Below are 112982 nucleotides of genomic sequence, written 5' to 3'. Positions count from 1 at the left end.
TAAGGGAGAATCAAACCGGCTTACAATCCCCTTCCCTTCCCCTCCCCACAACAGACACCCTGTGAGGTAGGTGGGGCTGAGAGAGGTCTAAGAGAGCTGTGACTAGCCCAAGGTCACACAGCAGGCTTCATGTGGAGGCGTGTGGAAACCAATGCGGTTCACTAGATTAGCCTCCGCCGCTCATGTGGAGGAGTGGGGAATCGAACCCGGTTCTCCACATCAGAGTCCTCCAAACCAAACCACTGCTCTTAACCACTACACCATGCTGGCTCGCTGGAAATAATTAGATTTGTGGAGGAGAGGTCCATCTAGGGTTGCCAACCTCCAGGTGGTAGCTTGAAATCTCCTGCTATTCTAACTGATCTCCAGGCGACAGATATCAGTTCACCTGGAGAAGATGGCCACTTTGGAAGGGGGACTCTATGGCATTATACCTAGGGTTGCCAGCTCTGGGTTGGGAAATAAGTGGAGATTTTTGGGAGTGGAGCCTGAGGAGGGTGGGATTGGGTTGGGGAGGAATTTCAGTGATGTTTATTGCCATAGTACCTTCCAAAGCAGCTATTTTCTCCACGTGAACTGATTTCTGTCACTTGGAGATAGGGTTGCCGACCTCCAGGTAGTAATTAGAGGTCTCCTGCTATTACAACTGATCTCCAGCCGATGGAGATCAGTCCACCTGGAGAAAATGGCTGTTTTGGCCATTGGACTCTATGGCATTTAAGTCCCTCCCCTCCCCAAACCCTGCCCTCCTCAGGCTCCACCCCCAAAACTCCCGCTGGTGGGGAAGAGGGACCTGGCAACCCTATCAGATACTAACTGATGAAGCCATTGTGAAACAGGAATATACCGGAAGCCTGTTTCGCCTCGCTTATCGTTTTTGGCGTTACATTCTGTTGCTTTCACACAACCGCGTCGATTTTTGGCCATTCGAGTAATTCCACCTCTTGTCTGAGGCTGCAATCATGCGAGGAGCGAGAAACAGAGTATCTTATTGAACTTTACGCATGACTACTTCGTGCTTTGATATTGGATTTCTCTTTGTACATTTCACATGGTTGTATATTGCAAATGTTTCACGTATTGTTTTGATTTGATACACGTGTACAAATATGAAATTGAAAAATATTGTTTAGTAACTCAGTGAATTGTTTCCTGCATGTAACTAGTTGATGTACATTTCGTGTATACTGTTTAGCCATAGTTGCTGTTTGTTTGTTTTTTGCTCAATACTTTACATTTCCAGCACAAGTTTTGCATTTTTTTACTTGTAGAACCTCCAGGTACTAGCTGGAGATCTCCTGCTATTACAACTGATCTCCAGCCAACAGAGATCAGGTCACCTGGAGAAAATGGCCGCTTTGCCAATTGGACTCTATGGCATTGAAGTCCCTCCCCAAAAACCTCCCACTGGTGGCGAAGAGGGACTTGGCAACTCTATTGCCAGCCTCCAGGTACTAGCTGGAGATCTCCTGCTATTACAACTGATCTCCAGCCAATAGAGATCAGTTCACCTGGAGAAAATGGCACTGAAGTCCCTCCTCAAGCTTCACCCCAAAAACCTCCCGCTGGTGGCGAAGAGGGACCTGGCAACCCTAATGATGGACTACACGGATTACTGGTCTGATCCGCAGGGTGGTTCTTCTATTCTTATGGGATGAACAAATGTTGGTAAACATTTTGTCTTCGCACAGCCCTCAAACACTTCCTCGGCCTCCTGCTGCCTCGCTTCTGCACCCGTTACCTGTGGAGCGAGCCGGAGGAATTCAGACTTTCTAAGTTTTTCCTGGGGGCTGGAATCGGAAGCTTATTTGCTCTGGGTGAGTCGACGTCGTGCTGGAGCGGTGGTCAGCTTCTGGGCGGGGGGGTGGGGAGATTCAGTCATTTCCTACCCTACCACTTTTCCTCTGGAAAAACCCACCCCCAGCTCTTTTACCCCAACTGGGGTAAAATATGAATGCCTGTGTTTTCCTCAGAGGGCTTAAATATAGGGTTGCCACCACCACAGGTGGTGGTTGGAGATCTCCTGCTATTACAACTGATCTCCAGCCGATAGTGATCAATTCCCCTGGAGAAAATGGCCGCTTTGGCCATTGGACTCTATGGCATTGAAGTCCCTCCCCTCCCCAAACCCCGCCGTCCCCAGCCTACTCCCCCAAAATCTCCTGCTGGTGGCGAACAGAGACCTGGCAACCTTATCAATTCAGGTTCCCATAAGGGAGAAAGGCTAGGATAAGCGTAGTAAACTGCACGGTTGTGGGTTCTCAAGCACTAGAACTGGTTGTGACTTGGCAGCACTAAATTATTATTATTTATTTGGGGGAGGGGCCATGGCTCAATGGCAGGGCACCTCTTGCATGAAGACGGTCCCCGGTTCAACCCCCAGTATCTCCAGTTCTTAGGCATCTGGAAAGAAAGACCGTTCTCTGACTGACATCCAATTCCTGTCACAGTACTAGGGAGGGCAGCCTCTGGGTGGGACCTGGGGATCCCCCCGAATTACAGTTCCTCTCCAGACTACAGAGATCAGTTCCCCTGGGGAAAATAGCTACTTTGGGGGGGGGGTAGACTCTATATGCCATTGTACCCTACTGAGGTCCCTGTCCTCCCCAGGCTCCATCCACAAATCTCCTAAAGTTTCCCAACCTGGATCTGGCAGCTCTACATGGTACACAGTGATGAAGAAGATGGACCAGTGGTTTGACTTAGGCAAATCACGAGAGGGAGGCCAGGAAGGGTTGTGTCAGTGCTTGGCTCTTGTGGCCCATTCTTACATGCCCAGGGAAATGCCGATCGCCATTTTGGGGTCAGGAAGTGATTTTCCTCCAGGCCAGATTGGCCAGGGATCCTGGAGTTTTGTTGTTGTTGTTGTTATTTTCTGGGCATGGAGTAGGGGTCCCTGGGGCTATGGGGAAGAGGTAGTTGTGAATTTCCTGCATTGTGCAGGGGGTTGGACTAGATGACCCTGGTGGTCCCTTCCGACTCTATGATTCTATGACTCAGTTTAAGCCACCTTTGTGCATTGCTATGAGTAGTGAGGGATAGATGTGGCAGTCAACCTGCAAAGAGCACCCGCACCCACATGAGCGCTGTTTTTTGGTTTCCAGTCCTCTCCCGCATCCTGATTGTCCCAATGAGCATCACCGAGGACCACAAAATCCAGCTGATGTACGGCATGGCAGGTGAGAACAGGGTCGAGAGGGGAGGGAGGGATGGGAGAGGCCCAAAGGGACGCTGGCGGAGGAAGAGGCAGAGGCCCAGCAACCCATCCTCGGTTCTGACTGCCTCCTCCGTCCTTCTAGGTGTGGGCGCTCTGGGATGGGGCACCTCCCCGCACTTCCGCTGCACCAGCCTCCTGGTGATACCCAAGTTCATGGGCAAAGAAGGACGGCTCTACGTGCTCACCTATGTGCTGGCTAACATCTACGATGGTACGGGAGAACATTCTTTTCTACTGCTATTGACAGTCTAACACTGCTACCCATCGTGATCCATCTCCCTGGAGAAAACTGCTGCTTTGGAGGGCGGGCTCTATGGCATTGTACCCTGCTAAGCTCCTCAGACTCCACCCTCCCTGGACGCCACCCCCTAATCTCCAGGAATTTCCCAACCCAGAGTCAGCAACCCTAGTTTCAGAGGGGTGGGGTGCAGAGGCAGGGGCCGCCGGCTCTCCAACAGAAACACATGGAGCTGCCTTCTACTGAACCAGACCTTTGGTCCATCAAAGTATTGTCTACTCAGACCGGCAGCGGCTCTCCAGGGTCTCAGGCTGAGGTCTTTCACATCACCTGCTTGCCTGGTCCCTTTAACTGGAGGTGCCGGGGACTGAACCTGGGACCTTCTGCATGCCAAGCAGATGCTCTACCATTGAGCCACAGCCCCTCTCCATGGCTCTCCAGGGTCTCAGGTGAAGGTCTTTCACACCACCTACCTGCCTAGTTCCTATAACTGGAGATGTTGGGGACTGAACCTGGGACCTTCTGCATGCCAAGCAGATGCTCTGCCACTGAGCCACGGCCCCTCCCCATGGCTCTCCAGGGTCTCAGGCAGACGTCTTTCCCATCACCTACTAGCCCAGTCCCTTTAACTGGAGATGCTGGGGACTGAACCTGGGACCTTCTGCATGCCAAGCAGATGCTCTGCCACTGAGCCACGGCCCCTTACCTCTCCGCTCCCACCAGGCCCCGTGGCCAACATCCGGCACAACCTGGGCGAGGTGGTGCGCTCCATCAGCTGCACGGTGGAGCTGCAGATTGAAAACGCCAAGCGCGCCTGGAAGGTGTCGATTGCCCCCCTGCGCAAGGTCCTGATGGACATGGTGGTGAGTTGGGAGGAGGCGCCTCATTCCCCTCTCTCCCCTTTATCCTTATAACAACCCTGCAAGGTGGGCGAGGCTGGCAATGTGCGCCTAAGGCCACCTAGCAAGGTTCCATGGCCAAGTGGGGATTTGAACCTGGGTCTCCCAGCTGCTAGTCCGACACTCTAACCATTATACCACACTCTCCCCTTTATCCTCATAACATCCCTGCGAGGTGGGCAAGGCAGGGAATATGCAACTGGCCTAAGACCACCAAGCAAGTTTCCATGGCCTTGTGGGGATTTAAACCTGGGTCTCCTAGCTCCTAGTCCCGACACTCTAACCACTCCACTTCACTGTCCCAGAACTGTCGTGTCCTTTCACGCGCTGCCAGGTACCTGTCACCTCCCCTCATTCCAGCATTTCTTTCCATTGCAGAAGAGCGGGAAGACCCTGAGAAGCGAAACCCGAGAAGTATCTCGCTCCTTCTTGGCCCTGAATGAGCAAGTGGCCAGCGAGTCTGGCTACAACGTGCGCTCAGTGAGGGAGGAGAGCAAGAAGCACCCGCTTTCCACTCAGGAACTCTACGAGGAGAAAACCCGGAGGCGCTGCTCATGTGAGTGGGTGAGGAAGGGGAAGATATCCCTCTAGGGGCAGTGGGGGATGACCGTCAGACATAGGGTTGCCAACCTCCAAGTACTAGATGGAGATTTCCTGCTATTACAACTGATCTCCAGCCGATAGAGATCAGTTCCCGTGGAGAAAATGGCCACTTTGGCAATTGGACTCTATGGCATTGAAGTCCCTCCCCTCCCCAAACCCCGCCCTCCTCAGGCTCCGCCCCCCAAAAATCTCCCATCGGTGGCGAAGAGGGACCTGGCAACCCTAGTCCCAAGGGCTCAGTCTGAAAGAAATGCAGTTATCTTGCCTCTACTTACAAAATCCCACCATGACTTATTTTTATTTGCTTTGTTTATAATCCACCTTTCTCACTGAGACCCGAGGTGGATTGTGTGTGTGTAAAGGGGCCGCAAGTCGCAGCCGACTTATGGCAATTCTGTAGGGTTTTCAAGGCAAGAGACTAACAGAGGTGGTTCCTCTGCATAGCGACCCTGGACTTCCATGGTGGTCTCCCATCCAAGTACTAAACCAGGACTGACCCTGCTTGGCTTCTGAGATCTGACAAGATCAGGCTAGCCTGGGCCATCCAGGTCAGGGCTTAGAAGGATATAGCTCTGCTAAAGATTGTATTGTCAGTTTCCTCTGGGTCGAGAGAGAGAGAAAGAGAGAGATTCTGCATCTTCCCGGGAGCATCACCAAACCACAGCAGTGTTTGTCTGCTTCACTTTCTGGCTCCAGAATCTAAACCATTATTTCTTCTGCTGCTGCTGCTGCTTCTTCTACTTCTTCTGTTTCTCCTCCTCCTCCTCTCTCTTTCTCTCTCTCACACACAAAATTATGCACTCCCCAACTGCTGGGAGAGGGTAACGTCCAAGCCTTGCAGGGTGCTCAGACAGAGGAAGGGCTGTGGCTCAGGTGGTAGAGCCTCTGCTCGGCATGCAGAAGGTCCCAGGTTCAATCCCTGGCATCTCCAGTTAAAGGAACCAGACAAGTAGGTGATGTGAAATACCACCACCTGAGACCCTGGAGAGCCCCTGCCGGTCTGAGTTGACAATACTGACTTTGATGGATCGAGGGTCTGATTCAGTATAAGGCAGCTTCATGTGCTCATGTGTTCAGAGCATTTTCCTGACAGTCAGGGCCTGTTGAAAAAACACTTGCCACAATTATGAAAAATGGGCTCTGGGCTGCCCCCCTTCCCTAGGCAGACCCCTTTAGACCAAGTCTACAGTGTAGGCCCCTTCCTAGGAGCCGGACTCAGACCTCCATTAAAGATGGGGCTTCTCTTTCCTACAGACATCATAGATCAGTCCATCATGCGCTGCAAGGCCTGGTTCGAAACCAAGCACGCCTCCTGCCTGAGGAAGATTGCGGTGCCCGTCATTAACCACCTCCTCTGCATTCCCATGAAGTTCAGCTTCATCTGCCACCTTGCCAAGAGTGAGTAGCTGCCAAGAAGCTGTTGTTCTGCCAGCAGGGACCGGCCACACCGCTGATTTCATGCTACTGGCATCATTGGTTGCTTAGCAAAGGGGGGGGGGAAGTAGCTTTGTAGGTCACAAAGAGAAGGAACGTCTCTGCTCTCTTTCCTAGCTTAATGGCGTGGAGTTCTGGAGTACACGTAGCTCCAAAACGGAGGTAATAACTCCCCCCCCGTGCTGTTTTATCTCAGGAAAACGGCCAGGGGGAGTAGAGTGGCCAACCTCCTGGTGGAAACTCAACCAAACAAGTTAGCCTGCTGTCCAGTAAGTCCAACCAAAAAACAGCAGTACAAAAGTGTGCTTATACCAGGAACTAGAAAATGCCGAACAAGTGTATTTCAGAACCCTCGCGTTCCAATCATGGCAGTCCATGTTGAATCCTGATGAAGACTCTGTCGAAACGGGGTTATGCCTGGATCCCTGTCATGTATATGAAGGATTCACTGTTATCATTAATTACTTCAGCTCTAGAAAGATCCACTGGAACCACGTTTCAACTACATGATCCTTGCCTCTTGTTTAAAGTCCAAATTCTACTTCACTCTGGGGAGATCTATCTACCTACTATGGACTTTGATCTCAAGGAGTAACTTTCTCATGGACTTTCGTTGAACTTTTCCTTTGTATTATAACGTTTGTCTTTTTGAGGAATGTTGTATGTTCTTGTTCTAAAACACGCTTGTTTGGCATTTTCTAATTACTGGTATAAGCACACTTTTGTACTGCTGTAGTGCTGTCTTTTGGTTGAACCTTCAGGTGGGGCCTGGGGATCTCCCAGAATTACAACTGGTCTCCAGACTGGTCTTCACACAACACGTAGTTCAATTGTGAAACTCCCTGCCCCAGGATGTGGTGATGGCTGCCAACTTGGAAGGCTTTAAGAGGGGAGTGGACATTTTCAGGGAGGAGAGGGCTATCCATGGCTACTAGTCAAAATGGATACTAGTCATGATGCATCCCTATTCTTTCTAGTATCAGAGGAGCATGCCTATTATATTAGGTGCTGGGGAACACAGGCAGGAGAATGCTGCTGCAGTTGTCTTGTTTGTGGGCTTCCTAGAGACACCTGGTTGACCACTGTGTGAACAGACTGCTGGACTTGATGGGCCTTGGTCTGATCCAGCAGGGCTTTTCTTACATTCTTTTGAGTGGACATGTTCATGGAGGAGAGGGCTATCCATGACTGCTAGTCAAAATGGATACTAGTCATGATGCATCCCTGTTCTCTCCAGGATCAGAGGAGCATGCCTGTTATATGAGGTACTGTGGAGCACAGGCAGGACACAGGCTGCTGTGGTCGTCTTGCTTGTGGGCTTCCTGGAGGCACCTGGTTGGCCACTGTGTGAACAGACTGCTGGACTTGATCTAATCCAGCATGGCTTTTTATATGTTCTTATGTTCAGAGACCAGTTCCTCTGAAGAAAATGGCTGCTTTGGAGGGTAGACTCTATGGCATTGTACCCAGCTGGGGTCCCCAAATGCCCCTGTCCCCAGGTCCCACCCCTAAATTCCGAGGACTTTCTCAGCCTCAAGTTGACAACCCCAGAGGGGACAAGAACCCTGCCCACACTACACCACGCTACCAAGCCAACTTGGTCTCCCACGCATCTTTAAAATGAAGTTCCCCGCAGGTGATGTGCGGCTGTGGGGAAAATGAATCAGGGCCAGGAAAGCTGGACCTGATTCATTACAAAACATTATCTGTAGTTTGGCTCTAATTATTCTGGAGCTTTGGACAGAGTGATGTCAGGATGGTGCCGAGTTGTTTTCTGTTGCCCCAGAAGGTAGAACCAGAACCAACGAGTTGACATTAAATCAAAAGAGTTTTTGGCTAAATACTAGGAAGAACTTCTTGAAAGGCACCTCCAGTTAAAAAAGAACCAAGCAGTAGGTGATGTGAAAGACCTCCACAAGAATGAGGCCTTCTGACCCCTCCCTCTCCCCCCTCCATCCTCTTCCTCTTTGCCAGTTATGCACACCTGGTGCCGCGACAAGATTCCCGTGGAGGGGAACTTTGGCCAAACCTACGACCGCGTCAATGGCTCCGTCGACAACTTAAACCAAGACTTCACTGCTGACTTAGTGGTCAAGGTGCGTAGGTCCTTTGCCGGCCCAGTGGCTAAACTGTGTGCTGTGGGTACGGCGGTGGAGGAAGATAGCCCCTACTTCTGTCTCTGTCTCCTCCCTTCCCCAGGAAGAACACCAAGCGATGCTCGTAGGTGCCAACATCTCCCACGAACACCTGGTGGAAGAGGTCAATGAACAGGTGGCCCTGCACGGCGGCCGTATCAGCACCTCCATGTCTGTGCTCCGCGTCTTGCTCTCCTGCACCTTCGTTGTCATTTTTGCCTCGTAAGCACAGCGGGGCAGGGAAGGGAAGGTCTCCATGGGGAGGGCCCCGGGCTGAGTGGCACAGCTAAGTGGCAGAACACTGCAGGCCTCTCTAGTTTAAACGATCTCAAGGGCTGAGAGCTGCTGCTGGTCCACTCTAGGGCGGCCAGATCTTCAGAGAGTCAGGGAAGGAACAGCCTGGGAGATAAGGGGCAGGACCAGGAGGACTGAGAGGAGCCCAGCGAATTGGGGTGTAGCCTCATGGTAGGGAATAGTGTTAGGCAAGTCAGGGATGGAGCCTAGTGGAAGGGAATAGCATCAGGCAGGAGTAGAGCTTAGCGGAAAGGAATAGCGTCAGGCAGGTCAGGGGTGGAGCTGAGCAGAAGAGAATAGTGTCAGGCAGGTCAGAGGTAGAGCCTAGCGGAAGGGAATAGCGTCAGGCAGGTCAAAGGTAGAGCCTAGCGGAAGGGAATAGCGTCAGGCAGGTCAAAGGTAGAGCCTAGCGGAAGGGAATAGCGTCAGGCAGGTCAAAGGTAGAGCCTAGCGGAAGGGAATAGCGTCAGGCAGGTCAAAGGTAAAGCCTAGCAGAAGGGAATAGCGTCAGGCAGGTCAAAGGTAGAGCCTAGCGGAAGGGAATAGCGTCAGGCAGGTCAAAGGTAGAGCCTAGCGGAAGGGAATAGCTTCAGGCAGGTCAAAGGTAGAGCCTAGCGGAAGGGAATAGCGTCAGGCAGGTCAAAGGTAGAGCCTAGCGGAAGGGAATAGCGTCAGGCAGGTCAAAGGTAGAGCCTAGCGGAAGGGAATAGCGTCAGGCAGGTCAAAGGTAGAGACTAGCAGAAGGGAATAGCGTCAGGCAGGTCAAAGGTAGAGCCTAGCGGAAGGGAATAGCGTCAGGCAGGTCAAAGGTAGAGCCTAGCGGAAGGGAATAGCGTCAGGCAGGTCAAAGGTAGAGCCTAGCGGAAGGGAATAGCTTCAGGCAGGTCAAAGGTAGAGCCTAGCGGAAGGGAATAGCGTCAGGCAGGTCAAAGGTAGAGTCTAGCAGAAGGGAATAGCGTCAGGCAGGTCAAAGGTAGAGCCTAGCAGAAGGGAATAGCATCAGCCAGGTCGAGTAGAGCCTAGCGGAAGGGAATAGCGTCAGGCAGGTCAAAGGTAGAGCCTAGCGGAAGGGAATAGCGTCAGGCAGGTCAAAGGTAGAGCCTAGCGGAAGGGAATAGCATCAGGCAGGTCAAAGGTAGAGCCTAGCAGAAGGGAATAGCATCAGCCAGGTCGAGTAGAGCCTAGCGGAAGGGAATAGCGTCAGGCAGGTCAAAGGTAGAGCCTAGCGGAAGGGAATAGCGTCAGGCAGGTCAAAGGTAGAGCCGAGCGGAAGGGAATAGCGTCAGGCAGGTCAAAGGTAGAGCCTAGCGGAAGGGAATAGCGTCAGGCAGGTCAAAGGTAGAGCCTAGCGGAAGGGAATAGCGTCAGGCAGGTCAAAGGTAGAGCCTAGCGGAAGGGAATAGCGTCAGGCAGGTCAAAGGTAGAGCCTAGCGGAAGGGAATAGCGTCAGGCAGGTCAAAGGTAAAGCCTAGCAGAAGGGAATAGCGTCAGGCAGGTCAAAGGTAGAGCCTAGCGGAAGGGAATAGCGTCAGGCAGGTCAAAGGTAGAGCCTAGCGGAAGGGAATAGCGTCAGGCAGGTCAAAGGTAGAGCCTAGCGGAAGGGAATAGCTTCAGGCAGGTCAAAGGTAGAGCCTAGCGGAAGGGAATAGCGTCAGGCAGGTCAAAGGTAGAGCCTAGCGGAAGGGAATAGCGTCAGGCAGGTCAAAGGTAGAGCCTAGCGGAAGGGAATAGCGTCAGGCAGGTCAAAGGTAGAGACTAGCAGAAGGGAATAGCGTCAGGCAGGTCAAAGGTAGAGCCTAGCGGAAGGGAATAGCGTCAGGCAGGTCAAAGGTAGAGCCTAGCGGAAGGGAATAGCGTCAGGCAGGTCAAAGGTAGAGCCTAGCGGAAGGGAATAGCTTCAGGCAGGTCAAAGGTAGAGCCTAGCGGAAGGGAATAGCGTCAGGCAGGTCAAAGGTAGAGTCTAGCAGAAGGGAATAGCGTCAGGCAGGTCAAAGGTAGAGCCTAGCAGAAGGGAATAGCATCAGCCAGGTCGAGTAGAGCCTAGCGGAAGGGAATAGCGTCAGGCAGGTCAAAGGTAGAGCCTAGCGGAAGGGAATAGCGTCAGGCAGGTCAAAGGTAGAGCCTAGCGGAAGGGAATAGCATCAGGCAGGTCAAAGGTAGAGCCTAGCAGAAGGGAATAGCATCAGCCAGGTCGAGTAGAGCCTAGCGGAAGGGAATAGCGTCAGGCAGGTCAAAGGTAGAGCCTAGCGGAAGGGAATAGCGTCAGGCAGGTCAAAGGTAGAGCCGAGCGGAAGGGAATAGCGTCAGGCAGGTCAAAGGTAGAGCCTAGCGGAAGGGAATAGCGTCAGGCAGGTCAAAGGTAGAGCCGAGCGGAAGGGAATAGCGTCAGGCAGGTCAAAGGTAGAGCCTAGCGGAAGGGAATAGCGTCAGGCAGGTCAAAGGTAGAGCCTAGCAGAAGGGAATAGCGTCAGGCAGGTCAAAGGTAGAGCCTAGCAGAAGGGAATAGCATCAGCCAGGTCGGGTAGAGCCTAGCGGAAGGGAATAGCGCCAGGCAGGTCAAAGGTAGAGCCTAGCGGAAGGGAATAGCGTCAGGCAGGTCAAAGGTAGAGCCTAGCGGAAGGGAATAGCGTCAGGCAGGTCAAAGGTAGAGCCTAGCGGAAGGGAATAGCGTCAGGCAGGTCAAAGGTAGAGCCTAGCGGAAGGGAATAGCGTCAGGCAGGTCAAAGGTAGAGCCTAGCGGAAGGGAATAGCGTCAGGCAGGTCAAAGGTAGAGCCTAGCGGAAGGGAATAGCGTCAGGCAGGTCAAAGGTAGAGCCTAGCGGAGGGGAATAGGGTCAGGCAGGTCAAAGGTAGAGCCTAGCAGAAGGGAATAGCGTCAGGCAGGTCAAAGGTAGAGCCTAGCGGAAGGGAATAGCATCAGGCAGGTCAAAGGTAGAGCCTAGCGGAAGGGAATAGCGTCAGGCAGGTCAAAGGTAGAGCCTAGCAGAGGGGAATAGGGTCAGGCAGGTCAAAGGTAGAGCCTAGCGGAAGGGAATAGCGTCAGGCAGGTCAAAGGTAGAGCCTAGCGGAAGGGAATATAGCCAGGCAGGTCAAAGGTAGAGCCTAGCGGAAGGGAATAGCGTCAGGCAGGTCAAAGGTAGAGCCTAGCGGAAGGGTATATAGCCAGGCAGGTCAAAGGTAGAGCCTAGCGGAAGGGAATATAGCCAGGCAGGTCAAAGGTAGAGCTTAGCGGAAGGGAATACTCTCAGGCAGGCCAGGGGTGGACCCTGTCAGAAGGGAATATAGCCAGGCAAGTCAGGAGCAGAGTCTAGTGGCTCAGGGGTGGAGCTTAATGGAGAAGGGGTGGAGCTAATAAGAAAAGCCCTCATCACCCCCAGCAGAAAATAGCCATGCTCCACCTTGCTTCTGCTCCCACACCCTGAGATTTTACTCCTTCTCCCGACAGCCAAGTTGAACCCCGTCAGATAGTCCTGGATTGGATCCATCAGTGGTCTGACTTGCTACAAAGTTGTTTCAGGAGGTGGAATTCGTGATTTCCAGCCCCCTGCTGGAGTGACTTCCTGCCCTCTGCACTGCCCAATTCTGACCTGTTCTTGTGTCCCCCCCACCCCCAATTCTTCCCAAGGGCCCACTCCTACACAAATAGTTACAACCAGGACGTCCGCTTCGACAACATTTACATCACCCGCTATTTTCGGCAGATCGATGCCCGGCGTCGGAAGCAGGTAAGAGCAGTCAGTGACGATGGGGCAGGGCACAGACCGGGCAGAGAGGGTCCCAGTCGCAGAAGAACTTGGTCTGCAGATGTTCAGAGAGAGGAAGCAGGAATCCAGGGCTCCTGTTATTGGGGGTGGATCTCCTCCTTTCTGGGGTGTGTGGAGATTGCCTGGGAAAACTGATTCTGAACTGGTGTTTATGATGCTGTGGGAACAGTCCAACCAACCTTCCTTGTTCGCTTGTCTATCTGGAAACTCCTGGGCAGGACTGTGCAAAACAAACGACACAATTTGTGTGTGTGTTAAGTGCTGTCAAGTCGCTTCCGACTCGTGGCGACCCTATGACTCAGAGTCCTCCAAAATGTCCTCTCTTTGACAGCCTTGTTCAGATCTTGTACGTTGAGGATCGTGGCTTCCTTTATTGAGTCAGTCCATCTCTTGTTGGGTCTTCCTCTTTTCCTGCTGCCTTCGGCTTTTCCTAGCATGACTGTCTTTTCCAGTGACTCTTGTCGTCTCATGATGTGACCAAAATACGACAGCCTCAGTTCAGTCATTTTAGCTTCTAGGGTCAGTTCAGGCCTGATTTGATCTATAACCCACTGATTTGTGTTTTTGGCAGTCCACGGTATCCGTAACCCTCTCCTCCAACACCACATTTCAAAGGAATCTACTTTCTTCCTATCAGCTTTCTTCATTGTCCAGCTTTCACACCCATACATAGTAATAGGAAATACGATGGCATGAATTAATCTAGTCTTGGTGGCCAGTGACACATCCTTACACTTCAGAATCTTTTCTAGCTCCTTCATGGCTGCCCTTCCCAGTCTCAATCTCCTTCTGATTTCTTGGCTGCAGTCTCCCTTTTGGTTGATGGTGGAGCCAAGGAATAGAAAGTCTTGAACAATTTCAATTTCCTCATTGTCAACCTTAAAGTTGTGTAATTCTCCTGTAGTCATCACTTTTGTTTTCTTGAGCACAATACTTAAGCTCTTTCCGGCTTGTCCTTTTCAGCTGTAGCTCCTCCAGTGTCCTTTTAGATGAAACGGCAACTGGCTTCTGCTTGAAAAGCAGGGTGCCTCACTGCTGGAAAACTGTTGTAAACCTGCCATAAAACAGGCAGCCGGACAATTCCGTATGAGACAATGGATTTTAAAAAGTATGGATCAGAGGTCATAAAACAGAGCCAAATGGAACTGACTAGCAGGGATTGCTTGATTGCTTAAGGGCCATGGCTCAGTAGCAGAGCATCAGCTAGGCATGCAGAAGGTCCCAAGTTCAATCCCCGGGACTAGGCAGGTAGGATTAAAGGGACTAGGCAGGTAGGTGATGTGAAAGACCTCTTCCTGAGACCCTGGAGAGCCGCTGCCAGTCTGAGTAGACAATACTGACTTTGATGAACCCAGGGTCTGATTCAGTATAAGGCATCTTCATGTGTTCAGTCTAGCAGTGCAATCCCAAGGAGAGTTACTCATTTCATTGAAATGAATGGGCTTAGACTGGAGTAACTCTTCTTGGGATTGGACTGTAGGGGGTAAGAGACCCCTCCCTCCCTCCCATCAATTGCTATCTTCCCTTTCCTGTCTTTTTCCTGGAATGCTGCAGAAGAAACGGACTCTCCTTCCTCTGCGCCGTGCTGAGCTTCCTGGCTATATCGATCCGTACCATCTCATGTTCCAGCCGGCAGAGACCAAGAACCTGGTGAATTGATGGGACATGCGGGCAGAGACCTACGTAGCTGGTGGGGGGGAAGTCAGAGTTTGGGGACCAGGCCTTTCATCAGATTGTCGAAGGGGAGAATTTCAGAAGGGGCCGCTGCTCTTCCCGCTGCATGGCTGGCAGCCCTTACCCAACGCCCACTTTTAGCGTAATTATGGGAGGTGGGGATGCTCTGACCTCCTAGATAGGGATTCCTTCTGTTTAGTTTCAAAGTCCAGTATTCCCTTTACAGCAAAGTCTGGAAGAATTTTCTAACAGTTAGAGCGGTTCCTCAGTGGAACAGGCTTCTTCGGGAGGTGGTGGGCTCTCCTTCCCTGGAGGTTTTTAAGCAGAGGCTGGATGGCCATCTGTCAGCAATGCTGATTCTACGATCTTAGGCAGATCATGAAAAGGAGGGCATCTTGGGCATCTTCTGGGCATGGAGTAGGGGTCACTGGGGGTGTGGGGGGAGAGGTAGTTGTGAATGTCCTGCATTGTGCAAGGGGGTTGAATTAGATGACCCTTGTGGTCCCTTCCAACTCTGTGATTCTATGATTCTAAGTCAGCCAGATTCCTCTGGGGGCTCAGAAGCAAGAAATGAATGCCTAGTACCTTCCATCTGTCCTTTCTGCCCACAACACACACTGCCTCTGGTCATGGAGGTTCTATTTAGCTAGTCCATCTAGCAGCCACTGATTAGTTCTGTCAGTTCTGTCCTCCTTTTCACAAATTAACTAAGCTGACGGATGTCACGGCTAGGGTTGTCAGATCAAGGTTGGGAAATACCTGGAGATTTGGGGTGGGTGAAGCCTGAGGGCAGGGTTTGGAGAGGGGAGGGACTTCAGCAGGGTATAATGCCATGGAGTCCACCTTCCAAAGAGGCCATTTTCTTCAAATTCTGATCTCTGTCACCTGGAGACAGGTGTAATCCCAGGAGATCACCTGGAGGTTGGCAACCATAGTCACAGCACCCCTCCCCAAAGTCCCTCCCCTCCCCAAACCCTGCCCTCCTCAGGTTCCACCCTCCCAAATCTCCAGGTATTTCCCAACCCAGAGTTGACAACCCTACCAGTGAACCCTTTTCTAAATAAACGGAGGGATAAGAACATAAGAAAAGCCATGCTGGATCAGACCGAGGCCCATCAAGTCCAGCAACCTGTTCACACAGTGGCCAACCAGGGACCTCTAGGAATCTCACAATCAAGACAACAGCAGCAGCACCATCCTGCCTGTGTCCCACAGCACCTAAGATAACAGGCCTGCTCCTCTGATCCTGGAGAGAATAGGTATGCATCAGACTAGTATCCCTTTTGACTAGTAGCCATGGATAGCCCTCTCTTCCATGAACATGTCGACTCCCCTCTTAAAGCCTTCCAAGTTGACAGGCAACACCACATCCTGGGGCAGGGAGTTCCACAATTTAACTATGCATTGTGTGAAGAAATACTTCACATCAGGCTCTCCTTAACTCCCAGCTCGGTCCCCTAACCTCTCTGTAATGTCAGCTTTTCAATCATTTTCCAAACAACTGCCCCCAGAGTTGGCCTTTTCCCGATCAGGGCCGCTTTTTTCCCATCCTTCCTCTTTCCAGATGTCGGAGCTGCTGGGCTGCCTGCCGTCCTTGATCTTCCTCCTGCTGGCCTTCTGCCTCGATTACTTGCTCTACAACATATTCAGCGCCATCCGACACCACTCCTTTGTGGAGTACTCTTTCAGCAGTAAGTGTGCGACCCTTGGCACAGCATTTTTCTCCCCCCCCCCAGAAGGGAGGCCTGCTTCCATCCCCCCCCCCATTCCTCACAGCTTCTGTTCCTTGAACGACAGCCAGGTGTCAAGGCGGTGAGCAGGTAAGTCGTTCCATTCATTGTTCAGTCTCTCCAGAACAGCGGAAAACTTCAGCCAGCGTGGTGTAGTAGTTAAGAGCGGTGGTTTGAAGCGGTGGACTCTGATCTGGAGAACCGGGTTTGATTCCCACTCCTCCACATGAGCGGCGGAGGCTAATCTGGTGAACAGGGTTGGTTTCCCCACTCCTACACATGAAGCCAGCTGGGTGACCTTGGGCTAGTCACACTCTCCCAGCCCCACCTACCTCACACAGTGTTTGTTGTGGGGAGGGGAAGGGAAGGTGATTGTAAGCTGGTTTGAATCTGCCTTAAGTGGTAGAGAAAGTCGGCATATAAAAACCAACTCTTCTCTTCTTCTACCGAGGGTTGCCATCCTCCAGGTACGGCCTGGAGATCTCTTGGGATTAGAACTGGCCTCCAGACTACAGAGATCAGTTTCCCTGGAGAAAACGGCAGCTTTGTAGGGTGGACTCTACGCCATCACATCCCTGCTGAGCTCCCTCCCCAAATTCTGCCCTTCTTAGGCTCCACCCCCAAACCTTCAGGAATTTCCCAACCAGGAGTTGGCAACCCTATTTTGATATTCCTGTCCCTCATAAATCACTGTCCCTTTTTTTCCACTTTGGGGAGGTTCGGGGCATCCTTCTGTCAAAACATGTTCCGCGTAATGGGCTGTTTCTCAGTTTCTTCCTCTGGGACTCCAGAAATTATATCCCTTTTGAATGTCCTGGGAGCATCTTTGTCTGCACAGCACAGGCAGAAGAACAGAGGTTGGCAAATTAATAAAGGGCTTTTTCATAGCAGCCCCTGAAGGGCCTCATCATTAGAGCCGAGGGGATCCATTGTTCAACCAATTTGTCCGCCTCGCTTCCGTTGACCTGCTTCCAGTCCCGCAGACAAGACTCCGGCTCTCGCCGGCTGACCCAGTTCCCTTGTCCAGCCAGCTTGGCAGGCTCAGGACAACCCCTAAACTCTCATGAGAACTCCGAAATCTCGCCTCCTCCTTCTCTGCCAATGCTGGCTGTACATCGCCACATTGGTAGGCTTGCCAGGTCCCTCTTCGCCACCGACAGGAGGTTTCTGGGGTGGAGTCGGCGGAGGGTGGGTTTTCAGGAGGGGAGGGACTTCAATGCCATAGAGTCCAATGGCCAAAGTGGCCGTTTTCTCTATCTGCTGGAGATCAGTTGTAATGGCAGGAGGTCTCCAGCTAGGACCTAGAGGTTGGCAACCCTACACATTGGGTGGGGAGACAGGGTGGGGGCCATCAGTTCCCAGATGGAGCCACCTAGCGGGGTGCCAACTCCAGGTCGAAAAATTCCTGGAGATTTGGGGATGGAGGCTGGGGAGGGCGGGGTTTGGGGGAAGAGAGGGACCTCAGCAGGTTATAATGCTGCAGAGTCCACCCTCCAAAACAGTCATTTTCTACAGGGGAACTGATCGCTGTCACCTGGATATCACCTGTAATCCTGGGAGGTCTCAAAGTAGGATTGCCAGCTCTGGGTTGGGAAATACCTGGAGATTTGGGGGTGGAGCCTGGGGAAGGTAGGGTTTGGGGAGGGGGGAGTCCACCCTCCAAAGCAGCCATCTTCTCCAGGGGAACTGATCTCTATTGTGTGGAGATCAGTTGTAATAGTGGGAGATCTCCAGGCCCCACCCGGAGGTTTCTCTTCAGATCGTATAAAGCTCCCACCAGTATTCACATGACACATTAAGTGGTGCAAAAACCACATCATAGGATCCTACTGAGAGCTAGCATGGTGTAGTGGTTAAGACCGGTGGTTTGGAGCGATGGACTCTAATCTGGAGAACCAGGTTTGGTTCCCGTCTCCTCCACATGAGCGGTGGACGCTAATCTGGTGAGCCAAGTTGGTTTCCCCACTCCTCCACATGAAGCCAGCTGCATGACCTTGGGCTAGTCACACTCTCTCAGCCCCACCTACTTCACAGGGTGTCTGCTGTGGGGAGGGGAAGGGGATTGTAAGCCAGTTTGATTCTTCCTTAAGTGGTAGAGAAAGTCGGCATATAAAAACCAACTCTTCTTCTTCTTCTCCTTCTTCTCCTTCTCCTCCTCCTCCTGACTCACAGCAGTCCAGACCACAGTCCCTAATCATTTATTCAAGTAGGTTTGTAAACCATTTTGTACCATGCAACCCTATTCCCTGTGCGGAAAAGCCCCCCTAAATAGTTTGGTTGAGCCACGTGGATGATGTGAGGAGTATTTGGGGGGGGGGTTCTTGCCTGTAACCCAACCCCTCCCCCTTTCTGCAGGCAGCCATCACCTGGAAGTGAAAATCGGCGGGGACACGATGATGGCACGACTCCTCCGCAGCACCATTGGGGCCTTGAATACCTCCTCAGAGATGGCGATGGAGGCCACCAACGTGCGTAAGTCGGGAAGGGTCCTGCAACCGAGGGGAATTGTCTTTCTCCTTAGTGCTCCAGCCTTCCTGGAACCAGTGGGACGAATAGGGGTTGCCAGCTTCGGGCTGGGAAATACCTTGAGATTTCGGGGGCGGAGCTTGAGGGCAGGGTTTGGAGAGGGGAGGGGCTTCAGTGCCGTAGAGTCCAATTGCCAAAGCGGCCATTTTCTCCAGGGGAACGGATCTCTATCGGCTGTAAAAGCAGGAGATCTCCAAATAGTACCTGGAGGTTGGTAACCCTAGGGTCGAAGGGTCTGAGTTAGCGTTGCCGGCTCTGGGTTGGGAAATTTGTAGAGATTTGGGGGGTTGACCCTAGGGTGGAAAGGGTGAGGTTGCCAACCCTACATGTGGAGGGCTTTTGAAGAGCTTATTTTTATGTGTTTATGGTTCATTTTGAATGGGCAGTAAGCAAAACATTTCTTCTACACTCCTCACTTTTCTCTTTTGAAGGAGGGGGAGGTGTAGGGTTGCCACCCTCCAGGTCCTCAGTACAGGGGCGACAAAACTGTACAATAACAATTACTGTTAAGTGCAACCAATGTTTATCCTATGATGTCTAAATACAACTATACATATAAACATACAGTGTTATGTACAAGCATACAAAAATAACAAGCACAACCAAACAAGTCCACATGGATGGTGACACAGACACTAACAAAATTCACAAAAATGTAAGGTCTTTAGCAAGGTGCTGCATTCTTCTATAAGTCCCATGCAGGTAAGTGTGCAATTCTAGCAGAAATACCAATTTTAGAGGAGTAACTTGATGGAGGATACGGCCCTTTCAAATTCTTATGGGTAGAATTCTTCATCAGTCCTTCATATAAATTCCTCTTATATTGCACATCTTAAAGATTAAATTTCAAAATGCTGGATGCATGTTAGTTCCCACGAAGGGTAGTTATCATTAAGGCAGCCATGCATCCAGCATTTTGAAATTTAATCTTTAAGATGTGCAATATAAGAGGAATTTATATGAAGGACTGATGAAGAATTCTACCCATAAGAATTTGAAAGGGCCGTATCCTCCATCAAGTTACTCCTCTAAAATTGGTATTTCTGCTAGAATTGCACACTTACCTGCATGGGACTTATAGAAGAATGCAGCACCTTGCTAAAGACCTTACATTTTTGTGAATTTTGTTAGTGTCTGTGTCACCATCCATGTGGACTTGTTTGGTTGTGCTTGTTATTTTTGTATGCTTGTACATAACAGTGTATGTTTATATGTATAGTTGTATTTAGACATCATAGGATAAACATTGGTTGCACTTAACAGTAATTGTTATTGTACAATTTTGTCGCCCCTGTACTGATTTCCTAATCTCCTGATAGTAGTACAGTAGTGTCTTTTTTCCCCTACCCTCCAGGTCCTAGCTGGAGACCTCCTGCTGTTACAACTGCTCTCCAGCCGATAGAGATCAGTTCCCCTGGAGGAAATGGCCGCTTTTGAAATTGGACTCTATGGCATTGAAGTCCCTCCCCTCCCCAAACCCCACCCTCCTCAGGCTGCGTCCCCAAAACCTCGAGGTATTTCCTAACCCGGAGCTGGCAACCCTAGGGAGGTGCCTATGTCCTAGTCTGCTTACAGTGCCAAAAAACCTTAGGCAGGCCCTGGTTACAGCCTGACTACTTTAATGTCCCCCTGAACGCCGAGACCCCCGGACCCACTGCCCACCTTTCTTCCCACCGGTCTTCCGCAGAGTGTCTGCCCGAACCTCAAGGGATGTCCAGAGCGCAGTACCAGGACTCCTGCATCCCCCTGGGCGCCTTGTTCCTGCTTTGTATTGTCCAGGTGAGAGCCAGCATGGTGTAGTGGTTAACAGCGGTGGTTTGGAGCAGCAGATTCTTATCTGGAGAACTGGGTTCGATTCCACACTTCTCCACATGAGTGGTGGATGCTAATCTGGGGAACTGGGTTGGTTTCCCCACTCTTCCACATGAAGCCAGCTGGGTGACCTTGGGCTAGTCACAGTTTTCTCCGAACTCCCTCCTCCCCACTGCCTCACAAGGTGTCTGTTGTGGGGAGGGGAAGGTGATTTTAAGCCAGTTTGATCCTTCCTTAAGTAGGGTTGCCAGGTCCCTCTTGGCAACCGGCGGGAGGTTTTAGGGCCAGAGCCTGAGGAGGGGAGAGTTTGGGGAGGGGAGGGACTTCAATGCCATAGAGTCCAATTGCCAAAGCGGCCATTTTCTCCAGGGGAACTGATCTCTATTGGCTGGAGATCAGTTGTAATAGCAGGAGATCTCCAGCTAGTACCTGGAGGTTGGCAACCCTATCCTTAAGTGGTTGACAAAGTCGGCATATAAAAACCAACTCCTTCTTCTTCTTCAGGTATACGTCTACCGTATCCGGAGGGTCATCGCTGCCTTCTATTTCCCCAAGGTCAGCGAGTAGGTTTGCCAGCTCTGGGTTGGGAAATAGCTGGAGATTTTGGGGGGTGGAGCCTGAGGAGGGTGAGGTTTGGGGAGGGGAGGGACTTCAGGGGGGCATAATGCCACAGAGTCCACCTTCCAAAGCAGCCATTTTCTCCAGGTGAGTTGATCTCCACCTTCTGGAGGTCAGTTGTCATAGCGGGAGATCTCCAGCCACCACCTGGAGGTTGGCAGCCCTATCAGGGTGCTGGGCTACAACAGACCCCTGACCCCATCAGGGCCTCCGTGATTACTGTGGGGACCCCTGAAGTGGGGCAGCCTCTTCTTCCGGGTCAGGCCTTTTTATTTTCCCTGATGAGGATTTTGGACCTTTCTCAACTGCGTAGCAGGTATATATATATAAAGAATTCATGCTTGGTATGGAGAATATGGACAGAGAGAACTTTCCCCTCCCTTTTCCATAATACTAAAACTCAGGACTGTCTGATGAAATGGATGGGCAATAGATTTCTTTCTTTCTTTTTTTAAAAAATATTTTATTATGTTTCTTTTGGGTGCAGAAGGAAAAAGGGAAAGGAAAAATTTCACTTCCGTCTGCAATAGACAATGTTCTCTTTGGTCAATATTATACATCCATAAAATGAGTTTCTATACTTATTATGATTAGTTTAACAAACTGTTTACTATCTTAGTCTTATTCAGTTAGAAGGTTATGTGTATAATAAGTCAGATATATTTTTAAGCGTATAAAATAAACGCACACATAGAAAGAAATACCGTAACACTATAATGAATTACCATTTCTCTTAAAGTTATTTATTGTTTGAAAAAATCGAATATATTCATAGATGCATATAGAAGAAGAAAAAAAAACGTTTACTCAATTCAAGAAAAATTCAACAATCTAAATATTTAGAGACATATAAGTACCATGGTACCCATTTCTCTTGAAATTGCTCTATAGATTGTGTGTCAGTTGGGTTCATCAAGTGAGTCATTTTAGCCATATTTGCATATTCTAACATCTTTTCTCTCCATTAGTCAACTTCTGGTAATGTTGTTTGTTTCCATCTCCTTGGCAATAGATTTCAATAGGGATACTAGGAGGTATTTCTCTGCACAGCATGCTGTTTAAGTTGCAGGACTTTGAATGACAAGTATTGTTTAAAGGGGGAGGGGGGAGATATTTGGGGTTTGCTGTTTTATTGTTGGTTTTCACTGAAAACATTTTTAATTATTATTGTAAGCCCACTTGAACCATGAGAAAAGGCGGGATAGAAGTTTTTAATAAATAAATAAATAAACGTGTTAACTTGTGTAACTCCCTGACTCATGAGAGAGCCAGCGTGGTATAGTGGTTAAGGTGTGGGACTCAAACCTGGGAAATCCAGGTTGAAATCTCCCCTCGTGCCATGGAAGCTCGCTGGGTGACCTTAGGCCAGTCACGCACTCTCAGCATAACCTACCTCGCAGAGTTGTTGTGAGGGTAAAACCAGGAAGAGAGACTGCTATACTCCCCCCCGCCCCGAGCTCCTAAAAGGACTTCCGAGGTTAGACGAGATCAGGCTAGTTTGGGCAATCCAGGTCATGCTGATATCAGAGATGTGCAAACCTCAGTCCAAGAAAAGGATCCACCCTACTAAGGAAGTTGTATTTCCCTCATCAGCAGTTGGTCGGGGCTAAGAACAACAACCTAATGCTCTCCCAATCGGTCTCCCTTTTGCGCAGCGGGAGAAGAAGCGTATTCTCTTCCTCTATAATGAGATGCTGCGGCAGCGGGCGGCCTTCATCACGGTGCAGCGGAAGCGCATCATCCAGAGATCCCGGCGGCAGAAAAGACTGGTGAGTCGCATTTCATAAGGACATAAGAAAGGCCATGCTGGATCAGACCAAGGCCCATCAAGTCCAGCAGTCTGTTCACACAGTGGCCAACCAGGGGCCTCTAGGAAGCCCACAAGCAAGACGACTGCAGCAGCATTATACAGCTTGTGCTCCACAGCACCTCATAGAATAGGCATGCTCCTCTGATCCTGGAGAGAATAGGTATGCATCATGACTAGCGTCCATAGCATAATACAAACTAAATAGCACTGCTATGTAAAATATAACACAACAAATGAAATCAGCATAGGCGGCCAACCTTGAATTACCAACTCTTATATATTTGCATGCAAGCATCTAATAGCCTGAAATTGACATATATGCAAGATAACCAATACCAGGTAAGTACCCAGGGTAATAACCCACAAGGGGATTATATACAGCATTATATGTCAAGTCCATTAAATTCCAAAGCTACTACAGACTGTCTTCTAGAAAATTAGCTCCGTTTCGTCTGATGACTTCTTCAGTTCCTTTAATCTCTTCTTATATATGTGCCTTCTTGTCTCTAAACAGTACACAATAATGATGCAGCATTCTGTCACAGCTATATATTTTCAAAGTTCCAGTCTGGATACTCCCTTGCTGTGAAGGCGTGAACCCTTACACTTACCTGCTGTATATAATCCCCTTATGGGTTATTACCCTGGGTACTTCCCTGGTATTGGTTGTCTTATTGTATATTTGTCAATTTCAGGCTATTAGATGCTTGCATGTTAATATATAGCAGTTGGTAATTCAAGGTTGGCCATCTATATTGATTTCATTTGTTGTAGTATCCACAGCACACCTATTATATCAGGTGCTGTGGAACACAGGCAGGGTAATGCTGCTGCAGTCGTCTTGTTTGTGGGCTTCCCAGAGGCACCTGGTTGGCCGCTGTGTGAACAGACTGCAGGACTTGATGGGTCTTGGTCTGATCCAGCAGGGCTTTCCCTGTGTTCTTATGTTCTAGTCACCGATCTTAGCCAATAGCAGTGAGTAAACCTGCGGCCTTTTTGCAAGGAGCCTCGCCCTGGTTTCCTGCTCGTTTCTGTTTACTGTGTTCTGGCTCCCCACCCCTGCGGCCGCGCACAGACCCCAGGGCAGGGCTTCCTGTTGGCTCCACAAAGCAGCCTCAGACCCTCCCTTCCCACAGGGACTGTTTGGTCAATCGCCAGCCAAACCCAGCCTTTGAAAGGGGCTCGATTGCTCCCCAAGGGCTGGCTGGTCTTGTTCTTTTCCCTCTCTCAAAGCATCTGCTCTTTTGCTGAGTTAAGCTCTTCTGCCCTGACCTGGATGGCCCGGGCTGGCCTCATCTCATTAGATCCCAGAAGCTTGGATGAGAGACCACCAAGGAAGTCCGGGGTCGCTACACAGAGGCAGGCACTGGCAAACCCCCTCTGTTAGTCTCTTGCCTTGAAAGCCCTACTGGGTCGCCATATGTCGGTTGCTAGTTGATGGCATTTTACACATATGCACACACCTGTCATGTATAGTCCATGTCATTCCCTGAGACTCAAGGCGGATTACACAGGGCGAGACAATCTAAATCAACAAAAACAGGACAGCCAGTAAACAATACAACGGAGGTCCGGATTGCAGAAATCTGAAAAGGAGCAGGAAATCTGTAAACAGAGCTGAAACCCAGAATCAGCATCATCAGAAGAGTTGGTTTTTATATGCTGACTTTCTCTACCACTTAAGGGAGACTCAAACCGGCTTACAATCACCTTCCCTTCCCCTCCCCACAACAGACATCCTGTGGGGTAGGTGGGGCTGAGAGAGCTCTCAGAGAGCTGTGACTGGCCCAAGGTCACCCAGCTGGCTTTCGTGTGTAGGAGTGGGGAAACAAATCCAGCTCACCAGATTAGCCTCCGCCATTCATGCGGAGGAGTGGGGAATCGAACCCGGTTCTCCAGATCAGAGTCCATTGCTCCAAACCCCCGCTCTTAACCACTACACCACGCTGGCCCTTTAAATGGTGTTGAGTGACGCAGAAAGATCATACTTATAGGAACAGACGATACATACTAGACTCTCTAGTACAGACCACGTCCGTGTTCCTTTTACCAAAACATCTATCTGAAAAATTCCAGTTGAGTCCTATTACCCATGTGGAAAAGCTGTTTTGAGAAAGTGAAGCTGGTTCAGCAACCAGTTCTTGTCATATCTGAGTTTGGCTTCTTTCCACCCTCACCCCAACCTTGCTCAGCTTGTATACATGGTTAAACGGTTTTTCGGGCATGGATCCCTTTTTTGAAGTGCTGGAATTTTTTTTTCCACGTCAAGCCTCAAGCCCTGGTGAGGTCTTCAAGGCAAGAGATGTTCGGAGGTGATCTGCCGTTGCCTGCCTCTGCATTGCACCCCTGGTATTCCTCGGAGCTCTCCCCTCCAAATACAGAGAGCTAGCGTGGTGTAGTGGTTACTAGCAGTGGTTTAGAGCAGTGGACTCTGATCTGGAGAACCGGGTTCAATTCCCCACTCCTCCACATGAGTGGCGGACGCGAATCTGGTGAACTGAATTTGTTTCCCCCACTCCTACATCTGAAGCCAGCTGGGTGACCTTGGGCTAGTCACAGTTTTATTAAGAGCTCTCTCAGCCCCACCTACCTCACAGGGTGTCTGTTGTGGGGAGGGGAAGGGAAGGTGATTGTAAGCCTGTTTGATTCTGCCTTAAGTGGTAGAGAAAGTCGGCATATAAAAACCAACTCTTCTTTATCTTCTTCTCCTCCTCTATTGCAAACCAACACGACTACCCTCTGAAACGCCCTTTAAAGGTGCGTCTATAAGAAGACATAAGGGGTTGCTAAGGGGTTTGTTTCCTCCCTTTGCAGGTGAGTATCTGGACTCTATGAGTGCAGGATTAAGACCTCTTTCCTACAATGTCTTGTCAAGAAAATGTTATCAAAGCTGGGAGATACAAAGGACCGAACGGCCTGGCCTGGCATGAGGACTTCTTCGCAAAGACACAGGAAACCCTCTGAGGGCAAACAGCCACCAGAAGATATTGTCGAAGGCTTTCACGCTCAGAGTTCATTGGTTCTTGTAGGTTATCCGGGCTGTGTGACCGTGGTCTTGGTATTTTCTTTCCTGACGTTTCGCCAGCAGCTGTGGCAGGCATCTTCAGAGGAGTAACACTGAAGGACACTGTCCTTCAGTGTTACTCCTCTGAAGATGCCTGCCACAGCTGCTGGTGAAACGTCAGGAAAGAAAATACCACGGTCACACAGCCCGGATAACCTACAAGAGCTACCAGAAGACTTGATGTGCATCGGAAATCACTTATATCTCATTAGGTGTCCAGGCTGGATGGATAGAGGGGTGCCTGGCTGCTTCCTGGCTTCAGCACTGGGAGGTGGAGGGAAAAGGTTATTGGCTGGAGATGTGCGCTGGCACGACAAAGAGACGGCTGCCTGGCAACTTCCTGGCCTCGGCAGTGGGAAGCTGGAGGGAGGAGGCTCTTGGCTGGAGATGTGTCTAGGCATGATGGATAAGGGGGTACCTGGTTGCTTTCTGGCCTCAGCTGTGAAAGCTGGAGGTAGGAGGCTCTTGCTGGAGATGTGTCCAGGCACGATGGACAGGGGTATCTGGCTGCTTCCTGGCCTCAGCTGTGGATGCTGGAGGAAGGAGGCTCTTGGCTGGAGATGTGTCCAGGCATGATGGACAGGGGGTATCTGGCTGCTCCCTGGCCTCAGCAGTGGAAGATGGAGGGAGGAAACTCTTGGCTGGAGCTATGTCTAGCATGATGGATAAGGGGGTACCTGGTTGCTTCCAGGCCTCAGCTGTGAAAGCTGCAGGAAGGAGGCTCTTGGCTGGAGCTGTGTCTAGGCATGATGGATAGGGAGTACCTGGCTGATTCCTGGCCTCCTTTTGCTGGCTTCCATTTACATCTCCTTGCAACATACATATCACACCCATATGAAACAGGTTTCATACCCGACCACCAGATTTCTTATGACACGGTCTTTAAGACAGATTTCAGCATCAGGGAATGGGCACTCTTACTCCTCAGCTGGCCTTCTGTGGCTGGCATTGAGCCCCCCACTCCCTTCCCGTTGCAGGAAAAGCCCCTCCTGGACCGGCTGGGCCGTTGGTTCCCGTTCCTGCAGCGTTTTCTCCGCCGGCGTTGCATTCTCTGCGGCTTGCCCGAAACCTGCAACTCGGTCCTCTGTGCAACCACCAATTGTGGCACGGTCTACTGCCGGCTGTGCTGGAAAGACATGGGCGAAATCTGCTTTGCATGCGGCCAGGATGACGTGGTCTCCGATGACGGCACCAGCGAGGAGGGGATGGGCTACGCCCACTGAGCGGCCGAGGGGCGGAGCTGCTGTGTTTCCCATGATAAAATTGTTGATTTGGTTCCTTCAAATCTTCTAGTCCTCTTGAATTGCATCATGGGGGGAGGGAAATGTGTGTGTGTGTGGGGACCCTATGATGACCCAAAATGTCCTATCTTCGACATCCTTGCTCAGGTCTTGCAAACTGAGGGCTGTGGCTTCCTTTATTGAGTCCATCCATCTCTTGTTGGGTCTTCCTCTTTTCCTGCTGCCTTCTGCTTTTCCTAGCATGGTGGTCTTTTCCAGTGAGTCTTGTCTTCTCATAATGTGACCAAAGTACGACAGCCTCAGTTTAGTCATTTTAGCTTCTAGGGTCAGTTCAGGCTTGATTTGATCTGTAATCCACTGATTTGTTTTTTTGGCAGTCCACGGTATCTGTAACCCTCTCCTCCAACACCACATTTCAAAGGAATCTACTTTCTTCATTGTCCAGCTTTCACACCCTTACATAGTAATAGGGAATACGATGGCATGACTTAACTTGATCTTGGTGGCCAGTGACACATCCTTACACTTCAGAATCCTTTCTAGCTCTTTCATGGCTGCCCTTCCCAGTCTCAATCTCCTTCCGATATCTTGGCTGCCGTCTCCCTTTTGGTTGATGATGGAGCCAAGGAATAGAAAGTCTTCAACAGTTTCAATTTCCCAAATGTTATTTTTTCTTTATTTTATTTACTTCATTTATACCCTGCCCCCTCCCCATTGGGGGCCTAAAGCAGTTTACATTGTTCTCCTCCCCCCCCTCATTGTATCCTTGCAACAACCCTGTGAGGGAGAAAAGGTTGAGTGTGCAACTTCCCCCAAGGTCATCCCACCACAGCAGGAATTAAAACCCGGCTCTTCCAGATTCTAGTGCAATGCTCTGTCGTCCCATGCAGTTTGGCTGTGGACAGGAATTTGAACTTGTGTTTTCCCATCCAAGATTTTAACTAGAACACCACTCTTTAAAACCCTCAATCCCGAGAGCCTTTTATGGCTTGGCACAAGGTGGATCACCAGATCCCATTGGAATCTTATCTTTTTTCAGAGGCCCTTTTCTGCCTTCTGAAGTTAGACAGGCAACAGCCAGGAGCGGGGCCTGTTCTTTGGTGGCCCCTTGCTTGTGGAATATCCCCCCCCCCCGAGACACTTGCAGAACACCAACTTTGCTTTGAGGCACCGAGTCCAAACAGTGTTATTCTTCTGAGCTCTTAATGGGTGAGGGTCTTTTTAAGGGTTTCTGCTGTTTCGATCGCAGCTGCAGTCGGTGTTTTAAATAGTTGGAATTTTATGGTCATCGCTTGGAATTTTATGGTAATAGGGAAGGTGCTCCAACCCCCTAGTCATTTTGGTTGCTCCCTTCTGTGCTTTTTCCAGCTCTGTGACATCCTTTTGACCAGAATTGCACACAGTACTCCAAAAGAGGCAGCGCCATCGATCTGTACGGGGCATCCTAACATTGGCTGTTTTGTTTTCAATCCTTTTCTTAATAATCCCTTTTAAAAATACAATTGTATTCAGAATACAAATTTTAGCTTTGTGGCACACTTACAAAATGGGCTGCAATCCTACGCAGAATGACATCATTCAAAGTCCATTGGTTTCAATGTGTGTAGACTAGTAATGCTCAAATATCTGCTGGTTTGGCTCGCATCCTGCTTGCTGGTCCCAAGAAAGGCGCTGTTTGGATGCCTCTGAATGAATTTAAATGTTTGCACTTTTTACCGCGGTTTCCCCACATAACTGGACATTCACACTGCCAACGCTGCCAGCCACCACCTCTAATTTTAAAAGGGCACATTATAAAATTGCGAGGGGGAAGGGTGAGACTCTTGAGTTGAGACTTTTTATTTGTCTGTTTTTTAATTTCAAAAGTGTGAGCATGTTTTTCGTTTTTCACTCTGCGTTGAACCAAATACACAAAATCAAACTTTAGTTGTAATTTAAGTCACAGATCGCAATAAAAAGAATATATATATATATATAGTTGAGCAAGTAATTTTCCATTAGCAACTATCAAAGAACAAAGAAACACGTCCCTGTTTCCCTAAATGTAAAAACCTATTCCTAATCTTGAAAAATGTGAGCATCGACCCAAAGTTATTAGGACTACCTTTCCTCTTCCGTGTCTAGGAAAACAGCCTCCTTCGGCCATGTTTTCTCCAGCAAGATTTCTTCACTGCTGTTTTCCCAACTAACCCAGAGAAAGAACGACCTTTTCCATTAATGGGATCTTTAGCATACTGTCTACCTGCTAAAAATTCTGGTATTTTCTGGTTCCAGAAACGTCTGGATCCCGTTGCTTCCACTGACTTATTATTTAGATGTCTCAGTGTGCCTTAGGTGTCTGCCCGCGAACCCAGATAGTAATTTCTTGCAATCTGTGCAGGTGCAAAAAGCAGGTAATGCAACCTAGCCATGTTGGTCATTTAAAGCAGGGGTGGGGAACCTTTTTTTCTGCCAAGGGCCATTTAGATATTTATCACATCATTCGCAGGCCATACAAAATTATCAACTTAAAAATTAGTTTGCTATAGTCTTGGGCGGTCCTAGCAGCTCCATAGCTAATGACTCTTCTTCAAGGGGGAAAAAGGTTCCTTTTCAACTCACATTCGCCTTGAATAGAGGCTATTCCTGTCTGTGGGAGGGGGCAGATCACCAGGCTTAGATCCTTCTGAGCTAGAGATCTGCCAGGACCCACGAAGGGCCAAACCAAATGATTTCGTGGGCCTTAAACGGCCCCCGGGCCTGACGTTCCCCACCCCTGATTTAAAGGATGCCTACAGCTGCACAGGTGTAAAGAGGGGTGGAACTACCAGCAATTTTCCATGCCCTGTACAAATTGGTCAATGTAATGGTGATGACTGAATGACCCCCATTTAATTATTTAACAAATGAATGACTTTCACAATCATCACAATTTAAATGACCATGATCCCAGAGAGTACTACTGCTTCTCCAGGAAAAGTATTTTTATTGTATTTCTTTTATGTATGTTATTTATAGTCTGCCTTTCTCACTTGGCGTCAAGGCGGACTGCCGCAGAGCATGAGGATTTAGCTCTCAGACTGGGCAAAAGCAATCGCATCCCATAACCACTGAGGGGTCAGCCTGGTGCTATGTACCAGGCAAACAATACCAGGAAACATCAAGGTGATCCGATCGGGCTCACCTGTCCTGGAGTTCTAAGAAGGTACCTTTCCCTGGTTGATGGTGGGGTTCTCGACACTATTAAGGGCTATGGTGCTAACATATCTTGGGCCTGAAACCCTAAATGTGCTACAGAAAGGTAGCCAGTTTCACATTGGGAAATTCCTGGAGATTTTGGGAGTGGAGTCTGAGGAAGACAGGGTTTGGGGAGGGGAGGAACCTCAGCAGGGTATCACGCAGGGTTTGGGGAGTTATACAGTTATAGAATATATTCCTTGCCGTACCTATGTAATGTAGTACTTTATTCTGTAAGTCTTTACCTGATGAATTAACTACCTGATAATATTTCAACTTGTTTTCTTTAACTGTATGAAATTTCTCTATATTTCATGTTGAATTTATGCGATATTGGACTTTGTAATTTGGAGAAATTAACTGTAATTTGGAGTAATTAACAAAGAAGTTGTATAATTGACTAAGAAATACTATGTATGTACATTTACAAACTATGTTGAACATTGAAAATTGGTCAACTATGACAACACTATTTTTGAACAATGTATACTAGTAAAATTGGATTTATATTAGCAATAATTTTGTACAGTCTATAGGTTTCTATCTATGATTATATACTCCTTTGAAATGTGGTGTTGAAGGAGAGTGTTACGGATATCCTGGACTGCCAAAAAAACAAATTAGTGGGTTCTAGATCAAGCCTGACTAAATTGAAGCTATCATACGTTGGTCACATTATGAGAAGACAAAAGAGTCACTGGAAAAGACAATCATATTAGGAAAAGTTGAAGTCAGCAGGAAAAGAGGAAGGCCCAACAAGAGATGGGTTGACTCTGTAAAGCACTGGTTCCCAACCAGGGGTCCATGGACCCCCAGGGGTCCCCGAGAACTCAATTAAGGTCCGCGAAACAAAGTTATAAACCCATAATAAATTAATATTTTCAATTAAAAGTTCTCTATTATAAAAATATATATTCAAATATTATTCTAAGTTTAATGTTTAACTAACAGTTATGATTAAAGTTTATTTTTAAATTCTCGGAATTTTTATTTTGAACCTTGGGGTCCCTGCACCGAACAAAAAAGTCCTAGTGGTCCCTGGTCAAAAAAAGGCTGGGAACCACTGCTGTAAAGGAAGCCACGGCCCTCAATTTGCAAGGCTGTTAAGGCTAGGGCGTTTTGAAGGACATTGATTTATAGGGTTGCTGTGAGTTGGAAGTGATTTGATGGCACTTAACACACACACATGATTATATACAGATATATTATAGGTACTACTTTCTATTTTTATACCACCTGGAAGTTGGCATCTTGGGCTAAGCGAGATTTCAAAAATTGCAGGTGCAGAAGGAAGAAGAGTTGGTTTTTATATACCGACTTTCTCTACCACTGAAGGAAGAATCAAACCAGCTTACACTCACCTTTCCTTCCCCTCCCCACAACAGACACCCTGTGAGGCAGGCGAGGCTGAGAGACTGTGACTAGCCCAAGGTCACCCAGCTGGCTTCAGGTGGAGGAGCGGGGAAACCAACCCAGTTCACTAGATGAGCCTCCGCCGCTCATGTGGCGGAGAGGGGAATCAAACCTGGTTCTCCAGCGCAGAGTCCACTGCTCCAAACCCCCTGCTCTTAACCACTACCTCACACTGGGGTGGGGCTTAGCAGGCTCATGGGTGGAGCGGGGCCAAATCTCTGGTCTGACCGGTTTACTAAAGGAGCAGGTAAAAGGGCGCCTGACTTCAGACTGGCGCTCCTGAATACTTTTAATTCCCCCCCCCCAAAAAAAAGGTAATTCACAGTGGGTAGACGTTAGTCTGTCTGCAGTAGTAGAAAAGGACAAGAGTCCAGTAGCCCCTTAAAGACTAACAAGAATATTTTCTGGCAGGGTATGAGCTTTCGTGAGCCACAGCTCACTTCTTCAGATCCCCGGTTCAATCCCCGACATCCCCAGTTAAAGGGACTAGGCAAATATTCTTGTTAGTCTTTAAGGTGCTACTGGACTCTTGCCCTTTTCTACTACTGGGAACTGAAGAAGTGAGCTGTGGCTCACGAAAGCTCATACCCTACCAGAAAATATTCAATATAGTAAACTCAACTGTATTTATGAGTATAATTCACAGTGGGTAGCCGTGTTAGGCTGTCTGCAGTAGTAGACAAGAGCAAGAGTCCAGTAGCACCTTAAAGACTCACAAAAATATTTTCTGGCCGGGTATGAGCTTTCGTGAGCCACAGCTCACTTCTTCAGATCTCCGGTTCAATCCCTGACATCCTCAGTTAAAGGGACTAGGCAAGGATCTGAAGAAGTGAGCTGCGGCTCACGAAAGCTCATACCCTACTAGAAAATATTCTTGTGAGTCTTTAAGGTGCTACTGGACTCTCACCCTTTTCTACTACTGGTATCTGAAGAAGTGAGCTGTGGCTCACGAAAGCTCACACCCTGCCAGAAAATATTCTTGTGAGTCTTTAAGGTGCTACTGGACTCTTGCCCTTTTCTACTACTGCAGATCTGAAGAAGTGAGCTGTGGCTCACGAAAGCTCACACCCTGCCAGAAAATATTCTTGTGAGTCTTTCAGGTGCTCCTGGACTCTTGCCCTTTTCTACTACTGGTATCTGAAGAAGTGAGCTGTGGCTCACGAAAGCTCACACCCTGCCAGAAAATATTCTTGTTAATCTTTAAGGTGCTACTGGACTCTTGCCCTTTTCTACTACTGCAGATCTGAAGAGGTGAGCTGCGGCTCACGAAAGCTCACACCCTGCCAGAAAATATTCTTGTGAGTCTTTAAGGTGCTACTGGACTCTTTGCCCTTTTCTACAAAAAAAATGTGGTTTTTTTTGTGTGTGTGTTTTTTTTGCAAGCGGCCGAGCCTCAATTCCAGGCCATCTCTCCCCCCGCCCCGGGAAATCCCGTCTCCCCCCCCCCCCCGCTGACCCGCGCGCTTCGGAAGCGACTCGGGTTGGGTTGCGCTTCTTCGCCGGGTGGGAGCGGAGCGCGGCGGCTCGTGGGGCCGGGACTTGGCCGGGCTCCGGCGGGGGGGAGGCGGCGGCCGGGGCAGGAAGTGCCGGTTCCCGGGCGCGCCCCGGAGGCGGCGGCTGCGCTGCGCTGCGAGGCGGTCCGGAGGGCGGGCGGAGGCGGCGGCTGCTGGGGCCGCCTCCTGGCCGGGGCTCGGGGAGGGACTGAGCCCCAGCCGCCGCCGCTAGTGCTGCTGCTGCTGCTCCTCGGCCGCCAGGCTGCTGCGGCTGCTGCGGCTGCTGCGGCTCGTCGGCCGACTGGGGCGTCCCCGCAGCGGGCGGACGGGGCGGCCAGGCCGGGCGCGGCGCGGCGCGCGAGGGATGCGGCTGCTGTGCTGGCTGGGCGTGCTGCTGGCGTGCTGCGGGGGGCAGGAGGAGGAGGAGGAGCGCGGGAGGGGCCGCGGGGCCCCCGCCGAGGGTGAGTCCCGACGCCGGGCCCGCCTTGGGTTCACGCGTGACGTCGGGGGAGGTGTGCACGGGCGTGTTTGCCCCTGTCCGGACGGAGACGCGGGTCCGGCTTGGGTTCGCACGTGACGTCGGGGAAGGTGTACGCAGACGTGTTTGCCCCTGTTCGGACGGAGACGCGGGTCCGGCTTGGGTTCACACGTGACGTCGGGGGAGGTGTGCACGGGCGTGTTTGCCCCTGTTCGGACGGAGACGCGGGTCCGGCTTGGGTTCGCACGTGACGTCGGGGGAGGTGTACACGGGCGTGTTTGCCCCTGTCCGGACGGAGACGCGGGTCCGGCTTGGGTTCGCACGTGACGTCGGGGGAGGTGTAGGCAGGCGTGTTTTCCCCTGTTCGGACGGAGACCCACGTTACGTCGGGGGAGGTGTACGCAGACGTGTTTTCCCCTGTTTGGGGAGACGCGGGTCCGGCTTGGGTTCGCACGTGACGTCGGGGGAGGTGTGCGCGGGCGTGTTTGCCCCTGTCCGGACGGAGACGCGGGTCCGGCTTGGGTTCGCACGTGACGTCGGGGGAGGTGTAGGCAGGCGTGTTTTCCCCTGTTCGGACGGAGACCCACGTTACGTCGAGGGAGGTGTACGCAGACGTGTTTTCCCCTGTTTGGGGAGACGCGGGTCCGGCTTCGGTTCGCACGTGACGTCGGGGAAGGTGTACGCAGACGTGTTTGCCCCTGTTCGGACGGAGACGCGGGTCCGGCTTGGGTTCACATGTTACGTCGGGGGAGGTGTGCACGGGCGTGTTTTTCCCTGTTCAGACAGAGACGCGGGTCCGGCTTGGGTTCACACGTGACGTCGGGGGAGGTGTAGGCAGGCGTGTTTGCCCCTGTTCGGACAGAGACCCACGTTACGTCGGGGGAGGTGTACGCAGACGTGTTTTCTCCTGTTTGGAGACGCGGGTCCAGCTTGGGTTCACACGTGACGTCCGGGGAGGTGTACACGGGCGTGTTTGCCCCTGTTCAGACAGAGACGCGGGTCCGCCTTGGGTTCACACGTGACGTCGGGGGAGGTGTAGACAGGCGTATTTTTCCCTGTTTGGAGAGACTCAGGTCCGCTTTGGGTTCGCACGTTACGTCGGGGGAGGTGTGCACGGGCGTGTTTGCCCCTGTCAGGAGAGAGACACGGGTCCGCCTTGGGTTCACACGTTACGTCCGGGGAGGTGTACACGGGCGTGTTTGCCCCTGTTCGGACAGAGACGCGGGTCCGGCTTGGGTTCGCACATTACATCGGGGGAGGTGTACTCAGAGGTGTTTTTCCCTATTGGGAGCGAGACGCGAGCCTGCCTTGGGTTCACAGGTTACATGGGAGGTGCACACAGATAAGGCTTGGGAACAGGTGCGTTTGTCTATGGACCCTTTCGACGAGGAGCTCTGCATGGCATACACATCTCCCTCCCCTCCCCTGGCTGCTTTATCCTCACAACAGCCCTGTGAGGTAGGTTAGGTTGGACCAAGGTCACCCAGAGAAGTTCATGACTATGGATTTGAACTCGGATCTCCCAGGGTTTATTGCTGTAACCGCCACACCAGGGTGCCTTACAGAATTGAGTGAAGTGGACGTTCACAAGGCAACGGAAAAGCTGATCGGTGTGATGTCAGAAAAGATGAATGTGCCGCTGAGAAGGTGCAGAGTGCATTTCTTTTGCCCCTGAGTAACTGCAGAGAGTGTCTGCCTAACAATTTTCCGCGTGGTTTCTGGGTGCGGGGTGGGTGGGGGGGATCTTTGCCAGTGGATCCCAGCAGATGTAAACACCTTCTCCCGCCCCCATAGGAAGTCCTGAATTTCCTCCGGCCAATCAGAAGCCCAGAATGTTTCCTGGGCGGTCAGTCCCCTGGAAATCAACAGGCCGGCGAGGGGACGTGCCAGGGATTGCAGCTTTTGGGTGTTCGCCTGATTCATAACGTCATGCATGAATGCTGCAAACCAGGGTTTGAAAAATGCATCCATTCCTCTCGACAGCTGGCCGGAACGGCCTGCCATTCAGGACCGGGGCCAGAATGCCCAGGCCCTTCCGTTTGAGCGGGGCAAGGGTTCACCTTCCCGCATCATAGCCCTGATGCCAACCTCTCCTCCCCGTGCTCTTTGAGATTCAGCTCAGCAAGGGAAGATGTAATCGCAGATCTTTCATTTAGGGTGGGGCCGTGGCTCACTGACAGAGCATCTGCTTGGCATGCAGAAGGCCCCAGGTTCAATCCCCAGCATCTCCAGTTAAAAGGATCGGGTGGTAGGTGATGTCTGTGACCCTGGAGAGTGGCTGCCAGTCAGAGTAGACAATATTGACCATGATGGACCGTCGATCTGATTCAGTATAAGGCAGCTGCCCGGGGCGCGTGAAGCCTGCTGTTATAAATCCAGTTATGCCACTGTATATCTGGAAGAGCCCCGATTCCCTCTCTTGCATGGGGTCAGACGTTTGGGGAGGGCTGTGGCTCAGTGGTAGAGCATCTGCTTGGCATGCAGAAGGTCCCAGGTTCAATTCCCGGCATCTCCAGTTAAAGGGACCAGGCAAGTAGGTGATGTGAAAGACCTGTTCCTGAGACCCTGGAGAGCCATGGGGAGGGGCTGTGGCTCAGTGGTAGAGCATCTGCTTGGCATGCAGAAGGTCCCAGGTTCAATCCCCGACATCCCCAGTTAAAGGGTTAAAGACCTCAGCTTGAGACCCTGGAAAGCCGCTACCGGTCTGAGTAGAAAATACTGACCAAGGGTCTGATTCAGTATAAGGCAGCTTCATGGGTATTATTTTTTGGGGGGTTAATTACCCCAATTTTGGGGGGCGGGGTTGTGGCTCAGTGGTAGAGCCTCTGCTTGGCAGGCAGAAGGTCCCAGGGTTTGATCCCCGCCATCCCCAGTTAAAGGGACCAGGCAGGTAGGTGATGTGAAAGACCTCTGCCTGAGACCCTGGAGAGCCTCTGCCGGTCTGAGTAGACAATACTGGTTTTGATGGACTGAGGGTCTGATTCAGTATAAGGCAGCCTAATGCGTTCAGTGTGTTCAACCCATCCTTACCTAATGCTGCAACCTTAGTGTAAATTGACCTCCCCCAAGTTGCTGTGTTGGACCCAATTCCACCTCGGGAGCTCCAATCTCGATGCCCCAATTCCGTGTATAATTTGGCCCTTGGTGGCGATATATTAGTTCCCACGGAAAACTGTCCGGCGTGGACGTCAAACGTCTTTTGGAGATGGCAGTAAGGTTGCATCCTTGTCTGCAACCCCCGCCTCCCGGTCAAGACTTTCCAAACTTGGATCGCTTCCTCTCTTGGGGCTGCTTCGCAGCGTCTGTGACTCAAGGAGGGCCTTGCATGCTTTACATCGGAAAGGGCTTCGCTGACGCAAGACCCCAAACATGCCTGCCCACCTGTGCCGGCCAGCCATTGTATTCAAAGCCGCCCTGAGTCGTCTGTAAAGCCCCCGCCGTTGAAGCCGGTCAGCCTTTTAAGCATCACTTCAATCACGGCTCTTCGGCGGAAAAAGCAACGTACAATGGAATGTCCTTCCGTCTGGGTGCTAAAACTGTAAAGAAGAGGCCTGCAGGATTGGGCCAGAGAGGAAGTCCACGGCCGGGTCAAGAAGACCACAGGCCTTCTTCCATGGATGGCCTCCCAGAAAGAAGAAGAACTTGTTTTTATATGCTGACTTTCTCTACTGCTTTAGGGAGAATCAAACCGACTTACAATCATCTTCCCTCCCCCTCCCCACAGCAGACACCCTGTGAGGTAGGTGGGGCTGAGAGAGCTCGGAGAGAGCTGTGACTAGCTCAAGGTCACCCAGTTGGCTTCATGTGGAGGAGTGGGGAAACCAACCCAGTTCACCAGATTAAAGTCCACCGCTCCAGCCCACAGCTCTTAACCTCTACACCACGCTGGTGTAGCAGCAGCATCCAGGGGTAGACTGCTTCTGAACATGGAGGTTCCATGTCGTCATGAGATTCACAAATGGTTGCAATTTTGGACTAATTGGCCTAGAATAACTGGGAGACCCCCCACCCACCCGATACCCATTAAAGCCAGAACTCTGCATGTGCCAAAAAAGGCATTTTCTGTCCTTTTGCCTCACCGGAAAAGCCAGAATGGGTGTCGTCGCCCAAGAACATTGCCGAATCAGACCAAAGGCCCTTCTAGTCCAGAATCTTTATCCGACAGCAGCTGGCCAGATGCTTCTGGGAAGCCCACGAGGCAGCAGCCTCCCCCCCCCCATACTATCTTAGCATCTGCTACTTAGAGGTACACTGCCTCTGAACAAGGAGGTTCTGTTCACCTCTGTCAGCCGTTGGGAAGCCCCTCTTCCTCTGCGATCTTGTCTGATTTATTGTTATGATAGCTGCCTAAGCTGAGGGCCAGCTCCGCACCCTTGTGGCAGTGAATTCCGTAGGCTAATTCGGGACCCAAATTCAAAATGCGTAATGAATGAGAAACGTTCGTCTCCTGTGCGCACAGGTGGGGAATTGTCCGTGTGTGCCCTGCGCAGATCCCTGGTAGGGAAACGTTGCAGGAAGCGCGCGGCCCCTTCAGACCAAGACAGCGTTTCTGGATCGCTTTGTCATAGGCCGTCCACATAGGACTCTCCCTCCATAGCGCAGTAGGGTACCGTTATGTCCATTTTGCTCACTGGGGAACTGAGACTCCCATGATGCGCAATTTATGAGAGTCACAATTTATGGAGAAGGCCATCGGCTTCAGCATCTTTAAAAGGAAGCTGAACGAAGTCTCAGTGGCGGAGAGGCCCACAGGCAGAGACGATGCTGGGGGTCTTGAACTCAAGAAGCTGCCTTATATTGAATCTGACCCTCGGTCCATCAAGGTCAGTATGGTCTACTCAGACCGTCAGCGGCTCTCCAGGGTCTCAGCCAGAGGTCTTCCACATCACCTGCTGCCTGGTCCTAAGCCAGCGTGGTGTAGTGGTTAAGAGCGATGGTTTGGAGCGGTGGACTCTGATCCTGAGAACCGGGTTTGATTCCCCCCTCCTCCACATGAGCGGCGGAGGCTAATCTGGTGAACTGGGTTTGTTTCCCCACTCCTCCGCATGAAACCCGTCCTCCACATGACGCCAGCTGGGTGACCTTGGGCTAGTCACAACTCTCTTAGAGCTCTCTCAGCCCCACCAACCTCACAGGGTGTCTGTTGTGGGGAGGGGAAGGAAAGGCGGTGGTAAGCCGGTTTGATTCTTCCTTAAGTGGTAGAGAAAGTCGGCATGTAAAAACCAACTATTCTCCTTCTCCTTCTTTTCCTCCTTCTCCCCAGCTGGAGGTGCCGGGGATTGAACCTGGGACCTTCTGCATGCAAAGAAGATGCTCTACCGCTGTGGGAAGCCACGTGCCTCTGGACCTAGGCAGTCAAAAGACCTCTGCCTGAGATCCTGGAGAGTTGCTTGCCAGTCTTAGACATTACTGACCTTGGTCTGACTCTGCAGGCCTTCTGACATTCTAAAAGAAGGGTTAATTCGCAGCCAGGAAAGGGATTTGCACCTGGGGCGAATACTGGCATTAATATAAGAGGATTAGCAGGGGCTCCTTCTTCACTTCCAGTGGTAACCTGGGTTCCTCCCGGCTTCCCAGTTGAAATGACAGGAAAGAGTGGCTCAGCTCTCCGTTAATCTCCTTCCCCGATTCAGACAGGCTGCCTGGTTTAAATGATTTTTTTTTGCTTCAGAAAGCGCTGTACATCTGTTTGTTTGTTTTTAAAAATACTTAGAAGCTTGCCTTTCTTCCAAATGTCGAAACGCAAAGGGAGATCCTTTTTCCGCACTGTATTTTAAAAGCATTTGAAAGCCGTTGCCGAGCTGCTTTGAAGACGGGAGGCTGTCTGTCTCTGTGGGTTTGTGGTGGCACAGGTGCTAGCCAGTTGGCGCCATGTATTATAGCCTGCTTTGGCTGCAAAGAGGCAGAGTTCTTCTTTTCCATAACTCAGCCCTGCAGAGGAGAGGTATGTTTGGACTGAATGGGGTGGAGGATGCTTGCAAATTCCCCCCCCCCTTTCTCCTTACTATTTCTGTTCTTGAAGCCGTCTTTCTGACCCACATCTCACTCTCTATGGCCTGGTCTGAACTGTTTCTTCCGTCTAGTGTGGTGCTTGTCAGGCTGAGTCCAGGAAACCGAGTTGAATATAAGAACATCAGAAAGGCCCTGCTGGATCAGACCAAGGCCCATCAAGTCCTGCAGTCTGTTCACACAGTGGCCAACCAGGTGCCTCTGGGAAGCCCCCAAGCAAGACGACTGCAGCAGTATTATTCTGCCTGTGCTCCACAGCACCTAATATAACAGGTCTGCTCCTCAAATCCTGGAGAGTATAGGTATGCATCAAGACTAGCATCCATATTGACTAGTATCCATGGATAGCCCTCTCCTCTGTAAGAATATAAGAAAGGCCAGGCTGGATCAGACCCAGGCCCATCGAGTCCAGCAGTCTGTTCACACTGTGGCCAACCAGGGGCCTCTAGGAAGCCCACAAACAAGAAGACTGCAGCAGCATTATCCTGGTTATGTTCCACAGCACCTAATATAATAGGCATGCTCCTCTAACCCTGGAGAGAATAGGGATGCATCATAGAGCATAAGAAAATCCCTGCTGGATCAGACTAAGGCCCATCGAGTCCAGCAGTCTGTTCACACTGTGGCCAACCAGGGGCCTCTAGGAAGCCCACAAACAATTATCCTGCCTGTGTTCCCCAGCACCTAACATAATAGGCCTGCTCCTCTCTGATCCTGGGGAGAATAGGCATGCATCATGACTAGCATCCATTTTAACTAGTAGCCATGGATAGCCCTCTCCTTTATGAACATGTCCACTCCCCTCTTAAAGCCCTTCAAGTTGGCAGCCATCCCCACATCCTGGGGCAGGGAGTTCTGCAATTTAACTCTGCGTTGTGTGAAGAAATGCCTCCTTTCATCTGTTTTGAATCCCTCACCCTCCAGCTTCAGCAGATGACTCCCACGTTCTAGTACAGTGGTTCCCAACCTTTTTTTGGCCAGGGACCACTAGGACCTTTTTGTTCGGTGCAGGGACCCCAAGGTTCAAAATAAAAATTCCGAGCATTTGAAAATAAACTTTAATCATAACGGTTCGTTAAACATTAAACTCAGAATAATATCTGAATATATATTTTTATAGTAGAGAACTTTTAATTGAAAATATTAATTTATTATGGGTTTATAACTCCGTTTCACGGACCTTAATTTAGTTCTCGCGGACCCCTGGGGGTCCGTGGACCCCCGGTTGGGAACCAGTGTTCTAGTATAATGAGAGAGGGAGAAAAGCTTCTCCCTGTCCACTCTCTCCATTCCATGCATAATTTTATAGACCTCTATCATGTCTCCCCTTAACAGCCTTCTTTCCAAGCTAAACAGCCCTAAGCGTTTTAACCGCTCCTCATAGGACAGTTGCTCTAGTCATTTTGGTTGCTCTTTTCTGCACCTTCTCAAGCTCTGCAATATCCATTTTTAGGTGTGGTGCCCAGAACTGTACCCAGTATTCCAAGTGTGGTCTCACCATAGATTTGTGCCAGGGCAGTATGATAGTAGCGGTTTTATTCTCTATTCCTCGTCTAATTATGGCCAGCATGGAATTTGCCTTTTTCACAGCAGCCGTACATTAGGTTGTATGTACTCCAGATAACTCCCAGAATCCTCTGCAACAGGCAAACCAGCCAGCGCAGAACCTTATGCATCAGATAGGGTCTTAGAAATTTTGAATGGGCTCAGGTAGGCGGCTGGGATTCCGGATCATGTCCTGAGGAGGGCGACAAAGATGGGGAGGGGTGCCGAGTTGTTTTCTGTTGCCCCAGAAGGTCGGACCAAACCAACAGGTTGAAATTAAATCAAAAGAGTTTCCACCTAGACATTAGGAAGAATTTTCTAACAGGGGTTCCTCAGTGGAACAGGCTTCCTCGGGAGGTGGTGGGCTCTCCTTCCCTGGAGGTTTTGAAGCAGAGGCTAGATGGCCATCTGTCAGCAATGCTGATTCTGTGACCTTAGGCAGATCATGAGAGGGAGGGCACCTTGGCCATCTTCTGGGCATGGAATAGGGGTCGCTGGGTGTGTGTGTGTGTGAAATTCCTGCGTTTTGCAGGGGGTTGGACTAGATGACCCTGGTGGTCCCTTCCAACTCTATGCTTCTGTGATTCTATTCTATGATTCCTGTTTTAAACTTTGTTAGAGATGTGGCTAATTGGAGTGGGCATGGGGCCAGCAGCAATGTATTTATGGGCCAACTCCCACCCTCCAAAACCTTCCCCAAATCAAGTACTGGGATAATCCTAACTCTGTGCCAGTAAAAGCCAGGCATTGAAATACTGTGTCCCCTTGAAATCCTGTGCTTTTCTTCTCTCTGTGAGATTTCCCCAGGTGTGGCTCATGCGCTTTCGAGTCTATTGCTCGTGGCCCATAATGGCTCGAAACCACTTTTTTTTTAAGCCACAAGATGTCAGTCTGAGTCGTGCCTCAGTGGCAAATTCAACACCGGCAGGGAAATCCAAGGACAGACGAAATACCAAACATTCTAGCCCTTAAGAGGAGTTAGCGAAATCTATTTAGCAGTTAACAGACGCTTGCTTTTTGCCTTACAAAAAAAATGAAACATCTCAGGAATCGGAATGGTGTTCTCAGTGCCAAATTCCACATGTGCAAAAGAAAAGAAAACTCCCCATAGAATCATAGCGTTGGAAGGGACCACCAGGGTCATCTAGTCCAACCCCCTGCACAATGCAGGAAGCACAATGCAGGAAATTCACAACTACCTCCCCCCCCCACCCCCAGTGACCCCTACTCCATGCCCAGAAGATGGCAACGAAAACCCTCCAGGATTCCTGGCCAATCTGGCCTGGAGGGAAATCCTTTCCTGACCCCAAAGTGGCGATTGGAATTACCCTGGGCATGTAAGAAAGGGCCATGATAGCTGAGGCAACCCTTCTTGCCCTCCCTCTCATGATCTGACTTTCACAGAATCAACATTGCTGACAGTTGTCCATCTCTGTGTGTGTGTGTTAAGTGCCGTCAAGTCGCTTCCGATTCATGGCAACCCTATGAATCAAAGTTCTCCAAAATGTCCTATCTTTGACAGCCTTGCTCAAGTCTTGCAAATTGAGGGCCGTGGCTCCCTTTATAGACTCGATCCATCTCTTGTTGTGTCTTCCTCTTTTCCTGCTGCCCTCAACTTTTCCTAGCATGACTGTCTTTTCCAGTGACTCTTGCCTTCTCATAATGCGACCAAAATACGATAGCCTCAGTTTAGTCATTTTAGCTTCTAGGTCAGTCCATCCAGCCTCTGCTTTAAACCCCCCACAGAGGTTTTCACTCCAACATAATAAATCCCCAGACTGCTAGCCTTTCGGGTGGGGAATCCATATGCAAAGATGACGCTTTCTTTTTTTGGCTTGTGTTTGGTTGCAGACGGCCGGGTCTGGCAGCCGTGGGATGAGCTGGCCTGCCACTGGCCCATCGCACTGAAGATCCGGCAGGGCAACCGGACTCTCAGCTTGGAGGAAGCGGCCCTGGTAAGACCCTCTTTCTGCATCTCCATTCGGCACCGTCGTCCGTCTGCCGCTGATTCTGCTGGTTTTTCCTCTGCTGATTCTCGGGTGGCCTTGTGGCTCAGCTGTAGAGCACTCGCTTGGCATGCGGAAGGTCCCTGGTTCGATCCCCGACGCTGCCGGCTAAACGGAAAATTGCCTTCCTTTGCTCCTTTTCTTTGCCGAGGACCCGGGAGAGCCGCTGCCAGTCACAGTACACAGTATAAGTTGGTCTGACCCAGTGTAAGGCAACTTCATACGCGTGTCGGCTAGCAGTGGGTGCAGAGGAGAGTGACGAGGATGATCAGGGGCCTGGAGACCAAGCCCTGCGAGGAAAGGCTGAGGGAGTTGGGAATGTTCAGGCTGGAGAAGAGGAGGTGAGGGGGGACAGGATTGCCCACCAAGGGAGAGTTTAGCATGATTAAGGGTCTATGAAATGGCCTTATACACAGGCAGGGTTGCAAACCTCCAGGTGGTGGCTGGCGATCTCCTGCTATTACAACTGATCTCCAGCCGATAGAGATCAGTTCACCTGGAGACAACGGCCGCTTTGGCAATTTGACTGTATGGCATTGAAGTCCCTCCCCTACCCAAACCCCACCAACCTCAGACTCCACCCCCAAAGTCTCCAGGTGTTTCCCGACCTGGCGCTGGCAACCTTACTTATCCTAACCCTCTCGTGGGAAGGGACAGACCGGAAGAGCTGGCTCAATGAATGTATCTGCCTCACAGACTCATACATGTTGTCGTACCAGGTCTTGATTCTCAAACCCCAGAGTTGAAGGCAACTAGGATGAACAGGGGCCTGGAGACCAAGCCCTACAAGGACAGGTTGAGGGAGTTGGGAATGTTGAGTCTGGAGAAGAGGAGGTTGAGGGGGGACAGGATTGCTCTCTTGAAGTATTTGAAGGGCTGTCACTTAGAGGAGGGCAGGGAGCTGTTTCTGTGGGCAGCAAAAGACAGGACTCGCAATAATGGGTTTAAATTGCGAGCGGAAAGGTACCGGCTGGATATTAGGGGAAATTTTTTTACAGTATGGGTTGAGCAGTGGAATCAGCTTCCTAAGGAGGTGGTGAGCTCCCCCTCGCTGGCAGTCTTTAAGCAGAGGCTGGACAAACACTAGTCAGGGATGCTCGAGGCTGATCCTGCATTGAGCAGGGGGTCTGTGTGGCCCCTTCCAACTTTAGGATTCTATCCACATTGAGTTCCCAACATTTCCAGTTGAAGGAGGCCCCCATAATTACATAAGAACATAAGAAAGGCCCTACTGGATCAGACCCAGGCCCATCAAGTCCAGCCGTCTGTTCACACAGTGGCCAGCCAGGTGCCTCTAGGAAGCCCACAAACAAGACGACTGCAGCAGCAATATCCTGCCTGTGCTCCTCAGCCCCTAATATAATAGGCACACTCCTCTGATCCTGGAAAGAACAAGTATGCATCATGTCTAGCATCCATTTTGACTAGTAGCCATGGATACTCCTCTCCTCCATGAACATGTCCACATCCTGGGTCAGGGAGTTCCACAATTTAACTAAGCGTTGCGTGAAGAAATACTTCCTTTTATCAGATAGCCCCCAGATAGAAAGTGCCAGCAAAGATCGCAGCTTGAAACTTTGGAGAGCTGCCTCCGCACAGAGTAGACGATTCTGACCTTGCTGGGCCAGTGATTTGTCTTGGTATGAAGCAGCTTCCTGTATATGGCAGCTGGTGCATATGTTTGATTTAAGGTGGGGCCGTGGCTCAGCGGCAAGGCCTCTGCTTGGCATACAGAAGGTCTCAGGTTCAGTCCCCCGGCATCTCCAGTTAAAAAGACCAGGCGGTGGGTGATGTGAAAGATCTCTGCCTGAGTGTGGTGGGGCATCTGCTCGGCATGCAGAAGGTCCCCAGTTCAATCCCCGGCATGCCCAGTTAAAAGAATCTGGTACAAAATGATCCAGAAGACCTCTGCCCAAGACCCTCGAGAGCTGCTGCCAATCTGAGTAGTCAATACTGAACAGAGGAACCACTAAGTCAGGAAGTCCTTCCTAATGTTTAGCCGAAAACATTAATGTTTCTGGCTGAACATTAGGAAGGACTTCCTGACAGTTAGAGTGGTTCCTCAGTGGAACAGGCTTCTTCGGGAGGTGGTGAGCTCTCTTTCCCTGGAGGTTTTTAAGAAGAAGCTAGATGGCCATCTGCCAGCAATGCTGATTCTGTGACCTTAGGCAGATGATGAGAGGAAGGGCAGGAAGGGTTGCGTCAGTGTTTGGCTGTCGTGGCCCTTCCTTACATGCCCAGGGAAATGCCGATCACCACTTCGGGGTCAGGAAACAACTTTCCTCCTGGTCAGAATGGCCAGGGATCCTGGAGGATTTTTTTCTGGCCATTTTCTGGGCATGGAGCAGGGGTCACTGGGGGGTGTCGGGGGGAGGTAGTTGTGAATTTCCTGCATTGTGCAGGGGGTTGGACTAGATGACCCTGGTTGTCCCTTCCAACTCTGTGATACTCTGATTCTAGTAGACCAGTGGACTCTTTGTTCTTTTGGTGGTTACGTTTTTCACCGCCCTTCCTCCAACATCTCCTCTCCTCGCTTTGGTTTTTTGGACGACCTAGCAAGGTAGACGTGGCTGAGAGAGAATGAGTGGCCTGAGGTCGCCCAGTAAGTTTCATGGCAGGCAGGGATTTGAACCCCCCCCAAAAGGGGGGGAACTTAACCCTAAAAAAACAGAATTAAGTACCCAAAAGGTCAAGAAAAAAGAAAGAAACATACTAGGCCAAAAGTTGTACAATTAAAAGCTGAGCCGTTAAAAGGCTATGTCAGTGCACAATGTCTATATAAATTTATTACAGCTTAAAATCTAATCACACATATGACACAGCCCTGCAAAATCCTTCCAAATAAATGTGCTCATGTAACACAATTAGACATAGAATCATACAATCCAGATTTTAAGACTACTTTGTGACTGTGAGAGGTTGACGTTTTATTTATTGCTGTATTTTTCATTTGTAATGAAGCCTTTGAAATATGGTGTTGGAGGAGAGGGTTACGGATACCGTGGACTGCCAAAAAAACAAATCAGTGGGTTCTAGATCAAATCTAGCCTGAACTGACCCTTGAAGCTAAAATGACTAAACTGAGGCTGTCGTATTTTGGTCACGTTATGAGAAGGCAAGAGTCACTGGAAAGACAGTCATGCTAGGAAAAGTTGAGGGCAGCAGGAAAAGAGGAAGACCCAACAAGAGATGGACTGACTCAATAAAGGAAGCCACGGTCCTCAATCTGCAAGACCTGAGCAAGGCTGTCAAAGGTAGGACATTTTGGAGGACATTGATTCATAGGGTCCCCATGAGTTGAAGCGACTTGACGGCACTTAACACAACACATACCGTATGTGTTATATGTGTGATTAGATTTTAACCTGTAATAAATTTATATAGACATTGTGCACTGACATAACCTTTTACTCGTTCAACTTTTAATTGTATAACTTCTGACCTTGGTCTGTTGCTTTCTTTTTTCTTGACCTTTTGGGTACTTAAGGCAGGGATTTGAACCTGGGTCTTCTGAGTCCTAGTCCAATACTCTGACCACTATGCCACGCTGGCTGGCTGGTCTAGAGGGGTGTAAGGCAGATTAATCATCCGTTTTCCTAACTAGCATTTGCTGCTTGCAAATTCTTCTCTCGTGGATGGGGACGGGATTTTTGTGGATTAGTAGGGCAAGGGCTGGGGAGGCATTAATATTTTAAAGAAATAGAACCCGCAGGGGAAAAAACTGAGATGCTTGGGAACGGGAGCCACGCAGCTGCTGTGTGTAACCTTGAGATGAGCCGGCTTGAATGAGCTCATCTCCTCCTGCCCCCCCCTTCACCCGCCGTGTGCCCAGCCCACGGATGTAGGGAGTCTCCCAGGCATTTCCTTCTATTACTGTGGGGCAGGAAACGCCGGGTGGGGCGGAGTGAGGAAGGGGAGAGAAGCAGACACCTCTGTGTGGCTGCTTTGCACCCTGCGGGTCGATGAGCTAATCTGGGAGAGGCTTTTCCTGCCGGCCGGGGGGCGAAAAAACCCCTCCCTGCCCTCGAGGCAACCCTGCTGCGTGGCACGCTTTTGGGCGCGGCCTGGACCGAAGTCACAAGTGCATGCTCAGCAGGGAGCGGAGGGGGGACGGGGGTCCCTGCTGGTCTAGGGTGGCCAACCTCCAGGTAATAGCTAGAGATCTCTCGGTGTTACAACGGATCTCCAGCTGATAGAAATCAGTTCACCTGGAGAAAATGGCTGCTTTGGCATTTGGACTCTATGGCATTGAAGTCCCTCCCCTCTCCAAACCCTGCCCTCCTCAGGCGCCACCCAAAATACCTCCCGCTGGTGGCAAAGAGGGACCTGGCAACTCTACTGCTGGTCCCCTCCCAAGCCCGGGTGAGCTTTCTGGAACCACTAGCTCAGTGATTCCCAACGTGGGCAGTACCACCCCCTGGGGTCGGTGGGATTACCTGGGGGGCATTAAGAGGCAAGGGGGCAGGGGGGGACACTAGATGTGGGCCCCTTCAACTGTGTTGTTCACTAATTTGCAATAGATCAAGCTGCGGCACCATGCTGGCAAATTGGGTGGAAACTATCAGAATTTTTTCCCAGACCATGAAGAGCTGGTACCACTGGATCAAGTTCCATCAGTTTTGTTGAATAAATCTCAGCTAAAAAGTTTTAATTGATTTTGAATAGATATGTAATTAATTGTTACTGTTCTGAAATTTTATTGTTATTATCTTCTTTAGTGAGTCATTCAAAACCTTATTTTGAATAATTCTTTTTATAGGATAGGGTAGGGGGCGCTGGGGTTGAGTTTGTGGCCCGAAAAGTTTGGGAACCACTGCTCTAGCTCTGAGACCCTTTTGCAAAAGAGACCCATCCCTAGGAATCCCCGTGATGGTTTTCTCTTCCCAGCTCATTTTCTCATCTCTGGTTGGCAGGGGCAGAACGGATTCCCGGCTCGGCTGCAGGTCACGCTGGAGGTGGAGGGAGATCGCTTTCTGGTGGATTTGGAGCGGAATTGGTGAGTAGTGCCTCTAGAAGTGCTGGCTGGAAGAGTTCTGCTGGATCGAACCGAACAGCTGTCTCTTCCAACATCCTGTTTTGTCTGTGTGCCTCTGGAAAGCCGGAAAGCAGCTGCTCTCCATTTCTTGTTATCTCTCTTCAACTGGTATTTAGGGGTGGACTGCCTATGAACATGGAGGTTCTATGAGGCATCATGGATGGTAGCCGCTCATAGTCGCATGGAAAGAAACATGCTGGTTCTAACGGGAGCCCAGCCACTGGGAAACAGAGAGCTGGGGCAGGCTGCCCTCCCATACCTCTGGTATGCAGAGGTATAGTGGAGCCTCCTTACTAAGAGACAGTCTACCTCTGCACACCAGAGGTGTTGGGGGGGCATCATAGAATCATAGAGTTGGAAGGGACCACCAGGGCCATCAAGTCCAACCTCCTGCACAATGCAGGAAATTCACAACTACCTCCCCCCACAACACCCCTAGTGACCAGAAGGTGGCCAAGGTGCCCTCCCTCTCATCATCTGCCTAAGGTCACAGAATCAGCATTGCTGACAGATGGCCATCTAACCTCTTCTTAAAAACCTCCAGGGAAGGAGAGCCCACCACCTCCCGAGGAAGCCTGTTCCACCGAGGAACCGCTCTAACCATTAGAAAATTCTTCCTAATGTCTAGACAGAAACTCTTTTGATTTAATCCTGCCTCAGCTGACTGTTTCCCAGGGACTGGGCCCCCATTAGAACCAGAACGCTGGGCAAGATGGACCTGTGGTCCAGTCCAGCATGTTTCTTTCTATGCGGCTATGAGCGGCTACCACCCATGGTGCCTTGTAGACCTTCCATGTCCAGAGGCAGTCTACCCCTAAATACCAGTTGAAGAAAGATAACAAGGAAGGGAGAGCAGCTGCTTTCGCGCTTCTCGGGGGCACACGGACAAAACAGGGTGTTAGAAGCGATGGCCGTTTGGTCCGATCCAGCAGAGCTCAAAAAGCTCTCAAAGGCGTTCGATAGGGAATAGTGAGTTCTTCTCCTGGCTTCCATATTTAGCCTGATACATTGGCCAGAGAGCATCTGAATGCTTGCCTGTTATTCCATTCAAATGAGACCGGATTGTGATCAGAAAAAGTTCTTGGTACTATATGTACTTTACGTAGCTGTGTAAAAATTGATTTACTTGCCCAGATCATATCTATTCTGGAGTGAGAGTCATGTCTTGCTGAGTAAAAAGTATATTCTTTAGCTGTTGTATTCATTGTTCTCCAAATGTCTTGCAGTTTGAATTCTTCCATCATTTGAAAAATGGTTTTCGGAAGACATCCTTCCAAAAGGATTGAGTTGAGATTTTTGGGGTGAAGGGTTATGGTTATTTAGGGTGGTGTTGTGGCTGTTGTTTTTTTTAATCATGATCCCTTCGAGGGTCCTGAAAAGCCCAGGTCAAGGTCTGAAGGCACCTATTGCAGCACGCACACACCCCAGTGAAGCTAAGGCGGTCTGGGGTCTACTCAGTGCTTGGGTGGGAGGACCCAAAGTCCTCGACTTAACGGAAGAAAGGCAGGATAGAGATGTCAAGCGGGATACAGAGATTTTTCTGACTTTAGTTATGAGTAAGTGGCTCTTCCTGTTTGGTCTCTGGCAACTGGGCCTTCGAGGCTGGCTGGCTGTAAATGGGGCACCCTGGGAAGATAAGGCCTGCTGGGTTAGACCTCTGAGGGTCCATCTAGTCCAGCATCCTGTCTCACACAGGGGACAACCAGTTCCTCTGGAGCGCCAACAAAAGGGCACAGAGTCCAAGAGGGCACAGAGTCCTAAGAACATAAGAAGTGGCCTGCTGGATCAGATCAGCTGTCCATCTAGTCTAGCATCTGGTCTCACACAGTGACCAGCCACTTTCTCTGGAGGGCCAACAGCAGGACATAGAGTCCGAGGCCTTCATAAGAACATCAGAAGAGCCCTGCTGGATCAGACCAGGGGTCCATCTAGCATCCGGCCTCACAAAGCTGCCAACCAGTTCCTCTGGAGAGCAAACAACTGGGTCTAGAGGCCGAGGTCTTCCCCTGATGTTGCCTCCTGGCACAGGTATTCAGAGGTTGACTGCCTCTGAACATGGAGGTTCCCTATGGCCAGAAGTCGTTGATAGACCTCTCCTCCACAAATCCGTCTAATCGTCTTTTAAAGCTGTGGCCATCGCTGCATCCTCTGGCAGCGAATTCCACATTTTAATCCCTCGCTATATAACAGTGTATCCTCACAACAACAGCCTTGTGAGGTGGGTTAGGTTGAAGAAGAAGAATTGGTTTTTTATATGCTGGTTTTCTCTACCTTTTTAAAGGAATCTCAGATTGGCTTACAATCGCTTTCCCTTCCTCTCCCCACAACAGACGCCTTGTGAGGTAGGGCTGAGAGAGTTCAGAGAGAACTGTGACTAGCCCTAGGTCGCCCAGCAGGCTTCATGTGGAGGAGGGGGGACTCAAACCTGGTTCTCCAGATTAGAGTCCACCACTCTTAACCACCACACTACGCTAGAGTACACAGAGCCAGGCAATGGCAAACCACCTCTGTTCGTGTCTTGCCAGTAAACCCTTATGGAGTCGCCATAAGTTGGCTCTGACTTGACGACATAGTCCACCACGTGCCTCGTAGCAGAACCAAGAACCCCTGCCCGTTTCAGCGATTGGCCCTTCGTCAGGGTAACCTTTTTCCAAGCGGAAACTCCACCCGTGCTGATTGTGTCTTCCTGTGGCAGGGAGCTGCTGGCGGGTGCCAAGGGACTGGCATATTACCTTCCCGATGGAACCAGGGCGATTCATCGGACCAGCCCAGAGGTAGGCATTCGTGTTTCCAGCTGTGTGGCAGCCACCTACAGGCGGTGGTCTTAGGTGGGGGGTTCTGTTCTCCGTCTGTCTGCTTGTGCCAGCTAAGGCCCGGGCGTGCTGCGGTGTTGTGCCCAGATTGCCCCTCCTGGCGGGGCAAAAGCCCCCTTTAACGTTTTCTGCCTGGAGTAACGTTTTCCCCCTCCAGAATTTTATTTACAATCTCTATTAGCCGCCTTGCTTCCAACGGAGCTCAAGGCAGCTTACGATGTTAATAAACTACATGAAACATTTAAATCATAGAACCAAGATTTAAATTTATTTGGAGGCAGTCCTAAATAACATTTGTCTTCTGCTGCCTGCTAAAGATGGAAAGTGAGGGGGCTGGGTGCACTTCCCTGGGAAGGTTCCATAATCATGGGGCTGCCACTGAAAAGGCCCTGTCTCGTGCACCCACCAAGTGAGCATCTTTAATTGATGGGGAAGTAGGAAGGGCATCTCTCTGGCTGTTTATGCTTGGTAATTAGCAGCAGCGTTACAGGCTGAAGTTTTTTTTTTATTTCTTCACGCTGGACCCTCATTCCAGCCCGTGCGTACCTGCTTCGTATGTCTTAAGAGCCCCTTTAACAGGACCTTTTTTCTTTGCTCCGCCCCCGCCCCCAAGCATTCACATGAAGAATCACAGCCCACGCTTAGCTATGCAAACGTTGATTGCTAATGGCCAGGGGTCGGCAAAGTCATTAGTCAAAAGAGCCAAATATCAACAGTACAACGATTGAGATTTCTTTTGAGAGTCAAATTTCTTAAACTATATAGGTAGGTACACTGTTTATTAACTTAATAAACTTTAATTAAAGTTTTAAGTCTTAATTAAACTATAGGTACACTGAATAAAACTTGATATCATACTTAATAGTGATCTTATTTATTGATCAAAATTAAATTGTAAGTCCCTGCCATTTCCCCCTCCCCGTCCAGAGTCCTCGTCTGGAGGCCTGGTCTACCACCATAAAAGCCTATTGGTGGACCTGGCCTCCGGCTGAGTCCCATTGGGAGGCCAGGTCTACCCATTGGCTTTCTTGGCAGTAGACCTGGCCTCCAGAGGCCCATAGAAGCCAATTGGTAGACCTGGCCTCTGAAGGGGGACTTTTTCCCCTCCTCGGAGTCCATGTCTACTGCCCAGAAAGCCAGTGGGTAGACATGGCCTCCCAATGGGACTCAGCCGGAGGCCAGGTCTACCAAAGGAAGCCCGCCCCGCCCAACAGCTGATAGGCGGGCGGGGGGGGCAGGAACCGCCGAGCCGGCCGCCCAGCAATCGCGTGGCTAGAGGGGAGGGGAGGCTTTAGCCTCCCAACCATTGAGGGCAAGGGAAAGGGGGACCCGGCCATTCTCCACGGCGGGGGGGGGGGGAGAGACAGCGCGCCCGCTCTCTCTCTCTCTCTCTCTCAGGCACGCCGGCTCCGCAGCCCGGCTGCCGGCGCGAGCGGGCGCAAGAGCAGGGGCTCCAAACCAAGTTCGGAGAGCCGCACTCAACGGGCCAAAGAGCCGCATACGGCTCTGGAGCCGCAGTTTTGAGACCCCTGCTAATGGCTATGCAAACGAAGGAGCAGGCGAGTGTGGGGTGGTGGAATTTATTTGACTTTCTCCTCTTGCATCGGAACGGTGAACAGTCATTTTAAAGGTCGGATTTAAAAAAGGAGTTTTGAGCGAGCATCAAAATTGACCCTGCGCAAATGGCCTCTGTGATCTTAATTGCCACGTAGGAACATATGGGAGAAGATAGTATGGAATAGTTTGAACTGTTTTGCCTTATTGTGAATATCTGCTAAAAGTATATTAAAAACCCTTTAGGTTCTAGGCCTGGGAATCTGGACAATTTCACTATCTGTTCTATTAGCAGATCCTGCCTGAAGGTGCCATGGATCCAGTGGCTATTATCTTTGACCCTTGGTTTATGGAGGTCAAAGCTAAGCCGTGTCAGCCCTAGTTAGTACTTGGATGGGAGACCGCCGAGGAAGTCCAGGGTGCCTTCACAGAGGCAGGCAATAGCAAACTACCTATGTTCTTCTCTTGCCTTGAAAACCCTATGGGGTCACCATAAGTACTTGGATGGGAGACCCCCAAGGAAGTCCAGGGTCGCTAAGCAGAGGCAGGCAATGACAAACCACCTCTGTTTGTCCGTAGCCTTGAAAACCCTATGGGGTCGCCATAAGTACTTGGATGGGAGACCACCGAGGAAGTCCAGGGTCGCTCCACAGAGGCAGGCAATAGCAAACTACCTCTGTTCGTCTCCTTCCTTGAAAACCCTATGGGGTCCCCATAAGTATTTGGAGACCCCCAAGGAAGTCCAAGGTCGCTCCACAGACGCAGGCAATGACAAACCACCTCAGCTCATCTCTTGCCTTGAAAACCCTATGGGGTCGCCGTTAGTACTTGGATGGGAGACCCCCAAGGAAGGCCAGGGTTTCTAAGCAGAGGCAGGCAATGACAACCACGTCTGTTCCACCTTGAAAACCCTGTGGGGTTGCCATAAGCCAGCTGCTTTCCAGCACCCAGGCGCTTCTGATTTGAGCTATGGGTTGTCTAGAGACTTGCTTCTTCAGTTGGTTGGTTTGATTTCGAGGGGGCGGCTTTTTATGTTTGGCCTCTGTGCGTTGTTCCTCGGTTTGAGAACTGTATTGAAGGGCGATACACTGAGCACTTTGGAAAGCAATTAGGGGAAATGGGCTCTCTAAATATCTGCTATTATCTTCTGTCCTCAACGTTGGCTGTGTTTCCTGGGAATGGAATTCTACTGCTGTCCTTGTTCAAACCCTCGTTTTTTTAAATTGTGAGCCACTTCGAGCCCAGCTCTAAAGAGGCCTGCATAGAACTATCCTAAATCGATAGATCTGAGTCCTTGTGAGGTAGGTGGGGCTGAGAGAGTTCAGAGAGAACTGTGACTGGCCCAAGGCCACCCTGCTGGCTTCATATGGAGCAGTGGGGAATCGAACCCGGTTCTCCAGATTAGAGTCCGCCACTCTTAACCATTACGCCATGCTGGCAGGGTATAAAACCTACTCTTCTTCAGTTGTGAGGGTGTTGCAGTAGCAATGATCTCATCCCCAGTATAAGGAGATACCTGTAGCTATGTCATCCTTTGCTTGCAGTTTTAGGCCTGGAAAGTTTTTAGCTGATGTAATCTGGGAAAGTTTTTCAATGGTTATTTTGATGAGCTAGCTTATGGTCTTTTATCTAGCTATTTCAGAAATGTATTTATCATGTGATAAAACGAACAGATGTGCTTATGCTGACTTGCTTATTACAATAGCCAACCAAGTACTTCGATATAGTCACATGATTGTGATAAGTGACTTCAGAGATTGATCAGATAGATAAGTTTACTCTATAACTATGCATGAGTCTGAGGACCAAATCAGATTTTCCTTGGACTGAACCTCAGCTATCAGAGATTGAAGGACCCTTGCTTGGTAAGATATTAGGATCCTTTTGGCTTATTTGAAATTCCTTAAGAGCAATGACTAAGACTGAATTCTGATTTATTCTAACAGACAACTAGTTTTAATATTCATTAATATAATGTTAGGAGCCCCGTGGTGCAGAGTGGTAAGCCCTTTCCTCCATTAATATGTCCACTCCCCTCTTAAAGCCCTCCAAGTTGGCAGCCATCACCACATCCTGGGGCAGGGAGTTCCACAATTTAACTATGCGTTGTGTGAAGAAATACTTCCTTTTATCTGTTTTGAATCTCTCACCCTCCAGCTTCAACAGATGGCCTCGCGTTCTAGTATTATGGGAGAGGGAGAAAAACCTCTCCCTGTGCACTGTCTCCATTCCATACATAATTTTATAGACCTCTATCATGACTCCCCTCAGCCGCCTTCTTTCCAAGCTAAACAGCCCTAAGCGTCTTAACCGCTCCCCATAGGACAGTTGCTCCAGCCCCCTAATCATTTTGGCTGCTCTTTTCTGCACCTTCTCAAGCTCTGCAATATCCTTTTTTAGGTGTGGTGACCAGAACTGTACCCAGTATTCCAAGTGTGGTCTCACCATAGATTTGTACAAGGGCAGTATGATATCAGCAGTTTTATTCTCTATTCCTCTTCGTTTTGCCTGCCACCCGTCTTCAGCTATATTTATTATTTATTTACCTCATTTATTCCCCACCTTTCGCCACAGTAGGGATCCAGTTCCGCTTACATCATTTCTCCTCTCCATTTTTTTCCCGTACAACGGTGCTGTGAGTTAGGAGGCCGAGCATGTGGAACCGGCACAAGGTCACCCAGTGAGCTCCCACAGCAGAGTAGGGCATTTGAACTTGGGCTTTCCAGATCCTAGTCTGAAATTCTAACCACTACACCCCACTGGCTTTTGTGGGGTGGCTGCTGCTGAACAGTAGCAAGCAGCCAGTCCTAGGGGAGTCATGAGTGTCATATCAGGTTGCTGAGTAGTTGCTGCCAGGCCTGGCCCTGATGAGTCTTTCCTCAAACAGCCCTGAAAAGGGCTCTCCCCCTTGCCTTTGATCGATAGAAACCGAGGCTTGAAAGCTGGCTGTACTGTTGTCATTGCCTAGCAACCCCCACAATAGCCATTGCAGAGGGCCTGATTTGCATAAAGGTACAGGCACTGCTTCTACTGCTAGGGTCTAGGACAGACCCCCAAAGAGCCTCAGGTTTGCAGCAAAAGCTGATATCTGTCTATCTATCTATCTGTCTGTCTGTCTGTCCGTCTAATCTATTTTATCTAATCTATCTATCCAATCTATCTCATTGAGGGGTTAAAATCCCGATAGATAGATAGATAGATAGATAGATAGATAGATAGATAGATAGATAGATAGATAGATAGATAGATAGATATCAGCTTTTGCTGCAAACTTGAGGCTCCTTGGGGGTCTGACCTAGACCCTGGCAAGTATTTGGATGGGAGACCTCCAAGAAATACCAGGGGCGTGATGCAGAGGCAGGCAATGTCAAACCACCTCTGAACATCTCTTGCCTTGAAAGCCCTACAGGGATCCCTAAGTCAGCTGGGACGTGACAGCAACAAAAAAAAATATCTGTCTTGTCTGTTCATGGCTCAAGTATCTGGATTTAAGTATCCACAGATTTGGCCACATTGAGAATTATATTTTTATCTGCTGTGTATCTGATTTCCCCCCTAAGCTAAAGTACTCCAAAATACATTCGCCTTTCCATCCCAGCTAAAACATATCTTTCTTGCCACTTTGGCCTTCTTTAAGAATAATTTCAATGTTGGATGTTTACAGACTTGCCTCAAACTGTGCGTGTCAACGTGGGGTCAGAGGCTGTGGTTTGTACCTTCTACTTCTCTCTGTTGCAGGAGAATTGCTGTTATCGGGGTAGCATCGAGGGATTTCTTGAATCTTGGGCCAATATCTGCATTTGCTCAGGTCTAAGGTAAGAATGAGAGCCAGAACAAAGAGGGAAGGAAGAAAGAACTGTGGGGGCTTCCAGACAATCCAGATCAAAATGTTATAACGGCGCTTTGACACCCGAAGCATCCGTTACTGCATTTTGCAGTTTGCTGCCACAACAAACACCTTGTGAGGTAGGTGGGGCTGAGAGAGTTTGGAGAGAACTGTGACTAGCCCAAGGTCACCCAGCTGGCTTCACGTGGAGGAGAAGGGAAACCAACCCGACTCACCAGATTCGCCTCCGCCGCTCATGTGGAGGAGTGGGGGAATCAAACCTGGTTCTCCAGATCAGAGCCCACCGCTCCAAACCACTGCCCTTAACCATTACACCACGCTGGCTCTCCTTTTGCCTTCTGCTCACCGCTTCTCTCACAGGGATGCCAGCCTCCAGGCCCGGGGATCCCCCCGGAATTACAGCTCATCTCCAAACCACAGAGATCAGTTCCCCAGGAGAAAATGGATGCTTTGGCGGGTGGGCTCTATGGCATTGTACCCCACTGAGGTCCCTGTCCTCCCCGTGCTCCACCCCCAAATCTCTCGGAGTTTCCCAACCTGGATATGGCGACTGTTCCCCCCCCATCCCCCGTGGGTGGCCAGGGGGGACTTGGCAACCCTGTTCTCTAACGTGGCCTCCTTTTCCAGTGGTCTCCTGGCTGTGTCCAGAGAGCGAAGCTACAGCCTCGAGTCCCGTGTCAAGGGGAACGTGACGGATCACAGAGCCTACAGACTTCGTGCAGTCAGACACGGCACAGGAGAATGCAGGCCAGTTTCTCTGTCCCATGGACAGCTTCATTCACAGCCGGAGCAACCTCTGCTACGTAGGGTATGCATTACGGCCTTCTTGCTCCTCACTCTGAACTTCTACTTCATGATTCCTTTTTGTTCTGAATGTGCAATAATAGTGTAGTTTTTTTTACCTACTTACAGAAAGTTCTGACCATAGAGAAAGTTCTGACCATAGGAATTGCCAGGAACTCTATGGTCAGAACTTCCTGTAAGTAGACAAGGTCTTATTTTTCTCATTTTTTTTCTCCCATGGACGATTGTGGACCCTCCCATTGGCCGCAGTTTTTGCCTGCCAATCAGATGAGCATCGGCAGGCAAGGGCTGAAATTACCTGGAGGTCTTGCACTATACGCGGACCAAGGGGAACCCTATAGACTGTACCTCTTATAAAGTGCAGGCTGGGGGAGGGGGAATTGCATGTCTGAATCCTGGATTCTCATAAATCTTAGAAACATAGAGCTGGAAGGGACCTCAATGAATGGTCATTTTGTCCAACCCCTTGCACAACACATCAAATTCACACCTACCCCCCCCCCAACGAAGGGCCTCTAAGGATGACTGAAGCAGATGGGTAATTTTACGTGGGACCAGGCAGTTCTTAAAATATGCTGCCCCCAAGCTGCAGAGGGCTTTAAAAGGTCAATGCCAGCACTGTGAATTGGGCCTGGAAGCCAATTGGGAGCCAGTGTAGAGGAAACAAGGCTGGAACGGCATGATCCCCTACCACCTGTGCCACTCAACATTTTGGACAGTCTTCAAAGGCAGCCCCATGTAGAGCGCAATGCAGTTATCAGGGCATATTAGTGTTTCCACTTGCTCGAGGACTGTGATGGGATCCGCATTTTCTCCTCTCTCCCAGGGTAAGCGGCAGGCGGAACCCGAACATGGATACGTGGAACTGGTGATGGTGGCTGACCATGCCGAGGTGAGATGTCCCCAAATCCTTGCTGTGACCTCCTCCCTGCCTTGGTAGCTTCCAAGGAAGACATCAGAAGGTGAAGATGTACCAGAGAGACCTCAGAACATGTGGCTGTAGCATATCAGTGGATCCGAGGGTATGCTGAGTTGTCCGAGGTCCACCCAGTGAGCTTCGTGGGAGACTGGGGATGCCAGCCCCACATGGAAGTGAAAAAAAAATACTTGTGCTGAAACTTGGAAATAATACACAAACAGCAGCAACTATGACCAAGTTAGAATGAATGAAGATTTACACAAGTGTGTATAATACTCTGTTTACCCAAAACACAATAATTAAATACAAAAGTGTTTATAACTATAATTGTAGATAGTGTACACATAACAATATTCACACAAGATTACACATAACAATATTCACACAAGAAACAATAATCAATAATAATAAAGTCCCATAAAGATTATAAAGCCTATATCATACACATGTAGTGTTTATAACTATAATTGTAGATAGTGTACACATAACAATATTCACACAAGATTACACATAACAATATTCACACAAGAAACAATAATCAATAATAATAAAGTCCCATAAAGATTATAAAGCCTATATCATACACATGTAGTCTTGTAGACACTGTCTCTAAAGCACCAAGGTAAGCCAGATCAACTCCAAGCAACAAGTGAGACAGGAATCTTGTATTTACTATTTCATACTTTTTTCTTCAGTCGCATTTCAACTGGCTGTGAAGTCATTCCAACATTGCACTTCGCAGTGTTCCTGGATCAAAATTGCTTCCGCAATGTGCTTTGCTCCTCAGTCTAACAAATATCAAAGAGGATGCGACTGAAGAAGTATGAAATAGGAAATACCGGATTCCTGTCTCGCTTGTTGCTTGGAGTTGATTTAGCTTACCTTGGTGCTTTAGAGACTGTCTACAAGACTACATGTATATGATATATGGTTTACGAGCTTTATAAGACTTTTTGTGTGATTATTGTTTCTTGTGTAAATATTGTTATGTGTACACTATCTACAATTATAGTTATAAACACTTTTGTATTTAATTATTGTGTTGTGACCCCACATGGAAGGCATCTGATTCAACCCCCTTGCGGAAGCTAAGGGAGCCTGGGTCTTGTCAGTGCTTAGGTAGGAGACCTGGGAATCCTACGACAGTCTTGCTCCAGACACTGGCTGGCTGCTGGCTTGCTGTCCCCACAAAGCTCCCTGGATCAGTTTGCCTGAAACAGGGTGCCGGAGCAAGTGACGTCTAGTGGTTAGAGCAGGGGTCCTCCAATGTAGCATCTGCTGAGTGTTTTTGAGAAAGTGGGTAGGGCCAGGTATCACTTTTGCCCAGCAGGGCTCCTAATCACGCATTAAAGAACTGATTGGCTGTGCAAATTTTTTAAAAAGTTGTTTCCGGCAGTGGCTGCCACCACAGCACGAAGCTCTCTGCTGCATGACTGAAGTTATTCTATGTTCAAGCAAGGAAATATTTTTAAATGATACGTTTCTTACAAAGGCATTCTGCTGCCTGAAATACTGGCAAGCATTTCTGTTAGCGTTCCTGTTTCTATTTGAGTTCTGCAAGACCTCACTCCCTGACGTTTTGTGATTGGCTGCAGCCATTTTTTGGTTGAGCCCACCATCCTGAGTCAGAATTCTAGAGGGGACTGCAGGCTCGAAAATGTCAGGGACCTCCATGCTATAGCATTGGTACAGGTATATCCATGGCTATTATCGTTGATGGTCAACTGGGACCTTCAGGGGCACGAATTCCAGTTGCCGGAGTGTGAGTGTGTGTGTCAAAGAACCAAGGAAGACTCTTAACTTGTGGGTTTCCCAGAAGGTTCTGGTTGGTCTTAGGCCCGATCTTGCGGAGATCTTCTCGAGTAAATTGAAAAGAGAGCCAGAAGCACAAGTGCTGGGCTGGGAAAGTCTTTTCTGATGTCCTGCCATCTCTGCCCGGAATAACCTCAGCCCAATTCTCTTGTTTTAGTTTGAGCTGTATTTCGACCTCAACCAAGTCCAGATGCGGATGCTGGAAATCGCTAGCCATATGGACGGGGTACGTAGCCAACCTTTGCAGATTTGGACAGTGTTGGACAGATGAGTTCATGGATTAGCCTGTTAATTGTATCAGTATTTATTTACAGTCATAGACCATCAAATAAAACAGGATTACAGAATTGCTCGATGACTGGCAAAGCACATAGACGAAATGTGGCTAAAATTACAGTACTTGAAATTACAAGAACATTACAAAAATAATCCAGTCATATATATTCATAAGATTAGTATAAAACCAGTCTAAAAGGTTCCGGACAGTAAAGATTGCATGTTTCCATGGCTATTGCATAGATTTAGTCCAGTTTTGACAATGAGGAAATTGAAATTGCTCAAGACTTTCTATTCCTCGGCTCCATCATCAACCAAAAGGGAGACTGCAGCTGGGAAATCAGAAGGAGATTGAGACTGGGAAGGGCAGCCATGAAGGAGCTAGAAAATATTCTTAAGTGTAAGGATGTGTCACTGGCCACCAAGATAATTCAGGCCATCGTCTTCCCTATTACAATATATGGGTGTTAAAGCTGGACAATAAAGCAAGGTGATAGGAAGAAAGTAGATTCCTTTGAAATGTGGTGTTGGAGGAGAGCGTTACGCATACCCTGCCTAGACCGCCAAAAAAACAAATCAGTGGGTGTTAGATCAAATCAAGCCCGAACTGACCCTAGAAGCTAAAATGACTAAACTGAGGCTGTCATAGTTTGGTCACATTATGAGAAGACAAGAGTCACAGGAAAAGACAATCATGCTAGGAAAAGTTGAGGGCAGCAGGAAAAGAAGAAGACCAACAAGAGGTAGATTGACTCAATAAAGGAATCCGCAGCTCCCAAGTTGCAAGATATGAGCAAGGCTGTCAAAGATAGGACATTTTGGAGGACTTTGATTCATAGAGTCGCCATGAGTCGGAAGCGACTTGACGGCACTTAACACACACAGTTCAGTTCTGCCTTATTTTAATTGCTAGCCAGGCAAATCTGGCAACTCTATTTTTGTTAAATTATCATACCTGGTAATAAAACCTTAAGACGTTGTTTCCTCAAAACTCTAGGACAATCTACAAGTAATGGGATCAGTGATCTCATGTGTATATTATTGTACAGTTTGCATTCGAATAACACATGTTCAGAGGTTTCAAGTGCATCTTGTTTGCAAATACATTTGCATGCTTCCAATGGGAATTTGTTATATTTCCCATCTAAGAACACAGAAGGCAGGGCATTGTATCGCAGAAGCATAAAGGATCTGCGATACTCAGGATTTGTGATGCTGGACAAATATGGCATTATGACATTCCTATTGAGCAGGTCCTTTCCTGTTAATAGAAGTCTGTTGATGCTAAGTACTGAAAATAAAAGAGAGGCAGGTCCCTGGCCCAAGGAGCTTGCCGTCAAAATTTAAATTTAAACCAGGGTTGTGGAGGTGAGAGAGGGGGGAAAACTGAAGCTACCCAGATACAGTCTCACAAACCTGGATTTCTATAGGAGATGAAGACCAAGCTGGAGAGAGCATTTATAGGTTAGGGGATGGAATTGAAGGGAAGGGATTAGGGAACAGAATCCGCAGCCGGAATAAACAGCTGCAAGAGCCTGTGAACCTGCCGTTTTTATTTCAGGGAAGACGATATTCCCGATACGATCTCTCTCTCTCTCTCTCTCTCTCTCTCCCTTACTTTGCACGGGTGAAATGAAGTGATTCTACCTTTTCACCCTTTTCTAAGCCTGACCTTGCTCTCTCTGTCTCCTCCAACTTAAATCCCGCTCAGTTTTACCGTCCGCTGGGCCTGCGGGTGGCGCTCGTGAGCGGCGAAGTCTGGAACAAGCAAGACCAGGTGTCGATGGAGGGGCATCCCCACGTGGTGCTGGAGCGCTTTCTACGCTGGAGGCAGCAGGCACTCCTGCCGAAGGTCCCGCATGACAGTGCCCAGCTTATTACGTAAGGGGGGCGATGGGGTGAACCGACCGATAAGCACCATCTGGGGATGGTGGTGGAGTAGGAGGCGTGAGGGACTTGCAGCCAGCGCCGGCGGCATCCTCAGCGCCCGAGCCTGCCTGCTTCGGCAGGAAGCCCCACGGTGTGCAAAGAGGCGGCCGCTCAGGTGTGCAGGACAGCGGCCGAGAGCCGCTCTGCCCAGCAGCGCCCGCCGGCGCAGCCTCCATTCACAAAGGGGGCCGCCGAGCGGCCGAGGAAGCGCCCAAACTGCCCGCGCCACGCCAGGAGGCGGCCCCAGCAGAGCCACGAAAAGTCCTGCGCGGTGTGGGGGTGCACGGGGAGAGCGGGCGCGTGCGTCGGGGGAAGAGACCTGCCCGCCCGGTTCCCGCCACCCTCGCGCACTCTCCCCCCTTTCCCTGCCTCCCCCGGGTCTAGGAGACGCTCGCTGTCCCCTCAGAAGCCGGTGATGGCCGTGGCGGGAAGCCGCTGTGGCACCAAAGGCAAGCCGTGGGGCGCGCGGGAGGAGGTTGCGGGATTCACCAGGGGGCGTCCGCTGCTGCTGCTGCACAGCCCCAAGCGGCTGAAGCTGAGGGCAGCGACGGCAGAGCCCGAGCTTGCTCCCGCGGCGCAGGTGGGCGGTGGGCGGTGGCGGCGGCAGCCTGGCTCCCTTCTCTGCCAGTCTGCTCTGCTTACCCCCACGTGCCGGCAGAGAGGGCTCAGCATGCCAAGTCGGGCACACGTGCCGTAGGTTCACCAACATGGCTTTATAATCTGACCGGGGGGTGTGGGCATTAGAGGCACAGGGTGGGGATCTTATGGGTGATGCCATCGTAGGGATGCCAGCCTCCAGGTGGGACCTGGGGATCCCCCGGAATGACAGCTTATCTCCAGACAACAGAGATCAGTTCCCCTGGAGAAAATGGATGCTTTGGAGGGTGGACTTTATGGCATTGTGCCCCACTGAGACCCCTGTCCTCCCCAGGCTCCATCCCCAAATCTTCAGGAGTTTCTTGACCTGGGTCTGGCAACCCTACAACCCGCCTACCTCACAGGGTGTCTGTTGTGGGGAGGGGAAAGGAAGGTGATTGTAAGCCGGTTTGATTCTCCCTTAAGTGGTAGAAAAAGTCGGCATATCAAATCCAACTCTTCCTCTTCTTCCTCCCCCGCCCCCCACCAGTGGACAGACAAGACCTGGCAACCCTAGTTCCCCTGGAGAAAATGGATGCTTTGGATGGTGTATCTGTAGGATTGTACCCCATTGAGGTCCCTGCCCTCTCAGGCCCCATCCCCAAATCTTCAAGAGTTTCCCAGCCTGGATCTGGCAACCCTATCCCTCATTCCCCACCAGTGGCTGGGGGGACCTGGCAACCCTACACTATATGGTCTTTCCTACATCAGAGGTAACCCCCTTCCTCGTGTACCTACCTGCCCCCGCTCCGCAGAGCCACAGTTTTTCTTCTGCTGTTGTGTTTCATGCAATTTTTTTCTTATTCACCCTGTCTCCTTTATCTTCTCAGGGGCTCCCCACTAACCGGTGGCATGACAGGGGTGTCCACTCATGCTTCCATCTGCTCCAGGCGCTCAGGAGGGATCAGCATGGTGAGTGCTCACACTCGCTGTCTCCTGGGGAGGGGGTGTAGCTGAGCAGCCAAAAATCTGGTTGCCCCTGATTTGGATCTCAGTTTTAAGAAGATGGTGATGACGGCTGCCAACTTGGAAGGCTTGAAGAGGGGAGTGGACATGTTCATGGAGGAGAGAGGTATTCATGGCTGTTAGTTAAAATGGATACTAGTCACGATGCATGCCTATTCTCTCCAGGATCAGAGGAGCAGGCCTATTATATTAGGTGATGTGAAGCACAGGCAGGATAAAGCTGCTGCAGTCATCTTGTTTGTGGGCTTCCTAGAGGCACCTGGTTGGCCACTGTGCGAACAGACTGCTGGACTTCATGGGACTTGGTCTGATCCATCACGTCTTTTCTTACATTCTTATGAGTGGACATGTTCATGGAGGAGAGGGCTATCCATGGCTAGTAGTCAAAATGGATACGAGTCATGATGCGTACCTATTCTCTCCAGGATCAGAGGAGCATGCCTGTGATATTAGGTGCTGTGAAACACAGGTAGGACAATGCTGCTGGAGTTGTCTTGTTTGTTGTCTTCCTAGAGGCCCCTGGTTGGCCACTGTGCGAACAGACTGCTGGACTTGATGGGACTTGGTCCATTCCAGCATGACCTTTCTTATGTTCTTATGAGGCAATTCCTCTCTCTTTAGAGGCAGAGAAAGCGTTTGACCGCTTACAGGGAGTCTTCTGACATTCTTATTGATCTCATATGGGTTTGTCTTGTTTGTGGGCTTCCTAGAGGCACCTGGTTGGCCACTGTGTGAACAGACTGCTGGATTTGATAGGCCTCAGACTGATCCAGCATGGCCTTTCTTATGTTCTTATGAGATCCCTTCCAACTGTGTGTTTCTATTTTAGAAGGAATGAGTGCAGGGCTTGCTGTAGTGCACGATTTCTCAGTAATGTCACCTTATCAGATGCATTCCCTTCTGAAGTACGCAAGGGAATGCCTCATGGAATATGGTGTTGGCTGGGACACATGGATGCAGCCTAATTCCGTCTTAGTAGAGACGTTTCCTTTGGAGAGAGAGAAAATCCCTCTTATGATGCCTTCTATAAGATGAAATACACCATGATGCCCTGTCAAAAGAGGCATTCCCTCCTGGAAGAATGAGGCAGGGAATGCCTCTCCTAAGATGGTGAGGACAACTTGTATAATTCCTCTTTTAACATAACCCCAGTGATGTCTTCCTGCAAGCATTCTTGACAAATTAATAAAACATAAGAACATCAGAGAGGCCATGCTGGATCAGACCAAGGCCCATCAAGTCCAGCAGTCTGTTCACACAGTGGCGAACCAGAGGCCTCTAGGAAGCCCACAAAAAAGATGACTGTAGCAGCTTTCTCATACCTGTGTTCCACAGCACCTAAGATAATAGGCATGCTCCTCTGATGCTGGAGATAATAGGTATGCATCATGACTAGTGTCCATTTTGACTAGTAACCACGAATACCCCTCTCCTCCATGAACACGTCCACTCCCCTCTTCAAGCCTTCCAAGTTGGCAGCCATCACAACATCCTGGGGCAGGGAGTTCCACAGTTTAACTATATGCTGTGTGAAGAAATACTTATAAAGGTCTTGTTTCCCCCCTTCCGTTCCCTGCTCCCGTTCTTCACCTTTCAGGACCACTCCGTCAGCCCGCTGGTCATGGCTTCCACCCTCTCCCACCAACTAGGCCACAACCTGGGCCTCAGCCACGACGGTGCCAGTTGCGGCTGCGACGGGTCCAGCCCCAACCTTCCCCCGGGCCGTAGCTGCATCATGGAGCCACCGGGGTGAGTGCGTCCACGTGTACTGCGTTCGAATCCTGTAAACGGGGAGGTGCCCGAGCTCTGAATTCCTCCCTCCTCTTCCTCAGGTTGTTGCCCGGCCTGAGTTTTAGTCGTTGCAGCCGCCAGCAGCTCCAAGAGATCCTCCAGAGCAACAGGGTCTGGTGTCTTCGGGACGTGCCTGAGCCGACCCGCCTGACCAAGCCCCGCTGTGGGAACCACCTTGTGGAATCGGGGGAAGAATGCGACTGCGGTCTCCGACAGGTAGGACATAATCTCCCTGCCAGCATAAGAGCCAGTGCGGTGTAGTGGTTAAAAGCGGGAGACTCTGATCTGGAGAAGAAGAAGAAGAGTTGGCTTTTATATGCCAACTTTCTCTCCCACTTAAGGAAGAATCAAACAGGCTTGCAATCTCCTTCCCTTCCCCTCCCCACAACACACACCTTGTGAGGTAGGTGGGGCTGAGAGAGCTCTAAGAGAGCTGTGACTAGCCCAAGTGTGACTGGCCTCACGTGTAGGAGAGGGGAAACAAATCCAGTTCACCAGATTAGCGTCTGCCGCTCATGTGGAGGAGCGGGGAATCAAACCCGGTTCTCCAGATCAGAGTCCGCCGCTCCAAACCACCGCTTTTAACCACTACACCATGCTGTCTCTCAGCTAGGGTGTGAGTCCACCATACGTCCTTAAGTAGAGAAGAGTCTCTAGCTGGGTCTGAAGGAGTGAGCCGAGACTCACGAGCTCCCGCCCCTGCCAGAAATTTTGTTAGTCTTTAAGGTGCTACTGGACTCTTCTTCTTTTCTACTGCAACAGACTAACACGGCTGCCCATCGTAATTTTGTGGGGCAATCTATTAGTTTTTATGCCAGTAGTGTCTACGTTCGAGTGTATGGCTTCTGGTAGTGGTTCTATTGATAACGCAAATAGCAAAAGCGACAGAGGTGAGCCTTGTCGAGTTCCTCCCTGTATCTCTGTTTCTCCAGATCTGAAATTATGCACTTCAGCTTGGGCTGTAGAAAAGAGCAAGAGTCCAGCAGCACCTTAAAGACTAACAAAATTTCTGGTAGGGTGGGAGCTTTTGTGAGCTTTAGAGAGCCAGCATGGTGTAGTGGTTAAGAGCAGTGGACTCTAATCTGTAGAACTGGGTTTGATTCCCCACTCCTCCACATGATCAGCGGAGGCTGATCTGGAGAAGAAGAGGAAGAAGAATTGGTTTTTATACGCCGACATTCTCTACCACTTAAGGGAGACTCAAACCGGCTCACAATCACCTTCCCTTCCTCTCCCCACAGCAGATACCCTGTGGGGTAGGTGGGGCTGAGAGAGCTCTGAACTGTGACTAGCCCAAGGTCACCCAGCTGGCTTCGTGTGGAGGAGTGGGGAAACAAATCCAGTTCACCAGATTAGCCTCCGCCGCTCATGTGGGAGGAGTGGGGAATCAAACCCGGTTCTCCAGATCAGTGTCCACCGCTCCAAACCACCGCTCTTAACCACTACACCACGCTGGCCAGGTTTGTTTGTTCTTCTGCACATGAAGCCTGCTAGGTGACCCTGGGCCAGTCACAGTTCTTTATGAACTCTCTCTGCCCCATCTGTTTCACAAAATGTCTGTTGTGGGGAGAGGACAGGAAGGAAATTGTAAACTCCTTATGGTAGAGAAAAGCAGGGTATAAAAACGAACTCTTCTTCTACTGGACTCTTGCTCTTTTCTGCTGCTACAGACATACTAACAAGGCTACCCATCATGATTTAACTTGAGCTGTGGATGAGTTGCATGTAGCAGAGATGGCCTGGATGAAGCCCTCCCCAAAACCCATATGAGATCAATAAGAATGTCAGAAGACTCCCTATAAGCGGTCAAACGCTTTCTCTGCCTCTAAAGACAGAGGAATTGCCTAATAAGAACATAAGAAAGGCCACGCTGGAACGGACCAAGGCCCATGAGGTCCAGCAGTCTGTTCGCACAGGGGCCAACCAGGAACCTCTAGGAAGCCCACAAACAAGATGACTGCAGCAGCACCATCCTGCCTGTGCTCCACAGCACCTAATATCATAGGCCTCCTTGTCACCTGTTTGAGACTGGTTTATAATATTTAGATTTCTAAATATTTCTATTTGACCTTTAGGAATGAAACCCGTTCGCATCCTAGCTTCTTACTGGAGTGTTGTTGTTTTTTAATAGTAATCTCTGTCTCCCTTTTCTTTCAGGAGTGTACAGATCCGTGTTGCGATGCAATCACATGCCAGCTGGTGCCCGGAGCTCAGTGTGCCACGGGGGGAGGCTGTTGCCACAAATGCAAGGTAACTGGCCCCTGCAAAGGTGGGGCAAACCTTTGACTCAGATCCTCAATCACATCCCGTGCTTCCCCTCCCCCCCAGTCTTGCATGCTTCTCCCTTAAAATGTGATGATCGCATAGCTTTATTTGGAGCACATGATTGCGCCTTGCTTGTGCGTGTGGGTGGGAGGGACTTTAAGCGCTGGTGCTTATCACACAAATGCAGATGTGCGCATATCTAGCGATCGTTTAAAACAAAACTTAGCATTTGGGCATCTTATGGGCTAAAAGGCTGAGCTGTGAACCAGTTCAAATCTCCATTTTGCCAGGGATTTGCTAGGCACGCTTAGGCAAACTCCACACCCATCTCTAATCTACCACATGGTGTTAATAATAAGGGCTCACCTCACAGGGCTGGTATTTAAGGTAGTGTCTGTGAAGTGCTCTTAAAGTTTCGAAGAAGGAAAAGTAGAAAGAGAAGAAGAATTGGTTTTTACATGCTGAGTTTCTCTACCACTTAAGGAAGAAACAAACTGGCTTACAATCACCTTCCCTTCCCCACAACAGATACCCTGTGAGGTAGGGGGGGCTGAGAGAGCTCGAAGAGAGCTGTGACTAGCCCAAGGTCACCCAGCTGGCTTTGTGTGTTGGATTGGGGAAACCAACCTGGTTCACCAGATTATCCTCCGCTGCTCATGTGGAGGAGTGGGGAATCAAACCAGGTTCTCCAGATCAGAGTCCACAGCTCCAAACCACCACTCTTAACCATGACACCACGCAATGACCTTCAACCTTTGTGGACTCTGTTCCCACCTTTAACGCCCTGAAAACTGTATGAGACCGCCAAGTGGCAAGCACATGGCACGAAGTGGTGTAACATCAGAGTCCTGTGACAGGAAGAGCTGTGGGCCCGCTGCTGCGAGGAAGAGATCTCTTCTGGGAGCGAGTGTAGAGCATTGACAGATCAATTCTTGGGTTGGCCAGGCTGTAGGGAAAGAGAATCCCTGATCCCGCCTGGGCTGCAAACAGTTCTCCGAGGGACCCTGCCTCAGTCTCCTCCTGGTTCTCTTCGTGCATGCACGGAGGCAGGTCGTGCGCCCCGGCAAACAAAAAAGGCCCACTCCGCAACTACCGGAGGGGCCGCAGCCATGGGTTCAAAACCACCGCTCTTAGAGGTGCCGAATACATCCTTTGTTTAATATCGGGCATTTTGAAAGTTCAAAGCCCCACCCCCCCCCCTGAAATCTGAGCATTGTTAAAGCCTGGAAAGAAAAATGATTCCACGCTCGAATGCTTGCTTGCCATTTCTACCTCCGTTTGTTCCGTACTGGGGGCTTATTCTGCGTCCCGGGTTTCTGTTCTGAGAGAGTTTTTCTCCGTTCAGTTGTTTTCTGGTCCTCGGGTTCAGTCTCGTTTCAATATTTTTTTCATTTGGGGTCAGGAAGCAAGTTTCCTCCAGGCCAGATTGGCCAGAGATCCTGGAGGGGTTTTTTTGGGCCACCTTCTGGGCATGGAGTAGGGGGTCACTGGGTGTGTGTGGGGGGGAGGTAGTTGTGAATTTCCTGCATTGTGCAGGGGGTTGGACTGGATGACCCTGGTGGTCCCAACTCTATGATTAATTTCAGCTTTTTTATTTCATGGAGCAGGGTCTTAAGAACATAGAGACAATGTTACAGAGGGGGACGAGAATCATTTAGTTCCATTATGCCGCCCCTAGGAGCCCCGTGGCACAGAGTGTTAAGCTGCAGTACTGCGGTCAAAAGCTCTGCTCACGACCTGAGTTCGATCCCGACGGAAGTTGGTTTCAGGTAGCCGGCTCAAGGTCGACTCAGCCTTCCATCCTTCCGAGGTCGGTAAAATGAGGACCCAGCTTGCTGGGGGTAAAGGGAAGATGACTGGGGAAGGCACTGGCAAACCACCCCATAAACATAGTCTGCCTTGGAAACGTCGGGATGTGACGTCACCCCATGGGTCAGGAATGACCCGGTGCTTGCACAGGGGACCTTTACCTTTTTTTTATGCCGCCCCTACTCTTTTTGCTTATGCTCTTTTGGGCAGGGATCTGTGCCATAATATCAACCAGCTCCCACAGTAACCGAATTTTGGCATTGACGTCCCTCCCCAAACCCTGCCCTCCTCAGGCTGCGCCCCAAAAACCTCCCGCTGGTGGCGAAGAGGGACCTGGCAACCCTACCAATGGAGGCCCGAAGCAGCTTACCTCATTCTCCTCTCTTCCATTTTATTTTCCTCTCTTCCATTTTATTTTCCTCTCTTCACCCTGTGAGCCAGCATGGTGTAGTGGTTAAGAGCTGTGGTTTGGAGCGGTGGACTCAGATCTGGAGAACCGGGTTTGATTCCCCACTCCTCCACATGAGCGGCGGACGCTAATCTAGGGAACCGGGTTGGTTTCCCCATTCCCACACACAAAGCCAGCTGGGTGACCTTGGGCTAGTCACAGCTCTCTTCGAGCTCTCTCAGCCCCACCTACCTCACAAGGTGTCGGTTGTGGGGGGAGGGGGGAGGGAAGGTGATTGTAAGCCGGTTTGAGCCTCCCTTAAGTGGTAAAGAAAGTCAGCATATAAAAACAAACTTTTTTTTCTTCTTTTTTTTCTTTTTCTTCTTCTGCTTCTTCTGCTTCTGCTGCTGCATAGGTTAGGCTGAGAGGGTGTGCCTGGCCGAAGATCACCCAGTGAGCTTCCATGGCAGATCGAGGATTTGAACCTGAGCTTCCCAGGTCCCAGTCTGACACTTTAACCACTACACCGCGCTATCTCACATATGCTGTCTGTTCCCCTTCCATCTGTCCTTTTCCAGCTCCGGGGGGCTGGTTTTGTCTGCCGTGGAGCCCAGAAGGAGTGTGACCTTCCCGAGTTCTGCGATGGTGTCTCCCCCCGTTGCCCCACCAACGTCCACAAACAGGATGGGACGCCCTGCGCGGAAGGCGAGGCCATTTGCTATGGAGGGGCCTGCCCCACTTACTTGGGTCAGTGCCAGGAACTTTGGGGTCCAGGTGAGTGGATGTCGAAAGGTGTGCCTAGAGGGGGTTTACAGTGGGGGCCGGTGCGGGAGCAGACCTGACAGAGCGGTTCCTCGGTGGAGCAGGCTTCCTCGGGAGGTGGTGAGCTCTTCTTCTCTGGAGGTTTTGAAGCAGAGGCTAGATGGCCATCTGTCAGCAATGCTGATTCTGTGACTTAGGCAGATTGTGAGAGGGAGGGCAGGAAAGGTTGCGTCAGTTTTTGGCTCTTGTGGCCCTTTCTTACATACCAAGGGTAATGCCGATTGCCACTTCATGGTCAGGAATCAATTTTCCTCCAGGCCAGATTGGTCAGGGATCCTGGAGGGTTTTTTTTTATTGATAGTTTTTGCTATCTCTGGTCATAGATTAGGGGTCACTGGGGGTGTGGGGGGTATGTTTAGCTTGGAGTACAGATGACTGAGAGGTGATATGATAACCATCTTCCAGTACTTGAAGGGCTGTCATAGAGAGGAGTGTGCCGAGTTGTTTTCTGTTGCCCCAGAAGGTCGGACCAGAACCAACGGGTTGAAATTAAATCAAAAGAGTTTCCATCTAGACATTAGGAAGAATTTTCTAACAGTTAGATCGGTTCCTCAGTAGAACAGGCTTCCTCGGGAGGGGGTAAGCTCTCCGTCCCTGGAGGTTTTTAAGAGGGAGGGCATCTTGGCCATCTTTTGGGCATGGAGTAGGGGTCACTGGGGTGTGGGGGTGTGTGGGGGGCAGGTAGTTGTGAATGTCCTGCATTGTGCAGGGGGTTGGACTAGATGACCCTGGTGGTCCCTCCCAGCTCTACGATTCTATGACCATGGTCTGCTTCACGTTTTGGCCCAGTTTGCCACGAATGCAACCTGACCTTCTGCGTTGTCTCCCGACAGGTTCGGTCCCCGTCTCTGACGCCTGCATGGCTTCTCTGAATGGCAGGGGCGACCTGGAGGGCCATTGCGGGCAGCATCTTAACGGCTCCTATGTTTCTTGTGCCCACCGGTGAGTGACGCTTCCCACACACACACACACATGCGCTTGCACAGAAGCATCAGTCAAAGCTGACAAGCTACAATCTTGGAAAGAGAAACTGCTGAATTACAGTTGATATTCAAACTAAAGACAATGCATTTACCTGGGCTGAATAAAGACCTTGCATTCATGGCTCATTACCAATGCTGATTTCTCCACACCCATCTCTCCCCTGGACATCACAGACTCTTCTGCATACCACACCTAATCCCATCACGCCTGCTATTCACATGTACATACTGTTAATATTTACATACTAATGCTTGTCTGAATTCACTCTCCTCTGCTTAAAGATAGATGGATTCACATTCTAGCTGTATCTGAAGAAGTGAGCTGTGGCTCACGAAAGCTCATACCCTGCCAGAAAATATTTTTGTTAGTCTTTAAGGTGCTACTGGACTCTTGCTCTTTTCAACTACTGCAGACAGACTAACACGGCCACCCACTGTAAATTAAGCTACAATCTGTTAGGGCAGCCCCGTCAAGTCAGGGAGTTCTGCCTGGTGAGGATGTCGAAGGCCTCCTTCCGAATAGGCAGAGGAAGCCAGAGGTGAGGCAGTGGTGGTCGAAATCAACCCCCCGCCCTCTGTGGCTCTGTTCAGTCAATCAATTTGACTGAATTGATTGAACGGTGTGGTGGCCAAGCTTGCAGACGACACCAAATTATTTAGGGGGGTTAAAACAAAATGGGACTGTGAAGAGCTCCAAAAGGATCTCTTCAAAACTGGAGGAGTGGGCGTTAAAAGAGGAGAGTGGACACGTTCATGGAGGAGAGGGCTATCCATGGCTGTTAGTCAAAATGGATGCTAGTCATGATGCAAACCTATTCTCTCCAGGATCAGAGGAGCATGCCCATTATATTAGGTGCTCCTCCACATGAGCGGCGGAGGCTAATCTGGTGAACTGGATTCGTTTTCCCGCTCCTCCACACGAAGCCAGCTGGGTGACCTTGGGCTAGTCACAGGTCTCTTAGAGCTCTCTCAGCCCCATCTTACCTCACAGGGTGTCTGTTGTGGGGAGGGGAAGGGAGGGTGATTGTAAGCAAGTTTCATTCTCCCTTAAGTGGTAGAGAAAGTTGGCATATAAAAACTGACTCTCCTTCTTCTTCTGCTTCTGGTGGAGTTGCCACCTCCAGGTTCGAAAGTTCCTGAGATTTGGGGGGTGGAACCTGGAAAGAGCAGGTTTGGGGTAGGGGAGGGACCTCAGTGGGACATAATGCCAATAGTGCCCCACCCTCCAAAGCAGTTGTTCTATCTAGGGGAACAGGTCTCTGTTGTCTGGAGATCAGCTGTCATTTGAGTTTTCTCCAGGCCCCACCTGGAGATTGGCAACCCTAGCTTCCAGGCCTCATTCTCTTAACGACAAACAGTGATTTGACGCTATCTAAACAGAGCGTATACTTATCTAAAACTGGCGTGCTTTTGTTCTTTTTTAAAAATTAAAAGAACATGAGGAACAAGCAGATAATTTGAACCTCTTCCTTTCTCCGAGATCTAAATTATATGTTTATGTAGAAGAGAATATTTAGATAATGTGCTGTTTTTATCTGAAAGAGTGATCTAGGAACAGGGATCTGATTAGTAGCTGCTAGGATGAAAATAGCTGGCTGGGGGCGGGGGGGGGGACCTTTCTCATCCTCAGTCACTGAACAGTTTCATAGACAGAGCTATAATGTCACGAGAACCGTTTTATAGCCAGCCTAGGAAGGGCGGACTGCGCACGATAAATATATTCAGAAATGGGGCGCATTCTTCGTGTTTGGAAATGAGAATTCTCGCCCAGTTAGATCACAAATCCTTCTAACGTTAAGTTGATATTGTGTGTCGGGATTGATTCTTGGGCACTTGAAGAATAAGAATTGGTTTTTATATTCTGACTTCCTCTACCACTTAAGGAAGAGTCAAACCGGCTTACAATCACCTTCCCTTCGCCTCCCCACAACAGACACCCTGGGAGGTAGGTGGGGCTGAGAGAGCTCTAAGAGAGCTGTGACTAGCCCAAGGTCACCCAGCTGGCTTCGTGTGCAGGAGTGGGGAAACAAATCCAGTTCACCAGATTAGCCTCCGCCGCTCATGTGGAGGAGGGGGGGATCGAACCCGGTTCTCCACATCAGACTCCACCGCTCTAAACCACCGTTCTTCGGCAGTAGTAGAAGAAGAATTGGTTTTTATACCCCACTTTTCTCTACCTTTAAGGAGTCTCAAACTGGTTTACAATTGCCTTCTTTTCCCTTCTGAGAGCCGTGACTGTCCCAAGGTCACCCAGCAGGCTTCATGTGGAGTGGAGGAGCGGGGAATGGAACCCAGTTCTCCAGATTAGAGTCCACTGCTCTTAATCACTACACCACGCTGGCTAGATGATGCGAAAGACCCCTGCCTGAGACCCTGGAGAGCCGCTGCCAGTCTGAGTAGACAACACTGGCCTTGATGGACTGAGGGTCTGATTCAGTATAAAGCATCTTCATGTGTGGGTGTGTTTTTGGCACCCCGATTTTCAACCTGACAGGCATTATTAGAGGCGGCAGCAGCAGGTGTGCCCTTGTGCTCAAAACACAGTGATAACCCACCGGCCTGCGTTAAATGGAGAAAGTAGGGAAATCGATAGAGAAGGAATCATTGGGGACAGGTGTTTTTTTTTTTTTAATCATCTAAAGACTAGAAGCCCGAAACCAAAGAGCAGCCAGCTTAAAGGCTTCCTCTCCTGTCTGGTAGGAACTCTCGGTGTGGACGACTGCAGTGCCAAGGGGGCAGCGCCAACCTCACGAAGCAAAACAAGGTCGGGGCCTCGCCCGCCTGCCCGCATAACACCCCCTCTCCTGCAGACGACGTTCTCGATCTGGCCATGGTTTTGCCGGGTACCGCTTGTGGGCCTGACAAGGTGAGTGGTGCCTGGGGGAGGGGGGGCGTTGGCAGGAACACCACGTCACTCAGAGCGCCAGCCCAGGTGTTTCCTGTGGTGACCCCCCCCCCCAAATATCCCTTTCTCGATTTGCAGTTCTGCATTGATCAGCGGTGCCAGGATCTACCCGCGCTGAAGTTTCCAGTCTGCCTTTGCAACGGGCATGGGGTAAGTGTCGGGAATGAGGGCTCTTAGCCGTGGAGGGAAAGATGGGGGCTTGTTATTTTCTCCGGGTGGTGTGACATAAGTAGAAAATAATCCAGTAGTAATTTATGTTTAGATTTATTATTACGGTCATCCCCACTCAATGTTTATCAATATAAACCATTTATTCCTCTATAATATTGTTATTATAACTTATTGTCTAGCTTATTAGAAGAAGAGTTGGTTTTTATATGCCTACTTTCTCTACCACTCGGGCCTAAATCTTTCTTTGCCATTTCTAACGTTCAGTTGAGACCATGAGGACTAGAAAACTTGTTGAAAAGGAAAGGGTAAGGAGAGGGAAGGCCAGTCATTGAAGTGTAATAACTCTTTTGTTGGGTCAGACCAAGACCTGTCTAGCCCAGTGTTCTGTTTCCAACCGCAGAGAAGCGGAGATTGTCCAATATCTCTGACAAATTCTGTGTTACATAGAATCATCGAATCATAGAATTGGAAGGGACCACCAGAGTCATCTAGTCCAACCCCCTGCACAATGCAAGACATTCCAAACTACTCTCCCCCCCACACCCCCAGTGACCCCTACTCCATGCCCAGAAGATAGCCAAGATGCCCTCCCTCTCATAAACTGCCTAAGTTCATAGAATTAGCATTGCTGGCAGATGGCCATCTAGCCTCTGCTTAAAAACCTCCAGGGAAGGAGAGCTCACCACCTCCCAAGGAAGCCTGTTCCACCGAGGAACCGCTCTGTTAGAAAATTCTTCCTAATGTCTAGACGGAAACTCTTTTGATTTAATTTCAACCCGTTGGTTCAACGTTGGTTACGAAGTGTGCGTGCATAAGTGCTGATGGTCACATTTCTCTTGCCTGCACGTTCAAAGTTCGCTTCGGGGGGGGGGGGTTGCTTTCCTCTGGTAAGGGTCAGGCCAGTCCTGCTGGGTAACAGGCTCTGCATTTCTCTTCTCTCTGCCAGGTGTGTAACAACCAAGGAAACTGCCATTGCCAGCCAGGTTGGGCACCCCCGGACTGCCGGAACAGTGGCCGAGGAGGCAGCGTAGACAGTGGCTCGCCTGCTGTGGAGCGAGGTAACGTAGGGGAGAGGAAGAGGTGGAATGTGTGAAGCCAACGTGGTGTAGTGGTTAGGACCAGTGGACTCTAATCTGGAGAACCGAGTTCAATTCCCCGCTCCTCCATTTAGTCCAGCAGCCCGTCTCACACAGCGGCCAACCAGTTCCTCTGGAGGTCCAACAACAGGGCACAGAGGCCGAGGCCTTCCCCTAATGTTGCCCCCTAGCACTGATATTCAGAGGTTGACTGCCTCTGAACGTGGAGGTTCCCTTTAGTCACCATGACTGGTAGCCGCTCATAGACCTCTTCTCCATGAATCAGTCTAATCCCCTTTTAAAGCTGCCTATGCCTGTGGCCGTCACTACATCCTCTGACAGCGAATTCCACATTTTAATCACTCATTGTGTAAAGAACTATTTCTTTGTTGTCCTCCTGAACCTACTGCCCATCAGCTTCACTGGACGCCCTCAAGTTTCAGTATTTTGGGAGAGGGAGAAAAGAAGAAGAAAGAGTTGGTTTTTATATGCTGACTTTCTCTACCACTTAAGGGAGACTCAAACTGGCTAACGATCACCTTCCCTTCCCCTCCTCACAACAGACACCCTGTGAGGTAGGTGGGGCTGAGAGAGCTGTGACTATCCCAAGGCCACCCAGCTGGTTTCGAATGTAGGAGTTGGGAAACAATTCCATTTCACCAGATTAGCCTCCGCCACTCATGTGGAGGAGGGGGGAATCGAACCCGCTTCTTCAGATCTGAGTCCACCGCTCGAAACCACTGCTCTTAACCACTACACCACGCTGGCTCTCAAAGTGCTGTTTGCCAACGCTCTCCACCCCGTGCATAATTTCATAAACCTCGATTGTGTCCTGCCCTGAATGGGTGGGCGGCTGCATTCAGAGGCACTCCGCACGCTTTCTCCTGTAACTCTACCCGATCATCCCTTTCTCCTTCTTCTCCCAGCCCCTTTTCCTTGATTTAGTTAGTAGTATTATGCGGTGGATTTGTATCCCAGCGGGTGACCCAAGTCCCCCAAGCGATTCACATTTCGTTTAAAACAAATCGACACCTTCTTTTCAGTTTAAGAAACAAAAACCCATAAAATAAGTGGACCCCCTAAAGAGGAGGCGTAGGTGGGGAAAGAAGAGAACAGATGGGGGGGGGTGAGAGAGAGGGAAAAAACTCTGGATTTTGTTTTTGGGTTTTGTTGTTGTTGCTTTGTTTTACAGCTCAGTTTCTGACTACATGTAAGACACCCTCCCACACATGAAGAACACTGAGTTCCTATAAGTGTGGAGAGGGGAGAAATGAGAAGGGTAACTCTGAGCCTGTCTAGGAATACTTGCAGGTTGGCGGCCGTCTCAATTCCCTCTTTCTCCTTTGTTGTCAAATTTGTGGAGGAGAGGTCCAGGAATGGTTATCGGCTGTAGAGCCTCCATGTTTAGGGGCCATTTACCCCAGAGTACCAGCGCTGGCTGGCAGCCGCAGGGGGAGGCTGACCTCAGTTCTGGGCTTGTGGATACGCCAAGGTTTCCCCGCACGAGGGGACAGGATGCCGCACTAAATTTAGTTAACTTTTTAATTTATTTACTAATACCCTGCCTTTCTCTCCAATGGGGACACAATGAGGCTTACATTTTTATCCAGGAGCTAGCGTGGTGTAGTGGTTAAGAGTGGCGGACTCTGATCTGGAGAACTGGGTTTGATTCCCCACTCCTCCACATGAGCGGCGAACTCTAATCTGGGGAACCGGGTTGGTTTCCCCACCCCTGCACATGAAGCCAGCTGGGCAACCTTGGCCTAGTCACAGTTCTCTCCGAATTCTCTCAGCCCCACATGCCTCACAAAGGTGTCTGTTGTGGGGAGAGAAAGGGAAGGCGATTGTAAGCCGGTTTGACACTCTTTAAAAGGTAGAGAAAATTGGGGTGTAAAAGCCAAACTTCTTCTTTTTCTTCACTCCTCCATTTTATCCTTGCGACAGCCTTGTGAGGTAGGTTAGGCTAAGTGTGTGTGATTGACTCATGATCACTCAGCAGTCTTCCACAGTAGAGTGGGCGTTTGAACCCAAGTCTTCCAGATCCTAGCTCAACACTTTAATCACCGTTCCATGGGTCTGATCCAGCAGGGTTGTCGTTGTGTTCTTATCAACTCAGATCTGTGGTGGGAATCATAACTCCCAGTCTGCCTTCGGAACTGCTTCCTGCCTCCATTCCCCCCCCCCGCCCTTCAGTCCCCCCCTCTACAGGGTACCTCCATGCTCCCATGGTCCATCGCTCCCCCCCTGCCACCGCCGAAGGGAGCTCTCTTCTTCCCCTTCCTCTTTCACTATTCTCCCCCACCCAATAAAATTGTCTAAGCCTGCCCTTCTGGGGGGTGCATTTATGAGACTTTAGCACATAACGAGGAATCATAGAATCATAGAGTCGGAAGGGACCACCAGGGCCATCTAGTCCAACCCCCTGCACAATGCAGGAAATTCACAACTCACTCACTCCCCCCCACGTCCCCAGTGACCCCTACTCCATGCCCAGCAGATGACCAAAAAAATCCTCCAGGATCCCTAGCCAATCTGGCCTTGAGGAAAGTCGCTTCCTGATCCCAAAGTGGCGATTGGCATTTCCCTGGGCATGTAAGAAAGGGTCACGAGAGCCGAGCTCTGGCTCAACCCTTCCTGCCCTCCCTCTCATGATCTGCCTAAGTTCACAGAGTCAGCATTGCTGCCAGATGGCCGCCTAGCCTGTGCTTAAAAACCTCCAAAGAAGGAGAGCTCAACACCTTCCGAGGAAGCCTGTTCATAGAATCATAGAGTTGGAAGGGACAACCAGGGTCATCTAGTCCAACCCCCTGCACAATGAAGGAAATTCACAGCTACCTCCCCCCCCCCACTCCCAGTGACCCTTCTTCATGCTCAGAAGATGGCCAAGATGCCCTCCCTCTCATGAGGATGGGACTTCAGTCTCATGCCTTGATGTGGCTCAGCTCCATTGTCGGGGTTGAGCCTGGAGCATGTGCAGTTGAAGACGAGAACTCCTCTGACCATGTGCCGAGTGTAGTTCCCTGACAGCTGAGGAGATGCAGCCAGCCTCCACCCCAGGAAGGCTCTTTGCACCAAGGAAAGGTGCCGCCCTTAGCACATCTTCAAGATGCAACCCTAGTGCCCTTTCTGTGAGTGTGGGATGTTCAGAAAACGGGCCGCGGTTGGTTCGTTACTCCATAAAATCGATTTCCCCACCGTTCAGAAGAATGTTTTTCTTCCAAGTGGCGTGAAGAAACAATCACAGCTTTTTTTTTAAGCAGAAAATATTTTTAACTGTAAAATCAGGCAGTAAAAAAGCAGAACTGCTGGTGCGGATGAACAACCCATACGCCGAGGCTAGACATTTTCCATGCTCGGAACAATGCGCCTTTGTGGCGGGGATGGAGGAGAAAAGAGCCCGCGTCCTCGGAGAACGCACTGCCTGGCATCCTGTGCTGGGGACGGGAGTCTGCCTGGCTCCCAACAACACTGATTTTTTTCCTTCCCAGCAGGCAGTGCCACCTCGACGGCCCTCATCCTGAGCAGCCTCCTCCTCGTCCTGCTTTTAGTCTTCGGGCTGTATTTCGCCAAGCGAGTCGGTCTGCACAAACGCCTCTGCCAGCTCGGCAAGGGCACGAGCTGCCAGTACAGGTAAGGGCCCCCCACCTTCGGTCTGCCCTCTTTCAAAATGGCCGCTTCCGCCAAGAGCTGGAATACCTCGCCTTGCGGGTCTGTCAGACTCTCCTGGCCCTCTTCCTCCTCAGGTTATTCTCAGTGCAGTCTCCCCTTCCAAGGCCAGGAATGCCTCTCCAGCTTTATCTTCCCTCCATTTCACCCTTGTGTTGAAAATCTGACGTGAGCCTGCCTCTTCCCCCACCAGAGCAGACCTCCCCAAAAACCAGTCCGTGGTACCTTTGACCCATCCCCTCGCACACCGCCGTACGGCGCTAACTCTCGTCCTCCCCTTGCCCTACAGTGCGGAGGCAGAGTCCCGGGTGCAATTCCTCCACCCGTCTGAACAGAGAGGGTAACGTAGCTGTCGCCGGAATGGCTTGACGTTTGTCTGATGGGCTTTCTGTGTCGGTGGCCTCTTTTGTGGGTTGAGCGTCTCTTTACTGTTTCGGGGCTAAGGGTCCTGGCTCGATCTGGGTTCAACCTAGTAACTTCTGCTGCGCCGTTTTTCAGACGGTGTCTTTTGCCTGCACAAATCTGTTTCCACTCCTCCTTCCTTTGGGATAGAATCCACTGTCTGTCAAGTTGGGCTGTGTGTACTCGGGGCCAAAGCGGGAAGGGGGAACTCTCCGTTTCAAGATGCTGAAACCGTGCATTTGGAATGGATTCCAATCTTATTCACAATCTGTTCTACTTCCAAAGAATTTGGAACGAGCCCGGGAACAGAAGGTTGGAGCAATTTGTTGTTCAGGGATAAACTGTTCCCTCTTCTGGGAGGGACTGCTTGTCGGCGGCCAGCACACTCCTCACGTGCTGACGGCCCGGCGTGTTGGTTCGCAGCATCGGCAGTCGAAAAGATGTCGAACGAGCAGGAATCCAGTCTCTGGAAAGCTGCTGCCAGTCCGATCTGACAGTGCCAGGCAAAATGGACCGGTGCTCTTGACAAATTATTTTTTATTAGCCGTACAAACAAGGCAGTTCTGTGCGTTTATGTATTCTCTCTCAAAGCACCAGAACTCTGGACTACTTGCAAATCCAGTTGTTGGTCTGTTGAGATAACTGTTTGTGACTGGCTGCGACACATCAGACTCCCAGGCCCAGAGGTTTCTTTCTCATGATCTGCTACTCATGATGGAACCAGAGACCTCCCGCGCCCAAAATACTCGCTGTTCCCCAAATATGATATTTGCTTTATACAGAGTCTGGGGCACAGAAAAGTCCCATCATCTGAGATCCTTTTAACTGGAGGTGCCGGGGATTGAACCTGGGACCTGCATGTACCAGAAGGTGAGCGGGACCCGTGCTAAAAAGCCCTCAGCCCCTTCATTGAAACTGATTGGAAGCGAATCAGACTGACAAATGAAAGTGCTTTGTCAAGTGGCTCACGACAAACTTGTGGAACTCATTACCACAAGATGGTGTTTTTTTTAAACAAACCAATTAGAAATTCCTGTAGGCCCACCATTTTTCAGATGACGGCCATCTCTCTATGCCCCAGTTCACTATGTTTGTTTTTTGGCTGCTGTTTCCTTGTGCAGCATGTGAATGGAGACCAGGTGGATCCTTCAGTATTGGGAAGGACATTTGTTACCTCTCCCCCAGCTTCCAGCCTGCCATCTGTCATGGGCTGGAGCTAGGGGCCTGCATTCGGCTAAAGCTGAACCGAAACCCCCCCCCCAATACCTTTTTGGTATTTTTCGGGGGTTTAAAAAAATGGCAATAAAAGGGAGCCGAAAAAGCGGGTCCCGAATAATGCTGAATTTATTCGGCATTATTCAGGGTTGCTTTGGCCCTGTTGCCATTTTTTAACCCCCTCCCTGATTTACTTGATGGCTGGGTCCCCCACCGCCTCCGAACTTCACATGGAGTTCAGCTGTGGTGGGGATGCAGAACTGAAGCCCGGCCTTCAACTCCGCACTGTGTATTTTTCGGGTTCGGGTTCATTAACCAGAAAAAAATTCATTTTCCGGGAAAAGCCAAAAAAATTTCCAGATTTTTTGAAAAATCCCGGGTCTGTTAAACCCAAGCCTGAAAAATACCAAGAAAAAATTGGGGCACATCCCTAGACAGAACATCACCCATGTTTGTGTAGTGGTTAGAGTCTCAGACTAAGATCTGGAATACCCATTTTGCCGTCGTGACCTTAGGGCCAGTTAGGCACTCCCAGCCGAACCTCCCTCACAGGGTTGTTGTGAGGATAAAAGGGAAGAGAGGAGAGCAACATAAGCCACGTTGGGCCCCTGTTAGGGAGAAAGGCGGGGTATAAATGAAGTAAAATAAATACATAATCATCCTGATTCAATATTTGGTGTTGGCCCTCAACAAATCAAGGGGCGCCATTGGAAACTAAGGAGGGCTGGGATATCCAGAAAACTGGTAGAAAAACATGGTATGAACACATAAATACATGAAGCTGCCTTATACTGAATCAGACCCTTGGTCCATCAAAGTCAGTATTGTCTACTCAGGCAGCGGCTCTCCAGGGTCTCAGGCAGGGGTCTTTCACATCACCTACCTGCCTAGTCCCTTTAACCAGAGATGCCAAGGGTTGAACCTGGGACCTTCTGCATGCCAAGCAGATGTTCTACCACTGACCCATAGCCCCTCCCCAAAAGTTGGAGTTTCTCTTGTTCTTGGCTGTATGTGACAGACCTCACGTCTTAGAGGGTTACCAAATTTTGGGTGGCCTCTTACGGGAGACACACAGCCCTGCTAGCTAGCGGGTGGTGGGGTTTTCCTGTGGCCTGATCCAGAGTAATGTCCAGGCTTTGGAAAAAAGCTGGGTGACTCGGGTAGTTCTGGGTTTCACGGAAGGGGTTGGCTTGACTCGTCCCAATTCTGTCCTTTTTAACCTGAAGCTGCAGATTGTTCAGGACTGCGACCTCCCCTTCCGTACTTCCACGTCCTGCTTAAAGCTCTCCGCTTTGATGGCAGTTCTGATGTTGTTGTGGGGCAGCTTTACAAGGTGTTTTTGGTGGCGCAGTCATCCTGCGGAGGCCGTTTTGAGCGACCTCTTTGCGATAACCCATACTTTTAACTGCTTTTCCGGCCAGGATCACCCAGCCTGAACCCCGAAGTTACAGCCGGGCCCCCCCGGAGCGGCCCCAACCCCCCCAGTGGAGGCAGAGCTCTGAACTTCAGCTGATGCCGAGCAGTAAGGTAAGTGGAAGGAAGAGCCCCCGGACCCGTCCGGGGTCCCGCAGCAGAAGCAGCGCCCTGGAGCATTTGCAAAGGGCAAGAGAAGCTTATTGAAACATCAGTTTGAGAAACTTCTTTTTTACTACAGGTTTCCTGAATCCGCAAATGATTAATTTTTAAAGTTTGGAAATTCAGAATTTTCTGTGTATGTGTTTGTATAAATAATGTATTAGAATTATTTATAAGAACTTGTGTGTAGGGGTGTATATGTATGGGTTCTACCTTAGTAGCCTGGGGGCGGGGCTTGTATCCTGCAGTGTTGCTATCGGTGATGGGGCGGGGCTTAGAGGTGTTGCCACAACTGGCTGAAGGGGAGTGGTCTGGTTTGTTGACATTGCTGAAGGGAGGCGGGGTTTAGGGACTGTTGCTAAGGACGACTGGGGGCGTGGCTTTTTACTGCTGTGAGGTGGGGCTTAACCCTGTTGCCCAGAGTGTCTCTTTGATGTGCATCCTGAGGCAGTTGCTGCGGGAGACCACTGGGGAAGGGGCCTGGTGGAGGAAATTATCTAGAGAGGGGTAAAAACAGTGTTGTAACCCACTGCAAGGAGATTAAACTTTATTTTCCCCATGTAGCACATGAAGCTGCCTTATATTGAATCAGACCCTTGGTCCATCAAAGTCAGCATTGTCTACTCAGACCGGCAGCAGCTCTCCAGGGTCTCAGGCGGGAGTCTTTCACATCACCTACCTGCCTAGTCCCTTTAACTGGAGATGCTTGCCGGGGATTGAACCTGGGACCTTCTGCATGCCAATCAGAGGCTCTACCACTGAGCTACGGCCTAACATAATTGATCTAATTAATTGCACACATTGACATATAGGATGGTCTGGCACCAGGCTAGGGAGACCCAGGTTTATGTCCCCATTTGGTCTTGATCCCCATTTGGTCTTGACCCATACCGGCTCACCTTGCGCCAGGCACACCGGGAAGATTTGGCAACTCCTTTACTAGTTAAGAGCGGTGGACTCTAATCTGGAGAACCAGGTTTCATTCCCCGCTCCTCCACATGAAGTTAGCTGGGTGATCTTGGGCTAGACACAGCTCTCTTAGAGCTCTCTCAGCCCCACCTACCTCACTAGGTGTCGGTTGTGGGGAGAGGAAGGGAAGGAGAGTGTAAGCCGGTTTGAGACTCCTTAAAAGGTAGAGAAAGTCGGCATAGAAAAACCAATTCTTCTTCTTTTCCGGTGTCTCTAACAGTGGTTTGAACAGCTAGCTTTAGCAGATCTTAAACCCTGGGCTGTGAAAAACTTCACCGGTTGGTGTTTTTGCAGGCTATGCCACTATTCAGTCACGCAAGAGCAGTACAGGTTCTTTTTTGGTCTGTTTGCCACTCTCCCTCACAAGAAACTCTGGCTCTATATATGAATTGAAGGGAAAAGAGAGCAGGGTCCCTTCACTCAATGTGATCGTTGGATCGAAATTTTAAACAACAATCAACATTCTGGATAGGGGATTATCTGAAATATGGCGCATTGGTCATGTCTGGAGAGCGCTTTTGTGAGTTGAGTGTAGGATTTTATTGGGGACAACCTCAGAATCCTGACCCTAAAACACTAGGAAAAACGAGAAAGTTCTCTGGAGCATGTGCAGAGTTTTGGCCACATTTGGCATTCATAGCTGTCCTTGCGCATCTGGGACTACAGTCCCAGCACAACCCAGGCAGGATTAAGCCCGGCCATGTCCTGTCTTTTAAGGAACGAAGCCCTGCGTAGGATCCCCGTAGCGTGCTGGCGGGCTCTGGTTATTAACTATTGATTTGAACTGCGCTCTTGGCATAGCAAGAGGGAATTTAATTGATTTTGAGTGTTTCGGGGACAATTGGTATCCGATTAAAGAACTCTTGCTTGACTAGCCGTATAGTTATTCGTCAATTAATTAAGTTTGCGTATAGAAAAACCCAGCGCGATTCGAGCCCAGCAGCACCTTAGGGACCAATGATTTTCGGAGTATAAACTTTGACTCTCGGAAGCTTATAACCCGAAAATCTGGTTGGTCTCTAAGGTGCCGCTGGACTCGAATCTAGCTGTTCTACTGCAGGCCAGCACAGCTTCCCTCTGAAATTGTATAAAAAACTGTTAAGGAGAAGGGTGTACTGTTCCTCCCTCCTTACACAATGCAGTACTGTTGCAGTAGATGCCGTGTTAGGAGGGACCTTCCCTTTCCTTTTCACATAGGAGGGCCTGCCTCTTCTAACACTGTCCTAGAAGAGGCCTTCCCTATCTCTCTGTCAGCAATGCTGATTCTATGACCTTAAGCAGATGATGAGAGGGAGGGCATCTTGGCCATCTTCTGGGCATGGAGTAGGGGGTCACTGGGTGTGTGTGTGGGGGGGAGGTAGTTGTGAATGTCCTGCATTGTGCAGGGGGTTGGACTAGATGACCCTGGTGGTCCCTTCCAACTCTGTGATTCCATGAACAGGCTTCCTCGGGAGTTAGTGAGCTCTCCTTCCCTAGAGGGTTTTAAGCAGAGGCTAGATGGCCATCTGTCAGCAATGCTGATTCTTGGACCTTAGGCAGATGATGAGAGGGAGGGCATCTTGGCCATCTTCTGGGCATGGTGTAGGGGTCACTGGGGGTGTGGAGGGAGGAGGGAGTTGTGAATGTCCTGCATTGTGCAGGGGGTTGGACTAGATGACCCTGGTGGTCCCTTCCAACTCTGTGATTCTATGAACAGGCTTCCTCGGGAGTTAGTGGGCTCTCCTTCCCTAGAGGTTTTTAAGCAGAGGCTAGATGGCCATCTGTCAGCAATGCTGATTCTAGGACCTTAGGCAGATGATGAGAGGGAGGGCATCTTGGCCATCTTCTGGTCACTAGGTGTAGGGGTCACTGGGTGTGTGGGGGGAGGTAGTTGTGAATTTCCTGCATTGTGCAGGGGGTTGGACTAGATGACCCTGGTGGTACCTTCCAACTCTATGATTCTCTTTCCTAAGAGTGAATGCTTTTTCTAATACTGTGTTAGAAGAGGCATATCCCCCATCTTTCTCACACTGGAGGAAATCTTTATTGTGAGATTGTGCTCGCTTGTTCGTTCTGCCGTTAGCGCTCAAAAATAATTACATTTTCATGTCCTAAATCTGCTGGCTGTCCAAGGGTTTTGGGATAAGGGGGATCTCTTTGAAATGGAAAAAGGTTGACTGTAAAAACAAGCGGGCACCCTTATAGGCCCAGGCCGCTGGAAAAAGTACTTGGAAGTCAGAAGTGGGGAGTGGAGCAAGGCTCACCGCACCCTCAAGCTTCTTGAGCATGCTACTGCGGCTTCTGCTATCTCCTTAGCCAGCGTGGTGGTGTGGTTAAGAGCGGAGGACTCTAATCTGAAGAACCGGGTTCGATTCCCCACTCCTCCACATGCAGCCTGCTGGATGACCTTGGGCCAGTCACAGTTCTCTCCGAACTCTCTCAGCCCCACCTGCCTCACAAGGTGTCTGTTGTGGGTAGTGGAAGGGAAGGCAATTGTAAGCCGGTTTGATTCTCCCTTAAGTGGTAGAGAAAATGCTTCCCTTGGTCTGGAAGCCCTTTCTCCCTGGATTCCCAGATCCATAGAGGGTGACTGTGGGAGCTTGGGCGAGTGAAGTAACACTCTGCACATTCTCAGAAGCATTCCTGTCATAGGAATTGCACTTCACATTCCCCGCCAGTGGAAACGGTGCTGGAACTGTTCGAAGGTTCAGAGGGAAATCCCAGAATGGGCGTGAAAACCTGGGTGGATCTCTCAGTTTCTCTCTTGCTCTCTCTCCTATCAGATGCACGTTGCATGAATGTGTAGGCGCCCCGCACGTCTAGCCATGCATGCCACAAACATAACGTCCTCTGCCCATCCATCTCTCTCTCTTTCTCTCTCTCTCTCTTCTTGTGGCTCCTCTTTACTCCTTACTACAGCCCACCCCCCTTGACGACACACGGCCCGATCCTCCGTCCAAGCCACTGCCGCCTGACCCGATCCCAAAGGGTCAACAGGTAACAAACCGGGGTTGGTGGGTAGGGAGGGGTAGCTGTGATGCTCTCCTTAACACTTGTGCATGTCCCTTACTCTCTGCATAGACTTACAGGGTGGGAAGTTTGGGGTCCGGGGGTCCTTTGCACCCATGACACTCCCATCACATCCTGGCAATAAAGGCAGGCATGGAATTTTTTGAATGCTCCCAAATGGTACAAAGTAGTTCTTAAAATCCTTGTATGTGGAAACTAGCCAGTAGGGCAGATGGCCATCTCCCTGATGAGCTAGCTATCTGCGTGCAGGGATATTTTTTCATTTCCTTTTTTCCATGAAAGAGCATTAAAAAGAATTATATCCCCCCATTTTTCCCCCAGGTTGAGTTAGTACAGTCTTGGACCCTCTTAGGTGATATCAGCTGAGTCAATTTGTGAGTTCTCTGCTACCCCGCCTTGCTCTGTTATTGGTTGTTTATTTAGGAGTAGGGGTGTGCATATCGGTTTACTGAATTTTTTTTAAAAAAACCCAAAAATACCTTTTTTAGAGTCTGGAGAAGCGGCACGAGCTGGGTTGGTGTCAGATTTACCCCGCTGGTTTCTCAGGACACCGAAAATTTCAACTCACAATTTTTAACCTGAAATTTTTAACCCCAAAATGTTAACCTGAAAATGTTAACCCGAAATTTTTAACCCCAAAATATTATCCCAAAAATATTAACCCGAATTTTTTTTGGAAAATCTAGCTTTTTCGAATATTTCTGGGGTTGCTAAACCTGAAGCCAAAAAATACTAGAAAACATTTTCTGCACACCTCTCTTTAGGAGTCATTTTATGTCTTCTTTCCCAAGGCCACTCCCTGAGCAAGGTAGTAGCAGTACAGGTGAATGGATCCTGAAAAACCGACATGCTCCTTCCCAACAGTGGCGATGGATCAAGTGCCAGAGTTTATGGCTGCTGCCCCCTGCAGGTAGCCTTGGCAATTCCACCCTAATGGAGGTTATGTAGTTTTCCATACATAGACATAGAATATGTGGGGTTTGTTTTGCCCCCTTCGCTACCCTGCCCTGAACCAAAAAAGCTGCATTCTTCCAAGTCCAATTATTGTCAGCTTGCAAAGATGTCCAGTAGAGCACCGTCTCCCTAGACACGTGCTACCCGAGATCTGGAGAAGCCAGGGATTGAGCCGGGGACTTTCCGCGTGCCACACAGGAGCTCTGCCACTGAGCTGTGGAACTGCGGTCACCCCGAGGCGATTTGAATTGACAGTAGTTGGTTCGACATCCAAGCAACTTTCCCCCCGCTAGGGTGCAGCCGATCTTAGCCCTGGTAGGTGGTAGCCCTTGTCAAAAAAAGGTCCCCTTGTTGCTTCTAGCCACCTTCCCCTTTGTACGCACTGTGCTCCACCCCAGCATGTGTTCTCTGCCACTGTCCCCTTCCTCTTTCCGCCCAGGCTGCGGCCACAGACAGGCCAGTGCCTCCCACGCGCCCGCTGCCCGCCGACCCCATTCCTAAAGCCGCACAGGTAACGGGGCACCGGGGTGCCGTTCGTGGTGGTATTTGGTCATGTGGGGGAGGGAGGGGGGAGGCACGTGGAGTTGAAGAGTGGTGTGCGCGAGAGAGAGAGGGGGGGTCTCCGTGCCCTGCCGGAGCGCGGAGGCACTTGAGCGTCGACTGCGACCCTGTGATTCTGCAGCGGGACTCACGCCTCCTCCGTTCTCCACGCAGCCCCCTGGCCCCGCCAAGCCCCCGCCTCCCCGGAAACCGCTGCCTTCCGACCCACCCCGGACGGAGCCGTCTGCCGTGCCTACCTACAGTCCTCAGGTCCTGATGCTGCCGCCCAGGTGAGTGAAAGGGGAAGGGACAAGGCAGTGTGGGGTGGTGGGCCTCTGGGTTATTACTTTTAGGGATGGGAGAAATTGAGGGGGGGGGCTACGTAGGAGGGTAGCCTACTTCAGAGGGGCGTGGCATCGTTGCAGAACACACCTTTTGCATGCCGAAGTTCCCAGGTTCAATCCCGCGCATCTCCAGTTCAAGGGTCTAGGTCAGGTTTCCCTGCGGATACCTTTTCTGGTGCCCGCGAAGTGTTTTTAGGAAGTGGGCAGGGCCAGGTAGGGCTTCTGCCCAGCAAGGCTTCTGATTGGCCATCGGTGATTTGATCGGCTGTGCAGATTTTTTTAAATGTTGCTTTGGCAGCAGGTGCCAACACAGCACAAGGATCAGCACTGTTTGAGTGAAGTTAAGCTGCGGCAGCCGTTTTGTGGCTGCGCCCACCGTGCCGGGTCAGAATTCCAAATGTGCCCGCAGGCTCAAAAAGGTTCAGGACTCCCAGACTTTCCATTCCTTGGCTCCATCATCAACCGAAAGGGAAACTGCAGCCAAGAAATCAGAAGGAGGTTGAGACTGGGAAGGGCCAGAAAGGAAGCCAGGAAGGAGCTAGAAAGGATTCTGAAGTGTCAGGATGTGTCACTGGCCACCAAGATCAAGTTAATTCATGCCATCGTGTTCCTTGTTAGTATGTCTGGGTGTGAAGGCTGGACAATGAAAAAAGCAGATAGGAAGAAAGTCGATTCCTTTGAAATGTGGTGTTGGAGGAGAGGGTTACGGATACCCTGGACTGCCAAAAAAGCAAATCAGTGGGTTCTCGATCAGATCAAACCTGAACTGACCCTAGAAGCTAAAATGACTGAACTGAGGCTGTCGTACTTTGGTCACATTATGAGAAGACAAGAGTCACTAAAAAAGACAATTATGCCAGGAAAAGTGGAGGGCAGCAGGAAAAGAGGAAGACCCAACAAGAGATGGATGGACTCAATAAAGGAAGCCATGGCCCTCAATTTGCAAGACCTGATCAAGGCTGTCAACGATAGGACATTTTGGAGGACACTGATTCATAGGGTCGCCATGAGTCAGAAGCAGCTTGATGGCACTTAACACACAAGTCATATGTGTAGTAGAATGAACAACATATGACAGGCTAGTGTGGAGCGTTACATAGTGGTGGGATCGTGGCTTAGTGGCAGGGCACCTGCTTGGCATGTAGAAGGTCCCAAGTTCAATCCCCAGCATCTCCAGCGAAACAGATCAAATAGAATGAAGTTAAGCGTCATTATTTGAGATCCTGGAGAGCCACTTCAAGACAGAGTAGTCAAGCAAGGCTGGCTTTGATAACCCCGAGGGATAAGGCAGCATCATACATGCATGCTCAGTGAGACCCTGGACAGCCGCTGACAGTCAGAGCAGACACAAGAAGTAGAAGAAGAGTTGGTTTTTAAAACCCCGCTTTTTCTCTACCTTTAAGGAGTCTCAAACCGGCTTACAATCTCCTTCCCGACCCCTCCCCACAACAGACACCCTGTCAGGCAGATGGGGCGGAGAGAGTTCTAAGAGAACTGTGACTGACCCAAGGTCACCCACCTGGCTTCATGTGGAGGAGCAGGGAGTCAAACCCTGTTCTCCAGATTAGAGTCTGCCGCTCTTAACCACTACACCAACAGTCCTATCAGCAGCTTTTCACCATAAGAGCCAAACTCTGACTCGAAGCTGTCCAGGGTTTCGGGCATTTTAATTGAGATTATCACAACCTTTTCTCTTATGGAAACACTTCCAAGGGGGGAAAAAAACTATTCAGTCTTTGGGCTCTATAAGTGAAAGCAAATTTGTGGGTATTTATTCAAATTGTTGCTGTACCTCATAGCTAGGGTTGCCAACTCCAGATTGGGAAATACCTGGAGATTTTTGGGGGTGGAGCCTGAGGAGGGCAGGTTTTGGGGAGGGGAGGGACTCATAACATCCGAAGCAGACTGTACAGCTTCTTTTCTCTCCCCCGCCCCCAGGTTGGAGCACCATGCCCAGCCTACGCGTTTAATCCTTTCCAAAAACCCTCTGCACGTATCTAGCAGGTACTGTCTTCGGCACCCAGCGGTGTGGTGTGAAGTCCAGCTGCGCCGGCCGCCGAGAGGCAGAAGCCCAAACCGTTTAGCTAAATAGGCTTAAAATTATCTCTGTTTTGTCGGTCACTTATTTACATATAAATGTTGGTGATTGACTGCGCCCCGCCAGGATCCTAGACTGCGGAGATGCGTGCTTGTGCATACACCCACAGCAGTGGAAGCCCAAGCGGCTGAGCAAAATAGCTTTTCTGTCCTGGACCTCTGCTGCGGTTGATTACGTCATTTGCCTGGCTGGTTGATCAGAAAGCGTCGGCTTGGGCTGCGTCTCTTGGTCGCGCTGTCCTGTTCAGTCTGAGGTGGCAGGCATCTTTCCAGGGATGGAGGAAACGTGTGAATCCCGCCTTCCGCCATGTCAAATGATTAGTTGGTCTGCTTATGTTAGCGGCACCACCAAGAGCTCAGACCGGGGTCCTTACCCGCCCTGTTGCCTGTGAGCCATAGACTTGGCGCTGCCAGGGTTCGAACCCAGGACCTCCAGCATGAAAAGGGGGCGCTCCGTCACTGAGCTCTACCCCTCCCTTAGGGGCCATCAGAAGATAATTGGCTATGTGTTTGTTTGATCCCATTTAAGCTGAGTGGCTTCTATCGATTACCGTCAGAGAAGGAAATGTGATAGCATTGCGCTACGGTCAAAACCTGCCCTGAACATACAGACGCGTGCGCACACCGTCACTGGCGACTTCAGACACCAAGCGGCTTTTGACCCTCATATGAACGGAGTTATTGGTGGCAGCCTCTTGAATGCCTCTTGCTTAATTCGGAGGAATCTTGCATTTTTATAGGGGAAAAATAAGCATAGCCCGTTGTAACAGCAGGTATTTCTCTAGTGTGGATATGCTGTGGTGACGTGGAATGTTCACAAACATCCCAGCTTCTCAAAATGGAAGGGTGTGTGGTAATGGTGTTCTTAACTTCAGTTTTAAACTTTAAAAAGCATACTAACAAAGATAAATAAAGAGGCGAAACAAGGTACAATCCTAGATCCTGCAGAGCATACTTAAAAAGAGCAGACAATCCATCCGGTATTACTAACTTTATTTTTTTTTTAAAAAAAACAACGTACATCAGTATCTAGTTGACCTTCTCTCTTTCAAAATCCAGAAGAGATTTTCAGTTTATTACAAAAATAGGGATATGTTGTCTGTTGTCTTTTTACACCAGGCTATTTTTGCTTAATTTGAACAATTTAGCAAATTGCCAGGTTTTATTTATCCATATCTTGATAGTTTCTTAGAGCTTTGCTATATGTACAGAGATAATTTTTTTTTTGCAATGACCATTTTCAGCAGTAGGAATGAAAAGATTCCATCTCTTTTATTACTGTAATTCTGCAACACAATCCTTTAGGAAGCTGAGCATTGCAGTTTTTCTTGGTGTCTTGAATTCTGTCTTTTGATTAAGGAGACGAGTTATTTACAGCCTTATCTAGCCTCATCTTGTCCGATCTTGGAAGCTAAACAGGGTCAGCCCTGGTTAGTTCTTGGATGAGAGACCACCGAGGAAGCCCGGGGTTGCTACGCAGAGGCAGGCAGTGGCAAACCGCCTTGAACGTCTCTGGCCTTGAAAATACTACGGGGATGCCATAAATTGGCTGTGACTTTCCAATACCCTGGTCCAAAAAAGCCAAGAACATAATCAACGTAATATCTCAGTGACCCAAAACAGCTTCCCCTCAATGCCCTTGATTTAAGAAGGAAATTAGGGACGTTGAAAAGACGTTGCTATGGTGCTTAATGGAATTAAAAATCATGACCTGATTTTAAAATCTGAATGATTTTAAATCATCTTCTGAATTTAAAATCGTAACTTGCAAAATCTGCTGTTTCTTCCCCCCCCCTTTTTATTTTGTAACATTTGGCCTGATGAAGAGCTTTGCTAGACTTGAAAGCTTGTCACATAAACACATGAAGCTGCCTTCATGTCACAGTTCTCTCCGAACTCTCTTGGCCCCACCTACATCACAAGGTGCCTGTTGTGCGGTGGGGGGCAATTGTAAGCTGCTTTGAGACTCCTTCCGGTTAGGGTTGCAACCTCTAAGTGGGACTTGGAGATCTCCAGGAATTACAACTGATCTGCAGACTATAGGTAGGATTGCCAACTTCCAGGTAGTGAAAGACAAAAGACAGCACTGGTGATTAATTGGTGATTATTCAAAATAACAGGCAAAATCAAACATTGCAGAACAAAGGTATGGTGTCAATAGAAAGTCCCGAGTAAATATACAAAGTGAAGTTCAAAGTTCTGAGAATTAACAGGACACAAGGTAAACTTCCAGACGCTTCAGGTGAACATGTCTGCTGGAGCTTGAGGGTGATGAGAAAGCGCCCGGTCTCATGCACTGGAGAGTCGGGTTAGAGCACGGTATCTTCGTGGTCAAGATTATAATCCCCGAGATGGGAACCCGGTGCAAATCCCATTTCACAGAAGCTTTGTCTATCAGGAATTCATAAACACAACGTATGCGCCACCATACCTTTCTTCTCCAATGTTTGATTTTGCCTGTTATTTTGAATAATCACCAATTAGCTATCAGTGCTATCTTTTGTCTTTCACTACCATTACTCAGCACAAGGTTATTTTTAACTTCCAGGTAGTAGCTGGAGATCTCTTTGTATTACAACTGATCTCCAGCCAATAGAGATCAGTTCACCTGGAGAAAATGGCCGCTTTGGCCATTGGACTCTCTGGCATTGAAGTCTCTCCCCTCCCCAAACCCTGCCCTCCTCAGGCTCCGCCCCAAAAATCTCCCACCGGTGGCTAAGAGGCACCTGGCAGCCCTACTTCCGGTAGAGAAAAGGGGGCTATAAAAACCAAGTCTTCTTCTAAATAAAGGCAAATGCCCCACATGAGAGAGCAAGCAGAAAATGAAAGAAAAGTCCTCCATCTATGTTGGTGCTTTCTGATCCACCTCAGACAATCTGTTCCATTTCTCCTTCCCTTCCTAATATCCGCCCTCAATTTAAACCCATTATTGTGAGTCCTGTCCTCTGCTAGGATAGACCCAAACCTATCCCAGCAAGCTCACCATCTTGGTTAATGCCATCTCTTTTCTTGTTCTTCCCACAGGCCGCCGCCGCCTCCTCCTCCTCCCCCCACGTCGTCGGCTGGTCTCCCAACGCATGTCCAAGAAGCCTAAACCCATCCCTGCATCCCCGAGGAGGTGACCACGTTCAGGCTTGCCTGCCCCTCGCGCGCCAAGATGGGCTGTGAGGGGCGCTGACGCCGGCTCATTCTTGGCGCTTGCTCCGCTGACTTCGGTTGCGGGCTCGGCAGAGAACCGTTAGTGTCCTTGGCGAGGATCGGGGGCCTCTCTTCCCCACGACGCCGAGCAAATCGCACTGAGGGCTCGGCCCGAGCTGCCGCTGTTTGTCTCGGAACCGCTGCCCCGCTGCGGTTTCAGAACGCTGGAGCGAGGAACCACGGGGGGAAGGGGGGAGTCTTTGCACTGGGAACACGAGGGGCGAGAACCCCCTCGATAAAGCTGTGTGTGCAAGAGAATGAATGTCTGCATGTGTGTGTGTGTCGACTGAGATCTGAGTGTGAGTTCAAGAGCCGGTGTTCTCTAAGGGAGCCCCGCCTGCTTCAATCCTAAACAGGAATTTGCCCGCAACAGTGAAGTATGGGGGCAGCTTTCTTCTTCATAATCTGCAGCCATTTCAATAAAAGCAAACTGGATTATTCTATGTTTTTAGTGCTTTTTTCTTTTCTTTTTAGAGCCTCTTTATTCTAGTACTATTTTTTCAGGTGAGAACTTCAGTTTATGACAGAGCGGTTCCTCAGCAGAGAAGACTGAGAGGGGATATGATAAGCATCTTCAAGTACTTGAAGGGCTGTCATATAGAGGAGGGTGCCCAAGAAGGTCGGACCAGAACCAACGGGTTGAAATTAAATCAAAAGAGTTTCCGTCTAAACATTAGGAAGAACTTTCTAACAGTTACAGCGGTTCCTCAGTGGAACAGGCTTCCTCAGGAGGTGGTGAGCTCCCTATACTTTGTATAGGGTGGCTTCCTAGGGGAGAGGTGGACACCCCCTTCCCCAGTTCACTTTGCATACCAGAGGACCAGGGAGAGAGGAGCACCTTATGCGTCACCCACCCAGGAAGAGGTACATAAGAACATAAGAAAGGATCAGACCAAGGTCCACCAAGTCCAGCAGTCTGCTCACACAGTGGCCAACCAGGTGCCTCTAGGAAGCCACAAACAAGACGACTGCAGGAGCAGCATCCTGCCCTTGTTCCACCACACCCAAAATAATAGGCATGCTCCTCTGATACTAGAGAGAACAGGTATGCAGCATGACCAGCATCCATTCCAACTAATAGCTATGAATACCCCTTTCCTCCATGAACATGTCCACTCCCCTCTTAAAGCCCTCCAAGCTGGCAGCCATCACCACATCCTGGGGCAGGGAGTTCCACAATTTAGCTATGCATTGTGTGAAAAGGTAAGACCCCTTCCCATCTCCAAGCTTTCTGTGACGTGCTTGGAGAAGAAAGTTCTTCTGCTTTGTGCTGGGTGTTTGGGGCAACAGTCTCCAGAAAGAGATTTCGAGTTGCCACTGATCACATATGCGGTGAAAAATGACTGTCCTGCATGTCTGAGCTGTTCAAAGTGACAAGAACACAAGAAGAGTCCTGCAAGATCAGACCAGGGGTCCATATAGTCCAGCATCCCGTCTCTCACAGCAGCCAACCAGTTCCCCTGGAGGTCCAACATCAGGGCATAAAGGCCGAGGCCTTCATAAGAACACAAGAAGAGCCCTGCTGGATCAGACCAGTGGTCCATCGAGTCCAGCATCCTGTCTCAAAAGTGACCATACAGTTACTCTGCAGGTCCAGAAACAGGGCATAGAGGACGAGGCCTTCATAAGAACATAAGAGTGTTGCTGGATCGGACCAGTGGTCCATCTAGTCCAGCATCCCGTCTCACACAGTGGCCAACCAGTTCCTCTGGAAGTCCAGCATCAGGGCATGGAGGCTGAGGCCTTCCTAAGAACATCAGAAGAACCCTGTTGTATCAGACGCCCGTAGTTGGACCAGAGGTCCATCTAATCCAGCATCCTGTCTCACCCAGCGGCCAAGCAGTTCCTCTGGAGGTCTGACAACAGGGCACAAAGGCCAAGGTCTTCCCCCGATGGTGCCTTGTGGCACTTGTGATTATATTTATTAGACTGCCTCTATCTTATAACTTGGGTACCTACTTCAAGTTGGAAAAATCCTGGAGATGCGTGTGGGGAGCCCCAGGAGGGCAGGGTTTGGGGAGGGAGCTCAGCAGGGATGCGAAGCCATAGAGTCCACCCTCCAAAGCAGCTGTTCCTCCAGGGCAACTGATCCCCGTCATCTGGAGATCAGTTGTAATTCCAAGAGATCTCCACACCTCCTTCCCGTACATACACCCTATTTCTGCCCAGTGTCACAGAAATGAATGGGAAAGAAGAGTTGGTTTTTAGATGCTGACTTTCTCTACCACTTAAGGAAGAATGAAGCTGGCTTACAATCGCCTTGCAGAGAGAGCCAGCGTGGTGTGGTGGTTAAGAGTGGTGGTTTGGAGCGGTGGACTCTGATCTGGAGAACCGGGTTTGATTCCCCACTCCTCCACATGAGCGGCGGAGGCTAATCTGGTGAACTGGGTTGGTTTCCCCACTCCTCCACACGAAGCCAGCTGGGCGACCTTGGGCAAGTCATTCTCAGCCTCACCTACCTCACAGGGTGTCTGTTGTGGGGAGGGGAAGAGAAAGGTGATTGTAAGCCGGTTTGATTCTGCCTTAAATGGCAGAGAAAGTTGGCATATAAAAACCAACTTCCTCTTCTTCTCTTCCCCTCCCCACCACAGATACCTTGTGAGGCAGGTGGGGCTGAGAGAGCTCTAAGAGAGCTGTGACTAGCCCAAGGTCACCCAGCTGGCTTCATGTGGAGGAGCGGGGAAACCAACCCGGTTCACCAGATTAGCCTCCACACTCATGTGGAGGAGTTGGGGAATCGAACCCGGTTCTCCAGATCAGAGTCCACTGCTCCAAACCATCACTCTTAACCACTAAAATGTGCTGACTCTTGAAAGCGATCAATAAGTTGTCGGAGATCTCCAGCTTCACCCCTTTCGCGCCTGCCTGACTGCAGGGGATCATGTTAAAGAGTCCTCTGGAGCTCCACCCAAGCGTCGTGCAACCGGTTGAGTAATATCCCAAAAGGGTGCGGCCAATACACCCTGGAATTTCTTATTCAAGGAGGCAGCAGGGTGTAGTTTGAATATAAGAATCCTCTGGTAATTTTTTTGGGGTGGTGGTGGTGATGTTGGCTGTCTGCCTTATACTGAATCTGCCCATCTGCCCATCAAAGTAAGTGTTGTCCACTCAGACTGGCAGCCACTCTCCAGGATCTCAGGCGGAGGTCTTTCACTTCACCTCCTACCTGATCCTTTCAACTGAAGATGCCGGGGATTGAACCTGGGACCTTCTGCACACAAAGCGGAGGCTCTTCCACTGAGCCACAGGCCCTGCTCAGACTGGCAGTGGCTCTCCAGGGTCTCAAGCTAAGATCTTTGACATCACCTATTGCCTGGTGCTTTGAACTGGAGATGCCAGGGGATGAACCTGGGACCTTCTGGATGCCGAGCAGATGCAGAGCCAGCGGGGTGCAGTGGTTAAGAGCCGCAGATTCTAATCTGGAGATCCGGGATGGTTTCCCCTCTCCTCCACATGAAGCCTGCTGGGAGACCTTGGACCAGTCACAGTTCTCTCCGAACTCTCTCAACCCCACCTACCTCACAAGGTGTCTGTTGTGGGGAGGGGAAGGGAAGACGATTGTAAGCTGCTCTGAGATTGTAGAGAAAAGTGGGGTATAAAAACCAACTCTTCTTCTTTGCTCCTGATCCATAGCTCCTTCCCTTGAGGGATGGGGTAACAGGCTTTGGAAGCGTGTCGATACGTAAAGCAGTCAGTGGGTTTCTGGTGTAAGTAGGCTTTAAAAAGTGGGCCGCTGGGTCAGTATGTAGCAGAACCCCAAAACAAAACCCACACCACGCCTTCTGTAAGACCAACCGGAATAGCACCATGCATGCAAATCTCTTGAGTTCTTCAGAACTCTTTGTGCCTGGCGAAGAGTTCTGGAGAACTCCGCGCTTGTGCAATGTTGTTATGTAGTTTGCGTCGGTCTTAATAAAAGGTATAACTTGGGTTTTGGTTTGTGGTACAAGGTGGTGGTTAGATGTCCATCCATTAGCTGCGCGGTGGAGACCAGGAAGCTGACGCGGAAGGAATCCAGAAGGTCTAGTCAAATTTTCCTTGACTGCCTCCTTCCTGTGGGAGCGGCCGATGAAGAAACCGTCCATCTCAGATGAACTCTTCTTACCCATGACGTAACTGCAGGACCTTGGCATAATCACACTCCCTACTCTTTCTTTAGTCCAGGATCGCTACGCAGAGGCAGGCAATGGCCAACCGTCTCTGAGCTTGTGACTTGGCCAGTGTGGTGTAGCGTTTAAGAGCAGTGGTTTGGAGCGGCGGACGCAAAATGGTGAACTGGATTTGTTTCCCCACTCCTCCTCCGCACGAAGCCTGCTGGGTGACCTTGGGCTAGTCACACTTCTCTTAGAGCTCTCCCAGCCCCACCTACCTCACAGGGTGTCTGTTGTGGAGAGGGGAAGGGAAGGCGTTTGTAAGCCGGTTTGATTCTTCCTTAAGAGGCAGAGAAAGTCGGCATATAAAAATCTCCTCCTCCTCAAATCTCCATGAGAAAGGTGGATTAAAAAATGAAGTTAATAAATAAATAGAACCATTCATGGACAGCTTTTGGCAACAGGATAAGACTTAGGGGTTGCTGGGCTAGGGTTAGGTTTTTTTAGTTCAGCTGGCTATTTTATTATTTTAATTGTTTGCCACTGTTCTTAGTTAACGGCCGATTCGCTGCTTCTGACATATGCAGAAGGTCCCGGGTTCAATCCCCAATGTCCTCCTCCTTCTTCCTCAAGTCTCCATGAGAAAGGTGGATTAAAAAATAAAGTTAATAAATAAATAGAACCATTCATGGACAGCTTTTGGCAACAGGATAAGACTTAGGGGTTGTTGCTTTTTAGTTCAGCTGGCTATTTTATTATTTTAATTGTTTGCCACTGTTCTTAGTTAACGGCCGATTCGCTGCTGCTGACCTATGCAGAAGGTCCCGGGTTCAATCCCAGCGTTGCCGGCTCGCAGGTCCCTCTGCAGCAGAAAGACTCCCTCCCTGCCTGAGCCCCCCCCCCCCAAAAAAAAACCCAGCTACCAGTCAGATGCTGAGCTGGAAGATCGATGGTCTGACGCGCTATAAGGCAGCGTCATCCGTTCAAGGTGGAAGCAAGATGGAAGCTGCTCCCAAATCAATAACAATTGTTGGTGGCCAGATCTGCTTCGGCGCCGTCAAGGATAACATTCCTGATAGCTTGTCGTTCATCTTTTTGAGGGATGCAGCTGCAGAGAACCTCAGCATCCAATCCTGGACCTTCTGCCCCTTGATGCCTCTTGACAGCTCAATCCCCAAGCTTGGCAACCACGGGTGGTGGTTCCTTCACAGAGCCACTAGGTGGCGCCCCAGCACGAGTTACCATCCCCAATGTGTGTTGCGCACATTTGTGCGTTTGGGACCAAGAGATTTCGTACAATAGGTGGAAAATGCTGTTCTTTATGGGAACAATCCCTGTTAGCTGGCAGAACAGGCTCCGGCTTTGAAGTTAGGCACTTTGTTCGGTAGAAAGGGAGGCTGCTTCCCAGTGCAAGCGGTGCGCAATTCCCACCGTTCGGGTCTGGGACACCAAATTTTTAATTTCCCTACTTCAAACAGATGGGGGAAGAAAGGGCTAGCGGACTAGGGCAGAGTTTAATCTTTGCCTACAGCACCGAATTGGAGGGGGGAATGAGAGGGCTCGAACTTCTTGGGCAAAACTTCTAACAACTTTGGAGGGAGCCGAAAAAGAACGGCAATTGGGTGAGCAAAATTTCATGGTGCGCCTTGCGTTCGATCCTGGCTCAATCCTGGCTGAAACAGGGAATAAAGGAGGCTAAAGCGACCATGCGTTTTCGCCCATAGAGCTGGAAGGGACCCCCAAGGTCATCTAGTCCAACCCCTCGCACAATGCAGCTTCATGTGTTCATGTGTAGGCCTAGCATTTTGGAGACCCAGGTTCAAATCCTCACTCTGCCATCGTAGCTCCCTGGGTTAGCCACTCTCAGCCCAAGCGACCTTAGATGCTTGTTGTGAGGATAAAACAGGCAACGGGGGAATGAAGATGCTATCTGCTTTGGGTGCCCATTTGAGGAGAAAGAGCAACAACGCACCTTCGAGTCACAACCGACTCATGGCGACCCCGACCCACGGGGCTTTCAAGGCAAGAGATGAACAGAGGCGGCTTGCCATTGCCTGCCTCTGCACAACAACCCCTGTCTTCCTTGGGGGTCTCCCGACCAAGTGCCAACCAAGGCCGACCCTGCTTAGCTTCTGTGATCAGAAAAGATCGGGCAAGCCTGGGCAATCCAGGTTGGGGCAAGCGGTAAGCAGAGGCGGTTTGCCCTTGCCCGCCTCTGCATAGCAACCCCGGTCATCCTCGGTGGCCTCCCATCCCCGTACTAACCAGGGCTGACCCTGTATAGCTCCCAAACTCTGGTGAGCCCAGGCTAAGCTGAGCTATCGGGGTGCTGTGGGGAGAAAGAATAAAGAAACTGGGGAGTGAGCAAAGAGGAGAACACATTCTTGGCCGGTGGTCGGGTTGCCAGGTGCCTCTTCGCCACCGGCAGGAGGTTTTGGGGGGCGTAGGTCCCTCTTTGCTATCAACGGGAGATTTTTGGGGCAGAGCCTGAGGAAGGCAGGGTTTGGGAGGGGAGGGACTTCAATGCCATAGAGTCCAATGGCCAAAGCGGCCATTTTCTCCAGGTGAACTGATCTCTATTGGCTGGAGATCAGTTGTAATAACAGGAGATATTCTGCTATTACCTGGAGGTTGGCAACCCTATTGGGGGGGAGCCTGAGGAGGGCAGGGTTTGGGGAGGGACTTCAATGCCAAAGAGTCCAATTGCCAAAGTGGCCATCTTCTCAAGGGGAACCGATCTCTATCAGTGGGAGATCGGTTGTAATAGCAGGAGATCTCCAGCTAGTACCTGGAGCTTGGCAACCCTAGCCGGTTGTGAGCTTCTTCCTCCTGCCCCCAAACCGATGATACCCCAGGCTTGGCATCGGCCTCGCCAGCTCCTATCCCCTCTGCCCCTTGCCCGACATCTTGGCAGGAGCTGCCGAGTATCTCCCACGGCCCCTCCACCTGCCCCCTCCCTCTCTGTGAGAACAAAGGTTGCCTTGTGCCACGCGGATCCACGTTTATGGGCCTTCGCACCCTGTAATTTCTTCATGTACGTGTCTCTTGACAGGAGCCCCAGCCGTCCGGGCAAAGCCTCCGTGTGCAAACGGGCTGGGAATGAGGTGGTCGGGGCAGGCCGGGGAAGGTGGTGCAGACTCGGGCGGAGGGGCGGGGGAACAGAGCGCCGTGGGCAGGACCGTGTGTAGGAGTGATCACTTTATTTGCAGGCTTCGAGGTAGGGTTGCCAACCTCCAGGTGGTGGCTGGATAGGGTTGCCAACCAGGGTTGCCAACCTCCAGGTACCAGCTGGAGATCTGCCGCTATTACAACTGATCTCCAGCTGATTAGAGATCAGTCCAGCTGGAGAAGGTGGCCGCTTTGGCAATTGGACTCTATGGCAGTGAAGTCCCTCCCCTCCCAAAACCCCACTCTCCTCAGGCTCCGCCTCGAAAACCTACCGCCGGTGGTGAAGAGGGACCTGGCAACCCTATTGCCAACCTCCAGGTAGTACCTGGAGATCTCCTGCTATTACAACTGATCTCCAGCTGATTAGAGATCAGTCCAGCTGGAGAAGATGGCCGCTTTGGCAATTGGACTCTATGGCAGTGAAGTCCCTCCCCTCCCAAAACCCCACTCTCCTCAGGCTCTGCCCCAAAAACCTCCCGCCGGTGGTGAAGAGGGACCTGGCAACCCTATTGCCAACCTCCAGGTAGTAGCTGGAGATCTCCTGCTATTACAACTGATCTCTAGCTGATAGAGATCAGTTCAGCTAGAGAAAACGGCCCCTTTGGCCATTGGACTCTATGGCATCGAAGTCCCTCCCCTCCCCAAACCCCGCCCTCCTCAGGCTCCGCCCCAAACACCTCCCGCTGGTGGCGAAGCGGGACCTGGTAACCCTATGGCTGGAGATCCCCCGCTATCACAACCCATCTCCAAGCATATTCTAAGGTCAGTATTAAGTACTTCAACCCGTTGGCTTATGATTCTATCACTGAAATGGCCTCGTTTTAGTAACAAACGCTTAAAAAAAAACCCTCCCTCGATTTTGTTGAAAAATCCAGCCGTTAAAAATAAAGTTGTTTCGGGGCCCCTGGGCATTAGGGGCCCTGGAGCTTCAGCTTCATTCCGTTTCATAGTAGATCCGCCACCGTCTGTCGGTCACATTTATAGCCTGCTGGTTCTTCCAGGGAGCTCAAAGTGATGATGTGCACCGAGGGTGCCTCTCCGCCAAATCCGCACAGCCAGAGATGTCGGAATCTGCCCTATCTCATATCTCGTTGCGCTGTCTGAGCGTTTTCGTCTCATTCGCTCCCATTGGTTTCATTTATGGCATTTTCCACCCCGTTTTGACGCTCTTTGTATGCAGTCGACCCCCAGAACTGGTGTCGATGTTAACGCTAACATATCAAATTTTCTCCAGTCGTGCGGAAAAGCAGATATTTGCTGCTGAATCCTGAGCGGCGAGGAAGCGTCTCGAAACCTGAGATTTTTCTAACTGATGGCGTGTTGATGAAATCTGATCACGCTCCTGCTCGCACCAACCCTGTGAGGTAGGTTAACCGGAGACGAGGAGTAGGAGAGTTGGTTTTTATACGCCAACTTTCTCCACCTTTAAGGAGTCTCAAACAGGCTTACAATCGCCTTTCCTCTCCCCACAAAAGACAAGTTGTGAGGTAGATGGGGCTGAGAGAGTTCGGAGAGAAGTGTGACTGGCCTAAGGCCACCCCTCTGGCTTTATGTAGAGGAGTGGGGAATCGAACCCGGTTCTCCAGTTTAGAGTCCACCGCTCTTAACCAGTACACCACGCTGGGGATGGTGGAGGGGGCCTCAATCCATACCCCCTGAGCCAAATTATTTATTTTATTTCCTTCATTCATACCTGACTTTCTTCCCAGTGGGAAGCCAAAGTGCCTAACATTGTCCTTCCGTCCTCTGTTTTATCCTCACAACAACCTTGTGAGGTAGGTGAGGCTGAGAAGGTGTGACTGGCCCAAGGTCACCCAGCAAGCTTCCATGGCAGAGTGGGAGGAGTTGGAGTTGGTTTTTTATATGCTGACTTTCTCTGCCACTTAAGGGAGACTCAAAACGGCTTACAATTCCCTTCCCCTCCCCACAACAGACACCCTGGGAGGTGGGTGGGGCTGAGAGAGCTGTGACTAGCCCAAGGTCACCCAGCTGGCTTCGTGTGGAGGAGAGGGGAAACCAATCCAGTTCATCAGAATAGCCTTCGCCGCTCCTGTGGAGGAGTGGGGGAATCAAACCCGGTTCTCCAGATCAGACTCCACCGCTCTTAACCACCACACCTCACTGGCTCTCTACCCAAGGTAGAACAGCGGCTAATAAATGTTTAAAATAAGTAAAATAATAGTGCTTAAGAGACACATTCTCTCCAGTGTGAGAAACGGGTTGCTTGCCACTTGTAACGGGGTACCTTCCTGTGGCTGGTATCAGCACTCAGATCCCGACCTGACCTTTTGAAACCTCCTGCCCTGGTTGACCGGGGCCAGATTTTTTTAGTTGATCAGAAGTGCTCGATCGGTTAAACGGTGCAGCCCGCTTCTCAATCTCTCCTGTCTCTGGGTTTGTACGACAGCAGGAGAGAGAGGGAGAGACAGCCGTCTTTCCCAAGGAGGTGTCAAATGCCGATGGAGTCATTTGAATTGCCAGTTCCTCTGTTTTCTTCTCAGGGCTTCTGTTCCTTGACAGCTGAGGGCCTCCTGCAAAAATCCAGACGATTGCTGAGCCTGAACACATGAAAACATGTGAAGCTGCCTTCTACTGAATCAGACCCTCGGTCCCTCAAAGTCAGTATTGTCTACTCAGACGGGCAGCAGCTCTCCAGGGTCTCAGGCAGGGGTCTTTCACATCACCTACTTGCCCAGTCCCTTTAACTGGAGATGCCAGGGATGGAACCTGGGACCTTCTGCATGCCAAGCAGAGGCTCTACCACTGAGCCACAGCCCCTCCCCATGGCTCTCCAGGGTCTCAGGCAGGGGTCTTTCACATCACCTACCTGCCTGGTCCCTTTAACTGGAGATGCCGGGGATTGAACCTGGGACCTTCCGCATGCCAAGCAGATGCTCTACCACTGAGCCACAGCCCCTCCCCTTATGAATCGTGTGTTGCCACCGTAGAAGGCACAGTTGCCCTGGCTGGAAAAACATCCCGGCAGCCTCTTTGCTGGTGTGGTGTTCTGCTCCGGATCTGGCCCGCTTGCTTTGGGCCCGGGGTGAGCCTGAATGCACAAAATGCTTTTTCTGTCGGAATGCGATCCCAAAAGGTGTGCAAAATTTTCGCCACCACAAATGTTGGCTCTAATACGTTTTATCCTACCCTTTCTCCAAGGAGCAAAGATGGCATATATAGGGTTGCCAGTCTCCAGGTGGTGGCTGGAGATCTCCTGGGATTAAACGTGATCTCCAGAGATCAGTTTACCTGGAGAAAAAGCCTGCTTTGGAAGGTTGACTCTGTGGCATTATACCCCACTTGAAGACCCTCCCCAAACCCCACCCTCCTCAGGCTCCACCCCCAAAATCTCCACGTATTTCCCAACCTGGAGCTGACATATCAGGTTTGCCTTTCCTCGTTCTATCTGTACAACAATCCTGTGAGGTAGGCCAGGCTGAGAGAGTGGAGCTGGCCCAAGGACACTTAACAGGCTGAGTGGGGATTTGATTGTAGGCCTTATTAACCCAACACTCTAACCACTGTACCATACTGTCAGTTTAGGGACGGAGAAGACTAGTTGTCTCCCTGTCCTGTTTGTCGGCTTCCTGGAAGCATCTGTGTTGCTACTGCTGGACCAGATGGGCTCTCCCCATCAGCTCCAGCAGGGCTCGTGTTCTCTTAGCCATGGTAGCTCAGTCGAGCATCCATATTTAAGGGGCAGTCTACCTCTGTTTACCTGTTGCAGGGGGGGGCGAAGCAGCAAGGGTGAGCTGATGCTTTCAGGCTCTTGCTTGGGCAGGCTTGTGTGTAAGTATCTCTCTGGTTGCTGTCGGAGACAGGATGCTTGACCGGACCTGTGGGCCGATCCTGCCTTTCTCTTCTGCTTCCGAAACGTACATCAAGAAGGAAAGCACTGAGCAATTGAGCGTGATTCACCAGGAGCCAGAAACGCTTTGTCAACTTGTGCCGCGGCATTTCGGGAAAAAACCACAAACTCGTCCGGGGTTCTCCCCAAATTCTATTGCAGAACACCTCTTGACATGAAAAGGATTTGTATTCGTTCTGGCTTTCCTCCGCTTAACTGAGTTTGTAACCTTTTTCATAACTGCAAAGCCCCAAATCTTTCCCAGACAGTCTCTGACAGCTGAGACCTTCCTTCCAAGGTCTGGCTAGACTGACTGTTTTGTCCTTTTCTCTTTTTTTGCAGCCGCAGCCGCAGCCATAAAGACTGAATTAAATCTCACAAGAACACCAGAAGATCCCCGCTACATCAGGCCAATGGCCCATCGATCCAGCATCCAGTGACCCCCCCAAGATGACCTGGAGGGGCTCACAGAAGACCATAAGAAAGGCCATGCTGCATCAGACCGAGGCCCATCAAGTCCAGCAATCTGTTCACACAGTGGCCAACCAGGGGCCTCCAGGAAGCCCAGAAACAAGACGACGGCAGCAGCAGTATCCTAATATAACAGGCATGCTCCTCTGATCCTGGAGAGAATAGGTATGCATCATGACCAGTATCCATTTTGACTGGTAGCCACGGATAGCCCTCTCCTCCATGAGCACGTCCCCTCCCCTCTTGAAGCCTTCCAAGTTGGCAGCCATCACCGCATCCTGGGGCAGGGAGGTGGTCCCTATGGCATTATACCTAGGGTTGCCAGGTCCCTCTTTGCCACCGGCGGGAGGGTTTTGGGGTGGAGCCTGAGGAGAGCGGGGTTTGGGGACGGGAGGGACTTCAATACCACAGAGTCCAATTGCCAAAGCGGCTATTTTCTCCAGGTGAGCTGATCTCTATCGGCAGGAGATCAGTTGTAATAGCGGGAGATCTCCAGCTACTACCTGGAGGTTGGCAACCCTAATTATACCCCACTGCAGTCCTTACCCACCGCAAACCCCACCCTCCCCAGGCTCCACCCCCACATCTCCAGGAGATGTTTAGACCCAGGTCTAAACACAAAATGTTTTATATATGTTTTATATACACTTTATACTCTGGATGTAATTTTAAATAATATTTTAAATACTTTTGTGTACACTGAACCATCAGAAAGCAAACCGGTGTGCTGCTGAGGGCCTTTGAGTCATGCCTGCATGCCGGCTCAAAAAGTCTGGTTTTCGGCTCAGCCCAGATATCGGGGGTTACCACACTTTGTATTCCCAGCAATGTATTAAGAGTTTGAAAACTTTATAAAAAACATCGCTTTAAAAGGGTTTTTGGATACCACGGCTTATAAATGGTTGGAAGACGTCTTCACATCTAAAGAGGCCAAACAAAGTGCGAACAGTATTTTTTATAACGTTTTCAAACTCTTAATACATTGCTGGGAATACATAGAAAGTGCGAACAGTATTTTTTTTCAAACTCTTAATACATCGCTGGGAATACAAGTACGGTAACCCCCATCGGCTCTCCGGATAAGGGATACTCAACCTGTATCGTCTTATTCTGTTTTTAAAAAATACATTCGTGGCTACTTTGCCATGGGAGCTGGGCGAGAAAATGCACGCTTCGCCGCATAAGTCAGGCAGCCGGTCTGTATTAATAGCGCTCTAATAAGGCGAAATTAGACGTGCTTTCTTCATGCGTGATGCTGTACGTGTACCAACGATGATCCCTCCGTGTGAGGAAAGCATCACGTGAGAAGCATTTCCGCACGGTGAGAGCCTGATTTAGTATTGTGCGTTATGCTGTGGTCGGGAAGGGCTGGGAAGGAGCTGAGCGCTCCGCAGGAATCTCTCCGTACCAGTTCAACTTTCTGCTTTGATCTGTTTCCCCCCGAGTCCAAGTTCTTTGTTGATTCAGATTTAATTAATTCGGATTTCCACTGGACATGTTTTGACAGCGTTCTCCCTCCACCCTCTAACTATCTGGGGTTTCATCTGATCCAGAGATCACCACATGAACACATGAAGCTGCCTTATATGGAATCGGTCCCTTCATAGAATCATAAAGTTGGGACCACCAGGGTCATCTAGTCCAACCCCCTGCCCAATGCAGGAATTTCACAACTACCTCCCCCCCACACCTCCAGTGACCCCTACTCCATGCCCAGAAGAGGGCCAAGGTGCCCTCCCTCTCATCATCTGCCTAAGGTCATAGAATCAGCATTGCTGACAGATGGCCACCTAGCCTCTTCTTAAAAACCTTCCAGGGAAGTAGAGCTTACCACGTCCCGAGGAAGCCTGTTCTACTGAGGAACCGCTCTAACTGTTAGAAAATTCTTCCTAATGTCTAGACGGAAACTCTTTTAATTTAATTTCAACCCGTTGTTCTGGTCCGTCCGACCTTCTGGAGCAACAGAAAACAACTCGGCACTCTCCTCTGTACGACAGCCCTTCAAGTACTTGAAGATGGCTCTCATATCCCCTCTCAGTCTTCTCCTCTCCAGGTTAAACATACCCAGCTCCTTCAACTTTTCCTCATAGACCTTGGTCTCCAGACCCCTCACCATCTTTGTTGCCCTCCTCTGGACACGTTCCAGCTTGTCTACATCCTTCTTAAATTGTGGTGCCCAAAACTGAACACAATACTCTAGGTGAGGTCCATCAAAGTCAGTATTGTAGTCAGACCGGCAGCGGCTCTCCAGGGTCTCAAGTGGAGGTCTTCCAGATCACCAATTGCCTGGTGCTGACAACTGGAGATGCCGGGGATTGAACCTGGGACCCTCTGCATGCCAAGCAGATGCTCTACCACTGAGCCACAGCCCCTCCCTCCAGGTCTGGAGCTGTTTTCAACAGGCAGAATTAGACCATGCGAAGTGATGCACATGGTCTTGGAACATGGGCCGAGCACTCTTCCTTCAGTGCTGAGTAGCCAGTGGTGCCAGGATTAGGTGGGGCTTTGAGGGAGAAAGGGAGGGGAGTGATCCCTGACCCATCTCGGTGAGAGCTAACAAGGGGAAACGCTTAGAATGTTGGACTTGGTGAGAACTGGGTTCGAATCACTACTGGGCCGCAAAGTTCACAGCATCCTTTGGATCAGCCACTATCTCTGTGTCTGACCTACCTTGCAGGGTTCTTAAATTTAAGGGTAGGGAGCAGGATTGCCAGTCTCCAAGCGGTGGCTGGAGAGCTCCTGGAATTACATCTGGTCTCCTGGTTACAGAGAAAAATGGCTGCTTTGGGAGGTGATCTTTATGGCCTTATACCCCACTGCGGTCCTTCCCCACCGCAAACCCCGCCCTTCCCAGGATCCACCCCCAAATCTCCAGGAATTTCCCGACCCAGAGCTGGCAACCCTAGAGGACAGCCATGTCATCTATCTGGAAGAAAGGATTAAAATTAAATTAATAATCCTTTCTCTGTAGAAATTAAATGCTGGGGTATTCTTTTGTGTTCATGCCAACATTTATCTTGAGGATGAGTTGATTTCAGTGCCACTGACTGAAAACCTGTACCCTCCCCCACACCCCTTACCCAACTTACCAAATGTATAGTTAAATTGTGGGACTCCCTGCCCCAGGATGTGGTGATGACTGCCAACTTGAAAGGCTTGAAGAGGGGAGTGGACATGTTCATGGAGGAGAGGGCTATCCATGGCTGCTAGTCAAAATGGATACTAGTCATGATGCAAACCTATTCTCTCCAGGATCAGAGGAGCATGCTTGTGATATTAGGTACGGTGGAACACAGGCAGGATGGTGCTGCTGCAGTCGTCTTGTTTGGGGGCTTCCTAGAGGCACCTGGTTGGCTACTGTGTGAACAGATTGCTGGACTCAATGAGCCTGGGTCTGATCCAGCATGGCATTAGTTGAAGCAGTAACATCCAAGAAGATTTTTTAAAAGACCTCTCATCTGAACATTTGCGCTCTGAATTTGATGCGCAGGTTTCCTCTGTGGGATTTCTGAGCGTTCAGAATTCAAGGTTGGGATTTTGAGTTGCCAAAGGGCCCGCGGTGACCTGGAAGTGGGAGAATAAACTGAAAGCTGATAGGAAGAAAGTAGATTCCTTTGAAACGTGGCGTAGGAGGAGAGTGTTACGGATACCATGGACTGCCAAAAAAAAACAAATCAGTGGGTTATAGATCAAATCAGGCCTGAATTGATCCTTGAAGCTAAAATGACTAAACTGAGGCTGTCGTACTTTGGTCACATTATGAGAAGACAAGAGTCACTGGAGAAGACCATCATGCTAGGAAAAGTGGAAAGCAGCAGGAAAAGAGGGAAGACCTAACAAGAGATGGATTGACTCTATAAAGGAAGCCAAGGCCCTCAGTTTGCAAGACTTGAGCAAGGCTGTTAAAGACAGGATGTTCTGGAGGACTTTGATTCATAGGGTCACCATGAGTCGGAAGCGACTTGACGGTACTTAATACACACATACTGAGCTCCCTCCTACAACCAACCAAATTAAATATTTAAAATTTGGTGGGAAGGGATATTTCTTTCCCTTTAGGTGCATGTTCTACTGCGGTGGTTCTCAACCTTTTTACAACCGTGGCCCCCTTCCGACCTTGCTTCCTCCCTGTGGCCTTCCTGTCCTACAGGTAGAAAGGTAGCTATTTAAATGTTTTGTTTGTGAATAGCCAAGGAACAAAGAAGCATAAACAGCCACACAAAATGCACACATGCAATTATTATTGGGAAACTGAAATTTACAAATTTCAGTTTCAGAGAGTATGACTAATTTCAGAGAAATGACAAATTTCAGAGAGTATGACTAGCCCAAGGTCACCCAGCTGGCTTCGTGTGTAGGAGCAGGGAAACCAATACGGTTCACGAGATTAGCCTCCGCCGCTCACGAGGAGGAGTGGGGAATCGAACCCAGTTCTCCAGATCAGAGCCCACCGCTCCAAACCACCGCTCTGAACCACCACACCACGCTGGCTCTCACCAGTGGCCAACCAGGTGCCTCTAGGAAGCCCACAAACAAGACGACTGCAGCAGCATTATCCTGCCCGTGTTCCACAGCACCTGATATAATAGGCATGCCCCTATAATCCTGGAGAGAATAGGGATGCATCATAGAGCATAAGAAAATCCCTGCTGGATCAGACTAAGGCCCATCAAGTCCAGCAGTCTGTTCGCACAGTGGCCAACCAGGTGCCTCTAGGAAGCCCACAAGCAAGACGACTGCAGCAGCAGCATTATCCTGCCCGTGTTCCACAGCACCTGATATAATAGGCCTGTTCCTCTAATCCTGGAGAGAATAGGGATGCATCATGACTAGTATCCATTTTAACTAGTAGCCATGGATAGTTCCCCTTGAACAAGTCCACTCCCATCTCCAAGCCTTCCAAGTTGGCAGCCATCACCACATCCGGGGGCAGGGAGGTCGCTGGAATTCCCGTGAGGTCTCACCCTGATCCAGCCAAGCCCGGTTCTGATGGCAGAGATGTGTTCCGCCGTAGCTGTCTAGGGATCCTGAGCTTTGGGCCGGGAAATGCAAAAATAGCTCAGCGGACCCCACCACGGAGAGACGTGAGGCCACCCCAGGAACAGAAGATGGAGCGGCTTCATCTTCTATGCAAGCCAAGGAAGGGAAAAACAAGAGAGACATTCATTTCTGGGGGGGAAAAGAAACCCGGCCTTTATTATTGCTCAGAGGTTTGGCCTGCAAAAGAGAAACAAAACATTAATCATGCTAAACGCTTCAATATGTTGCGTTCAGGATAAGGCCTGGTGGATTTTACGAACATTCTGCTGGCGATGGAGGAATTATTGGCTTCTTAGCTGGCGGGGGGGTCCTCTTAAAATGCCAGGCCCGAAGTGACGAGGGTGAAGGGCTGGCAGGCAGGTGGTCTTCACCTCCTCAGACCAAGAACTGACCAAGAATCCCCCCTCCACCCCCGGCCACACACCTGTTTTGCTCCTGTGCCTTCGACAGAGGCTCAAAGGGCCCGGGTTTCTCCGGGGAAGCTTTTTCAGGCCATTTATGCATGGGAGGTTTTGCCTTGGATTTGCTGCTCTCTAGATGCGCATTTATTCCCCCTTCCGGATGCTCAAAAGTCTGCCTGGGGGCTTATTTTTGAGTTTTGAGAATTCAGATGGGGAAAATGTGCATCTGCGTTAAGTGTTAAGTGCCGTCAAATCGCTTCCGACTCATGGCAACCCTATGAATCAATGTCCTCCAAAATGTCCTATCTTTGACAGCCTTGCTCAGATCTTGCAAATTGAGGGCCGTGGCTTCCTTTATTGAGTCCATCCATCTCTTGTTGGGTCTTCCTCTTTTCCTGCTGCCCTCAACTTTTCCTAGCGTGACTGTCTTTTCCAGTGACCCTTGTCTTCTCATAAGGTGACCAAAATACGACAGCCTCAGTTCAGTCATTTTAGCTTCTAGGGTCAGTTCAGGCTTGACTTGATCAAGAACCCACCGGTTTGTTTTTTTGGCGGTCCAGGGTATCCATAACACTCTCCTCCAACACCACGTTTCAAAGGAATCTACTTTCTTCCTATCAGCTTTCTTCATTGTCCAGCTTACACACCCATCCATAGTAATAGGGAATATGATGGCATGAATTAACTTGATCTTGGTGGCCAGTGACACATCCTTACACTTCAGAATCGTTCCTAGCTCCTTCATGACTGCCTTTCCCAGGCCAATTATGCATGGGAGGTTTTGCCTTGGGTTTGCTGCTCTCTTAGGGTTTCCAGGTCCATCTTTGGGGCAGAGCCTGAGGAGGGCTGGGTTTGGGGAGGGTTTTCAATGCCATAGAGTCCAATGGCCAAAGCAGCCATTTTCTCCAGGGGAACTGATCACTATCAGCTGGAGGTCAGTTGTAATAGCAGGAGATCTCCAGCTAGTACCTGGCGGCTGGCAACCTTACGCTTTCTAGATGCACATTTTCCCCATCCAAATTCTCAAGACTCAATAATAAGCCCCCGTGCAGAGTTTTGAGAATTCGGATGGGGAAAATGTGAATCTAGAGAGCAACAAATCCCAGGCAAAACCTCCCATGCATAAACGGCCTCAATCTCCTTCTGATTTCTTCAATGTCCAGCTTCCATGCGCATCTGTGTGTGCATGTGTTAAGTGCCGTCAAGTCGCTTCTGACTCATGGCGACCCTATGAATGAAAGTCCTCTAAAACGTCCTATCTTTGACAGCCCTGCTCAGATCCTGCCAATTGAAGGCAGTGGCTTCCTTTATTGAGTCAATCCATCTCTTGTTGGGTCAATCCATCTCTTTTCCTGAAAGCTGGACAGTGAAGAAAGCGGATAGGAAGAAAATAGATTCCTTTGAAAGGTGGTGTTGGAGGAGAGGGTTACGGATTCCGTGGACTGCCCAAAAAAACAAATCAGTGGGTTATAGATCAAATCAAGCCTGAACTGACCATGCGCATCTAGAGAGTGGCCAAATCCAAGGCAAAACCTCCCGTGCGCAAATGTTCCCAGAGAGCACTGCAGAAGGCACAGGAGCCGGGCTGGGGGGGAAGGGGGGGAAAGTTGGCAACCCAACTTCCTTCCAGGGCCAGATGGAAGTCAATTGAGTCAATCCATCTCTTGTTGGGCCAACCCATCTCTTTTCCTGAAAGCTGGACAGTGAAGAAAGCGGATAGGAAGAAAATAGATTCCTCTGAAAGGTGGTGTTGGAGGAGAGGGTTACGGATTCCGTGGACTGCCCCAAAAAACAAATCCGTGGGTTATAGATCAAATCAAGCCTGAACTGACCATGCGCATCGAGAGAGTGGCAAATCCAAGGCAAAACCTCCCATGCGCAAATGTTCCCAGAGAGCACCGAAGGGTTTTTAAAAAGAAAACGGGCTGGGGGGGAAAGTTGGCAACCCAACTTCCTCCCAGGGCCAGATGGAAGA

The 112982-nt window shown here is 50.1% G+C and overlaps 2 protein-coding genes across 2 annotated transcripts; both read left to right on the top strand.

The window, feature by feature from the left end:
* Positions 1-1739: 1739 nt before the first annotated feature.
* On the top strand, positions 1740-27041 carry DCST1 (DC-STAMP domain containing 1). Its single transcript, XM_056852542.1, has 16 exons — positions 1740-1817; positions 3105-3179; positions 3300-3428; positions 4179-4318; positions 4733-4910; positions 6212-6355; positions 8366-8487; positions 8591-8748; positions 12446-12545; positions 14139-14234; positions 15823-15949; positions 18344-18460; positions 20202-20293; positions 20831-20881; positions 22600-22713; positions 26796-27041. The coding sequence occupies exons 2-16, from the start codon at positions 3131-3133 to the stop codon at positions 27039-27041; spliced, it is 1863 nt and encodes a 620-aa protein (XP_056708520.1). The 5' UTR covers positions 1740-1817; positions 3105-3130.
* Positions 27042-38084: 11043 nt separating this feature from the next.
* Positions 38085-93885, top strand: ADAM15 (ADAM metallopeptidase domain 15). Its single transcript, XM_056853501.1, has 26 exons — positions 38085-38118; positions 43065-43168; positions 48133-48215; positions 50950-51028; positions 56360-56436; positions 57096-57276; positions 58099-58164; positions 60161-60229; positions 61991-62160; positions 62242-62901; positions 63675-63756; positions 65408-65559; positions 65643-65817; positions 67759-67851; positions 70642-70837; positions 71719-71827; positions 74569-74734; positions 74852-74923; positions 75891-76002; positions 79512-79650; positions 79976-80026; positions 82725-82830; positions 86746-86823; positions 88250-88321; positions 88525-88640; positions 93816-93885. The coding sequence occupies exons 1-26, from the start codon at positions 38085-38087 to the stop codon at positions 93883-93885; spliced, it is 3312 nt and encodes a 1103-aa protein (XP_056709479.1).
* The last annotated feature ends 19097 nt before the right edge of the window (positions 93886-112982 follow it).

This window comes from Euleptes europaea, chromosome 7, assembly GCF_029931775.1.
Source record: "Euleptes europaea isolate rEulEur1 chromosome 7, rEulEur1.hap1, whole genome shotgun sequence".
Taxonomy (NCBI): domain Eukaryota; kingdom Metazoa; phylum Chordata; class Lepidosauria; order Squamata; family Sphaerodactylidae; genus Euleptes; species Euleptes europaea.
Note: the sequence above shows the minus strand (reverse complement) of the source record. Positions and strands in the feature narration are given on the sequence as shown.

Excerpts from the sequence above, each read along its gene's own strand:
- DCST1 (XM_056852542.1), top strand. The coding sequence starts at position 3,131 with ATGAGCATCACCGAGGACCACAAAATCCAGCTGATGTACGGCATGGCA. Across the intron at positions 15,950-18,343 it reads TGTGGAGTACTCTTTCAGCA|GCAGCCATCACCTGGAAGTG; the intron begins GTAAGTGTGCGA and ends CCCTTTCTGCAG. Across the intron at positions 20,882-22,599 it reads CTGCCTTCTATTTCCCCAAG|CGGGAGAAGAAGCGTATTCT; the intron begins GTCAGCGAGTAG and ends CCTTTTGCGCAG.
- ADAM15 (XM_056853501.1), top strand. The coding sequence starts at position 38,085 with ATGAATGAGAAACGTTCGTCTCCTGTGCGCACAG. Across the intron at positions 71,828-74,568 it reads TATGTTTCTTGTGCCCACCG|GAACTCTCGGTGTGGACGAC; the intron begins GTGAGTGACGCT and ends CCTGTCTGGTAG. Across the intron at positions 88,322-88,524 it reads CCATTCCTAAAGCCGCACAG|CCCCCTGGCCCCGCCAAGCC; the intron begins GTAACGGGGCAC and ends TTCTCCACGCAG.